This window comes from Heptranchias perlo, chromosome 3 (assembly GCF_035084215.1).
Source record: "Heptranchias perlo isolate sHepPer1 chromosome 3, sHepPer1.hap1, whole genome shotgun sequence".
NCBI classification, from domain to species: domain Eukaryota; kingdom Metazoa; phylum Chordata; class Chondrichthyes; order Hexanchiformes; family Hexanchidae; genus Heptranchias; species Heptranchias perlo.
The window spans coordinates 106,863,454-107,007,632 of record NC_090327.1 but is presented as its reverse complement, the minus strand read 5'-3'; the positions used below and the strand labels follow the sequence as shown (position 1 = coordinate 107,007,632).

General features: G+C 43.7%; 1 protein-coding gene across 5 annotated transcripts; it reads right to left on the bottom strand.

Annotated features, from left to right (window-relative positions):
* Positions 1-24,301: 24,301 nt before the first annotated feature.
* Positions 24,302-114,609, bottom strand: LOC137318871 (suppressor of cytokine signaling 6). Of its 5 annotated transcripts, none has more exons than XR_010961986.1 (3): positions 114,200-114,609; positions 78,305-78,445; positions 24,302-24,383 (listed from the first exon to the last, which is right to left on the bottom strand). XR_010961986.1 is itself a non-coding variant. In XM_067981446.1 (3 exons), exon 3 carries the CDS (start codon positions 59,537-59,539, stop codon positions 57,926-57,928), a length of 1,614 nt encoding a protein of 537 aa, XP_067837547.1. In that variant the 5' UTR covers positions 59,540-59,659; positions 78,305-78,445; positions 114,200-114,590; the 3' UTR covers positions 55,952-57,925. The 5 variants fall into 5 exon arrangements, 4 of the variants coding, with proteins under 4 accessions (XP_067837547.1, XP_067837548.1, XP_067837549.1 ...); XM_067981446.1 differs by lacking the exon at positions 24,302-24,383 and adding an exon at positions 55,952-59,659 and having other exon boundaries at positions 114,200-114,590; XM_067981447.1 differs by lacking the exon at positions 24,302-24,383 and adding an exon at positions 55,952-59,659 and having other exon boundaries at positions 78,357-78,445; positions 114,200-114,590.
* Positions 114,610-144,179: the final 29,570 nt, after the last annotated feature.

Below are 144,179 nucleotides of genomic sequence, written 5' to 3'. Positions count from 1 at the left end.
TAAAGGCTGCTTATTAACTAGAGATAGTAGATGGATAAGGTTGGTAAAACTAGTAAGAAAGCCTGCGAGATAGACAAGAGATTATATTAACCAAAAGATGCCAAGCACTGGCCATAGAGGATGAAGAAAACAAGGTCTCAGAAGAGAAGTTAGCTAGAAAAACAGATAGGACAGCTTGGACTAAGCAACTGTTTAAAGTGATAGGGAGATTGTAGTCATAGGGAATTCATTGCTGATGAAAACAAATAGCCATGTGTGATATAAAGACAACATCTACAGGATGGTAAGTAGCCTAGCTGGAGAACAGAGTGAGCAATGGTTAGAAGAGATACTGAAAGGGACAGATCGGAACCCAATAGTGTCCATGTTTAGTCCACATAGGTGAAATTGACGAAGGGAGAAATAATATAGTTCCCTTAAAACTCACATTCACAAGGATTGTCTCAAAACACAAATATGGGAGAAGCAAAATAATGTTCTATGGTATACTGCTGGTGTTTGGTAAAGGAGGGGAGTTTGTCAAGAAAACTGAAGATGGAGGGAGGTATACAGCGGTGTTCCCCAGGGGTCGGTACTAGGACCATTGCTTTTTTTTGATATATATTAATGACTTGGACTTGGGTGTACAGGGCACAATTTCAAAATTTGCAGATGACACAAAACTTGGAAGAGTAGTGAACAGTGAGGAGGATAGTGATAGACTTCAAGAGGACATAGACAGGCTGATGGAACGGGCAGACATATGGCAGAAAAGTGTGAAGTGATACATTTTGGTAGAAAGAACAAGAGGCAGTAATATAAACTAAAGAGTACAATTCTAAAAGGGGCGCAGGAACAGAGAGATCTGGGGATATATGTGCACAAATCGTTGAAGGTGGCAGGGCAGGTTGAGAAAGCTGTTACGAAAGCATACGGGATCCTGGGCTTTATAAATAGAGGCATAGAGTACAAAAGTATGGAGGCAATGATGAACCTTTATAAAACACTGGTTCGGCCACAACTGGAGTATTGTGTCCAATTCTTTAGGAAGGATGTGAAGGCTTTACAGGGGATGCAGAAGGGACTTACTAGAATGATTCCAGGGATGAGGGACTTCAGTTATGTGCAAAGACTGGAGAAGCTAGAGTTGTTCTCCTTAGAGCAGAGGAGGTTGAGAGGAGTATTCAAAATCATGAAGGGTCTAGACAGAGTAGGTAGAGAGAAACTGTTCCCATTGGCGGAGGGGTCAAGAACCAGAGACATAGATTTAAGTTGATTGGCAAAAGAACCAAAGGTGACATGAGGAAAAACCTTTTTACACAGTGAGTGGTTAGGATCTGGAATGCACTGCCCGAGGGAGTGTTGGAGGCAGATCCAATCATAGCTTTCAAAAGAGAACTGGATAAGTACTTGAAAGGAAAAAATTTACAGGGCGATATCGGCGATAGGGCGGGGGAGTGGGACTAGCAGAGAGCCGGCATGGATTCGACAGGCCGAATGGCCTCTTTCCGTGCTGTAATCATTCTATGACTCTATGTTAATGAGTGGCTGGCAAAATGGTGTGAAAGTAACAAGCTATCTTCATAAATAACTAGGAATACTTTCAGAATAACAAGGACTGGTACAAGAGAGATGGGCTGCTACCGAACAAGGCAGAAACAACAAGACTTGTGAAGAACATTGAAGTAGCAATTAAGAATCATTTAAACTAGATAGCTGGGGAGGAGGGCAAGGAGGAATGAAGACCCCAGGTGAGACAGATCATAGGAGAGAAGATATTCAACAGGTAAGAAGGAGAACAAATTGCTCTACAAAAAGATGGGAAGGATATTGAGAACAGGAAAGTTATTTCAATGAGAAAACTCAAGTGTTTTAGAATCAGAGCTGGTAAATGTAATATATGACGGTTTACAACCCAAGTGGCCCATGCCTGTGGCTGGATACCACCCAACCGCCACACCTCCCTCCCACCACCCCATAATAAAATTTCAGGTCCCAATGGGTGGACTTATGGAAGCTTCTGACTTAAACAGCAGCTTGTCCTGAGACTAAATTTTGAGCTTGACCAACTGCCTTAATGGTAACCCAGAGTTCAAACAGCTAGGGTCAGAGTGTGTAGTCGCGAGTTCTGGCTGCTACCAACCAATTCCCGCTTCACTCCTTCCTCCTATTCCTACCCTTACCCCTTTACTTCCTCCCCTCCCCAAACTCTCAGCTTCCTGCAGAACACATAGTATCATAGAATGATACAGCACCGGAGCAGGCCAATCGGCCCATCGTGCCTGTGCTGGCTCTCTGAAAGAGCTATCCAATTAGCCCCACTCCCCTGCTCTTTCCCCATAGCCCTATCAATTTTTTCCACTTTATGTATTTATCCAATTCCCTTTTGAATGTTACTATTGAATCTGCTTCCACCACCCTTTCAGGCTGTGCATTCCAGATCATAACAACTCACTGCGTAAAAAATATCTCCTCATGTCGTCGCTTGCTCCTTTGCCGATCACCTTAAATCTGTGTCCTCTGGCTACCGATCCTTCTGACATTGGAAACTCTATCAAAACCCTTCATGATTTTGAACACCTCTATCAAATTTCCCTTTATCCTTCTCTGTTCTAAGGAGAACAACCCCAGCATCTCCAGTCTCTCCACATAACTGAAGTCCCTCATCCCTGGCACCATTCTAGTACATCTCTTCTGCACCCTCTCTAAGGTCTTGACATCCTTCCTAATCTATGGTGCCCAGAATTGAACACAATACTCCAGCTGAAGCCTAATCAGTGTATTATAAAGCTTTAGCACAATTTCCTTGCTTTTGTACTCTATGCCTCTATTAATAAAACCCCGTGGATCCCATTTGCTTTTTTAACAGCCTTATCAACTTATCCTGCCACCTTTAAAGATTTGTGCACACACATGTTGGAAGTCAGTTGATGAGGTCTGCTGAAAGAAAGACAAATAAGGCCAGATAGGTTACCCTAAGAAGAGAGCATACACCTTGGTCGAATTCAATGTTAAGACGGACTAAAAGCCTGCTAAAAGATCCATTTAGCCTGCTAATTGGGACAGGGCAGTGTGATTTATTATTTTTCCTGTTTACGAAGAGGGAAGTGAAGTTAATTAAAGTAAGTGAGATTTTGTTACAACTCTGTATGTTTACTTGTTAGCTGTAAACATAAAGTGACCTGAAGTGAAGTATTTGGTCTTCTCTCACTCAAGTGTTGTTCAGTCCACTTAGCAAAAGATTGGAAAAGCACATGTGAGGGCACTTGCAAAGAACACGATATCCAATTTAGATCACAAGGGGGTCCTATTGTTATGCCCCAGATTACTCTTTTGTATAATTAGATATTGGGCAGTATGGGTGCACTCCTGAACGTATGGCACCACTGAACCCAAGAGAATATCTAAGACTTACCCAAAATTTGTAACACTAGCCTTCAAACAACAAAAGCTCCAGCCAATAGCAAATCAATATGCATCACACAAACCAAGGTGCTTCACAATCCAGACTGGCATATTCTAAGTTAAAGCAAAGGACCTCTTTCGCTTTCCCTTTCTCTTTATCTATCTCTCTCTCTCACACACACACACACACACAAACAAACACATAGACAGATAATATATCCAAATATTTGACTGGTTAGCATCTTTGTGAATAAAAATTTTTGGGCACACTTTTGTTTTACACAGCTCAAGTATATTGCCCATGCTGTTCAATACATAATCGTCCTTAACCATTTGCTCTAAGCTCACATATCATTATGAACTTCCTATCTCATTCATCTAACTGACTGTATTAGTAACAAAATCGTGTGAAAGGTACTGACGCCAATGGAGTGGATGCCTATCACAGAACTTGGATTGGGATGTTTCTAACACTGCATTAATAAGCAACTTTTCTGTTTTCATCGTGTATCTTTACTTTGGAATGCTATTGGCAATATGTATTATTATTGATGCTGCCAATTTTACTGCTCTATCAGCTAAAATAATCAAAGCTGCAGTCAATTTTTGAAAAGTCTTGACTTTTTCTTTACAATTCTATTAATAAGCATTACTTGTGAGAACATCCTAACACTATTATCGCACAATCTTATAGCACAGCCAACAGGAAAGAACAAATGGGAGGGTAAAACAAATTTCAAACCATTATAGGTAATGGAGTCAAAGGATTATACAAATCTAATTTCATGCATTGAAAGCTGGTAGATTATGGGGGAAAAAATTCGCTTGGGGCCGTTTTTGGGCATAGGTAGTGTGATGTGCTATTACCCCGTGCCCAATGGCCCCTGCACAGGCAGGACGCAAGTTTCAGCCAGCCCGAGGACTTACCTGCAATCAGCGTTCCATTTCAGGCCTTGCATGTGAAATCAATGCAATTTGCACTTTCCATCACCAGAGGGAGCTCAATCTCTTAAAGTGAGAATGTTCCTTAGAAATCTCTTAAAGATAGCTGATACCTGTTATGTGCTGAAAATAACAGTGTACTGTTTGCACGGAATCTGAACGGAGATCAGACATCGCACATGTAAAACACAGATGCAGATCCCAACCCTATGTTTACACACTAATGAGTTAGGTTAAAACATTGAATAAAGGTTGCACACTACTAAATCCCACATCCTCCAATCTGCACGCCAGACCTCACCAATCTGTCGATCTGAATTAGTACCAGGCCTGTGAGAGTGCATGCAACAAGGTTCTCTGCTGATGCACTAGACAACTTGGTACAAAAGGTGGGCAGAAGGAGGGACATCCTATATCCGCAGGGCGGAGGGCGGGGGGGCAAGAGGCCCTCCAGACATATATCCAAAAGGCAGTGGGAGGCAGTTGGTGATGAAGTCCACACCAGGCGCACAGCATCATGAACATGGATGCAGTGCAGGAAGAAGTTCAATGCTTTGACATGTGTGGTCAAGGTGAGTGAGGTCAACTGTCAAGTGGCGTCTCCTACCAACTGCACCACGCGCTACACCCCCATCCCCCACATACCAACAAACTCTTTCCATCAGAACTCAACTCTTCCAACCAGATGCTTCCTCTCACCCTTACACATTACCACTTTTGCACGCTGCCCACCCACAACTCACAGGCCACACACACTGGCAGCTATTCAATCATGGCAGGCACATCACCCAGACCCACGTCCCACTTTCTTGCAGGAGAAGGTGGCGCTTATCATGAGGCAGCAAGTGGCAGTAACATTTAGCCCCTCGAGCCTGTTCCGCCATTCAGTAAGATCATGGTGGACCTGTGACCTAACTCCATATACCCACCTTAGCCCCATATCCCTTAATATCCTTGGTTCACAGAAATCTTTCAATCTCAGATTTAACATTCACAAGTGAACTAGCATCAACTGCCATTTTTTTTTAATTCGTTCATGGGATGTGGGCGTCGCTGGTGAGGTCAGCATTTATTGCCCATCCCCAATTGCCCTTGAGAAGGTGGAGATGAGCCGCCTTCTTGAATCGCTGCAGTCCGTGTTCCTACAGAAGAGCATTCCAAATGTCTCCCACCCTTTGCGTGTAGAACTTCACTCCTGTACGTCCTGGCTCTAAATATTAGGCTATGTCCCTGCGTCCTAGTATTCAAGTGTAGCAGACCTCCAAAAACAGTTACAAATGTCTCGGCAGCCAGAAGCAATAATCCAGCCACTAACCTGTAAATCTTGCATGGTCCCTTTAAATAGCGCTGGTGGGGGGTCCTCCAGGCACTCCAAGACAGATTCAGATGGTCGGGGTTAAGACTGTGCGTTGAGTTGAGCGTTAAGTCCCAAAATGGTGTCTATCACTTTAAATCAGCGTTGCACACTGATTGAAGCCATTTTTTCCTTACTTTACATGATTCCAGTGTTCGTTATCTGTGCCTGCGCTAACTTCTATACCAAGATGGTGTCCAGCGCACATCACGCAGGAAATGTGCGTGCGCATCCAAGATGCCATCTTGGATGTCGGAGAGGCCGTGCAGCGCCGAAATAACGGGCGCTACAAGGCCCAATTTAGCGGCCTATATGTGTTGACTCAATGTAGTGATCCATCCTTGGCCCATTAACTCTCCTAAATGAGGAGCTGGATGAATATCTGGTCTAGAAGGATGACAAGTTATAAGGATAAGTAAAATAAAGATGTGGAGAGTTATGTGGAGAGACTAGAGAAGTTGAGATTGCTTCCTTAGAGCAGAGAAGGTTAAGGGGAGATTTAATAGAGGTGTTCAAAATTATGAAGGGTTTTGATAGAATAGATAGAAACGGGTTCCACTGGCAGGAGGGTCAGTGACCAGAGAACACAGATTTAAGGTAATTGGCAAAAAAATCCAGGGAGGAAATGTGGAGAATTCTTTTTACGCTGCGAGTTGTTATGATCTGGAATGCACTGACCGAAAGGGCGGTGGAAGCAAATTCAATAGTAACTTTCAAAAGGGAATTGGATATATACTTGGAAAGGAGAAATTTGCAGGGCTACGGGGAAAGAACAGGGGAGTGGAACTAATTGGACAGCTCTTTCAATGAGCCGGCACAGGCTCGATGCGCTGAATAGCCTCCTTCTGTGCTGTACGATTTTATGATTCCATGATCAAATGGCCTATGGATCACAATGATTCGTGAGTAACTGAGAGCACATAAAAGTCATATTACAGAAAACAAATTGTCAAAGGTGAATAATGTGGGTTGAGAGATAATATTCTGATAAAGGGGAGAAGCAAGGCGAAACTTTGTAAAATGTTTCTCTCTCAACAACTGAGGTATATAAAGTACAGAATAGGGCAAATTACATGTGGTCTGTGGAAGACAAGGTCCTGATGAGCTGGCCATATCTCCTTCCATTTCTTTTGTTCTGCTTTAGAAATCTAGTTGCTTCAGCTGTAATACACTGTGCAGGGTAATGAATGTCCAGCTGTTGCCTTTGGCAATCCTAAAATTTGGATATTCCCAAAAACAAAGGCAAAGCCTGAGCCTGATAAGTACAAGCCAATTCACAACCCTCCCGAGATCGTCAAGAAAACACAAAAGCATTCTCTGCGCTCCCGCCCCCGCTGCTAAGAAACATAGAGCACAATGCCAGACCACCAACAAAAATAAAGGGTTTATTTTTATGTATTTTAAATGAAACAATAATTTCTAGACGAATAGAATACAAAAGCAGGGAGGTAATGTTAAATTTATGTAGAACTTGGTTAGGTCACATTTGGAGTACCGTGTGCAGTGCTGGTCTCCATACTACACAAAGGACATTAAAACACTGGAGAAAGTGCAGAATGTTTGGAAGTTTACAAGCATGTTACAAGCATGTTACCAAAATTGAGAGGATGCAACTATCAAGAAAGATTGAACAGGCTTGGGCTCTTTTCCCTGGAAAAGAAAAGATTAAGAGGAGGCCTGATAGAGGTCTTTAAAATTATGAAGAAGTTCGATAGGATGGATGTGGAAAAAATGTTTCCAGTTGTGCGTGAGTCCAGACAAGGGGGCATAATTATAAGATAGTCACTAATAGATCAAGTAAAGAACTTCGGGGAATTTCTTTACACAGAGAGTGGTGAGAATGTGGAATCTGCTGACACATGGAATGGTTGAAGCAGATAGCATTGATGTATTTAAGAGGAGGTTTGATGCATAGATAAGGGAGAAGGGAATAGAGAGATTTGGGGGCAGAGTGGGGTGGAAATCACACCAAATCACATCAGGGTTCTCACACCTGATAACTATTCAGTAAGCTGCACAGGAAGTGCACTTGTGTGGAATTTGAGATGAGGATAGGATGAGGCTTGACATCAATGCCCCCCCTCCCATGCTCAAGTTGAGGCTTAAACAAGAATCAGGGTCGTGAAATTGTATCCAGTGAAGAGTCGATGCATTAAGAAAAAGAGGGAGAGAGAGAAAATTGGCAGTTAAAAAGAAACACCCACCAAATAAGTATTTTACATATATAAAAAAGAAAAATCTTTTTGTTGCTATGTAACTAATTGCCATGAAAATAGGAACCAATAAGAGAAATATATTAAAATGGCAGTGTTCAGCTGTGCACATGGGCTGCCATTTTGTTTAAAGGGACAGGGATGTCTCTAAAGTGTTGGAATTGGACAAAATTCAGGTAGTCGGAGAATCATGTTTGGCATTCATCCTTAAAAGGGTAACCTTCCTCTTCTTCCAGTTCTGAGGAAGGGTCCTTTGACCTGAAACATTAATTCTGTTTCTTTCTCCACAGATGCTGCCTGACTTGCTGAGCTTCTCCAGCATTTTCTGTTTTTATTATATATTATAACCATCCTCTTTATCTCCTCATTGCAGAGATATTGGGTGGAATTTTAACCCCTCCAGGACAGGCGGGTTGGTAGGTTAAAATTTCAAAAATGGGAAACCTGACCCCAACCCACCTGTAACACGTCCACTTCCGGTTTTAACGGAGGCAGGTTTGGCTGCAACCGAGTAACCCGCTCTGGAGAGGCGGGTCCATCATTATCATATGTTAATTAGACTCCTTTCATGAGATTTTGGCAGCGATTTGAAATTAACGCCTCCAGCACGGGTTTCCCGGCACTCGGGAGACTCAGCAGTAAAACGGAGGTGAGATTAAGCGGCACTTCATAGGGATGGTTAAAGGTCAGGTGTCCCGATACGAATAAAGGCTCAATGCTCACAGTTACTTTCTCAGTTCCCTCTCGGAAACGGTTTGCTGAGAGTTCATGTGGTGAGAGACTTATTGGAGAACTTTGGAAGTTTTCAAACAGAGAACATCAGGATGGATAGTGCCACGGCTGCTTTAGATTGGACTTTGGATGATGAAAACAATCAACATTCACGGCAGCAAAGTCATGCCATGGTAAGAACTGCAGGTGGACAACAGAGAGGAGAGCAGCAGAGAGGAGAGCAGCAGAGAGAAAAACAAAGGGGCCGAGTTTGCAGGAGGCACTACCTGCCTAACAGGGTGTACAGACAGAGGCTCAGCTTCCTGACCTTTTCGAAGACCAGTGCTTCCGGAGGCTCAGATTGACACTTCAGGTGCTCGCAGACATCTGCAGCCTCGTAGAAGAAGAGTTTCTTCCTGCTGGACCTGGTAGCCACGCATTGCCAGTCATTATGAAAGTCACCACTGCCCTCAATTTCGTTGCCTCCGGCTCCTTCCAGGGCGCCACCAGAGATGTATCGAGAGCCTCCCAGTCAGCTGCACATAAGACCATAAGAGATAGGAGCAGGAGTAGGCCATTCGGCCCCTCGAGCCTGCTCCACCATTTAATGAAATCATGGCTGATCTGATTTTTACCTCAACTCCACTTTCCCACCCTCTCCCCATATCCTTTGACTCCCTTGCTGATCAAAAATTTGTCAAACTCAGCCTTGAATGTATTCGATGAATCAGCCTCCACAGCTTTTTGGGATAAAAAATTCCAAAGATTCACGACCCTCTGGGAGAAGAAATTCCTCCTCATTTCCATCTTAAACGGGCGACCCCTTATTCTGAGACCATGCCCCCTTGTTTGAGGTTCCCCCATGAGGGGTAACATCCTTTCAGCATCTACCCTATCGAGTCCCCTCAGAATTTTGTATGTTTCAATAAGATCTCCTCTCATTCTTCTAAACTCCAATGAGTATAGACCCAACCTGTTCAATCTTTCCTCATAAGGCAACCCTTCCATACCCGTAACCAACTTAGTGAACCTTCTCTGAACTGCCTCCAATGCAAGTATGTCCTTCCTTAAATAAGGGCACCAGAACTGTTCGCAGTACTCCAGGTGTGGTCTTATCAGCACCCTGTACAGTTGTAGCATGACTTCCCTGCTTTTATACTCCATCCCCCTAGAAATAAAGGCCAATATTCCGTTTGCCTTCCGGATTACCTGCTGCACCTGTATGTTGACTTCTTGTGTTTCATGTATGAGGACACCCAGATCCCACTGTACCGCAGCATTTTGCAGTATTTCTCCATTCAAATAATATTTTGCTTTTTTATTTTTCCTCCCAAAGTGGATGACTTCATATTTTCCCACATTATATTCCATCTGCCAAATTTTTGCCCATTCGCTTAATATCCCTGTCAATATCCCTTTGCAGACACTTTGTGTCCTCATCACAACTTGCTTTTCCACCTATCTTTGTATCATCAGCAAATTTGGCCACAAGGCACTCTGTTCCTTCATCCAAGTCATTGATATATATTGTAAATATTTGAGGCCCCAGCACTGATCCGTGCGGCACTCCACTAGTTACAGATTGCCATTTTGAAAATGACCCTTTTATTCCGACTCTTTGTTTTCTGTTAGTTAGCCAATCCTCTATCCATGCCAGTATATTACCCCCAACACCATGAGCTCTTATCTTGTGCAGTTATCTTTTATGTGGCACCTTATCGAATGCCTTTGGAAATCCAAATATACTGCATCCATTGGTTCCCCTTTATCCACCCTGCCCATTACTTCCTCAAAGAACTCTAATAAATTTGTCAGACATGATTTCTCCTTCATAAAACCATGTTGACTCTCCTTGATTGTATTGTGAATCTCCAAATGTCCTGCTACTACTTCCTTAATAATGGATTCTAGCATTTTCCCAATGACAGATCTTAGGCACCTGGTCTATAGTTACCTGCTTTCTGTCTCACTCCCTTCTTGAATAGGTGTGTTACGTTTGTGGTTTTCCTAACTGCTGTGCTTAAATGCTTACGGCAGGTGAGGGATGGGTTGTTTGCCAGGATGTCGACTTATGTCAACTTCCCCTGTGACGACAATAACCAGAATGAGCGGGCATTCGGATTTGGGTCTCTGGCTGGCTTCCCACAGGTGCAGGGTGTCATCGACTGCACACACTTGGCAATCCGAGCACCACCAGATCAACCAGGAGCATTCGCCAACCGCAAGGGGTTTCATTCCATCAATGTTCAGCTGGTGTGAAACCGCAAGAAAAGGTTCATGCAGGTGTGCATCAAATTCCTGGGAGCTGCCATGATGCTTTCATCCTGCGGCAGTCCAACATCCCCGACTTGTTCGTACCTGGAAGCAGACTTAAGGGGTGGCTGTTAGGAGACAAAGGAGACCCCCTTCAAACTTGGCTGATGACACCAATGAGGAACCCTACCAATGAAGCCTAAGAGCGATACAACGAGAGCCATGTGATCACCTGATGTGTCATCAAGCATGCCATTAGCATGTTCAAGATGCGCTTCAGGTGTGTAGACAGGTCTGGAAATGCCATTCAGTACTTACCAGCAAGGGTCTCCAGAATGATTGCGGTTTGCTGTGTTCAGGACAACATTGCACAGCAGTGAGGACTAGAGGTGCAGGAGGAACAAGCCGCTCATCACTCATCATCTAATGACGATTCCAATGAAGAAGAGGATGATGAGGAGGAGGAAGATGAAGATGGGATACCCAACGGTAGACCAGCCACTCACATTGCTGCTCGGGATGCCAACGATAGCCTAATAGCTTGAAGGTTCAGTTAGTCACTCACACTGGACCAAAGTAACTATCACATCCCCCGCCCCCACTGACATTAAGCAGTCCTATAACCAGCCATCCACCCATTGCACAGCTCCCAATTGGTTCCGTCAATTCATGTCTTCACATTCATCACCAAGCAACTGAAAAGGCAAGTTGCCATTCGGCACACAAGAATGGCCAACACAGGAAAGTGGTGCAAATTAATACATTTTATGAGAGGTAATAATAAAACGTAACTTAATAACATAACATTTTCACAAACACCCATGTGCACACCCTTGATGAATTAAAACAAAATTCTTAGCTTGCCTACTGCTCCTACATGGTGCAACCCCTGTGGCTTTAGCAAAGGTAGAGGCAGGCTGCTCAGATCCCTGCTCTGACTGCTGAGATGCTCTTGGCCGACGGCCTGTGGGTGTTGGAGCCCGTGAGGGCCCCGCCAAAGACTGCTCCACCTGCACCTGTGCAGGGCCAGACTCGGCCATCGGGAGATGAGGCAGCATTTCGGGTATTGGCTGAAGGGGGGACAATGGGTAAGATGTCGACACGCTTTGAGTGGAGTCCCCACTTCCACATCACCTTTCACCATTATCCCTCTCCTGGGCCAGCGGCAAATCACTCCTACCACTCTGCTGGGAAGTAGCTTGGTGCAGATCAGTGATGCCTTGTAAGGCCACGGTTAAGGTATCTGTCATCCTGTCTAAGGTGGCAGACATGCTGGCATCCAAAGTCTGCACGGCCGTGGTCATGGCCTACATGGACTAGTTTGAGAGCTGTGCTTGAAGCTCCATGAAGACGGCCACTGTCTCCATGGCAGACATTCTCGCAATTACCTGCAACACCAATCTACCAATGTTGGAGCTGGACTCTTCCATCCTCTCCGCTATTGTGGAGAGTGGGCGTGGCACGTCTGCCAGTACCTCACAAATTTTCTGCTGCCCCACTATGATTCTCCTTTAAATTGATAGCCCCCAGGGTTCAGCATCTGTGTCCAGCTGAGCAGAGCTTGGAGAGGGTTGCACCCCTCCCCCCGACGTGGACTCTCCACAGATGTCCCTGCCACCAGTGTCTGCTCGTGATCACTTGTGACATGTGAATCACCAGGTATAAACCTAACTAGCTGTCTAACAAGACCCACCAAAATGCAAGTATTTGCGCTGGTGCCCGGTAGTAAGTCCTGTGACGGTGCACCCTCGGAAGGAGTCAGTTCCTCTGAGGAATCATCCTCAGGAAAGTTGACAGACTGCTGCTCAATGCTTGAAGGCCCTGGAGGAGAGAAGAAACGGAAATGAATTAGTACTGGCAATGTAACAATGTTGCCACTCAGCATAATTACGCTTATCATATTTCACTGATTGCTGAAATCAAGTCAGCATGACTTGATTTTTGTATGAGATGTGGGTTAGAGATATTTTTAATTCTGGCAGCTGCGGACTTCCAGTCTCTCCATCTCCGATGGTCAGGTTCGTAGAGATGCCACTGATCTCCATGGGCTCTTCCTGTGCAGCTGTAAGCTGCACAATCTGTGGCGGGCCACCTTCAGTCCTCTCCCTCTCCCTTGTGTTTTGTGCTCTCTTCTCCTCCAACGGGGGAAAGAACAGACCTAAGAGTGACTGTAAGGCATGCCTTCACCCAATGGATGCAGTGCATTCGGGGTGAGGGTGACTATCAGGCAGATGCAACACATTGCATAAGGATTGGGGTGAGTGGCAGTGTTGAATGGATAAATGGGAACCTGAGGAATTGAGGAAGTACATCATACAGAACAGGAGGAGGCCATTCGGCCCATCGTGCCTGTACCATCTCTTTGAAAGAGCTATCCAATTAATCCTATTACCCTGTTCTTTCCCCATAGCCCTGCAAATTTTTTCGCCTTCAAATATTTATTCAATTCCCTTTTGAAAGTTACTATTGAATCTGCTTCCACCACCCTTACAGGCAGTGCATTCCAGATCATTACAACTCGCTACGTTAAAAAATGTTTCCTCATGTCACCTCTGGCTCTTTTGCTGACCACCTTAAATCTGAGTCCCCTGGTTACTGACTCATCTGTCACTGGAAACAGTTTCTCCTTATTTACTCCGTCAAAATCGTTCATGATTTTGAACAACTCGATCAAATCTCCTGTTAAACTTCTCTGTTCTCCAGTCTCTCCATCACTGAAGTCCCTCATCCCTGGCACCATTCTAATAAATCTCTTCTGCACCCTCTCTAAGGTCTTGACCCAGAATTGATCACAATACTCCACCTGAGGCCTAACCAGTTTTTAATAAAGGTTTAGCATAACTTCCTTGCTTTCGTACTCTATGCCTCTATTAATAAAGCCCAGGGTCCAATATGCTTTTTTAACAGCCTTCTCAACTTGTCCTGCCAACTTCAAAGATTTGTATATGTGGACCCCCATGTGTCTCTGTTCCTGCACCCTCTTTAAAATTGTACCATTTAGTTTATGTTGCCTCTCCTCATTCTTCCTACCAAAATGTATCACTTCACACTTCTTTGCGTTAAATTTCATCTGCCATGTGTCTGCCCATTTCACCAGTCTGTCTATGTCCTCCTGAGGTCTGTTACTATCCTCCACATTGTTTACTAATTTCTGAGTTTTGTGTCATCTGCAAACTTTGAAATTATACCCTGCATACCCAAGTCCAGGTCATTAATATATATCAAAAAGAGCAGTGGTCCTAATACTGATCCCTGGGGAACACCACTGTATACTTCCCCCCAGTCTGAAAAACAAGCATTCACCAATACTCTCTGCTTTCTGTCCCTCAGCCAATTTGGTATCCACACTGCCACTGTCCCTTTAATTCCATGGACTTTAATTTTGCTAACAAGTCTATTATGTGGTACTTTATCAAATGCCTTTTGAAAGTCCATATGCACGACATCAACCACACTACCCGAATCAACCCTTTCCATTAGTTCATCAAATAACTCAATCAAATTAGTCAAACATGATTTCCCTTTAACAAACCCATGCCGACTTTCATTTATTAGCCCATATTTTTCCAAGTACCAATTTATTTTGTCCCGGTTTATTGTCTCTAAAAGTTCCCCACCACCGAGGTTAGGCTGACAGGCCTATAATTGTCAGGTTTATCCCTCTCCCCTTTTTTGAACAGGGGTGTAACATTTGCAATCCTCCGGTCCTCCGGCACCGTCCCCATATCTAAGGAGGATCAGAAGATTGTGGTCAGAGCCTCCACAATTTCCACCCTTTCTTCCCTCAGTAACCTAGAATGCATCCCACCTAGACCCGGTGACTTTCCTACATTGAGTACTGCCAATTTTTTTATTTCCTCCTCTTCATTTATTTTTATCCTTTGCGATATCGCTACCACCTCCTCCTTCACTGCAATTTTAGCAGCATCCTCTTCTCTATTGATGATGGATGCGATATATTTATTTAGTGCCCCAGCCATACCCTCTGCCTCCACAAGAAGATCTCCATTTTTGTCCCTAATCAGTCCCACACTTCCTTTGACTAACCTTTTACCATTAATATGTTTATAAAAGACTTTTGGGTTCACTTTTATGTTAGCTGCTAATCTATTCGCCTACTCTCTCTTTGCCCCTCTTATTTCCTTTTTTAGATCTCCTCTGAACTTTCTGTATTCAGTCTGGGTCTCTACTGTATTATGAACCATACATTTGTCATAAGCCTCCTCTTTCTGTTTCATTTTAAACTCTATATCTTTAGTCATCCAGGGAGCTTTAGCTTTGGATGCCCTTCCTTTCCCCCTTATAGGGAGATGCCTACTCTGTACCCGAACCAACTCCTCCTTGAAGGCCTCCCATTGTTCAATTACTGTTTTCCCTGCCAATTTTTGATTCCAATCCACCCGGGCAAAATCCCTTTTTAACTCATTGAAATTTGCCCTCCTCCATTTAAGCATTTTCACATTTGATTGTTCCATGTCCTTTTCCATAACTATTCTAAACCTAATGATATTATGATCACTATTCCCCAAATGTTCCCCCACTGAAACATGCTCCACTTGCCCCACTTCATTCTCCAGAACTAGATCCAGCACTGCTTCCTTCCTGGCTGGGCTGGAAACACACTGTTCCAGGAAGTTCTCGATCACATTTCAGAAATTCCTCCACCTCTTTGCCCTTTACACTGTTACTGTCCCAGTCTATATTGGGATAATTGAAGTTCCCCATTATCACTACTCTCTAGTTCTTGACTCTTTCTGTAATTTGCCAGCAAATCTCCTCTATCTCCTTCCCACTCTTTGGCGGCCTATAGTATACACCTAATAGCGTAATAGCTCCTCCATTGTTCCTTAATTCCAACCAAATAGATTCTGTCTTTGACCGCTTAACTACATCATCCCTTTCCAGTGCTATAATAGTTTCTTTAATCAATACTGCCACCACCACCCCCTCTCCAATCCTTTCTTTCCTTCCCTATCTTTCCTGAATACCTTGTAGCCAGGAATATTAAGTACCGAATCCTCCCCTTCTCTGTTATTGCCACTATATCATATTCCCATGTGGCGACTTGAGCCTGCAGCTCACCAACCTTATTTACCTCAATATGTGCATTATGCACATGCACTCCAATCTCATCTTAGATTGCCTCACATTTGCCCCCTGTCTGAGCCCTCCTATTTCTGAACTATTCTTTACTCTAGTGCTACTTGTCCCTCCCAGTCCTCTGTGCACCTTATTTCTCCTCTCTAATGTTTCATCCTGGTGCCCATCCCCCTGCCAAATTAATTTAAACTCTCCCCCACAGCACTAGTTAATCTCCCTGCGAGTCCCAGCTCTGTTGAGGTGCAACCCATCCATCTTGAATAGATCCCTCCTGCCCCAGAACTGGTCCCAATGCCTCAGGAATCTGAAGTCCTCTCTCCTGCACCATTGTTCCAGCCACGCGTTAACCTGTCTTATCCTACTATTCCTATACTCACTGCATGGCACTGGGAGTAATCCAGAGATCACTGCCTTTAAGGTCCTGCTTTTTAACTTCCTCCCTAGCTCCTGAAACTCTGACTGCAGGACCCCGACCCTTTTGCTTCCTATGTCATTTATTCCCACATGGACCCCGACTACTGGCTGTTTCCCTTCCTGCCTCAAAAGGTTCTGCACGCTCTGTGATATCTTTTACCCTGGCACCAAGGAGGCAACTCCCCAGGTGGGACTCATGTTGGCGGTTGCAGAAATGCCCGTCTGTCCCCCTGACTATCGAATCCCCTAGAACAACTGCATTTCTTTTGCCCTCCTGTGCAGCTGAGTCTCCCACGATGCCATGGATTTGCTCCTGACTGCACCTCCCTGAGGTGTCAACACCCTCACCGGTATTCAACACTGAATACCGGTTTGTGAGTGACATACTCCCAGGAGACTCCTGCACTGCCTGCCTGTTCCTCCTAGTCTGTCTGGTGGTCACCCACACACTCTCCGCCTGAACTCTCTGTAGCTGCAGGGTGACCACGTCCTAAAACATGCTATCCACAAAACTCTCAGCTTCCCTGTAGTGACGCCAGCCACTCCTCAAACTCAGAATCTCTGAGCTCGAGCAGTTGGTGGCATTTCCTGCACATGTGGTTTTCCAGGACACACAAAGTGTCCTGGAGTTCCCACATGGCACAGGATGTCCATGCGACAGGCCCCAGCTGTGCATAGAAAGTGAATGATGGGTGATTTTGAAACTTAAGCGGCTGTGAGGAGTGATGTGATGGAGTACGCTTGACAAGACAGAGTGAGAGAGGATGGTGTGCACTTCAGGATGTAGGTCAATCTGCAACTCTACTCTCCTTTCCTGGTCTGGTTAGGTCATTAAAGTGCTTCCTGCACTGGATCCAGGAACTGGGCACAATGCTCCTGCTGCTGACCTTCTCAGCCACCTCCAACCATGCCTTCTTTGTGACAGCAACAGGTTTCATCCTCCCGTTGCTGGGGAAGATTATCTCCTCGCTGCTCCTCACTGCACCCAGCAGTACGTCAAGTGAAGCCTCGTTAAACCAGGGTGCAGTCCTTAACCGTCCAGAATCCATGTTTAAACTTCCCCTTCTCTTTGTACAAACTCCTAACTCCTCCAGATTCCATCTTTGGATTGGCCCTTTAAATAGTCAAGTCAAGATCGCGCACTGGAGACGCGAAACCCGGATGTAAAATTATAATTAGGCAGCCGTGTTGAAATCGGACATTCCGACTCACCGAAACTTGTTCTGGGTTTCATGCTCGCGATCGCCGCACACCCTGTCAGAACCCGCCTCTGCGTTATTATTGGAACATTATGCTCGTGTCATTCAATAAACCGCCATTAATTATGTTCCCCTTTCATTATGGAATATTTGCATGATCAATGGACCAATTTGGATGTTTTGTCTTAAAACCCATGTGCATATTTTTTTGAATTAATTCTGTTCACAGTTTATAGGTTTTGTACTATGATACATCTGCAGATATTTAGTCTATTTTACAAAATTCATTGTGCCAAGATAAAACTACAAGTCTGCAGAACTACAGACGATATCATTCTCAGCATTTTGTTTTTATTCTGGTCAAGTTCGAAATGAGAGTGAATCCAAAGATTAAATCCAAAAGACCAGATTCTAACTCTTTAGATCACCTTATAAGGAAATCTGAACCCAATCTTTAAATCAGAATCCTCATTTGGAACAATCTGCAATAATCTCCCCAAAATCTACCCTGTAAAAAATGCTGCCAGACATGCAGTGAGGAATGAAGTGCTTTAGACTGGGTGAGCAGCAGGGAGAGGGGGAGGGAGGAGGGGCAGGGGGACAGAAGAAGGAGGGAGAGGAAGAAAGATGATATATGCATCAGCTATCTGGTAGCCAAGTTGGGAAGGAGTATGGAGCCTCATTGCGAGTAAGCATCTATTCAGTGATAGTCCAGCAGGTAAGGAAGAATGCAAACACAACTGAGACCATTACTTCCTGGGATAGGTGCAACAACCCTGTCCTGGAACACCCTCCCTGTCATTATACTCAGTGTTGTCAACCATGTTCAGGAACTAGGGTTGATATTAGAAGGTCTACCACTGCTCCATGAGAAGCCCATGACAGAACCAAAAAATCCACAGTAGCTCGACTCAGATGCAGAGGGAAACTCAGTTACCTATATTTACTCATCTTGGAAGGCACCAGTACTTTCAATCACCAATGTCATGACCACAAGTTCCCTTCAGATTAGTGCCAGTTTGCCAACAGCCAGCTTGCTGACAGAGAGTGTACCAAGATAGGTGTGCAGCAGTGACGGTTTTGATAAGCTGCCTGTTTGTAAGAGTCATTTGTGAGTCAGAGAGGTAGTTAGTGCTATAGGTGTGATTGTCTATTTACAAGGCTGAAACGAGTCTGGGAGGCAAACACAGTAACACATTTTGGAAACATGTATGTTGCTAAGATCGGCATGATACATTGTGAGGTTGATAATGCCAGTGCAGGCCTGTCAATAGCTTTTGGTAATGTAGACCTGAGTAGGTGCTATGCTGAATGATGCCGTCAGTCTGGGACCACATGTCAATTTTGTAAAGCGGAACACATTACTAAACTTTTTGTATAAAAATATGGAAGTGAAACATGAAAACTACCTTTGCCTACTTTCAGCCCCAGGCAAACACTTTGGGGTTGAAAGAAAAAAAAAATCACAATTCAACAGTCCATTTTTGAAATCAACTAAAAAAATTTAAAAGCAAATCTGTGAATATGCTAGATTTCGTTTAACATGTCCACAGTAAAAAATGTGAAGAAAATAGGTAAGTGCATCACAGAATTCACCAGGGTTTGATGTACATTTTATTAATTCATATCATAAGGAGATCAATGAACAAGCAGTACTATTTAAGGAGAAGCTAGATAAGCACACGAGAGAGAAAGGAATAGAAGGGTATCCTTAGATGAAGTAGGGAGGGGGGAGGCTCGTGTGGAGCATAAACGCTGGCATAGACCAATTGGGCCGGATTGCCTGCTGTGTTGTAGTTTCAATATAACTTGAAGTAAAACATGGACACAATTAATTCTGTTGTGGGTGCATAAATTGTTACACCACAGCTGAAAAACACATTTGCAACCAAATAAATTATTTGCAGGCAATAAATTGAGCTATATTTTCCTCAGTTTAAATTTATTGAAATGGAGGTGAGTAGAAAGCAATCTTCCGCACTTGATATTCACATTTGCTTTTTTCATTAAAATTACCTTCATTCCTATCTCTTATCAGTGAAGACACCTTAAGAGCTGCTTTCAATGGATATGTCCTGACAGACATTGGAGGTAGTTTTACAATATCTGTAGGTGCAACCCACCATTGTCTTCAAATCAGTTAGAAACAAATGTAAAATCTTCTCAAATTAAACACACTTTATGAAAACATTTGTAAGCCACCCTATGAATTTTACTATCCCAGATAAGCCAGAATTTTGCAACGATTGTACCATTAAGTTACAGTTGGCTTACTGTTGCAATGCTCAAGTTGGCATTGTAGATTTTGGAGCCTTGGCCATGTCAGTACAAATTGCCCAACAGGTCAGATTCAGCCTGTACATCTATTAAAGCCGCTGATGCTGGAGTCTCATGGCACTTTCAATGGCCATTTGATATTCCAGTGAATACTGCTGACCCTCACCAGGTAAAAATCCCACCATGTCTACCTGGTGTGTCACAAGATTGAATACTCAAATACATTTACATGGATACATTCTTTACTCACTACCTAGGCACAAATTTTTTGATCTATGTGCACCATTGTGACCAACCGACTCCCCCCCCTCCCCCCACCCAAACCTACACCCACACACACACATCACCAACACCAGCCAAGTAATACAAACCACCCTTGTTGTCCAGATTATAACCTTAAATTAAGAGAAAGATCAGTATCATTCCCAACACTGGGTAAATCCATTCCAAGTTCATGCACAATTTTAATATTGAGTTATTAGCACCAAATCTGGAGGAATTGTGTTGCTCATACATTCGCTCCTCCCTCCCCTTCCAAGGGAGCATCTCCCTTTTCCCTTTTAAGGTCTCTCCATACCACCAAGGTAAAGACTGTTAATAGACAATCTGGCCCCAAGTCTATGCCAGTAACCCTTTGACACCAGCTAGTGAACGGTGTACGAAGGGAGCCCGAAAGTGACTCTGCTTCAAACTATGTATTCCTCCTTTTGGGGAAAAGCTTGGAGTCTGCTCTGCACTTACATTCCAACTTGTCAGAGATCAGGGCAATGGCAGGCGTGAATGCACAACGGTGCTCCAATGCACTTCCTGTGCTGGAGTTCAGATTCAGAAATTCGTCACTTTCAGGGTCCAAATCCAAACTCATTTTTGATTCAAAGACTTATTTATTCTGCAGTTCAGATTTTTTTGGGAAACTGGCAAAACCAAAGCACGAAGGTTGTAGAATTATTCACCTCCTCGTTACAAAGACTTGTAGAAGCTAGCTGGAACTTTGTATTGTACGATTGCATAATACTATTAAAGTTCATAATTAAAAACATCTCTTTGGTTGGTCAAGTTAAATGTTGTGCCATACTCTATTCCCAGTGATATCACAATTAAATTGAACATTAAATATAAGGAAATCATTGGGGACCAGATGACTCAATGTTTTTCTTGGACTGTGCAAATCTTGGATACACACCAACCCACATCTTTAGTTTTGATTGGTGGACAGATTTGTGAATGAAAGCTATGATTACAAGCATTAATTCTCATTGAGGAAATGAATCATAGCAACCAATTTTGACCCTTTCAACGTTTTTAGAAAGGGTTGCAACAAAACTGTTTCTTTTCCTTAAATAAAACCAAATGATATAGTATGAAAAGTATGTAAAATTAGTTACCCAGGTCCTGATGATATCATATGAGCTGAGCTGCAGTACCAACCTCAATAGTTCCTACAAATTTGAACATTTGCTTCTCCTCAGTCTGTACGTTGGTCTCAGTTTCAGACTGGCTTTTCAGAGCTCTTCCCTGTTCCCTCCTCCTAATTCCATGCTGTTCTGTGCGGCTAGTCTTCTCCCATTAAAGGTCTGCCATAGGTTATAGTCAGAGAAATAAAACTTATATCCTATTCATACAGCAGAAAATATCACCCAATTCCTGTTACATTTGTTAGGCATTCCGTTCCCTTCCGCCTTACACCGGTTCTTGGGCCTCGGAATTACAAGAACAGAATTGCACGCGACAAACAGGCTTTGGCTCAACCCAAACTTGTTAGTTTATTAGACCAACAAAAACCCAGTACAAACCCTTCTATGATTTGACTAAAACTTACAATCACCCACGTGGCTGGTCGTTACCGATGTTGATTGTAGGCCTGGATCTGGAGGTGGCTGGTCTCCGTCCATCTTCACCTGACTGCAGCCTCCATGTGCTGCTGTTATACCTTCTTAAAGTGTTCCAGTTATGCAACCCCCCACCTGGGCCTCATCCATGGTTTCAGCTATCAATCTGTCGGATTGCTTGACAGTCACACCTCTTCATCTGGGCATCGCAGTGATTCAAAACTCCTTAGTTGTGCAGAGCGACGAGGTCGAGAGACAATTCCTTATCTCCTCCCCGCTACCTGCACAGCATCAGGTCAATGCAGTATTCCTCACTGTGATGGGCCCTTGGCTCACAGCATTGTTTAGGTGTGAGAGGCCTTACGTTTTTGTTCAAGACTGAGTATGGCAGAGGCTCAGTTTGATGATACGTTGTCTCGATGTTAATGTGTCTTTGCCAGGGCCTCATTGTTTGATGTAAATGAGTCTCCAAAACTGATCATGGGCTGGAGTCTCTTTGACTGGCACCTGGGCCAGGCTGTTTCATATCTTGCAGCCTGTTTCATGTCTTGCAGTTTTACAGTGTTTTTACAGTATTTTCCATATTTATAGTCTTACACATTCAATTTACTCAGGATGAAATTGGATAGCATCAGTCTACCGCCACAAACTGGGCGGAGTGAATGATCCCCACGCCAGAACGAATAGGTCCAAGGCCTGATCGAAGTTGGGCCTCGGTCCTCATTTATATTAGACCGGCAATGGCTGCGAATGCCTGCTGCATGTCCCCAGGCAGCTCGCTGGTGAAGCGCGTGTAAAATTTGGGCCGCTGCATCTACGGCAGCGACCCTCGGGGATGTCCTGGGGTGGTGGTGGGGGAGGTGATTGAGAGGGGCACGATCGGCAGGGGCTTGATCGGGAGGGGACTGAGAGGGGCTAGCAATGTTTTCAGGACTGCTATGAAGCTGGGAGGAACATGTCTGCTTCTCCTGGCTCCACATTCAGCTAAGTATTTTTTAAAATTACCTCTTTGATAAGTCCATTTAAGGGCCCCTGGTTAGGCTGCATGCAGACTTGGTTATCCTGAAATCAGCAGGCCTGCACCGGCTGCGTTCAGGGCAGCCCAATTTCGGGAAGGGGTCCTGTATATGTATATGCAAAAGGGCCAAATGCCTGTTTCAGGCGCGGGCCCTGGTAGCCTACACTTCAGCCTTTACCAATAGGGCAGGCAGCATAGTTCAGGCGCGGACACACGCCACCCGGAATATTGGCTACCTGTAAAATTAACGTCAATTAATTTCTAGCCCACTCTGTTTATACTGTGGGTGGATTCAACAACACCAGAACAATTATCTACAGTCGATACAATATCTGTCGCTATGATTTTGGCTGAAGTTCTTCCCGCCTACCAGAAAGACATAGAAATCATGCAATGTGGAAATCTTATTGCTAGGCTATATAAGCCGGCTGAGAGCTTAGCCTGCCCATGGCCAGAAGAGAATGGCGGCCCTGACAAGAACTGGCATGGCAACAGCCATTCACCTTTGCCAGCACCTACGCTTTGCCGCCTCGTTGATCTTACTGCGCCGCAGCCAAAAACAGCATTGCAATATAAATTTGGTATAAGATTTCTCTTAAGAAGTAAACGAAAAAGCAATTAAAAAAAACTAAGAGGTGGGAGCGCTTTAGATCAAAAGGAAAGACTTGCATTTATCTAGCGCCTTTCATGACCTCAAGACGTCACAAAGCACTTTACAGCAAATTAAATACCGTTGAAGTGTAGTCACTGTTGTAATGTAGAGAAGAAAAGCTGTATCCTACTGATATGTGCTTTAATTTGTGTCCCTGGTGGTGGGGAAATAGGAGGCGAGATGATTCTTTGTGATCTAGTTCTGGGCATTTGTTTGTGCTAACTGTGGGTTTAACTGGTATGGAGTAATGGGAGCATTTGAATGGAGGAGAGAATAAGCATGTGCATCCTGCTTAGCAGTCGAGTGCCTAGAATGTGCTTCATGTTCTCTGGCAGTCTTAGTGGGTAAGGTTGTGCTGGTGTTTCGTTGTATTCCAGGAAGGCTTGGCAAAGTAGAAACTGGAAGAGAGTCAACTCTATTATCCCCCTACTTAACATCCTACTGTTAAAACCATAACCTCATGCAATTGAAACAAAGACATTGGAAATAGGCAGAGCCAACATCAGATGGCACAGCTGAAAAAAGATTTACTAAGAAGGCAAATCAAGGTGTTCCTCAACTAATCATTTTAATATAGTGTGGGGTGTTTGGGGTTGTTCTCACCCTATTGATCGGTGCAGATATCTGGTCCCCGGTCTAGCCAAGGAACACTTATACCTCACGGATCGCGGGTTCAGGAAAACGGGACTTATGCTAATACACCCGGTGATGGATCGCGTAGCCAAATAGTACAGAGAACACACAAACTCGGTGTTTGAATTGAATTGGAATGTTGGTTTTGTTATACCGTCAACACAAAGAAAATAACGACAAAAACGGTCCTACACAGTACAATGAGTTACACACACCCACTACAGTACTTTATCCCGCTAAACCAAGAGGTTGGTGGGGACCTTATCACACACACACACACGTATGGTCGAGGCTCACCAATCCTTTGCACTTGCAGGTCTGGCTGACCGGATCTCTCACGTAGGGTTCGTTGGAAGATGCTCTCCTCCCTGGAGAGCGCAAACCAAGAGACAGCAAAAGCAAGGCTGCAAAACAAGGAGAGGGGTTTCGAGCTTCTGCTTATATACCCCTCTCTTACAATGGTCTTCGTCACTTAAATGAGACACTTCCATGCCTGTTTAAACAGATCCTACAAAGTCCTTAAGAATCTTTGATGGGTTTTGATGGTCTCTCATCAAGTTGCAATTGCTTCTCTCGATGGGTCATTGTTGTACGAATTCATTCCGATTTGTTGAGCATTTGCCACATAAGGCTTCTTTTGTATCCAACGTCCTAGGTGTTGATCGTTTTTTCTTTAAAACAAAGACATGGCCCCACTATGGCTGGAGCAGTTGCCTCTCTCAAAGGCCGACTGCCTCTCGAATTAATGCTGAGTACTGACCACCTGCTGTAGGTTTTGCATTAAAACAGAGACATGTCTGAAGCAGTAATTCTCCCACATTCGTGTGTGTGTTGTTGATTCGTCTGGTGACCTCTCACCTATCCTTCCATCTTAGGATTTTGGTCAATGGCCAAAGTTTTACACCCTCAGAGAAAAGGTGGAATTCCCAGAATTCTTACAATAGTTGCACATCAGACACCCCCGGGCTATAAATTGGGCTGTGTGGTGCCCATTTTGTAGGCGCTACGCCGCCTCCTAACAACTGAAAATGGTGTCCGGAATGCACACACACACTTCTAGCCAGACGCCATCTTAGTAAAGGCATTTGCGCATGCGCAGATAATGAATGCCAGCAGCATATAAAGTAAGGAAAATATGCATTAGATCGGTGTGCAATGCTGATTTAAAGGGACAGATACGATTTTGGAACTCAACGCTCCAGCCAAGGCATTGTCTTAACCTCGCACAGCTGAACAGGTCGTATACAGTATGAAAGACCTCCCACCCACGCTAATTAAAGAGATCATGAAGGATTTACTGGTTAGTTGCTGGATTATTGCTTCTGGCTGCTGGTGCATTTGTACCTGTTTTTGGAGGTCTACTATACTTGAATACTAGGACGAGAGGACATAGCCTACAAATTAGAGCCACGTCTTGCAAGAGTGAAGTTAGGAAACGCTTCTACATGCAAAGGGTTTGGAACGATCTTCTGCAAATGGCAGTTGATGCTAGCTCAATTGTTAATTTTAAATCTGAGATTGATAGATTTTTATTAACTAAAGGCATTAAGGGATATGGAGTTAGGTCACAGATCAACCATGATCCCACTGACTGGCGGAACAGGCTCGAGGGGCCAAATGGCCTACTCTTGTTCCTATCTTCCGATGTTCCTATAATAAAGTTTCAATACTCTACAGGGATTGGGCTGGCTAACTGACAGGCAACAGCAAGGGCACTGGCAGAATGGCAGGGGTGGGACAGGAATGATGTCATCCTGAGAGAGGGCAGCATGTTATGCACCACCTTCTCCCGCAAGAAAGTGGGTCGTGTGTCGGTGAGTGTCCTGTTAGATGTTTGAGTGATGTGCCTGTTATGGTTGAATAGCTGCCAGTGTGTGTGACCTGTGAGTCATGGGTGTGCGGCTTGCAACAGCTTTAATGTATGACGAAACACCTGATCGGAAGAGTTGAGTACTGATTGAAAGAGTTTATTGGTATGTGAGTGATTTGGTGGGGGCGGGGGGGTGGGTGTAGTGTAGTGCGTGGAGCAGTGGCTGCGGCTAGTGGTACAGATGGTAGGAGATGCCACTTGACAGTTGTCCTCACTCACCTTGACCACTCATGTCAAAGCATTGAACTTCTTCCTGAACTGCATCCATGTTTGTGGTGCTATGCGTCTGGTATTGACGTCATCCCCTACAGCCTCTTGAGCATATGTCTGGAGGACCTCTTGGCCCCTGTGGCTATAGGATGCCCCTCCTTCTGTCCACCTCTTATACCAAGGCCTCCAGTGCATCATCAGAAAACCTTGATGCACGCTCTCTCGCAGACCTGGTACAAACTCAGATTGGTGAGGTCTGGTGTGTAGATTGGAGGATGTGGTATTTAGTATTGTGCAACCTTTATTCAATGTTTTAACATAACTCAACAGTTTGTAAACATAGGGACGGGACCTGCATCGTGTGCAACGTCCGATCTCTGTTCAGACTCCGTGCAGACCCGTATCTTATATTTTGTAAATAAGAGGTGTTAGCCACTCGGACAATATTGGGGCCCCCTCGCTGGTAAGCAGCCACTCAACAGTACAGTTAGTCCTGGCTGCTCACAGATATTAGGTAAATAACCAGGCAGCACAAATCTCACGTGCTGCCTGCAGCTCAACGAGCGGGCACGGCGACCCCTGCTCCCAGATTCGGGGATTATCGAATTTAACCCCTTTTCTTACTTGCATTAAGCAGATCATCTACATCGTCTTATCAAGATGGTGGGTTCTGCACCATGAGAACAAGTTGGATTGTACCCCAAGAAGCATAAAGAAACTGTGGGATTGAAAGAGACGGAATAGGATTGTGACAAGAGTCTTGAATCAATGCCATGTTTTGTCTTTTTTTAAAAATAAAAGAATCAACTGCGTCTTCTTGTGCTGTAATTTAAATGTTAATGAAAAAATATTATCTTATTCATCACCGCTTCCTACTTCAGGGCGCAACAGCTGAAAAATAAAGTTAGGAGACAAACCAGCACCATTGTTTCTACGTTGCAGTTTTTCCTCTGGGAATATGCCTTTCCTCTCTTCCCCCCACTGAAAAAAATTAATTGAATACAGATTTTAATTTCAGATAGAAGTAGGTGGGTCTTATTTAATAGACGTATTAAATGGAACTTTGAGATTCAGAGGCAAAAGAAAAACAGTAATGGGTGGATATAGTGGGGTTGATGGCAGGTTCAACCTCTTCAGCATAAATGGAACGTTTTGTTTATTTTGGACATGTTCTTTAATTGTCTGATTCATTTCCTTATCCCTCTCTGGATCCTTGTCCAACTTAGGTTTCTGCCACAGTGCAAACATTCATCCTAGGAGAATTTGCAAATGTAATTTAGAAAAATTAGTTCTGTGTAACCCCTGATTCCCCAATGTGATTAGGCTCCCTAATAGCCAGAGGCAAGTAAGTGATAGACGCTTTAGATGGTGCACACTTAAAAGGATCAGGACAAAGAGGGACTAGGACTCAAGGAATGGGTTAAAGTTAGAATGAGATTTGAAGTGGAAGTCATGGAGGGTCTCTCCCCACACACAGTGACACTTGGCTCATTCATCAGATTAAAAGGCTGTTGAGTTCAACTGCTTCTTATGCACATGAAATCAAAGACTTCTGTTCTCGTCTTGGGATATTATACTCTTGGATCTTACCTGATCTGACATACAATAGCCCACATTTGTCATACAAGTGTAAAATCTGTCATTCAATCACCAGACTGAGTATTGTGCAACTTATGTCCCTGAATATTGGTTACATAATGGACAATCCTTCTCCAGGAAGGGGGAAAGTAGGATGAGAATACACAAAAATTACCTGGACTTGTTTAATCTGTGGAATAGCACCAGTGTGTTACCTTTCCCCGCCACCCCCCCGTTCAAATCACCAGGACCAACATTCCAAGCACAACTCAAGTCCCTTAGGCATTGAGATCATGTCCTTGGTTTCAGCTTGGAGAGTTGGAACATCTGAGCCACAAACATTTCCATAACTACCACTTGTAGGTGGAGCTGGGTGAGTAACTATATTGTTCTGTCCCATTAAGATGGGGTGTCCCATTGCAGCAACACATCGCTTTCTGGTCTAGCTGAAAACTGGCAAAACTCATTCTCCAGCTCTAACAGATTTGAATAACTGGCTGCCTTGTGCCTGGAGTCTCTGATCGTCTGGCATGGGATATTGCCATTCTACTATTTATGAATTTCCTAGCATTTCAAATGCAAGTTTGAACAAAAATGACCACTTTATCTAATAATATGGACACGCACTTTAAAAACTCTGGTCACCGGAACCATTGGATAACAGCCTTCAGTATCATATTTTCATAGTTCAAGACACCCAACAGTCACTGTACAAGAAATCTTCTTCAGAGACAGAACTAAACAACGAAGCCAAATATTATTTTATTCCCTCCTTCACATGATGTTAGTTATATTTAAAATGGCTCCAAAATGTCAAAAATAAAACATTGGTTGCAGGTAAGCTTTTTCATCTATCTTCCCCAGCATCAGCTTCAGGCCCTTGGCTCAGTAGTAGCACTCTCACCTCCGAGTCAGAAAGTCATGGACTTAATACCCATCCAATATACTTGAGCACATAATCTAGTCTGACACTGGCGTGCTGTACTGTCAGAGATGCCGTCTTTCGGATGAGATGTTAAACCCAGACCCAGTCTGCCTTCTCAGGTGGACACAAAAGATCCCTTGGCACTATTTGAAGAGGAGCAGGGGCGTTCACCCAGTTCTCTAGTTAACGTATATTCATCAACCAGCATCTCCAATGAAGAAAGATTATCTAGTCATTTATCTCGTCGCTTTTTGTGGCACCTTGCTGTGCGCAAATTGGCTTCAGCGTTTCCCCTCATTACAGCAATGAATACACTTCTAAAGTACTTTATTGGCTATAAAGCACTTTGGGATGTCCTAAGGTCACGAAAGGCAAATTCTTTCTTTCTTACTTACACTTGTAGTTGCACTTCTGTTTCTGTCTTCTGTCTCAACTCAATGCCCTACCAGAGAACAGGCCCTCCCCACAGGCTATGTTATTGGCCCGGAGGCAGGATATTTGGGTAATTATACCCCTACACAAGCGCAGCTTACCCCCAGAATACTGCACCTATCTGACGCCCAGTGCATGGGGGAAAAGGAGGGGAAAATCAGCACCAATGTCATAGCTAAAACAATTGTAATGGAGCTTCTGACACATAGAATGTAACTGAAATGTGAAATATGTATTGATAGAGAATCAATCATTAAACACTTCAAGTGAGCACAATAAAGCTTAACGTATCTCAATATAAAAGTATTGCAGATGCAAGTGCTTGAGAATACTACTGCATTTACAATTCACTGGTAATCTTTTCCAATTAGTTAAAAATATAACCTGTACTCAATAGGTATGAATCTTACAACTTCTTATTGTCATGATGCTTCACACCTAAGCTTTTAATCAATTTAAACCCACAAAATGAGTTCTTCCTAGGTTGATAAGTGCCTTGCACTTTCTTAGAGGAAGCAACCGTAGTAAAACACCCAGACAACGTTTTTCCGCAGCACTACAAGAGAGTTTTTTTTTCTAAAACAGTCTCTTACCAGAGCATCCAACTCTATTTGTGGTTCCTTGGGTTTCATATCTCACCTAACCATCAGCTAAGAAATAAAGCAATACAAAAGAAAACTTCAAGAGTTTAAAAGTATACTGAGGTCAAAGTACAAGAAGCAGTGCCCTTTTCCCTTGGCTAAATGTTGTTTTAGAGCAAAAACAGCTCAACATTTAGGAAACATTGTCCTTTCGACATGAGATTTGAAAGGCTTAAATGTTTGAAAGACGAAGCAGTAAGCGCAGTCTCTCTTTTGCATCACAGGGGTGTTACTCCAGAACTGTTTGCAAATCATTTCTAGTTGACCTCTCATGGTATTGCTCACAATGAGCGGCAGGTTATGCCATTTTGAAACACGGGTGTATAATATGTGAGCATGAATTCTCAGATCTTTAGTGGTGATCATCTCAGGAAAAGGCATTGGCAGAAACAGCTGATTAGTTAGTGGACAGTGCTCAGTGTTGTAATCAGATGATTGATTAAAGGAACAGTGGTCTCTTGTTCTGCAATTCAATTGATAAGTGATTTTACAGCACTACATCACAGAAACAAGACTTAATAAAGGGTAAACAAACCAGTATATTTTCTGAGCCAGAACTGCAGTAAAACAAAACTTTTATATTAATAACAACCTAGCATCTGAAAATCCTTAGTGTGTAAAAGCTTTTAATGGATATGCTAACCAAGAAAAAAGAATTTACATTTATATAACGCCTTATCATATCTCCAGGATTTCCCAAGGTGCCTTACAATCAACAGATTACCATTGAAGTGATTCACTGCTTTATTTTTTGGGAATGTGGCAGTGAATTAGCACACAGCAAGGCCCCACAAACAGCTAGTGAACGAATGACCAGGTAATTTGTTTTAATGGTGTTGGCACATAGAATGTTGGCCAGGACACTAGAAACTCCCCGCTCTTCTGCCATGGGGACATTTATATCCAACTGATAGTGTATTGCAGATAGATTACAGTGTCTGGAAGTCTTCAGAGATCAGGGTGGTAATATTAACCCCCAAGAACAGGTGGGTCGGGGACAGGTGGGCAGTAAAAATAGTTGATTTTTGGAGCAGGATCATATCCCGGCTCCAAAGCGGCCACTTCCGGGTTTAACCCAGGCACGTTTGGATGCACGCACAGAACAGAAACCCGGAAGTCCCAGCCCCACTTAAAGCTGGCGGGCCGATACTTAAAGGGGCAATGTACCTTATTGTGATAGTTAAGGCACTTCATTTTTTGTGGATTAGAAATGTGAAACAAATTTAACCTTACCTGTTCGGGTTTCCCATCATTTCTGATTCATGTCAGGTGAAAGCAGGTGGAAGGGCCTGATCCGTGAGATAAGTGCCTTTATTGCATTGCTTGTGGGCCCAGAGTAGCAGGAGTGCTTCATCCAGGCCCAACAAGCTCACCTGGTGTGATCGGACCCATAAGACCATAAGAGGTAACATCCTCTCAGCAACTACCCTATCGAGTTCCCTCAGAATCTTGCATGTTTCAATAAGATCTCCTCTCATTCTTCTAAACTCCAATGAGTATAGACCCAACCTGTTCAATCTTTCCTCATAAGACAATCCTTCCATACCCGGAATCAACCGAGTGAACCTTCTCTGAACTGCCTCCAATGCAAGTATGTCCTTCCTTAAATAAGGGCACCAGAACTGTACGCAGTACTCCAGGTGTGGTCTCACCAGCACCCTTTACAGTTGTAGCATGACTTCCCTGCTTTTATACTTCACCCACCTAGAAATAAAGGCCAATATTCCATTTGCCTTCCAGATTACCTGCTGCACCTGTATGTTGACCCCCATGATTGGCTGCTGTCCCCCACCCCCGATCTTCTTCAAGACCCACCTGATGTCTTCCACATCCCCCCACCTCTCTAATTTCTTCCACGGTCCACGATCTCTCTCTTCTTCCCTTCCCCTCTCCATTTTATGGCTCCTTTCCCTCAGGATTGCGACGCAGTCATTTGGCTTCTGGGTTCCCCACGTGAATAACTACAGATGCACGGGGTTCCTGGCTATGAGCTAAAATCATGCCCCAGGTTTCACACTTGAGTGACCACATCCCTGGAGAATGAGACCCTTGTCAATCACTGCACTTCCAGCATATCCATGTAGATGTCTCTATTGTGATAGACCCTTTGCCCAGGGTAATTCTTGCTGAGAGTCTTAGTCTTCCATGCATCTGAAGTCCCACACCACCTGCTTCTGTTCTCCACCACGATATGCCCAACAATGCCAGCTATGGCCATGCTTGAGGTCAAAGAACACCAGTACTATTCACTGCTGTCACTCCTCTACTGATATTCTTTGCATTCATAATCCTCACTTATGCAGAGTCTAAGCTTCCATAAAATACTCACTTTGCGTTGTGCCTCTGCAGCTGCAGTAGATTACATTGCTCATTCATAACCTTTAACAAAATGTCAGTATGTTCATCTGTCCTTTATTACAACTCTTCACAAACTTGAACAAAGAGCTTGGTGAGCAGAGAGTTGGGTGAATTTGCTGAACGGAGTGAGTTCCTAAACAGTGAGGAATTTAAAATGGGAATTTGGTAAATAATCAGAGTAATTAATTAGATTTAAGGGGATAAAGTTAACTAAGTGGAGGATACCAACATTAATGGGATCCAAATTGCATTAAATCAAAATCTGATATACATAAATAATAAATAGGAGTTAAAGGGATACTAAACTCAAACAAAAATGTAACATGATATATATATATAAAAAAAGATATATAACAGAAGTAGATAGACTTTTAAGTAAAATGAGGGGACAGCTGAAACCCTTTGCCTGCAATTTCGGTGCCATGTGGGAACTCCAGGACCCTCGTGTGTTCTGGATAACCACACGTGCAGGAAGTGCCTCCAGCTGCTCGAGCTCGAGCTCAGGGTTTCTGAGCTTGATGAGTGGCTGGAATCACTGCAGGGCATACAGGTGACTGAGAAAGTCCTGGATCGCACATTCCAGGAGGTGGCCACCCTGCAGCCACAGAGAGTTCAGGGGGATAGCAAGTGGGTGGCCATCCGGCAGGGTAGGAAGAAGAAGCAGGCAGTGCAGGAATCTTCCAGGAATGTGGGGCTCACAAAACGGTTTTTAGTGCTGAATATCGGGGAGGGTGACAGCACCTCGGGAGAGTGCAGTCCAGAGCAAATCCATGGCACTGTGGGGTAAAGGACTGCACGGGGGCCACAGCAAAGTGTAGAAATGCAGTGGTCATAGGGGATTCGATAGTTAGAGGGATAGACTGGCGTTTCTGCAACCACCGATGTGATTCTCGCATGGTGTGTGGCCTCCCTGGTACCAGGGTAAAGGACATCACAGAGAGGGTGCAGAACATTTTGCGGGGGGAAAGAGAACAGCCAGAAGTCGAGGTCTATGTTGGAACCAATAACATAGGGAAGAAAAGAGTTGAGATCCGACAGGCAGAGTTTCAGGAGCTAGGGAGGAAGTTAAAGTGCAGGACCTCAAAAGGTAGTAATCACTAGATTACTCCCAGTGCCACGTGCTAGTGAGTATAGGAGCAGTAAGATAAGAGAGGTTAACACATGGCTGGAGAAATGGAACAGGAGGGAGGGCTTCAGATTCCAGGGGCACTGGGTTCAGTTTCCAAGCAGGAGAAACCTGAACAAAATGGATGGGTTGCACCTCAACAAGGCTGTGACCAACCTCGCAGGGAGGTTAACTTGTGCTGTGGGGGAGCTTTTAAACTAATTTGGCAGGGAGAGGGGTATCAGGATGAAGCATTAGAGAGGAGATACAAGGTGCAGAGGATTGGGAGAGACAAACAGCATTAGAATAAAAAGAGTAGCTCAGAAATAGGAAGATTCAGAAGATACAAAAGATGGGTTTGGAGTGCACGTGTATAAATGCACAGAGCATGTTAAATAAGGTTGGTGAGCTGCAGGCACAAGTAGCCACATGGGATTATGACATAGTAGCAATAACAGACACCTGGCTCAAACAAGGGGATGAATGGGTACTTAATATTCCTGGCTACAATGTATTCAGGAAAGATAGGGAAGGGAAGAAAGGAGGGGTGGGGTGGGTTGGGTTGGTGGCAGTATTGATCAAAGATACTGTCACAGCGCTAGGAAGGGATGATGTACTTGCGGGTTCAAAGACAAAACCTATTTGGTTGGAATTGAGGAATAATAGAGGAGCTATTATGCTGTTGGGTGTATACTATAGGCCACCAAATAGTGGTAAGGAGATAGAGGAACAAATTTGCAGGAAAATTGCAGAAAGATTCAAGAACTTTAGGAGTAGTGATAATGGGGGAATTCAATTATCCTAATATAGACTGGGAAAATAATAGTGTAAAGGAAAGGAATTCCTGAAATGTTTGCAAGGGAACTTTCTTGGTCAGTATGTTTCCAGCCAATGAGGAAGGAAGCAGTGCTGGATCTAGTTCTGGGGAATGAAATGGATCATGTTTCAGTAGGGGGAGCATTTGGGAAACAGTGATCACACTATCATTAGGTTTAGAATAGTTATGGAAAAGGACAAGGAGAAATCAAATATGAAAATAATCAACTGGAAGAGGGAAAATTTCAGTGAATTGGAAAGGGATTTGGCCCAGATGGATTGGAATCAAAAATTGGCAGGTAAACCAGTAAATGAGCATTAGGAGGCTTTCAAAGATGAAATAGTTCAGGTACAGATTAGACATATTCCCATGAGGTGGAAAGGAAGGGCATCCAAAGCTAGAGCTTCCTGGATGACTAAAGATATAGAGATTAAAATAAATCAGAAGAAGGAGGCTTATGATAAATGTTAGGTTCATAATTCAGTGGAGAATCAAGCTGATTACAGAAAGTACAGGGGAGAACTGAAAAAGAAAATAAGAGGGGCAAAGGGAGTGTATGAGAATAGTTCTCGGGTAAAATAAAAGGGAACACAGAAGTCTTTTATAAACATATAAATAGTAAAAGGGTAGTCAAAGGAAGGGTAGGCTAATTAAGGATCAAAAAGGTGATCATCTTGTGGAGGCAGAGGGCACGGCTGAAGTACTAAATGAATACTTCGCATTTGTCTTCACTAGAGGATGCTGCCAATTTCACAGTAAAGGAGGAGGAAACAGAGAAATTAGATAGGATAAAAATAGATAAAGAGGAGATACTTAAAAGGTTGACAGCACTCAAAGTAGAAAAGTCACCCGGTCCGGATAGGATGCATCCTAGGTTGCCGAGGAAAGTAAGGGTGGAAATTGCAGAGGCTCTGGCCACGATCTTCCAATCCTCCTTCATATGTGAGTGGTGCCAGAGGATTGGAGGATTGCAAATGTTACACTATTGTTCATAAAAGGGGAGGAGTAAACCCAGCAACTATTGTCAGTCAGCCTATCGTCGGTGGTGGGAAAACTTTTAGAGACAATAATCTGGGACAAACTTAATTGGCACTTGGAAAAATATGGGTTAATAAATGAAAGCCGGCATGCATTTGTTAAAGGCAAATCGTGTTTGCCTAATTCAATTGAGTTCTTGATGAAGTAACAGAGAGGGTTGATGAAGTGCATATGGACTTTCATCAGGCGTTTGATAAAATACCAAATAATAGACTTGTTAGCAAAATTGAAGCCCATAAAATTAAAGGGGCACTGGCTGCGTGGATACAAAATTGGCTAAGGGAAAGAAAGCAGGGAATAGTGGTGAACAGTTGTTTTTTGAAACTGGAGGGAAATGTGCAGTGGTGTTCCCCAGGGGTCGGTGTTAGGACCACTGCTCTTTTTTATATATATATTAATGACCTGGACTTGGGTATACAGGGCATAACTTCAAAGTTTGCAGATGACACGAAACTCAGAAATGTAGTAAACAGTGAGGAGGATGGTAACAGACTTCAGGAGGACACAGACTGGTGAAACGGGCAGACACATGGCAGATGAAATTTAATGCAAAGCAGTGTGAAGTGAAACATTTTGGTAGGAAGAATGAAGAGAGACAATATAAACTAATGGTACAATTTTAAAGGGTGCAGGAGCAGAGAGACCTGGGGGCGTACGTACACAAATCTTTGAAGGTGGCTGGACAAGTTGAGAAGGATGTTAAAAAGTTATACGGGACCATTGGCTTTATAAATAGAGGCATAGAGTACAAAAGCAAGGAAATTATGATAAACCTTTATAAAACACTGGTTAGGCCCCAGCTGGAATATTGTGCCCAATTCTTGGCACCATACTTTAGGAAGGATGTCAAGATCTTAGAGAGGGTGCAGAAGAGATTTATTAGGTGAGGAGCTGGTTGATACACTCAATCACACGCCAGATAAAGTGGAAAGTTAGCGACTGCACTCATAATGGTGGTTGCTCTGCTGCATTTGGGTCAGTGAGGGGGTTAGAGTACTTGGAGTGTGTAGAGAGGGGGAGGGACAGAGAGGGGAGAGAGGGGGAGAGGGGGAGAGAGAGGCAGCGAGAAATAAAGATGATGGGTGAGAGAGAGAGAGAAAGAGAAAAACAAAAGAACTAGACACAATAGGTAAAATGTTTGGGATGGAGGAACAACAGGGGAGGGGAGGTACTTTTCATGAACTATCTGATGTCATCTGGTTAGCATAGAACAATCAGTAATGTCAGAAGCTCACTAAAATCATAAAATATTACAGACACGGAACTTTTTATATGAATATATGTTAAGGCTTCTGTTGAAGACAATGTCAGCACATTTTGTAATCAATGGAATAAATGAATCTAATACATTCATCATAGTGGAGCTTGATTTTCTTCTTACTATCACTGCCTTCAGTCAGGGTCAAGGGTTATGCTTGCTGGATCAATGTGCTCCATGATCAATGGATTACTCTTTACGTGACTGCAAATGCTTGAATGCTTCAAGATTGCACCCAATCATCTGCTGATTATATTGTGCCGATATTTTCATCAAAGCAGGCACAAAATTGCGATACTCTTCTAACCTCACATTAAGTGAGTCCAAGGTGTGGTAGCCTAATGGTTCTGCTGCTGAATAAGCAACCCAGAAATCATGAGTTCAAGTCCCATCGTGGCAGGTTGTGAAATTGAATTCAATAAATCTGGTAAATGGAAAATTACCATGACAGCTGCTAGGTTGTTGTAAAAACCTATCCATCTGGCCTACACATAGCTCCAGTATTGTAACATGTGGTTAACCCTTAATGTTCTAATGTCTTAATGCAAAACAACCGCTACAAAACAGAACATCGAGAAATATCAGACGGGCCTACTGGCAACAACCCAGGCATTGGATCAGGACGAGACTCATGGAACATCAGTCCAATATACCCTGAAAAGTCCTTCTTGCCAACTGGCGTCCAAGTTGGAAGAGCAGTCAACAGCTCAACATAATCGTACTTACAGAATCGTATCAATCAGCCAACATCCCAGACTCCTCCATCCCTGGGTATGTCCTTTCCCAGAGGTGGGAGCATAGTGTATACAGTTGGGTGGACATGGACCTGGGAGTTCTCAGCATTGACACTGGACCCCATGAACTATAATGGCTTCAGTTCAAATAAGGCTGTGGAAACTTTCTAACGGTTACCACCTACTGCCCCCTGAAGTGAAGAAAATGTCTCATCTTCACAATGAGGACACCCTCCAATTTGTAGTGTGACACTATCACCATTCTAAATGGGACAGACTAAGGACAGATCTAGCAACATAGATTTGGCCATCTATGAGGTGATGTGGGCCTTCAGCAGCAACAGAGTTGTAAAGCAACAGAATCTGTAACCTAATGGCCCAGCACATCCCTCCATTTCCATCAAGCCAGGAAAACAACTATGATTCAATCTGGAATGTAGAAGGGCATACCAGAAGCAATGCAAGGCTTAACTTATAATGAGGCACCAACCTCGTGAAACTACAACATTGGGTTACCTGCATGCTAAACACCAAAAGCAACGGGGTACAGACAGAGCTAAGTGGTCCCACAACCAACAGATCAGAGCAAAGCTCTGTATTATCACATCCGGTCAAGAATGGTGGTGCACAATCAGACAACAGGAGAAGGAGGTTCCATGAACAGGCAATGGCAGAACCAGCATGTGAGCGCAAGAGACAAAACTGATGTATTTGCAAGCATCTTCAGCAAAAGTACCAAGTGAACAATCCCCCTCAGCCTCCTTTCAAGGTCCCCACCATCATAGATGCCAATGTCCAGCCAATTTAGTTCACTCCACATGACATTAAGCAGCAGCTGACTGCACTGGATGTAACAGCGACAGTGGGCACGGATATTATCCCAGCTGTAGTGCTGAAGACCCACCTACTAGAGCTAGCTGGTTCCCTAGCCAAGCTATTCCAGTGTAGCTATCACATTGGCATTTCCCCAACAATGTGGGATATTACTCTGGTCCATCCTATCCACAAAAAGGATAAATCTAGCCTGCCCAATTTCTGCCCTATTGACCTCCTCCTATTCCTCAGTTAGGTAAGGCATAATTAAGTGCCATAAAATGACATTTGCTCACCATTTGGGTTCCACTAGAACCAGTCAGCTCCTGACCTCATCACAGCCTTGATACAAGAGCTGAATGCCAAAGAAAAGGAGAGAGTAGCTGCCCTCAACATTGAGGCAGCGTTCGACTAAGTATAGCACCAAGGAGCTTTTGCGACAGTGAAGTCCACGGGGGTCAATGGGAAAACACACCAGCACTTGGAATCAGACCTGACACACAGAAAAATGACTGTATTTGTCAGAGTCCAATCATCACAGCTCCAGGACATTGCTGCTGGAGTTCCTCAGAGCAGTATCCATGACAAACCATCTTCAGCTGCTTCACAATGACATACCCTCCATCACAAGGTCAGGAATTGGGCTATTCATGCTATCTAAGTGCCAGGCTATGACTACCACCACCAAAAACCATCTCCTCCTGACCTTCAACAGCATCAAAATCGCTAAGTCCCCCATGACAAAAATCCTGTGGGTCACCATTAACCAGAAACTTAACTGGATCAGTCATATTAGGATTGTGGTTACAAGAGGTAAGCAAAGACTGGATACTCTGATGAGTGACTCACCTCCTGACCCCTTAAAGCCTCTCCACCATCTACAAATAAATCATCTTAAAAATTTCATCTGAGTTCAAACTTTCTGGAAAGAAACACTAAAATACAATTATTGGTGACTATTTGAAACAGCACTGATTTTAATGTTCTCTTTTTCACAAATAATTCCTGTTTCACTGGGATATATCAATGCCAGTGGTCCAGCCAAGTATTTTGTTTACCAAAATGAACAAATGCAGAACATTCTTTTTCCTGCATTGGAAAAATATAAATCCCAGAGTTAATTGCTAAAACAATTATTTTTAATAAAGTAAAAGCTGTATTTCTGTGTGAATAAGTAGGTTGTTTTTCTTCATTTACACAGATAAGAATTTTATAAAGTACATTTGTCAATGACATCTTACAGTGCAGTACAGTGCTGGTGTTGAACATTGGTCAGGCTGGTAGATTTTCAACAGCTGCTAATACTAGGACTGTTCATTTTCCTCCTCTGCAGTCTTGAAATCCAAACTTACGTAACAGTTAAATGATTTTTTTCCCCTCTGAGAAAAGCATCAACACAATTCTGCTGCAAGTTTTCCACCTCAGACAGAATCTCATCAACCTACACAGTCAATTATATTACTCAACTTCTGACAGATCAGTTAAAGAGATTTTTGATTAGCTGCTCATGACATTTCTATTTCCTTTGGCACTGTAACGTAATTCTCATGCTGAGTGTTTTACTGTTGCTCATACTCATGGGCGTTGACCAGCTGAACAAGCTTTCCTCCTTGCATCAGCATCTCCTTTTCTCATCAGTTTCGAAAAGATGGTTTAGATAACTTCTACATGGCACATTGTGTGCACCAAAAGAACATTCCTGCAAGACTATGAAAAACTGCAGTTAATCATGGCAACATTTCCTACCAATATTTTCTGCCAAACAACGTTATTATGAAACTGTGTCAGGTGGATCGTGAACACTTCGGCTTAGCTTATTCTGTGCTACAAAGCCTTCAGGCCTGACTTTATTCCTTTGGCCCATATATCACCACCATTACACCCATAATATCAGAGAGTGCATTCAACAAAAAAAGAAAAATTAGAGCTTTGCTGTGAGAGGATTCTAATTACATCAGCAATTTTTTAAAAATACACATTTAAAAATGTTTGCAGTAGCTTATGCCAAGCTATTTTCCTACATCATTGGCACCATCATATTTAAACAGCCGAGTTTTTACAATGTAATTAGTTTGGTGTGAATGAAAAACTTACTTTGACATCAGTTTAGCAACAGTTCTCACTATAGAGAGGCAGCGGGGCTTTTTAGCCTTTGCCATCTTTCTCTTCTTCAGACACTTAGATGTAACAGCAAGTGAAGGAACCACGGGAGCCTACAGTGGGAAAGTGAAAATTCATATTGTGCAACGCAAAGTATGAATTCAGAGCTTGCTGGATCATATAAAATGGACAAACAAATAGCCATCAACAGGAAGAATTGTTAAATAAGGATGTGTATAACAAGCTCAACACTTCTGCCAACAGTTTTAGGAGAGGCTTAGATAAAAAGTCAGTCACAGTCTCCGTAATATGACCATAAATGAATCTTCAGAACACAAAAAGAAAAATGCACAACTACAGGTAATTGAATTTTGAGCATACCAATCTCCCATCTTACAAGCATACAATAAAATTAAGCTACTCCAACTATAATGGCCAGGGGACAGAGAAACCTGAAACAAAGGCCCTGATTTTAACTGCCCCCACTGGCAGAAACTAGGCTGGTGGTGGGGTCGGGGGGGGGGGGGGGGTCAGTTAAAATAACAGGAGTCACTTACCCCCGCCTATTCCGCTTCATTCCCACCATATTATAACCTGCTCTTTTGAGCAAGTGACCCACAGGAAGGATGTGGGGTGCTGTTTTAACGAGAAACATTTGCACAATATCAGTTATAATGTAGGATAGGCATTTTTTGCCTTTATTTTCTTTTTAATTCTTATTCTAGATTGTAGAATGAATATTGTTCTTCACTCATTTTTCCTCCTCTTGTTCATTGTATCTTTGCCATCATAAAAAAGTTGACTGCTCCCCAACATTAATACATAAATTGATTGTAAAATGCTTTGGGACTTCTTGGAGATGTAAAAGGTGCTATATGAATGCAAGCTCTTTCTGCCTTCAAGAAAGATTGAAGTCAAGCGTCTGATCCTAAGTTTCTGTTGCTCAGTAACTACGAGAAGGTATACAGGAGCAAGCTACATTGAGGTGGTCTCAGCTTTTCCCTTCCTTCAAATAGGGAGCTGCCTTCTCCCAGGTACCATGTCTGAGGTCAGCACCTAGAATCACAGACTCTTACAGCACAGAAGGAAGCCACTCGGCCCGTCATGCCTGTGCCAACTCTTTTGAAAGAGCTGTGCAATTTAGGCCCACACCCCAGCTTTTTCTCCATGACTCTGCAAATTAGTCCTCTTCAGGTACTTGAATTGCTTTTTGAAAGTTCTTCTGGAATCTGATTCCACCACCCTTTCAGGTAATGCATTCCAGATCTTAACAACCCTAACATGTGAAAAAAATTCTCCTAATTTCCCCACCAGTTCTTCCCTGAATTATTTTAAATCTGTGACCTCTGGTTACCGACCCACTTGCCAGTGGAAACAGTTTCCCCCTACTTACTTTATCAAAACTCCTCATAACTTTGAATACCTGTTAGATTTCCCTTGAACTTTCTCTGCTCCAAGGGGAACAATCCCAGCTTCTCCAATCTCTCCATATAACCGAAGTCCCTCATCCCTGGAATCATCCTGGTGAATCTCCTCCGTACCCCGTTCAAGGCCTTGACATCCTTCCTAACATGTGGTGCCCAGAACTGTACACAATACTCCAGCTGAGACCTAACCAGTGATTTGTAAAGGTTTAGCATGACAATCTTGTTTTTGTATTCAATACCCCTACTTACAAAACCAAGTATCCTATATGCTTTCTTAACCGCCTTATCAACTTGCCTTGCCATTTTCAAAGATTTGTAAATATGCACCCCAGGTCCCTCTGCTCTTGCACCCCCTCAAAATAACACCATTTAGATTATACTGCCTCTCCATGTTGTTCCTCCCAAAGTGCATCACTTCATATTTATCCACAATAAATTACATCTGTCATATGTCTATGCCCTCCTGACGTCTGCTACTATCCTGCTCATTATTTGCTACATTGCCAAATTTTGCATCATCCGCAAACCTTGAAATTGTACTCCCTATACCCAAGTCCAGTTCAGGAAGGATGTGAAGGCCTTAAAGAGGGTGCAGAAAAGATTTACTAGAATGGTTCCAGGGATGAGGGACTTCAGTTACATAGATAGACTGGAAAAGCTGAGATTATTCTCCTGAGAGCAGAGAAGGTTGAGAGGAGATTTGATAGAGGTATTTAAAATCATGAGGGGTCTAGACAGAGTAAATGAAGAAAAACTATTCCCGCTGGTGGAAGGGTCACGAACCAGAGGACACAGGTTTAAGGTGATTGGCAAAAGAACCAAAGGCGACATGAGGAAAAACATTTTTTACGCAGCAAGTGGTTAGGATCTGGAATGCTCTGCCTGAAAGGATGGTGGAAGTACGGTCAATTGTGGCTTTCAAAAAAGAATTAGATAGGTACATGTAGGAGAAAAATTTGCAGCTACTAGGAAAGAGCGGGGGAGTGGGACTAGCTGGATTGCTCTTGCAGAGAGCCAGCGGAGGCTCGATGGGCCGAGTGGCCTCCTTCTGTGCCGTAACCATTCTATGACTCCATTGCATACTTCTCTCCAATCAGAAAAACATCCGTTCAACACTACTCTCTGCCTCCTATCCCTTAGCCAATTATATACACGTTTAATACCATGTGCTTCTATTTTCCAAATAAGTCTATTATGTGGTACTTTATCAAATGTCTTTTGAAAATCCATATATACAACATCTATTGCACAACCTTCATTACCTTTGTCAATCTTCTTTGTTACTTCCCTCAGCAATCTAGGATGCATTCCATCTGGATTGGATGATTTGTTAATTTTGAGTGATGCCCACCTATTTTGATCCTATCTAATATCTGTACTCCCTCCTCCTCTACTGCAACATTAACTTCATCCTCTTATTTTGTGAAGACAGATGCAAAGTACTCATTCAGTACCTCAGTCATGCCCTCTACCTCCACAAGAAGATTTCCATTTTTGTCCCTAATCGGCCCCACCATTCCTTTAACTATCCTTTTACTTTTTATATGTTTATAAAAGATTTTTGAATTCCCTTTTATGTTACCAACTAATCTTTTCTCATACTCTCTTTGCCCTTCTTACATCCTTTTTTCAATTTCCCCCTGCACTCTCTGTATTCTGCCTGGTTTTCGATTGTATTCTGCACCTGACATTTTTCATAAACCTCCTTTTTCTGTTTTATTTTAACCTCTATTTCCTTTGTCATCCAGGGAGCTACAACTTTAGATGCCCTATCTTTCCTCTTTATGGGAGTATGCTTCGTTTGTACCCGAACCATCTCCGCCTTGAAGGCCTGCCATTGCTCATTTACTGTTTTCCTGCCCAATCTTTGTTTCCAGTCCACCTGTGCTAGATCCCTTCTCAAATCACTGAAATTGACTCTCTTCAGTTGGGTATTTTTATTTTTGATTTTTCTTTGCCCCTTTCCCTAACTACTTTAAACCTAATTATATTATGATCACTATTACCCAGGTGTTCTCCGACTGAAACACACTCCACTTGCCCTACTTCATTCCCCAGAACTAGATCCAGCACTGACTCCTTCCTCGTTGGGCTAGAAACATGCTGATTAAGAACATTCTCCTGTACACATTTTAGGAATTCTTCACCCTCCTTGCTCTTTACTCTTTTTTCTCCCCCAGTCTATCTTAGGGCAATTGAAGTCCCCGACTATTACTGCTCTATTATTTTTACATTTCTCTGAAATTTGCCTATAGATTTGCTCCTCTTTCTCACTATTTGGGTGTCTATAGTTAACACCCAACAATGTAACAGCACCTTTTCTGATAGTTAACTCTAACCAAATAGAACCAGTATTTGAACCCTCTAGTATATCGTCCCTCCGTAGAACCGTAATATTATCCTTGATCAATACTGCCAACCCCCCTCCTGTCTGTTTTCCTTCCCTTTCCCTCCTGAATACATTGTAGCCAGAAATATTTAGTTCCCATTCCCGCCCATGTTTAAGCCAGGTCTCTGTTATAGACTCTATATCATAACCCCCTGTAGCTCGTCAACCTTATTTGTAAAATTCCTCGCATTAACACGTATTCCAACACCATGCTAGTCAGCTTTGCTTATTTCCTCTATCTAATTCCTGCTCTTTCTACACTATTCTTTATGCTGTTGCTGTTTGTCCCTCCTAATTTTCTATGCATCTCGTCTCTCCTCTCTGCTGCTACGTCCTGGTGCCCCTCCCCCTGCCAAATTAATTTAAACCCTCCCCCCACAGCACTAGTTAACCACCCCACGAGGTCACTGGTCTCAGCCACGTTCAGGTGCAACCTGTCCGGCTTGTACAGGTCCTCCTGCCTGAGAACTGGTCCCAATTCCCAGGAATCTGAAACCCTCCCTCCTGCACTTCTCCAGCCACACATTCACCTGCACTCTCTTCCTGTTTCTGTACTCACTAGGACGTGGCATTGGGAATAATCTAGAGATTACCACCTTTGAAGTCCTGTTCTTCAATCTTTTTCCTAACTCCTGAAACTCTGCCTGTAGGACCTTAACCCATTTCCTACCTATGTCATTGGTTCCAACATGGACCACGACTTCTGGCTGTTCCCCTTTCCCTCGCAGAATGTCATGCACCTATTCATTGACATCCTTTATCCTGGCACCAGAGAGGCGACACACCATTCGGAACTCACATCACATCTATCCCCCTATCGAATCCCCTATAACAACTGCATTTCTACACTTTGAGTCCCTGCTGTGCAGCTGAGTCTCCCACAGTGCCATAGATTTGCTTCTGACTGCACTCCCCCCAATATGTCATCACCCTCATTGGTATTCAACACTGAATATCAGTTTGTGAGTGCTGCACTCCCAGGGAACTCCTGCACAGTCTGCCTGTTCCTCCTAATCTGCGTGGTGGTCACCCACTCCCTCTTCCCCTGAACTTTCTGTAACTGCGGGGTGACCACCTTCTGAAACGTGCTATCCATGAAATTCTTAGCTTCCCGTATGCACTATAGTGACATCAGCCGCCCCTTAACCTCAAAAACTCTCAGCTTGAGCTCGAGCAGTTGGCGGCACTTCCTGCACATGTGGTTTTCCAGGACACACAAAAAGTGTTCTGGAGTTCCCACATGACACAGGATGTGCAGGCGACGGGCCCCAGCTGTTCTGTCATGTTAACTAACAGTTATTTAAAATTGGTTTTGTTTTAGCATTAAGATTATTTAACTGTTTAGTTAATACTAAAACACTAATACTCTAACCACTAAAAAAAAAACTAACCACTACTAAAAACACTGACCAATAAACTAAATACTTATCTGTAACTTACCCCTGCCGCACCTCCTTTTGGTGTAATGTCACTTTTTGATTTTTCTGTCTGTTTCAGACTTGCCCCTTTATACCCTCGACCTCTCTCGCCCCTTTATACCCTCGACCTCTCTCGCCCCTTTATACCCTCGACCTCATCTCTCATTCCTTTACACACTCGATCTCCGCTCTCCCAGTTTTATACTCTTGGGGCCCGCTCTCCCTGTTTTATATTTCACCTCATTGGGAAATTCATGGATACAAACCAGTATCCACCTGTTAAACATTCAGGCATTGTTCTTAGCTTCATCATAAAGTTGAATCCAGTTAACTGGGATGCAGTTACAGAAATTAAAGTCTAATTTATGAAGTTATCATTAGGCAAAATAAATCATATGCTGCTTTGTTTTATCTCATTTTGAATATTTTTCTTGTAAAGTTATTAACAGTATTTAATTATGAGGTTTTCTCTTTTAGAATTTGTGTCTCAACAACAACTTACATTTATATAGCCCTTTTAAAGTAAAACATTCCAATCCACGTCTCAGATAGGCATAAGGAGGACAGATGTCAAGCCAGGAAGGAAAGGATTAGAAGGGGCGACTGAGAGCTTGGCCGAAAGGATGAGTTTTGAGAAGATTTTTTAAGAGGAGGAGAGAGAAGTGGAGAGGCAGGGAAGTTTAGGGAGGGAATTCCAAAGAGCAGGACACAGGCAATTGAAAGCTCTAGCACCAATGGTGGGTTAATGGAAGGAGGGAAAGCAGGAAAGGCTGGATTAGAATTAACAGAGGGCTCGGGGGGGGGGGGGAATATAGGGCTAGGGGAGATTACAGAGATAGAGTGAAGTGAGAACATGGAAGAATCTACAGGTTATGATTTTAAACTTTATACATGGGGGGTGTGGTGTCAATGTAGGTTAATGAAAATGGGAGTAATGGCTGTGTGGGACTTAGTATGGACATGATCGATGAGATAGTCTTGAACAAGTTGGAGGATGGGAGGGCATCAAGGAGAATATTGGAGTACTTGAATCTGAAGGTGAGGAAAGCACGGATAAAGGTTTCAGCTGCAAAGCAGCTGGCTCAGGGGTAGAGGTGGGCAATGCTGTGAAGGTAAAAATCATTCTGATGGAAAGGATGTGGGGTCTGAAACTCAATTCATGATTGAACAATACGCACTGACCTGAATGGCCCGGTGCAGCCTGAAGGGGGCCTGGAATCAGTGGCAAGTTCCTGCCACAATCTCTTGGAGCATGAGGACCATATATTGGTATCACTCATCACTACAAAAGCCAATTAAAAATGATTAGTACCTATCTAAAATTGTAATTGTAGTTACCAGTCTCATGGAACCTTGTTTATTCTGCCTGCTTTCAAATCAGACTCTCAGGAAGAACAGAGAGCTTTGCATCAGTTAATGGTAAATGTCTTAAAAGTGCAGGCAGTAGTGTCCTCATACTTAAGATTTAAAATAAGGGCGATTTGATCAAGGTTTATAAAATAATGAAGGGACTACAATGAGTTTACGTGGACCATTTATTTCAACTTAGTCGGTTAGGGAAGACCAGGGGCCACGCTCACAAGTTATGTAAGGGCAGAACTCAGAAGAAAAAGAACTCGCATTTATATAACGCCTTTCACAACATAAGGACGTCCCAAAGCGCTTTACAGCCAATGATGTACTTTTGAAGTGTAGTCACTGTTGTAATGTAGCTTGGACATTAGGCAGTTGTTCTTTTCCCAGGGAATAGTCCACCTGTGGACTAGGTTGCCGGCTGGTGCAGTGAACGCTGATTCGCTGTATTCCTTCAAGTGATAGTTGGACCTGTTTCTGGCTGAGACGGAGATCATCTTGGCCCAAGAGGTAGATATCATGTAATATAAATTATCTATTTGATCCACCGGACTCGTTTCGATCGCCTAGAGGTTGGAGTGGAATTTTCCAGATTTTTCCTTCATTGGTCTGGGTTTTTAATCTGGTTTTTCGCCTCCCCCAAGAGATCACCAGGAGGGCAGTGTCTATATTGTGATGATGTGGAGATGCCGGTGATGGACTGGGATTCACAATTGTAAACAATTTTACAACACCAAGTTATAGTCCAACAATTTTATTTGAAATTCACAAGCTTTCGGAGGCTTCCTCCTTCCTCAGGTGAATGTGGAAATGAAATCCATTTCACATTTCCACATTCACCTGAGAAAGGAGGAAGCCTCCGAAAGCTTGTGAATTTCAAATAAAATTGTCGGACTATATATTGTGATGCACTAGGCAATTATATAGGACAGGCTAGATGGACCAGAGGGCCTTTTCCTGCCTGTCATTTTTGTATGTTTCCATGTAACACTTGTTTTTAAGCTCCACACATTGGATTTGACAATCAGTGTGAAACAGCAAATCAACAACCCAACTCACCACGAATGCGCTTACCTTCGGTTTACCGCGGCAAGTTGGGGGGGCACCAGAGTAACCCGCTCTGGAGAGGCAGGTCAGTGATTGTAATATTTAAATGAGGCTGCGCTCCTGATATTTTGGCAGCCATTTAAATTTAATGCTGGTTGGCTGGGTTTCCCAGGGCTCGGGAAACCCAGCAGCTGAAGGGAGGCGAGAACGGCCGGATCCAGCAGGTAAGTGCTTTTCCAGCAGTGCTTGTGGGCCAGGAGGAGCAGGAGTGCTTCACCCCGGCCCCACAAACACATCTTCTGCCGAGATCTCTTCCCCCTCCCCCCAGCAATCTCCCCCCACCCGACAATGTGGAATATTGCCCAGGTATGTCCTGTCCACAAAAAGCAGGACAAATCCAATCCGGCCAATTACTGTCCCATCAGTCTACTCTCAATCATCAGCAAAATGATGGAAGGTGTCGTCGACAGTGTTATCAAACGGCACTTACTCACCAATAACCTACTCACCGATGCTCAGTTTGGGTTCCGCCAGACCTCATTACAGCCTTGGTCCAAACATGGACAAAAGAGCTGAATTCCAGAGGTGAGGTGAGAGTGACTGCCCTTGACATCAAGGTAGCATTTGACCGAGTGTGGCACCAAGGAGCCCTAGTAAAATTAAAGTCAATGGGAATCAGGGGGAAAACTCTCCAGTGGTTGGAGTCATACGTAGCACAAAGGAAGATGGTAGTGGTTGTTGGAGGCCAATCTCCGCCCAAGGACATTGCTGCAGGAGTTCCTCAGGGCAGTGTCCTAGGCCCAACCATCTTCAGCTGCTTCATCAATGACCTTCCCTCCATCATAAGGTCAGAAATGGGGATGTTCGCTGATGATTGCACAGTGTTCAGTTCCATTCGCAACCCCTCAAATAACGAAGCAGTCCGAGCCCGCATGCAGCAAGGCCTGGACAACATCCAGGCTTGGGCTCATAAGTGGCAAGTAACATTCGCGCCAGACAAGTGCCAGGCAATGACCATCTCCAACGAGAGGGTCTAACCACCTCCTCTTCACATTCAACGGCATTACCATCGCCGAATCCCCCACCATCAACATCCTGGGGGTCACCGTTGTCCAGAAACTTAACTGGACCAGCCATATAAATACTGTGGCTACAAGAACAGGTCAGAGGCTGGGTATTCTGCGGTGAGTGACTCACCTCCTGACTCCCCAAAGCCTTTCCACCATCTACAAGGCACAAGTCAGGAGTGTGATGGAATACTCTCCACTTGCCTGGATGAGTGCAGCTCCAACAACACTCAAGAAGCTCGACACCATCCAGGACAAAGCAGCCCGCTTGATTGGCACCCCATCCACCACCCTAAACATTCACTCCCTTCACCACCGGCGCACTGTGGCTGCAGTGTGTACCATCCACAGGATGCACTGCAGCAACTCGCCAAGACTTCTTCGACAGCACCTCCCAAACCCGCGACCTCTACCACCTCGAAGGACAAGAGCAGCAGGCACATGGGAACACCACCACATGCACGTTCCCCTCCAAGTCACACACCATCCCGACTTGGAAATATATCGCCGTTCCTTCATCGTCGCTGGGTCAAAATCCTGGAACTCCCTTCCTAACAGCACTGTGGGAGAACCTTCATCACACGGACTGCAGCGGTTCAAGAAGGCAGCTCACCACCACCTTCTCAAGGGCAATTAGGGATGGGCAATAAATACCGGCTTCGCCAGCGACGCCCACATCCCATGAACGAATTTTTAAAAAATCTCTCCCCTCCAACTCTCCCTATTCTCCCCCAACAATCTTTCCCTAGTTCCTCACCCCACCGCGATGTCTCCCTTTCCTCCCCTGCCGAGCTGTGAGCCCCCTCCCAAGCACTGATCTTCTCGATTGCCGAGGACCGTCCCTGGCTGCTGCCTTGTACCGCAGGCTTTCCCGCCCAACAGTGAACAACCTCTCAATCTGGCTGGCTGCTGGGCGGGAAATGGAGTAAAAAATTTCTAATTCGACAGGACCTCTGCCTTCCCAGTATTTCTGGGTTCCCCTGCCGCTGACACGTGCCTCCGCTCCCTTCCCGCCTCTCCGTAATTACGGGGCCAATATTTCTCTCGGGAAAAAAAGCTCCAGTGCCAATTATGAACCGTACAGAATCATTGAACAAAGAGCATCAGAAATGGATGAGTGCAATAAGGCACATTCCACAAGTAACTTATACAATCTGCTTCAAAGTAGAAAACCACCTACTGGTTTAACCTGTAGTTTACATTTTGTTTTTACTGTGATTTGGTTGTACATGTTGTTTAATTCCCCATTAGTTTGTGCTACTGAATAGAGTCATTGGAGGCGTGGAGTGATGGCACGGTGATTTTTAAAAATCCTCCTTGCACAAGTGTGGAATGAGCCATTTATATTTGATTTAAATTGTTTAATTCAATTTTTTTTAGTTCAAAAAACTGAATTATAAGTAAACAGTAATGTGTATTGTACCAATTACTTTGTTAAAATGTCAAATGCCCTCCCCCATTAAGGGCATGGCAGCTAAGTGGTTTTGGTACTAGACCTAGAGGTTGTGAATTCAAATCCTACCATGGCAAGTTCTGAAATTGAACTCAGCTGAATTATCGTAAACACCCAATGAGGATCATTACTATCTTTCAGGAAGGGACTTGCCACTCCTACCCAGTCTGACCTATCTCTGGGACTCCAATCCTATGCTAAACGGTTGATTCTTAAGACATGGTTTTTTAACATGCAGGCAGGAAGAGAGCGGGGTAGGGGTAAGGTAATCGAATGAGAAACCCAGTAGTAAAGTTGGTGGCTTAATGAGGGTTTTATATTTTACTTCTGGGTTTTGTTCCCGGCAACCGGCCTGATTGACTGTCGGGTGGGAATTGGAGATGAGGGAGGGAGAGATCGTGGGCCGTGCAGGATATCGGGGGTGGGGGTGGGGCCAGGGCCAGGTGGTGATCAGGTCATCAAAAGATCGCAGGACATGGAGAGAATATTGGAGGTCGGCAGGAGTTACAGGTATGGTGGGGTCTCAGCCATCTGGGTGGGCGGAGGGGGTTGTCGGCTGATCTCGCCAGGTGAGCTTGTTGAGCCTGGATGAAGCACTCCAGCTCCTCCTGGCCCACAAGCAGTGCAATAAAAGCACTCACCACATGGATCCGGCCCTTCTTGTTTTCATTAACCTGATGTAAATCAGAAGCAATGGGAAATCTGAACAGGTAAGGTTAAATTCATTTTACGTTTCTAATCAACAAAAAATTAAGTGTCTCAGCTATCGCAGTGAGGTACATTACCCCTTTAAGTATCGGCCCGCCGGCTTTAAGTGGGGATGGGACTTCCGGGTGTCTGTTGCGTGTGCGCATCGCAACGCGCCCGGGTCAAACCCAGAAATGGGCGTGTTAGAGTCGGGATGTGGTCCTGCTTAAGAATTCAACTATTTTTACGACCCATCCGCCCCCAGCCCAACCATTCTTGGGTGTTAAAAATACTCCCTGAATGAACTTAGGGCAACTAGAGATCGGTGATAAATACTACCTTCTCAGTGTTGCCCACATCCCAAGAATAAAATAACCCAGAAAAACGCAACTGATATATTATGCAGAAGTGTACTCTAGATTTCAGCAAAACTTTCTTTTATAAAATCTCACAGAAACCACATATAAATGCCCACCTTGTTGTCTCATGCTGAGATTAGCTAATGATATTATCTTCAATCGACGTTATTGCTATGAACACCCCCACCAAGAGCCTAATTAGCTTTGAATCGTAAATTCATAGCAACACATGGATAGCTGCGAAACCTTACTTGGTTAAAACTCAGCTCAGCTCAAGACTCTACAAACATTTCTGGACTTGCCACATAAACGTGAGAATGGCAGTTGTAGCTCTGTACCTCTTATGAGGTGAAACAAAGACTTCCTGGATTAAGATTTTATTTTTGGCATTAGAATAAATAGGAATCATAAAAAGTTAAGTCGTTTCCACAACTGTCCCGGATTCCGGTCAACACGAGCATATTTAAAACAAGCGATGGGAGAGGTTGAGTCTATAGAACTGATAAAATATTCATTTGGAGAGATGCCAATGCACATGTTCTCACTTTGTGATGACTCAGCGATGCAAACTTCTGGGAAATGAGCCAGATTTGGGAAGTTGAAATAACAAAGTTAGGAATGAGGTAAAAGGTTTGAAGTTCACAGGCACTGTAAAAGGACATTTAATATTTTCACTTTTTTTTGTATGATTTTACCATCTTCTCTGTCGCACATTCTCTTAGACTCTAACTGAGATAGACAGAGCATCAAAGAATTCTTTCTGATCTTTGCAAATGATCTCTATTGCCACCTGGTAGAAAAACCTGATGGCACAACTCAATACTGGTTTCTCCTCCATCAGCCAGACACCTCACCTCTGCTCAAAGATCTGCTCAATCACCAAGAAAACATTGCTTATTTACTTCATTTTCTTTTGGGATAGGGAAAGAGGGGAAGTAGTCAGGATATAAATTTAATAGAGACCAGGAATTACAACAGGCTGCAAGGCAGTTATTCTGGCATTTCCTGTCCTTTCCATTTCAACATGGGTGGCAGAGCCTACATGTGTATCTGTCCTCCCTCGAACTTCCTTAAACCCCCCTCTGTCTTGTTACTTCCCTCCCACTTAAAAAGCCTGGAAACCTATTTTTTCAGCTCTGCTATCAGCCGTCTCTCCTAACTCTTGTATTGTTGTTCGATGTATATTTCCCCTCTGGGAAGCACCAATGGGTATTCACTACATTAAAGCGGCAAAAAAATGTAAGATGCTGTTAGACTAGAATTAAAAGGCAGTGTAAATACCGCAATATAGCTAGTTCCTAAGCACTAAGGATATAGAGATTATCCCAGAAATAAAATCCTCCATCATCTGAATATGTCACACTTCATAGGACCCTCAGCTGAAGGAGAGCAGACGCTTTCCGTTCCCAAACCACATATGGACAGATGTTTAGGATAATTACAAACCAAGTAGTCAGCCACAACCAACATTATCATCCTTTGTAATTATACACATCCTACCTATGAATCTCACATCTTAAAGATCAAGACTGTAAATAGTCCAACATTTCAACCCGAAAATGCTCATTTACAATAACACTTACAAGGAACATTTTTGTTCTTGTTGAAGTGAAATTCTCCTCTTTTTCATGTCCTTGATATGAAAGGTTGTGTTACCTCGGTGTCTCCTTTCCTTTCGGCTGTTGCAGCAATGCAAAATGGAGGCTTGCAAAGTTCACCAGATTCACAAAGATTTGGAGTGAAAACTGACCAATCATCAAACCTGTGTCACATGTAAAAATCAGGAGCTCTTCATGCCCATAATCATTCTGCTAAAGAGAGAAATTGAACATGTCACTTTACTCCTTAGATCAACTATGAAATAAATGAATCTATTTTGGCACTAAATCAGCCTGACAATATCTCCAGGAGAACAGAAGTAAATAAACTGCCCCCACGACGAGCCGAATGGCCTCCCTCTGTGCTGTATAATTCTATGATTCTATGTAATGAGGTAGAACTCTTCAAATTACTGTTCATTCTAACAATAATGAAAATGGCTTAAGTATATGGTCACTTTCTTTGCAACATTTACAGTAACACACTGTGGAACAAAAATTACAGTCAAAACAGCCAGCTGAAAGCAGTGAAACAGCTTAAATGTTGAATGGTCCTCTCCAAATGCACCTGGCCAGTTCCTCTGTTACCTGGTATACGATGTAAACATTAATGGGGCAAAATTCCTCTTAACAAAATAAACGAGGAAAATATCTGTTTTTTCTGTCATTAATGGCCCTCAGGAGTCAAGCAAAGCTGAGGTAGCAGAAGGCTCTGCAACCAATGGTGAAGTTGGCGGGGGGGGGAGGCGTTTGCACAGGAGGCCAGAGTCAGAGTGGTGAACAGCACAAGTTGGGGCATATGGCTGAAGTGGGTTGCAGAGGTAGGGTGTGGCAAGGGATTTGTAAGCAAAAATTCAATGGATTAGAAGACGCCAAAGCAGTGTGGTTCTCTGTAACCAAATCAAATTCACAGAACTCTCTGACATTCCCACCATTTGGTTAACAGGCCACTAAATAGTGAAAAACAAGGATTTTTCCATTTTTTGTTTTAAAGAGGAATTTCAAGTTCCAAGTTTTAAAAAAAATCACAGGCTCACTATTAAGTAGCAAATGTGCTAAATTGCATGGTTATGATTAGCAGTTTAAAATGGGTACTCCAAACAATCTGAACACAAAACAAACAGATGCTTTTGATTTGGAAAATTTTTTGGTCTAAATCATTCATAGAAGTATCTGTCACATTGACTTTCAGGAGATTTGGAAAATATGTTTGTTACAGGGATTGGGATTACATTAAAATACAAGTCATAGCATTACTACATATACCTGCAGGCAAGGCTGGAGATTCATGTCCATGTTGGAGGCTAAAAGTTTTATACACGGATCGTATTGTTTTTTTCCTGTTGGAGCAGCAATATCCCCAAGGATAGAGGGATCAACTGCACCATACAAGTGCATTCCGACCTGTTGTCAGCCATTGCTCTGTTCTTCCTGTGCTGTGATATTTACATGGCAACTTTCCCTCCCTTACATCATAGGGCAGATACAGGGAGAAGAGATTTTAAAACAATTTAAAGAAATGCACTCAGTCAAACGTGAAAGAACCAAGAGAAAATGTATGGTGGATAGTAATTTTTCTGTTTTGCAAGATCATGGATTTTTGTGGGGAGAGGCAATCTTATTCTTGGGTCACCTTATATGAGAACATAAAGGATTATTTGTAATTTATTCCAACAGTGTATCTCAGGTATATGGGGAATGCCATTATAAAATGGTCAGATAGAATCCTTTTTAAAGATTATTTTTCCCCTTCCTTAAATGAAAGTCATTTTCCCTTGCAACAGGTCTCAATTTACTTACTTTGGGGCAAACCTTCCAGCAATTGTTTTGCATCTGATCCTGCTTTCACTCTGATCACTAATGACCACCAATTGCAGATTCCATGTCAAGTAGGGTTGAGAGGCAGTCTGACAAAAGAAACGCTTCTCAGATATTGAGATATTGCTGTGAGATGGTCACACCAAATCCCTCCCCTAAGCCTCTCCTTAGCTGCCTTAATGCAGCATTAGTCACCAGAACATTAATCTCTTTGTAAAATTAGATGACGACTGATGACCCTGTAGATCAGGTCAGGATCATGATGTTACTTCATGTGGACCTGGAGCAATAGCAGCGCATTTTCACCACTCTGAACAAACAAATCCAATAGGTCATCTGTCAAATTTGCCACTGCATCAGACTATGGGTTGACAGGCTGGTCAATTTGAAGGTTTGCTACTTTAACACTGAATAAAAATACAAACTGCAGGTATAAAATATCTTAAAATAATTAAGAATCCATTTAAAGCCATATGTCGTTAAGCACTAAACATTTTGTACAGTAGACACTGTAACAATGAGTCTATGGGAGTCGTACTCTCATCTGCCTCCCAACCAAAAACCAGGGGCCCAGATTTTGCATTTCACGGCATGCCCCGTTAGTTAGACTTGTTCGTGCATGTTTAGATTTTAAAAATTTTTGCCCACAAGGTTGCTGGAAGTGCGAGCTGGCTAACGTGTGATCTGGGACTTTGGGGAATAATGGGACAGACAGTGATCCTTAACCAATGAGATTAAAGGATTGAGAAATAAACAGAGGAAGGACTGAGAAGGAGGGTGAATTACAGTGGGTGAATCAGGTTCAGAAAGAGAAATAGAGAGAGGGAAAGAAAGATTGGATTAAGAGCGAGAGAAAAGAGACAGAAAGGAAAATAAAGATTTTTTTTTTTAAATTACTTTTTAAAAATTTCTAACAATTCACAATTTGAGGGAATGAGATTCCACACTTTTAATTGTTCACTTTCTGGGTCAGAGAGGTTGATTAGCAGTAATTAACATTATCACGTTAATAGAGTATTTACGCTGTTAATTACTAGACTTAACTTTCTGTGGTGAGTTTAATGCGCAATTAATGTGCAAATGCAGCAACTTCATGAAAATCATGGGGCAGTTAAGGGCAAGATGCCGTTTTCGTGAAGCTAATGGCGGAGCAGCGCAAATCATCCAGAAACTGGTGGCGATTTGAAATTCACGGGGTATCTCTTCCTCTCCACAAGTTGGCCGAGTTGCACATTAATAATGGCGTGCGTTGATCACACGCGTTACTTCTTCAGCAAATTCTGGGCCAAGATGTATTTTACACAACTTCTCTAGAAGCGAGAGTGCTAATATGCATGTCATTGACCATTGTACATAAAACTGTTGATCAGAGAATGCTACATGCATTGCTCAGTATAGAAGATTTGTTCAAATGAAGAATCTTCAAAAAAAAACTGCATAGTAAAACAGCTATCTTTCAAGTAGTCTGCTTCAATCTTGTGGTTTCAGATTTATTGGTGCCTGAATATGTCAGTCAAAGTTTATTATTCATATGACTTTCAGTGTTTGTGCAAGACCAAGTAGGAACAATAGTGCTAAACACCGCATTCCACGTGTTGTGTATAGCTATGAATGACAATGCACACCAATAATTGGCATATTACAAATGATTTTATAGGAACAGTTTGCCTGTACACTACAGAAGTTTTCTATATGGCAATACAGGAAAACGTGAAACTGAACACAACCTAAAAGTGCACAAAGTACTTCAACAGAAGGAGGAAAAGAAAGAAATTATTGCTAAATTTCAGCCAGTTGGTCTATTGAAATACAAATGAACTACAGTAATAATATGCCAACTGATAAAAATCACAAAAAACATCCAATTTACCTCACTGGTATGATTAATCAATCTTTACCAGATGGTTACAAGGATATAGAGACATAATGAGTAATTGTTCAAAGTCCTCCATCATGATTTCCAAATTATAATTCATGTGATTCAGTTGAAAACAAAAGAATCCATAAAATGTCATTCCGTGTTACCTCAGAAATTTATGTTGATGTCTTACAACTTTTTTTTAAACAATTTGAAATACGCAAATAAAGCTCATTAGTTCCCTTTAAAACCAGGGATAACACTCGAATATTTACTATATTCAATGTGGTCTTCCACTGGATTTTAAACCATTACTCAAAATACTGGCATGATGGCCCTTTACAAAATTGGTCCGTGGGCTAACAAGCACAAACTGGCACAAGAACCTTATGTGCAAACCAGACATGTGAAAATAAATCTATGTTGTGCTCTACTATAAAAAGGCATTTGGAAACCATCTTTCAAATCAAACTCAAAATGCTAACAAGAGGAAAATATAAAAAGGAAAACGATGGTAAATTCTATCTTTTACAAAACATAGCAGAATTTTAAGGAAAAACAATTCCAATCAAAAAAAGGCAGAATTTTTGGACTCGTGCACAGGTCTGTTTAAGAAAGATTTGTCAGAAATAGAAATACAGTAATTTGTATGCAGGAAAAGTGGCACAAGGTGTGAAATTTCAGGCTGGCAGCTGACTATGCCAGCAAACTTTGCCAAATAAACAGCAAATCGGACATGGGTTTGTGCACCCTACTGCACCGAACACATTGTCTTGTTTGGTTCTCTCCATTTAACAATTTTGTTTTCAATTAAAAACAAATCATAGCTTGATTTTAAAGCAGATAAATTGCTCAGGTGTTACCTCATTTGCTACACCCTGCCACTGGGGGAGGGTCACATGCTTTTGAGCTGAGCCAACCAGCACAGAAGCACTGACTCCAACATGGCATTATCCAAGGACTAGGTCTTTTAAATGCAATATATTCGGAAAAAGCCAACGTTAATAGATGACAGAAGTATGCTGGTCCACAAGATAGTTGTATTAATTCAATTTTAATATATAAATGTACAGCTAAATATTTTTTGGCCAAACAGTCATCAGCATTGACATCACTGATAATTCTTGGGAGTCTAATGAGTAAGAATATCTGAAATGCAAAATGGCTGTTCTAATAAGGCCATCGTAGCACTTGGCTATCTGGCTCATGGGAATTTAGTATACTAGTTGTGATGTAGATCCAGATGGCAGCTATAGAAATCTGCAGTTAACGGTGTAAAATTTACAAAGAGTGGGCTTAGACTGGGCCCAGCACTCTTTCACAGGTGATTGAGAAAATAGTGTTATATCTCAACATGTAAAAATGGGATGACTTTTTTTTGACAAATAGACCGTGCTCAACATCTGCTGGGTGCATGGTGGGGTGGGGTGGGGAAGACAAAAGAAATAGAACGGATACCTGTGATTACAAAATGAAGGTGCACCTTCAATTAAACAAGGTTTTTTTAAGCTAATTTTCGATAAATTATATTTTAAAAAAATATTCCAATGCATTCCAGTTCCAAAAGTGCAATCTGCAAGACTTCAAAACTTTTCAGTAGTGCTTCTCCTGCAAATAATCCTTCATTTTGTTTGGCAGAGGCAGTTTTTGAATTAAGTCTATTCGAGTGTATTGACGAATAACAAAACGGCACAAATACTGTAGTGAACGCACTTGCATGAACCGGGAGACTGGGTTTGTTAGTCTTACAGGATAAGTTGCAGATCCAGGTAGGCGAGACCTAGAATAGCAAAACGCTCCATTTTCAGAGTCCTTAATTGAATGCTCAATCAGCTCTACGATGGATGTGTGCCCCTCCACATCAGGCTGTTCATAAAAGCTAAACCTGCCATTCGAGTGTTCTATTCTAGTGTGAAGAGTTTTGCCTTGTGAACGAAAACTCAGGCTTAAAAGATAACGGTCATCAGAGCTATCACGCACAAGAAAAGAACCATCGGGCACATTGGCAAGCTTCTCCTCTGCTTCCCACCGTGTTATGGGGCCCCAGTACCATCCTTGCTTTGCAAGTTTTTTCAGCTCTTCTGTGAGACTTGTGACCACCATTGGACCATTATTTTGTATAGAGTCATAAACTCTTCCTACTCCTGGAGCAGAATTTGGATCAAAGTTCAAATGATGACGAACCCTTTCTGCTACATGGGCAGCTGTACCACCAAACTCAGGAAACGTCAACTGCATTTGATTTGGAACTGGAGGTAGGAGTGGAGATAGTGGAGGGATATCAACATGGTTAGAACTTGAGTTCTGCAAGATGACACCTGTGGTACCAATCAATAGACCATTTACAGGTGGATCCAAGAAGATATCAGAAGCAACCACTAAATCTGGGGCCATATGGCCTTCATCTGCCTGTAGGGTGCTACTACATACCTGGGATGGCACTGATGCAACTTCCATTGGCAATGGATTGTCAAGACAATAGGTACGGGACCCTTCCATAGGATACATTCCCTCATCTAAAGGCATTGTGTACTGAATGTAGTCCTGAGGCATTAATCCAATGACCACAGGAACATGACAAGATTCATCAATATTCAGATGAGAGTCGCCATTTTGGGACTCAATTTCTTTGATTGTGTTGTTCTGGTCCTGAAACACATGGTCCGTCTGCATATCGTGGAACTCCTTACGAACTCCATTTAATGCCTGGTTTGGACTATTATTGTGGACTAATGCTTTGACCTTAACGTCCATCTTAATGCAGGTCTCTTCTGAGCTGGCTGACCGCAAAGGCCAAGGTGTAGGACTGTAATGGTGGCCACGAAGTGACGTGGACCTCAAGGGTCTTTGAGCTTTTAAATCATTAATGCTCATTGGGGTTGAAGAGGAGGAAAATCGATCGTCCTCCACTAAGCTGACAGAAGGTGAACTCCCTTTAGCTTTTTGTTTCTGCTTTGCAGAAAGCCTCCTTTTCAGCGTACCCATCAAACCTTCACTTTTTGCCTTATTTTTTGGTCCTTTGTCATCCTCGTCCGCTTTGTTTAGATCATTACCAGCCAAATCTTTCCCGTAACAACTAAAAAGAGGGTCCTCCTTCCCAAAATCGTTGACAAGTGACGGCTGCTGTACCACCACAAATTCATTTTCATCTTTGCCTTTGTTCAAGTTAAAGGATTTTCTGATCGTTTTAAGGCTGATTTTCTTCATCCTGGAAAAGGCGAGCAAGTCTTTTCACGCAGCAATGGCTCCAATGATGCTCTTTGGACCAATCTAGCCAGCGTGCTTTTCTTTCTCTAAAACACAGCTAAACACCAAGATGTCCATCTCCTGCAAAGGTACAAGAAAGAGTTATACATTTCAACATTGAATCCTAAATATATATATTTAAAAGAACAAATCATGCACATTCCAAGTTTCAAGACCATTTCGAATATTGAAATACAGCAGTTCGCAAAGTTAACCTAAATCTCTTCTCATAGATGCAAGTCACTTAGAATTTACAAAAACAAAATTCTCAAAAGCAGGTTAAAAATGGCTTCAATTTCCCCCTATGAGATCTGAAAAAAGCCTGGCAACCAACTATTGTGATTTTTGTCATGGTTTGTCAGCTTTGAAGATGATGCCTTGGACGATTGTTAAAACTGTTCTAGATCACAGGTGGCTCCAATAAGAAAACAGGCATTCTCTCCCCTCCACATAAATGCGGTGCTGATAATGTAATACTCTACACCATCACAGCTGCAATACACAAGAGGTGGGAGCATTTTTTTTGTTAACAGAAAAGTGAGGGCACACGAAGAGTAATTTCCTCAGTCCTGAGCCCTCTGCTGCTCAGACAACAGAGATGCCACAAGAGAAATCAGCCGCGAGGAAGTGAATAGGTTGCCAGCATGATAAACCTCAACTCGCCTGGAGCAATGAAAAAATGCCTGTATTGATCCCGTTGAATTGTGTTCAGTGTAGATAGAGACAAAAAGTAACATTTGTGAATCAAAAAGAAACGCTGTTTGCCAGATTAAACATAGTAATCATGTAAACTGAGACCGAACTGTGACTTCATTAAGAAGTATCTTTATTAAAACTGACCAATCTTCTCAATCCTCATTAAGCTTGTGCAACAATGGGTTCAGCAAGTAGGATACCAAGACAAAAACACACCAAGCTAGATTTTTAGGTTCACAATGATACATATTTTGATCTTTACAAAAGCTCACTAAAGAGTACGTTAGCTTTTGTCAACCATCCAATTTCTGCTTACAGAGGCTACAAAGTGAATCTGACAGCTGCCTGCCTCCCCCCCCACCCAACACCATTTTCAGTGCATTGAATGGAAAGCAGTGCTATGACTAGAGTTGCTACGTGCTGGGAAACATGCTGTCGTGGCCTTGATCCCAAAAGGTGCATTTTTTGTTGCATTCAGAAACTGTGCAAGGACTCATAAATGTTGGACATTTTTACAGCATTCGACTGGAGCTGTTTAACAAAATTACTAAGTGCCATTAGGGCACCGTTATGCCTAAATTAACTTTCCAATCACCACAAACTGTTAACTCAGCTTTTAAAAGTAGTTCTTATGCTGACTGAAAATTAAGTCTGAAAAGGAATACTTTTTCTACAGATGAGACATGAAGTAAGCAGGGTACAGAAGAGCTCCAATATGCACCAAGAAAGCAGAGAAAGCATAGCCTTGTTTACATAGAAACCTGATTCTATTATCCTGGCTCAGCACAGACAGGATGGGTGGAACTGCCTAGTGTGCACTGGTACATCCAAATCAGCATCAATATGTGGATCAACCCTCTTCAAAAAAAAAGGGATGATAAGGGTTATACATCCGCAAATTCAGAAATACATAATTCAGCCGATTCCCAGTTGTGCTCCTAGTTTGGGACAAACCCAACCTTCAGTTGGCCCTATAAAGTGCAATATATCAAGAGCTGGAAACGCAGGAATAACTAGACAGATTTTACTCGTAGGCTGATAAAGAGTTTCATTTTTCAAAGCAGGAAAGTGGAAAAGTAAAACACCCTTGGTTAGTTAGTGGCTCTGTTCTAACCACTAGCAGACTAGGATTATGTAGCATTTAAATGTGACAAAAATTCTTTTAAGAGCAGAAAATTGCTAGAAATAAACAGCTTGTCTCAGCAACTGAAAAAAGTAGATTGGCTAACATTTCAAGAAGCGACCCTTCATCAGAACTGTCTACAAGTTCAGAAGGAGACTTCTGATAAAGGTCTCCACCTACCTTTTCTCTTTTCAGATTCTGCACCTAATATGTAATTCCAGTATTTTATGTTTATATTTCAGATTTCCAGCAACTGCCATTTTTCTTTTGTCTAATTTTAAGGATGTAAATTGCTTCCAGTTATTCACTTCATTCAGCAAATAATTCTGCCAATGACCAGCTCACATGGCTTTACTTTATATTAAAAATATATCCTAGCAAGAACCAAAACCAAATAATGAGGGGCATAGATAAGGTAGATAGTCAAAATCTTTTCCCAAAGGTAGGGGAGTCTATAACGAGGGGGCATAGATTTAAGGTGAGAGGGGAGAGATACAAAAGGGTCCAGAGGGGCAATTTTTTCACTCAAAGGGTGGTGAGTGTCTGGAACGAGCTGCCAGAGGCAGTAGTAGAGGCGGGTACAATTTTGTCTTTTAAAAAGCATTTGGACAGTTACATGGGTAAGATGGGTATAGAGGGGTATGGGCCAAGTGCAGGCAACTGGGACTAGCTTAGTGGTATAAACTGGGCGACATGGACATGTTGGGCTGAAAGGCCTGTTTCCATGTTGTAACTTCTATGATTCTATGATAAAGCCGAACTTTCACTGGCTAGTTCCTTGTGGAATGGGGCACATGAACAAACCTAATATATTTCAGAACACTGCTATATACAGTATGTGGTCATTAAAAAAAGTAGCATGAGGCTGAATCACACGAGATTTCCACCTCCCAACTGCTTCAAGTAGCTTTTGTTTAAAAAGTGATACGCGCATCTCAGCCCAAGTCAGTATTACCAAACTGGCTTCTCTCTGAAGAAAGCAGATAACATCCTCAGAGCAATTCTTAATGGTGGCGTTTTCCCAGTGATTAATCCTCGACCTAAATCTACAATACAATCAAGCCTTCTGAGGGAGAAATCAAGTGAACAAGTCACTTCTCCATGGGGATCAGGAAGAAATAAAATAGTGAGAATCACCAACAGCCAGTTCAAGAGCAGAATCAGTGGAGATCTAGTAAAAACTCTCGTCACTAAGATATGGCAGGACACAATTTCCCAAAATGCTCTATTTGGCTTAAAAGTTAGAAACTTCATATCCTATACGACCTTGAACTCAAGGTAAAAAACTAACAGATGAAGCAAAATACGCTGCTTTAAACCTCTGACCTAAATTATTAATGGCACAGCTTAGAATTGATTCCTCATGAGCATAACGCTCAAACACTGAAAATCCTGCATACACTGTTTCCTTTAGCAAATCAGAGATCAGACTTTACAACTTGACCAAACATAAACAAATCTCCTAACTCTGGCAGAATTCCTGTTCATATAATCACATTTATTACTAAATATATTACCATCCTGATCTGAATTGGCTGTGGCACTTACTGCATTGTAGGTTGAATCTGAGCCAATCAGGGAATTCATCAATTTCAGCAAAAAAATGTAGTTTCAATACCTTGAAGTACATGGTCTTATGAACTGTTAGTGTTTTACAAATATCCACATTTAAATATCCATATTTAAATATCCACATTTAAATATCCATATTTAAAGTAGATCCAGGGATCTACTTTAAAACAGCAGAACTAGGTTTCCTGTGGCTTACTGGATAAAGGTATCACCTTGTCCAGGTTTGATTCACAGTCTCTAGTTATTTAGCTGGTCTCAGCCAGGGTAGCAGTTGAGGTACTACAGTGGCTTGAGAGCCCATGGGCGAGCTAAGAGGAAAAGGTGGTCAAGTTTCTGCTCATCATCATCCAGAGAGCCTTGCTGGAAAATACAGGCGGACATCAGATGAGAACAGGTTCAAGCACAGCTCACAAACGAGCCACCTGGTTGAGGAACCAATAGATGTAGTACCCATGGGACTGTACATCAGCGAGACAGTGGAGCGTGAGGGGAAAAAAAAAGAGGAAAGTCGTTCACCCACTGTCTATTTCAAAAGACCAACAGTGCAATTTGGAAAGTTCCAAATTATTCTCTGAAGCAGATATACACAATACAGGACCTGAGGGCTGAAATTAGCTAAACAATTATGCAAACTAGCCTACCAGTGCAATCTTTCCTTTCCTCTCTCCCTCCCCTCGATAACAAGAGGCCAGAGGAACATTTTAATAAAATAAGTAGCATGGTTCCTACATCAGATGCAAAAGTAGATTTTAAAAAATATAAAATTGTGGCTGGCTGATGCAGTGGGTTATTTCACGGACCTGTGTTTGAATTCAGTTTGCTTCTATTTGCTCTCAGGACATGCGCAGTGCTGCCAGAGCCACATTTATTACCCATCATTAGGTACCCCGAGAAGGTGGCAGTGGGCCTTCTTCTTGGACCACTACATTCCTTAGGCTGATAGTGCTAAGTGGGAATTCCAGGATTCTGATCCAGCAACAATAAAGGAATGGCGATATAGGTCCAAGTTAGGATCGTGTGTGCCTTGGAGGGGAACTTGAAGATGATGCTATCTTGTGCTTCTCAGTAGTTGAGGTCATGGGCCTGGGAGGGTAATGATTAAATAAGGGGTGGGTATTTAGTCCAGTGACAAGGGAGCTGATCAAGTAGATCACTCTGTCTGGATGGTGTTGAGCTTCGAGTGTAGTTGTAGCTGCACCCATCCAGGCAAGTAGTCAGTATTCTATCACACTCCTGATCAGAGTCTTGTAGATGACGGAGAGACTTTTGAGGGCGTCAGGAGGCAAGCCACTCATTGCAGAGCGCCCAGCATCAAAGTGTTGATATAGCTGGTTCAGTTATGCTTCTGCGAATACAGATTTGTAGAGATTTCATAATTCGTGTATATTTTACTGGAGACAGTTTTGCCCTTTTTTGAAGTAATATTGGTAGACAGTAGTGTTTTCCACCAAATACAGATGAAATGCAATACTTATAAAAATATTATAAAGCCTTTCTTGTGATCTTATTTTGTAAAGAAATAAGTTCTTAATTAAAAAAAAATCAAACTTTTGTTTCTTTATCCCCCCATGCTGCAGCATTCTTCAAATGCCGATAAAATGCAGAATTCAGGAACTAAATTGTTATGCAATGTTTCCGACAATAGCAAGTTTTGAATTTGATAATGTGATTTGTTTTGTAAAAATTCAGGCCAAAGTGACATTCTTTCCATTAGCTCCAAGATCCTCATGTGAAATGAGTATGGGCAGTTGTAAGCAAGTTTCTGGTCGGGTTAAGATGCACTACCAGCACAAGAAAAGCAGGAGGCCTACTTGACTGGGGAGTGCACAGTGCAGATAGTGTAGCCCCAATTTTAACCTGCGTCGTACAGAGGCTGAAGCGAGCAGGCCATTATAACTCCCGGGCCTTCTTTAAATTTATGAACGCTGGCTCCCACCCGATCCCGGCAGCAATGATGTGGAGGCGGGGGGGGTGGGGGGGCGTTAAATCGAGCCCTTGTGTGCCCAAATTACAAAATATGATCCTATTCCCAGGACCAACTTATATGTCACTTGGAATGAAAAAAATTACAAAAATATCCTCCCTTTCTGCCACTCAGAATGCTGTCCTTCATCTCATGAGGAAGAAAGATGTCACTGCACAGATGCCAGGAAAAGACTTAAGTACTGAGGCATGACATAGTTCTGAAGATGTTCATCAAAAAAGGGAAGTTACTGCTAGTACACTCAGCCACTTATATATTCTGCTAGTTACTGTGATTTGTAATAGTTTTATTGGTGGTGCTGTGGGTTTCATCAAACGCACCTGCTATGGATTGAGCAGTTATGTAGCTATTTGAGGAACGGTGCATTTTCATACAAATGAGCAGAAACATTTGTTAAAATATTAATGTCCATTCTAGTCAGTCTTCACTGTCACCACCAAGTCTTGGCTGACCAATAACTTCTTCCTCCCCGCCTTCTGGTTCCCAAATTTGAAATTAAATAAGAACAGCTTATTGACTTCCTTTTTTAAAATCTGCATACTTTGCAATTACACATTTGACCTTTAGAAAAGGTGTACCTTCATCCAACATTTAAAATACAATGGAAGACAAACTTACAAATTTTGTATATTTATCTAGCTCTCCATTTAAGAAAAATTAGACTGAAAGTTGTTCCATTTTGCCTTGCTAGAAAATAAAAGACTATTTTTTTAAAAAATAGATTATCTACCATAGATACGCTCTGCCATATTCTTTGAATGTACTTGAATTTTCACATTAAAATGAATGGGGGAGAAATTGCTGGGATACTGTACCTTTAAGGTACCGACAGGAATCAGGACAGTCAAATGATTCTTCCCCAAAGCCTCATGCTGAAAATTTACTTCAGTTGTTTTGACATGAGGGGACAGGACAGAAAGTAGATCAATAAACAGAAGTTACATCCAGAAAAGCCCCCAGATTGCACCAGATCAGACAGCAAAGAAGCTTTGCAAGAGAAGGATGAAGAACATTGGTGTCAGCCTTGGAGTCAGAAGGTTATGGGTTCAAGTCCCACTCCGGAAACTTGAGCAGAAAATCTAGGCTGACACTCCAAAGTGCTGCACTGCCGAAGGTGCCGTCTTTCCGATGAAATGTTAAATTGAGGCACCGTCTGTCCTCTTAGGTTCACATAAAAGTTCCCATGGCACTATTTCGAAGAAGAGCTGGGGGGGTGGGGGGAGAGGTTTCCCCAGTGTCCTGGCCGATATTTATACCTCAACCAACATCATTAAAACAGATTATCTGGTCATTATCACATTGCTGTTTGTGGGATCTTGCTGTGCGCAAATTGTCTGCCACGTTTCCTACATTACAACAGTGATTATATTTCAAAAGTACTTCGTTGGCTGAAAAGAGCTTTGTGACATCCTGAGATCGTGAAAGGTGCTCTATAAATTCAAGTCTTTCTTTCTTTGCATTTAAAAGAATGAAGACCATACCCATGGTAGTTCAATCAGCATTCATTTGTTTTTTCGAAGATCCTCACAAAAATGGATCATACCAGGGCAGAAAAAAATAATGTAGGGCTCTCTAGAAGTTAATCACAAGTCCAGCTTGGAGCACAGTAATTACCAAGTGCTTGTTCTCATAATGCAAGTTATTTGCTTTCTTTTAACTATCAGATATAGATGATGCTTTGTAGCCTATATATATATATATATATATATATATATATATATATAGATATAGATAGATAGATAGATATAGAGAGAGAGAAATTATTCTGCTTTGACCGACAATCATAGAATATACAACACAGCAGCCGGCCATTCGGACCATCATGTCTGTGCTGGCTCTTTGAAAGAGCTATCCAATTAGTCCCACTCCCCTGTTCTTTCCCCATAGCCCTGCAAATTTCTTCTTTTCAAGTATATATCCAATTCCCCTTTGAAAGTTACTATTGAATTTGCTTCCACCGCCCTTTCAGGCAGTGCATCCAGATCATAACAACTCGCTGTGCAAAAAAATTCCCCCCTGGAATTTTTGCCAATTACCTTAAATCTGTCTTCTCTGGTTATTGACCCTCCTGCCTGTGGAAACGATTTCTCCCTATCTACTCCACCAAAACCCCTCATAATTTTAAACACCTCTACTAAATCTCCCCTTATCCTTCTCTGCTTGAAGGAGAACAATTCCAGCTTCTCTAGTCTATCCATAGGCCTGACATCCCTCATCCCTGGTACAATTCTGGTAAATCTCCTCTGCACCCTCTCCAAGGCCTTGACATCCTTCCTAAAGTGTGGTGCCCAGAATTGGATACAATACTCCAGCTGAGGGATAACCTCCTTGCGTTTGTACTCCTCTATTTATAAAGCGAAGGATCCCGTATGTTTGTTTTTAAAACAACTTGTCCTGCTACCTTCAAAGGCTTGTGTACAGAAACCCCCAGGTCTCTCTGTTCCTGCACCCCCTTTAAAATTGTACCATTTAGTTTAAATTGCCTTCCCTCATTTTTCCTTCCAAAATGCATCACTTCACACTTCTCTGCATTAAATTTAATCTGAGATGTGGTTCCTCATTTCACCAGTCTGTCTAAATAGTCCTAGAGTTTAATACATTTCCAAGCTGTGTGTAATCTGCAAATTTTGAAATCATGCCCCCTATACCCAAGTCCACGCCATTAATATATATCAAAAAAAGCAGTGGTCCTAATACCGACCCCTGGGGGACACCACTGTATACTTCCTGCCAGTCCGATAAACAATTGTTCACCACTACTTTCGGTCTCTTAGCCAATTTCTTACCTACGCTGCCACTGCCCCTTTAATCCCACGGGCTTCAACTTTGATAACAAGTCTATTACGTGGCACTTTATCAAACACCTTCTGAACGTCCATACAGAGAGCACCAACTGCAGTATCTTCATGAACCCTCCCTGTTGTTTCATTGGAGAACTCAATCAAGTTTGTCAGACACAATTTGCCTTTAACAAATCCATGTTGGCTGTCATTTATTAACCCATGTTCTTCCAAGTGACAATTAATTTTATCCCGGATTATGGTCTCTAAGTTTCCGCATCACCGACATTAGGCTAACTGGCGTGTCGTTTCCTGGTTTGTGTCTCTCCCCTTTTTTGAACAGGGGTGTAACATTTGCAATCCTCCAGTTCTCTGGCACCACTCCCACATCCAAGGAGGATTGGAAGATTGTGGCCAAAGCCTTCACCATTTCCACCCTTACTTCCTTCAGCATCCTAGGATTCATCCCATCTGGACTAGGTGACTTTTCTACTTTGAGCACTGACAGCCATTGAAGTACCTCCTCTTTATCTATTTCTATCCTATCCAATTTCTCTACCCTTCCTCCTTATTGTGACACTGGCAGCATCCTCTTCTTTAGTATCTTTCCTTTTTGGTCCCACCCTTCCTTTGACTATCTTTTTACTCTTTATATGTTTCTAAAATGCTTTAGTGTTCCTTTTTATGTGACCCATTAATCTATTCTCATACACTCTCTTTGCTCCTCTTATTTCCTTTTTCAGTTCTCCTCTGCACTTTCCATATTCAGCATGTTTCTCTACTGTATTATGAACCTGACATTCATCATAAACCTCCTTTTTCTGTTTCATTTTAATGCCAATTTCTTTCATCATGCAGGGAGCTCTAGCTTTGGATGTCCTGCTTTTCCCGCACATAGGAATGTGTCTAGTCTGTACCCGAACTATCTCCTCCTTGAAGGCCTCCCATTGCTCATTTACTGTTTTACCTGCTAATCTTTGTTTCAATTCAACCGGGCCTGATCCCCTTTCAACTCACTGAAATTAGCCTTCTTCACCTTTAATATAATGGGTCATTTGCTGGCTTTCTCTGCCTTCCGGATGTTTCTGCCTCTCTCTGTTTTTTTTCTCTGTTTTTTTTTCCCTGTTTGTTTTTTTGTTGAATGTGTATTCGGGGGTTCTGCAGGTGACACCTCTCTGTCTGAACACGGTGATTGCCTTGGCAACGGGCAGTTGCAGGGGCAGTCTGTAAACACCATGTATTGTTCTATATGTATAAATGCGTAGGCTTCAAGGAGCTCCTGAACATTTACCTGAGGAAGGAGGAAGTCTCCGAAAGCTTGTGAATTTAAAATAAAATTGCTGGACTATAACTTGGTGTTGTAAAATTGTTTACAATTCTTCACCTTTGATTGTTCTTTGTCCTTTTCCATAACTACCCTAAGCCTAATGATATTATGATCACTGTTTCACAAATACTCTCCCAATGAAACATGCTCCACTTGGTCATATAAAAAGTAGAACGTCCTATAGATTTTTCCTTTTGGTTCCTGACCATTCAAGGAACATAATGACACACACTATTTAGTCAAGGGTTTTTCATAATGGATTTACTTAATAATTAATTTGAATACAAGACAAATGTCTAAATTTCCAGATGTCCTTAATTCCATCTATATAAAAAACCATGGCAGATGATCAATAAAACAATGCTTCCTTTCAAGGGAACTAATAATTTTAACAATGCATTTTCCCAGTATAACAAAGTGCCCCTCTCTTGAGAATTGGGGTTCATAATCTACCAGCCTCAACTAACTCAATATGTTGGTGGACTACTAACTGCTGATGCTTAATAGGATGAGCAAAAGACAACTGAAATCTGCAGCAACCAGTGCTGCTGCACACACCAAATCATACTTTCCAACTATGACTTGAGACTACGCGAGTGTTGCCACATACAAGACTAGTCGACCTACAACTGAGGGCATGAGAGTGAAAGCTTTATTTTAGAACACCTCAAATAGGTATCTTTATTTATATTTCTATTTGTTGATGTAGCATCAAGAAACGTCATTGCTGGCTGTAGTCGAGTCATGACTCTGGTAAGAGACATTGGCAACACTGGTTTGAATCACATAATTCTAATAACCAACACAATGGAATCAACCTAGTCCCTGTCAACTCTGTTAATCATTTATGAAGACTCTGCTTAACTGAGTAACACTCCATGGCTGGTAAGCAACTCAGTGACTACAGAAGCCCCCAGATTGTGAGCTGGAGATGTCCGAGAATTCTCTGGCTGTCCGTATGCATTGTGCCTCTAACAATGAGGTCATGTTCGATCCTTATTAAACAACCCTAATGATACTCCATTTTTAACACTGATATTAATGAAGTCTGCATCATTTTGAAAATCACGGGCTGTCAGGCAACAAAAATACTTTTCATCACTATCAGTCACTGGGAAGAATCCACAGTAGGACCTGCAGCACTGAAAGCAAGTGCTTGAATTGACTGAAGGCACACAGTTCTCAGCTAACATAACTGATACATGGCAGTCAGAAAATGCGAATGACCAAAAGTTGAAACCATTGATTATGAAGTTAGAAAAGTCTTCAAAATAAGAAGCACAAAAAAATCCATACTTCCAGAATAAAGAGATATTCTATTTCTATATATATCTATCTATATATAGATATATAGATAGATATCGATATATAAAGGTTTATGGAAATCACACTACTGTCTAAGCCCCTGTATGGTGCCAAACATTAGAAAAAGCATTGTCCAGTGGATCCCCTCACCATCATTGTTTGGATGATGACCTATTCATTCTCATGTGTTTGTTTTTATAGTAACAATGAGAAATCTGAGGCACCCTACTACAACAGTGCATCCATAATACTGGGTATAGCTACAGCACTTGTCATCAATGCATCCTGTTCAAGTTTGAAAAGAACATTTTGTTTCTTCAACCTTGAGGTTTCGGAGGTAAATTCTGTTTCTGTGTTTATAGGAATTGTGTGACATTATCCTTTAGTGACAGTTTAGCCAAAAAGAACCATTACAAGCACAATCAAAGCAGAAAACTCACGACTGTGTAAGCTAAGGAATGGGGTAATGTTTCCCTCTTTTCAGCCGGTTAGGTTATGTGTTCAAATGTTGCATCCCAAATACTTCCACAGTCAGATAAAAGTTCCTACTCTTTTTGGATTACACACACTAAATTTTAAGCATGTGTTTGTCCTATAAAGAACAGAGAGAATGATCATTGTAAGACTCTGATCATTAAACAAGATACCACCTCTTTAATTTTGTCTCGGGATGTAGGTGCTACTGGCAAAGCTGCATGTATTGCTCATTTCTAGTTCCCTTGAGAAGATAGGTGGGCCTTCTCATTGAACCACTGCAGTTATTGTGCTGTTGGTACTCTCACAATGACATCACGTAGGGAATTCCAGGAATTTGTCCTAGTGGCGCTGAAGGAATGCTTGTGTGTGCCCAAGTCATGATGGTACATGGCCTGGATGGGAATTTGGAGGTGATGATATTCCCAAGATCTTACTGCTCTTTTTCTACTCAGTGACAGAGGTCACGAGGCTAGAATGTACTGTCATAGTAAGCTTGATGAGTTGCTAGATAGTACATACTGCAGCCATAGCGTGCAGAGGGGATGGATGTGGAGTTTAGTGGCAGGGGTGCCAATCAAGTCGACTGCTCTGTCCTGGCTTCTTGAGCGCTGTTACCACTCACATGGATGGGTGCAGCTCCTGACTTGAGCCTTGTAGAAGTTGGAGAGTTATTGAGGAGTCTAAAAATGAGCCAATCGTCATAGACCTCTGTTTTGCTCCTGTAGCCATGGAGTTGATATGGCTGGTCCAGTTAAGCTTCTGGTCAGTGGTGACCCAACGATGGTGTTGTCACTGAAGGTCAGGGTAGGTGGCTGGCCTTTTTGTTGTTGGAGATGGCCATTGCCTGCCACTTACATGGCACAAATGTTACCTGTCACTTAACAGCCCAAGATGCTGCTGTAATATAGCATGGGCTGCTCCATTATTGGAAGAGTTGTGAATGGAGCAGAACAACATAAAATCGTCAGCAAACAGTCCCACTCTTCAATTCACAAGAGAGAGTAGGTCATTGATGAAACAGCAGAAAATGGTTGGGCTGAGGATGCTGCCCTGAAGAATTCTGCAATAATGTCCTGGGGCTGCGACAAGTGGCCTCTGACAACCATGACCATCTTCCTGTGTCAGTTAGGACTCCAGCCACTGGTGTTTTTCTCCCCACTGACCTTAATTTTGCTCGGGTTAATTTGTGCCATATTCAGCCTTGATGTTGAGGGCAGCTACTCTCACCTCTCCTCTTACATCCACGTCTGTATCAAGGCTGCGACGAAGCCAGGAGCCAAATGATCCCGGTGGAACCCAAACTGTGTATGTATACATTTATCTCGGAGTTCCTGTGGCAATGTCCAGTGGGTCAGAAATTATGCTCTTGGAAGGGTGGAGGGGGTATTCATGAGTGCTGAAAGGATTTAGAAAGAAGATTGAAAGAGGTGGGCCCAAAGACAGTGATGTAGATGTTATTAATTAGCTCAAATTTTCCAGAAGCCAATTAGGATCAGTGGAATTGACACCCACACCCTTAGTGCTACTCATGGTAAGCTGAGTATGTTGTTTTACAATCATAGGACATATTATGAAAGGTATAATGTATTGTTTTGGTACTGAGATGGAACTGTGTCCCTTTGGGGCCAGAATATCCAATTGTTAAGTCAACAGTGTCTCAGGTTAATCAGAGTTTAATTGTTTGGCAAGATATTTGCGCAGATTGGAAAATACTTTTAAGTTTCAGTGTGCAGATCAGAAGCATTAAACAACTTGCTATCTTTCATGATGTCACAGAAGCTGATATGACGAAAATAAAATTTGCATCTTGTGCGATATTTTAAAGGCTATGGTAATCCTAAGATAGACACCAAGTGCCTCACTGAGAAGCTGTAATGATGGTGCAGAGATAGCTAGTCTTTATTACAGCATCAGAAAGTTTTGATTGGGAATTAAATGATTATCTTTGAAGGAGTAGGGAGTATTAACCAGCAAATGCAAAACATCTAAAAAAAATTGTAAATCCAATACCAATTAGTCAAGAACAGGTTGAATACAGCAGTCCAGTCAGTGTATTAGAGCTCTAATATACAGCACCACAGAGGTGAGATGTGAGTTTCGGTGGAGGGTCTGCCACTGCACTAAGTTACCCATCTCAACCATTGTACTGTATGAGGTACTAAGTTAAAGTCCAGGCAATTGCTCACTTGGGGAGATAAGGCATGCCATCCTGGGCTGCTTTCAAATGCCCAATAGCAAGGGGAAGAGGGACATTGATGGTAGTATGGATGCATATTGCTGCATTAACAAAATACCCCAAAAAGATCTGAATTTGAATTAATTAATAGCAGACTTTGTGATTGAGGCTAAAACTAGAAATTATTTCAGCAACAAAACAGACCATTAATTAACCACGCACTGAGTAAAACTACTGTTGAGGAACATTGGAGGCATCAGAAATGTTCAAATTCTGTTTTGATGTTGATGTAACATCTGCTTTTGCTAACTCGAACTTCCTTTAAGAAAACTGGAAGGAAATATTCACATGCTCAGGTCAAAAAAAACTGATGTTTTTTCCCCCTTAGGGTGAGTTTTAACAATTTTCTTTAGTTGATATACCACATGGTATGTAGCGAGTTGGTAGCACTTGGTGCACTATAATACAACAACAACAACTTGCATTTATATAGTGCTTTTAACCTAGTAAAACGTGCCAAGGAACTTCACAGGAGTATTATCAAACAAAATTTGACACCGAGCCACTTAAGGAGCTATTCGGACAGGGAAAGAAGTAGGTTTTAAGGAGTGCCTTAAAGGAGGAGAGAGAGGGAGAGGCAGAGAGGTTTAGGGAGGGAATTCCAGAGCTTAGGGTCTAGGCAGTTAATTCTTACAATAAACATAAAAAGGCTTAGGGATAGGAAAATGCCATTGGGCCCCACAAACCTTTCCCTTTGCATTGTGTTAACCTATGTGTATTGCAAATAGAAATACAGTAAATTCTCAATGCAGTGTCTGTCCGCCATCCAAAGTCCAAGTTATCACCTCAAATTGAAACTTGCAGGAAAAATTGAACATAGTCATCTTATGGTGTTTCATATACTCATCACCTCATGCTGTCACACATAGTGCCTAAATACACCATATACAGTACTGTAGTCATTTCCAGTCTTTACTTTTCTATATTCAATCTGTTAAGTTATGCGATTATCCTTTGATAATGACAGCAGATTCCCCTACACAAAACTAATACTTCGATTGAAAATATCAAACAATTCAAGCACTTGTAAAGGAAAACCAATCACTCGAATGTCACAAGTTACTTATGAAAGTTGGCACTGATTCAGATTCATTAGAACAAACACTTTCAAATCTTCAATAACTTAAATAAAGAAAAATTACAACAAAATTTGACACCATATATTGTAACACGTTATGAATAATTTTGTCATCTTCACAAAACATCTTCAATGCTAATGAAGATATCCATGACATTTTTTTTAAAAAAGCAAAAAATGACCGATTTAATGCTTCATACAACCTGGTTGCTGAACAATGGAAGATGAAAGGTCTAAAAATCAGCCATCGCAGACCTCAGACTCACAGGTGAATCATCAGGGTACAAGAGTAAATATAATTTACTTCAGTCTTTTACCTGTTAACACTGTCAGCTGCACTCTAGAACCCTCCACAAGCAAGCCGACTGTTATAACAAAAGTGAGCTACCAAGTGTGCAGCTACATCACTTCATCAGAACCAAAGAAGCAGTCATGTTATGCTGCAATTTTAACTCCACAATTGATCTTACCAGTCTACTTTTCTACTTGGGTCAGAGTTCCAGAATGTACCACAGATGGCAAATAAAAGCATCTCAATTGTATGGTCAGAGTCACCACAGTTTCAGTTCCCCTACAAGCTGACTCACATGCTGTAGTCATGAGATTTTCCAGAATTTATTGATATTGGAAGTTTAAATGCTACATACTGCAACTTATAGTCAAACAATATATTCTTCACACAATTTACAACTGTCCTGAGTGACAATTTTGTTACATATATGTTCTATTGATGTAGAACACCTTTGCCTCTTGACTGGGACATGGCATTTGAAAGAGAGAACGAGGACAGGGGATGAAAGAAAAAAGAAAGTTCATCGAAAAAAGTTTGAGATGCTATCCCTTGTTATCAGTTCTCAAAATCCATGTTAACTACGACATATGATACAGAAACAAGCAATTTTAAACATCTACCCCACCTTTATATAGTAAAGTCAGCAGTGGGCCTGGTCAACATAAGACTTGCATTTCAAAAACATAATTTTGGATAGCCACAAAAAATTTAAAAGGGAAAAAAATTCAAAAGGGAAAAAAATTCTCACTGAAACCCTGATGCTCTTTAACTTTTTTCATACGCCCAACTTATTAAAAAAAATGTACGCACAATGTCAACAATAAAGTGAACCGGAATGCAGCTGCTATTAGGTCATTGTACAAGATCACCAGTTCCTTACTTTCCTCTATTTCAAAAGTTACTGATGCAAGCAGGCAAATTTCGAAACTTTGCTCACACATATTACTTCAAAATTGATGTAGTCAGTGACTCCAGGATTCAACACTTTCTGCAGCAGCTTTAAATCCATCAGCAATCATTATACATAAGATAATTCCAGATGAGGGAGGCCATTCTTAATTCATCCATCCAAAAGAGAGGCTAATATCAACTCCATTGCCACATCCAATTGTTTCTTAAATGAGTTCAAAGTTTTTACCTCCACTACTGTGTCTGGAAGTTTATTCCAAATATTGATTACTCTTTGTGTGAAAAAAAAAAATCCTGGTATCGGTCCTCAAATTACCTTTTACTAATTTGAACCCCTTTCCCCGAGTTCTATTCCTGCAGTCTAAAGGTAGTCATATTCTGGATTAACTTTTTTTATACCCTTAACAGCATTGTAGACCCCTGTAAGATCACCTCTCACATGCCTTTCTAAGCTGATTAGCCCATGTTTCTCCAATCTTTCCCTGACACCAGGGATCAGCCTTATTGCTCCTCTCTGCACTGCCTCTGGGATTTGAGTGTCTCTCGTTTCTTGGCATCAGAACTGGACACAGTATTAAAGGTGTGGTCTAACCAGAGCAAAGTAAGGTTTGAACATTACTTCCTCTGAGTTATAGTCTATTGTTTTGGTTCTGTGGTTCAATATACTATTGGCTTTGTCATTTACTACTCTGCATTTGTTGGGACATATTTGGTGTCGAGTTTACTCAAATTCCTAGGTGTCAGCCGTGGCTTAGTTGTAGCACTCTTGCCTCAGAGTCAGACGGTTATGGGTTCAACTCCCACTCCAGAGACTTGAGCACGTAATCCAGGCTGACACTTCAGTGCAGTACCGAGGGAGTGTTGTACTGGCAAAGCTGCCGTCTTTCAGATGAGAAGTTAAACCAAGGCCCCATCTGTCCCCTCAGGTGGATGTAAAAGATCCGATTGGTACTATTTTGAAGAAGAGCAGGGAATGTTCTCCCCGGTGTCCTGGCCAATATTTATCCCTCAACCAACACCGCTAAAACAGAGTACCTGGTCATTATCTCATTGCTGTTTGTGGAACCATGCTGTGCACAAATTGGCTGCCATGTTTCCAACATTACAACATTGACTACACTTCACTGGTTGTAAAGTGCTTTCGGACATCTTGAGGTCGTGAAAGGCGCTATGTAAATGCAAGTCTTTCCTAGGTCTCTTTTAGCATCATACTTAGCTATTTCAGCACCATTCATGGAGTATGTATGTTGTCTATTTTTCCTTCTTATTTGTAGCACTTTACGTTTGTCTGCATTAAATTTCATTTACCATTGATCTGCCCACTCACATATTTTGTCCCACTTATTCTGTAATTTCTGAGCTGACTCTTGATTCCACCACTCCTATTACTAGGTCTCATGCTTTTTGTGGTATATATTAATGATTTGGACTTGAATGTGGGGGACTTGATCAAAAAGTTTGCAGACAATATAAAAATTGGCCGTGTGGCTGATAGTGAGGAGGAAAGATGTAGGTGGCAGGAAGATATCAATGGACTGGTCAGGTGGGCAGAAAAGTGGCAAATGGAATTCAGTCCAGAGAAGTGTGAGGTAATGCATTTGGGGAGGGCAAACAAGGCAAGGGAGTACACAATAAATGGGAGGATACTAATAGGTGTAGAGGAACAAAGGGACCTTGGAGTGCATGTCCACAGATCCCTGAAGATAACAGGACAGGTAGATAAGGTGGTTAAAAAGGCATACGGGACACTTTCCTTATTAGCCGAGGCACAGACTATAAGAGCAGGGAAGTTACACTAGAACTGTATAAAACATTGGTTAGGCCACAGCATGAGTACTGCATACTTGAGTACTGTGGTAACCACATTACAGGAAAGATGTGATTGCATTAGAGAGGGTACAGAAGAGATTTCTGAGGATGTTGCCAGGCCTGAAGAATTTTAGCTATGAGAAAAGATTGGACAGACTGGGATTGTTTTCTTTGGAACAAAGGAGTTTGAGGGGAGATTGAATTGAGGTATATAAAATTATGACAGGACTAGATAGAGTGGATAGCAAGGATCTATTTCCCTTAGCAGAGGGGTCAGTGACCAGGGGGCATAGATTTAAAGTAATTGGTAGAAAGATTAGAAGGGAGCGGAGTAGAAATATTTTTCACCTAGAGGCGGTAGGGGTCTGGAACTCACTGCCTGAAAGGGTGGTAGAGGCAGAAACCCTCAACTCATTTAAAAAGTACTTGGATGTGCACTTGAAGTGCCGTAACCTACTGGGCTACAGACCAAGTGCTGGAAAGTGGGATTAAGCTGGATAGCTCTTTTTCGGTCAGCACGGACATGATGGGCTGAATGGTGCCATAACTTCCTATGATTCTACGATTCCTGGTAGCATGATATCATCTACAAAATTGACCACTTTGCATTAAGTTTCTAAATCCAGGGCACTTATGTAAATTAGAAACAGCAACGGTCCCAACAGTAAGCCCTGAGGCACCTAGGGCTGCCAACTCTGGTTTAAACCTCTTAAAAAAAAAAATGTTCATCACATGACCTCCAGCCTCAAGCCACCCGCCGGCCCTCACTCTCCTGCCATTGGTCGCCTGACACATCCGTCCTCGTGACGTACCGCTTTTCATCAATTGGAAAGTGAACAGACTCTTCATTACCCAACTGGATAATGCTTGACTATCAAACAGCCTTTTTTCCTGTCACAATATTTTTTTAAAATAAAAGTATTCAAAAAGACATTGAAGAAAAACCACAATATTTTTAATGCACCAATGATTTTTCTCTCAGGTTGCTCACAGCAATGTTCAGGAGATTAATCTTTAATTCCTGGAGACTCCAGGACAATCCTGGAAGGTTGGCAACCCTAGAGGCACCCCACCCGCACTCCAACATAGCTCCTCTAACAAATGATTATTGTTCCTTATCCTTCAGCTGGTTTCTTACCCATTCCCAGGGTTCACCTTGAATCCTCAAGGTTTCGAGTTTAACTAATAACCTTTTGTGTGGGACTTTATCCAAAGCCTTTTGGAAGTCAAGGTGCATCACATCATAGATCATGCCACAGTCCACTTGGGTTGTTACTTCCTGAAAGAAGATGCAGAGGTTGGTCAGGCAGGTTCTTCCCCATCGGAATTCACACAGACTGCTGTTAACTAGGTTGGTGTTGTAAAACAATGCTTTGTCCCTCCCCTTCCCCCTAAGACACACTCCTCAAATATTTACTGCAATTTAAATTTTTCAAACTCCAGCAATATCTGAACAATGACCCTTTATAAATGCTATATTGCCAATGAGGTTAAAATTGTTATAAGCTTCATTCTGACAAGCTAATTACATTTAAATACCTTTCACTAGCAGTCAATTTAAACTCACACGGACCGGACCACGACAGTCTTTACCTTCACTGTTTTCACCTATTACCACGTTCTTCAGAACTGCATGGGAAAGTAAATAATTTGAGCCTGAACAACCTTTTTCTACTTGACTGAACAAAGATTTTACAGCCATCTGAACGATGTTCCTGCTAATAAAGTGATCGAAGCTATTTCAACACACTGTCTACGTGTGGTGGAAAGCAGCAATTAACAATACAGATTCTGCATTACCAATCAAAAGAGGATGTAGGAATGCAAGACTCAATAAATAATACAAAGGATGTAAAAAAATTACTCTGTTCTCAACACTTCGAGCAATCAGCATGATTTTATAGGAGCACAGCATCTGCTTTATTAACATTATTAATGATTTAAAAACTTAATGTTCAACCATTAAGTTATGGTATAGATAGACAAACATTTGTAGATCAGTTCTCATTTGCGTTCCAGAAGGCATCTCTGAGAAACCATTTCATTTTTACACTTCACGTACTCTACGCACTGCAAACCTCAACAAGACGACATTCAGTGGCACATAAATCTCCCACTTTTGCCAGATTGTGGAAATGTTATTGCAGTACAAAAGAAAAAAATGTATAAAACTTGGAAATGTAGAAACAGTGGGACAGTCAGATAGCTCTTTCAAAGAGCCAGCACAGACACAATGGGGGTGATTTTAAACCCCAAGAACGGGTGGGTGGGAGTTGAAAACAGTTGTTTTTTGGGTCGCAACCACAACATTTTCGGACTTTGCATTCCCAGTGGGAAGCCTGTACTTTTATGCGCCGACGTTAAATCCGGAAATAATGCCGGGTTGCGGTCGTGACCCAAAAAACAACTATTTTCAACTCCCACCCGCTCTTGGGGTTTAAAATCACCCCCAATGGGCTGAATGGCCTCCTTCTATATTATATTATATAAGGTGGCAGTTACCAATGGCATTGGAGAATACAGTTAATATTAAAAAGACACTTGAGGTTAATGTAAGCATGAGGGGAGACAGACCACAGTTTTAGATCACTAAGTTTAATTCAGCAATGTGCAAATTTAATTTTTATACACTAAGCTTGGTTTTATACCTCACCAGTAATGCCATTTTGAGATAATCAGTGCAAGGATGGTAGTCTACATGACAAAATCCACCACATAACTAACCTTTTGAATCCCACTACCAATTAACTCCCTCTCACCGCCATTCACAATTCACCAAAGTGCTAAAGCTAATAAAAACAAGTTTAAAGACAGACATTTCAAAAACAGATACAATGGAACCCAAAGACTGGGTTTCAGTCATTATGCCACTAACTTGTGTTGGTGAAGAGTCAGAAATGGTGGACACATGAATACACAATTATGATTTCACAATAAATATTTCTAAAAATGCTGCACAGCTGAGAGCCGAAGTCCTGGACCATTAGAAAAAGCAAATAAGTAAGTGATGCATATATTTACATGGGGTTATTGGACCTGAACCCCAACACCAGATGACAGCTCTGAAATCACAATCGTTGCTTAAAACATAGATCCTTTACATTTTATGTGGCGATGAATCTGTTTCAAGTTCCCCTTTTATACTGGTTGTCATTGACAGCATGCCTGCTCCATGTCCTTGGCCTATGGGAATCTTTCAACAAGAGAATTAAGGATTTTATATTACTACAAGTTTGAAAGGAAAATTCTGCAGCAAAAAATGTTATTCATGGGTACATTTATATTGATACTTTTGTTGGAGCTGTTTCAACCAAAAGAAAATACTGCAGTAACATTACAGGTGTACTTTTTAAAGATGTAATTAATTGTCTGGAATACCATTTTATTTCCCACTTCTAATCAGATGAAAATAAATCTCTGTGCAGCTCATAATAACAATTTTCTGCAATGTCAGGTTGGCTCAGTGGTAACACTCTAATCAGAGTCAGAATGCCATGGGTTCTTGAGCATGTAATCTGGGACAACGCTTCAGTGCAGTACTAAGGGAGTGCTGCATTGTCAGAGGTACCATCTTTTCGACGACACATGAAACCAAGGTCCTGTTCAGGTGGATGTAAAAGATCCATAGTACCATTCAAATAAGAGTAGGGGACTTCTCCCTCTGTCTTGGCCAACATTTATCCCTCAACCACACCACCAAACAGGTTAACTGGTCATTATCACATTGCTGTACATTGGGCTTTGCCATCACATTTGCTATCAAAGCAACGGAAATTACTTCATAAGTACTTCATTGCCACTTTGTAACATCCTGAGGACATGAAGGGTATTATATCAATAGAAGTTCTTGCTTTCTCAGAGTACTTGACTTCCCCCCCCCCATAAATCACATGATTTTCAGTCAATTTACAAACATGTTCCAGCCATTACTAGTAGTTCTGTCAATGACAAATGTAAAACTGATTTAAGGCAAAAATTAGCAGGACAATCACCAACATTGCTGCTGTTCCACTAGCAATCCAGCATTTAAAAAATATTAAATTGGACAGCATTTCAGCCATGGCCAGAATGAACTGCCGCTACTATTCCTATTCACCACAAGTCGTAGCCTAATTTCCAAGGGATCATGTGGTGTAGGGTTGGACAAGATGCCACTGTACTTGACTCATAGATAAGTGTGTTGGAGCAAAACCCTAACCTCTTTCAAAATTGCTTCATCTGGAGACTGGAGGGATTTTGTTAATATCAGTAATGGTGGTCATGAAACTACTGGATTGTCATAAAAACCCATCTGGTTCACTAATGTCCTTCAGGGAAGGAAACCTGCCGTCCTTATCCGGTCTGGCCTATATGTGACTTCAAACCCACAGCAATGTGGCTGATTCTTAATCGTCCTCTGAAATGGCCTAGCAAGCCACTCGGTTGTACAATTTCGCTACAAAAGTCACAAGAATAAAACCGGACAAACCACCCGGCATCGGACACGACAAAGGCAAACCAAGCCCAGTCGACCCTGCAAAGTCCTCCTCACCAACATCTGGGGACTTGTGCCAAAATTGGGAGAACTGTCCCACAGACGAGTCAAGCAACAGCCTGACATTGCCATACTAACAGAATCATATCTTTCAGCCAACATCCCAGACTCTTCCATCACCATCCCTGGGTATGTCCTGACCCACCGGCAGGAGAGATCCACCAGAGATGGCGGTACAGTGATATACAGTCAGGAGGGAGTGGCCCTGGGAGTCCTCAACATTGACTCCGGACCCCATGAAATCTCCTGCTGATTATGACCTACCGCCCTCCCTCAGCTGATGAATCAGTCCTCCTCCATGTTGAGCACCACTTGGAGGAAGCACTGAGGGTAGCAAGGGCACAGAATGTACTCTGGGTGGGGGACTTCAATGTCCATCACCAAGAGTGGCTCGGTAGAACCACTACTGAGAGCTGGCCGAGTCGTGAAGTACACAGCTGCCAGAATGGGCCTGCGGCAGGTGGTGAGCGAACCAACACGGGGGAAAAACCGACTTAACCTCGACCTCACCAATCTATCTGTCGCAAATGCATCCGTTCATGACAGAATTGATCACCGCACAGTCCTTGTGGAGACAAAGTCCCGTCTTCACACTGAGGACACCGTCCATTACCACCGTGTTAAATGGGATAGATTCGGAACAGATCTAACAGCTCAAAACTGGGCATCCATGAGGTGCTGTGGGCCATCAGGAGCAGCAGAATTGTATTCCAGCACAATCTGTAACCTCATGGCCTAGCATATTCCTCACTAGAACCCATTACCAACAAGCCAGGGGATCAACCCTGGTTCAATGAGGAGTATAGAAGAGCATGCCAGGAGCAGCACCAGGTGTACCTAAAAATGAGATGCCAGCCTGGTGAAGCTGCAACACAGGACAACATGCATGCTAAACTGCGAAAGCAACATGCTATAGACAGAGCTAAGCGATTCTACAACCAACAAATCAGATCAAAACTCTGCAGTCCTGCCACATCCAGTCGTGAATGGTGGTGGACAATTAAACAACTAATGAGAGGAGGAGGCGGCTCTGTAAACATCCCCAGCCTCAATGATGGCAGTCTAGCACGTGAGTGCAAAAGACAAAGCTAAAGCGTTTGCAACCATCTTCAGCCAGAAGTGCCGAGTAGATGATCCATCTCGACCTCCTCCCGATATCCCCACCATCACAGAAGCCAGTCTTCAGCCAATTTGATTCACTCCATGTGATATCAAGAAACGGCTGAGTGCACTGGATACAACAAAGGCTATGGGCCCCGACAACATCCCAGCGGAAGTGCTGAAGACTTGTGCTCCAGAACTAGCTGTGCCTCTAGCCAAGCTGTTCCAGTACAGCTACAACACTGGCATCTACCCGACAATGTGGAAAATTGCCCAGGTGTGTTCTGTCCACAAAAAAAAGCAGGACAAATCCAATCCGGCCAATTACCGCCCATCAGTCTACTCTCAATCATCAGCAAAGTGATGGAAGGTGTCGTCGACAGTGCTATCAAGCGGCACTTACTCACCAATAACCTGCTCACCGATGCTCAGTTTGGGTTCCGCCAGGACCACTTGGCTCCAGACCTGATTACAGCCTTGGTCCAAACATGGACAAAAGAGCTGAATTCCAGAGGTGAGGTGAGAGTGACTGCCCTTGACATCAAGGCAGCATTTGACTGAGTGTGGCATCAAGGAACCCTAGTAAAATTGAAGTCAATGGGAATCAGGGGGAAAACTCTCCAGTGGCTGGAGTCATACCTAGCACAAAGGAAGATGGTAGTGGTTGTTGGAGGCCAATCATCTCAGCCCCAGGGCATTGCTGCAGGAGTTCCTCAGGGCAGTGTCCTAGGGCCAACCATCTTCAGCTGCTTCATCAATGACCTTCCCTCCATCATAAGGTCAGAAATGGGGATGTTCGCTGATGATTGCACAGTGTTCAGTTCCATTCGCAACCCCTCAAATAATGAAGCAGTCCGAGCCCGCATGCAGCAAGACCTGGACAACATCCAGGCTTGGGCTCATAAGTGGCAAGTAACATTCGCGTCAGATAAGTGCCAGGCAATGACCATCTCCAACAAGAGAGAGTCTAACCACCTCCCCTTGACATTCATCAGCATTACCATCACCGAATCCCCCACCATCAACATCCTGGGGGTCACCATTGACCAGAAACTTAACTGGACCAGCCACATAAATACTGTGGCTATAAGAGCAGGTCAGAGGCTGGGTATTCTGCGGCGAGTGACTCACCTCCTGACTCCCCAAAGCCTTTCCACCATCTACAAGGTACAAGTCAGGAGTGTGATGGAATACTCTCCACTTGCCTGGATGAGTGCAGCTCCAACAACACTCAAGAAGCTCGACACCATCCAGGACAAAGCAGCCCGCTTGATTGGTACCCCATCCACCACCCTAAACATTCACTCCCTTCACCACCAGCGAACCGTGGCTTCAGTGTCTACCATCTACAGGATGCACTGCAGCAACTCGCCAAGCAAGGCTTCTTCAACAGCACCTCCCAAACCCGCGACCTCTACCACCTAGAAGGACAGGGGCAGCAGGCACATGGGAACACCACCACCTGCACGTTCCCCTCCAAGTCACACACCATCCTGACTTGGAACTATATCGCCGTTCCTTCATCGTCGCTGGGTCAAAATCCTGGAACTCCCTCAGCTCTGTGGGAAAACCTTCACCACACAGATTGCAGCAGTTCAAGAAGGCGGCTCACCACCACCTTCTCAAGGACAATTAGGGATGGGCAATAAATGCTGGTCTTGCCAGCGACTCCCACATCCTATGAATGAATAAAAAAATGCTTTATAAACATTATTGAAATTGTGTTAACTATTCAGAAGTTTAGTCCAAGGCTCCACTGGAACAGTTAATAGACAAGCATGTTTCACTACTAAATCCCAATTAAAAACCAGACATTGCAAGCAGACATTTCATCTGTAGCGTATCAAGAAAATCCTAATACAAAAGCAGCAACCTAAAAATGAGGAAAAAATAAAATTGCTCCGTACCAGATTAGTAAATTTTGTCTTTTCCCTAACGTGTCGTGTTGGGGTGAATGTTTTTAAAGCAGCAGGGCGTTGGAAGTTCTGTGTGTTCTAATTCCCAGCTGATTGTCAGCGGATACAGTTGGCGACATGCACAATTCTAACTCATCCACACCCCTCCCACAGAGTCACAAATGAAAATAGAAAAATAATTTTCTTCAACTTTACATGATAGTGTTCTGGCATGAAATTCAAAAATAAATTAGAATTTTCAGTCAAGCCTCCATAACCAAATGCAATAAAAAAAGAGACAAACTGGTTATTAGGTTGGTGAATGTTATATACAGTAATGGTGAACCAAACAGTGACCCTGAAACTCTACAAGGCGACCATCCAGGAGACCATGGCAAACCCCAGAGTAACAGCGTAAATGGCCATTCTCAGCCGCTTTCACTAGTCTCCTCTCAAAGTTACAGCAGGAAACTGGGAGAACGTTCATGGAATTTCTAGTACCGATTATTCAGTCATATCATACTTCTAGTATCACACCTTTGTACGTGCAAATTTATTGCAGTTGATTTGCAGATGTTAAATGTGAGCCAAACAGCAACAAATCATAATTGAGTAACAAGGGAAATAACCAATCAGCAAGCAGGAATGGAAACCACCAATCAAGAAGTTCAAAAAGCTACAAATCAAAAATGGGCATTTAGTAACAGCTACCAATTGGTTGGGGGGGGGGAGGGGGAGGGGGGGGAGGGAGGGGGGAGGGGGGAGGGAGGGGGGAGGGGGGAGGGGGGAGGGGGGAGGGGGGAGGGGGGAGGGGGGAGGGGGGGTGAAAATATAGAAACCAATTGGCTTCCAAATTTTTTTTTTGAAAATCGTTTTCCACTAAGCTGAGCACCCACTATTAGAAACAAGGTCTGTAACCGAATAAAAAAAGAACTGACACATCCCTCCACAAAGGCCTCAAGTGTGAGCTTGAGATGATGTGGAGAAGCCGGTGATGGACTGGGGTGGACAAATGTAAGGAGTCGTACAACACCAGGTTTATAGTCCAACAGCTTTATTTGAAATCACAAGCTTTTGGAGCTTTCCTCCTTCGTCAGGTGAGTGCAGGGTTCCATAAAGGCACAGCATATATAGTCAGAGAACAATGCCTGGTGATTACAGATAATCTTTCTAACTGCCCGTTATCACACTTCGGCAGAAAGGTAATCACAGCAATCAAAGGAGTGGATGGTGTTCAGACAGGGGAACATTGCATCCAAGACTACTGAATACACAAGCGGTCAGGTCAGATCACAAAGACAGAGAGAGAGAGTGAGAGTGAGAGTGAGAGTGAGAGTCGAAAGGCAGAGAGAGAGAGAATGATCAGTTGTATTACAAACAGATAACTTTTTTTCCCCTGGTGGGGTTACATGTAGCGTGACATGAACCCAAGATCCCGGTTGAGGCCGTCCTCATGGGTGCGGAACTTGGCTATCAATTTCTGCTCGATGATTTTGTGTTGTCGTGTGTCTCGAAGGCCGCCTTGGAGAACGCTTACCCGAAGATCGGAGGCAGAATGTCCTTGACTGCAGAAGTGTTCCCCGACTGGGAGGGAACCCTCATGTCTGGCGATTGTTGTGCGGTGTCCGTTCATCCGTTGTCGCAGTGTCTGCATGGTCTCGCCGATGTACCATGCTCCGGGGCATCCTTTCCTGCAACGTATGAGGTGGACAACGTTGGCCGAGTCACAGGAGTATGAACCATGTACCTGGTGGGTGGTGTCCTCTCGTGTGATGGTGGTATCTGTGTCGATGATCTGGCATGTCTTGCAGAGGTTGCCGTGGCAGGGTTGTGTGGTGCCATGGACACTGTTCTCCTGAAAGCTGGGTAATTTGCTGCGAGAGATGGTCTGTTTGAGGTTGGGTGGCTGTTTGAAGGCGAGTAGTGGAGGCGTGGGGATGGCCTTAGCGAGGTGTTCGTCATCATCGATGACATGTTGAAGGCTGCGAAGAACATGGCGTAGTTTCTCCGCTCCGGGGAAGTACTGGATGACGAAGGGCACTCTGTTGGTTGTGTCCCGTGTTTATCTTCTGAGGAGGTCTATGCGATTCTTCGCTGTGGCCCGTCGGAACTGTCGATCGACGAGTCGAGCGTCATATCCCATTCTTACAAGGGCGTTTTTCAGCGTCTGTAGGTGTCCATCGCGTTCCTCCTCGACTGAGCAGATCCTGTGTATTCGCAGGGCCTGTCCATAGGGGATGGCCTCTTTGACGTGGTTAGGGTGGGAGCTGGAAAAGTGGAGCATCGTGAGGTTGTCCGTGGGCTTGCGGTAGAGTGAGGTGCTGAGGTGCCCGTCTTTGATGGAGATTCGTGTGTCCAAGAAAGAAACCGATTCTGAGGAGTAGTCCATGGTGAGTTTGATGGTGGGATGGAACTTGATGTTATCGTGCAGTCTCATCAGTGATTCTTCGCCGTGGGTCCATAGGAAGAAAATGTCGTCTATGTATCTGGTGTATAGCGTTGGTTGGAGGTCCTGTGCAGTGAAGAAGACGTGCTCGAACTTGTGCATGAAAATGTTGGCGTATTGGGGTGCGAATTTGGTCCCCATGGCTGTTCCGTGTGATTGGGTAAAGAACTGGTTATTGAAGGTGAAGACATTGTGATCCAGGATGAAGCGGATGAGTTGTAGGATGGCGTCTGGAGATTGGCTTTGGGTAAGCGTTCTCCAAGGCGGCCTTCGAGACACACGACAACACAAAATCGTCGAGCAGAAATTGATAGCCAAGTTCCGCACCCATGAGGACGGCCTCAACCGGGATCTTGGGTTCATGTCACGCTACATGTAACCCCACCAGGGGAAAAAAAAGTTATCTGTTTGTAATACAACTGATCATTCTCTCTCTCTCTGCCTTTCGGGTGTCTCTCTCTCTCTCTCTGTCTTTGTGATCTGACCTGACCGCTTGTGTATTCAGTAGTCATAGAGTCATACAGCACGGATAGAGGCCCTTCGGCCCATCGTGTCCGCGCCGGCCATCAGCCTTGGATGTAATGTTCCCCTGTCTGAACACCATCCACTCCTTTGATTGCTGTGATTACCTTTCTGCCGAAGTGTGATAACAGGCAGTTGGAAAGATTATCTGTAATCACCAGGCATTGTTCTCTGACTATATATGCTGTGCCTTTATGGAACCCTGCACTCACCTGACGAAGGAGGAAAGCTCCGAAAGCTTGTGATTTCAAATAAAGCTGTTGGACTATAACCTGGTGTTGTGCAACTCCTTACATTTGAGCTTGAGATGGGCATGGATCTAAATACCAATATTAGTCACTAAACATCAAAGAGATGGGTGAGATCCTAAATGAATATTTCACATCGGTATTTACGGTTGAGAAAGGCATGGATGTTAGGGAACTTGGGGAAATAAATAGTGATGTCTTGAGGAGTGTACATATTACAGAGAGGGAGGTGCTGGAAGTCTTAACGCGCATCAAGGTAGATAAATCTCCGGGACCTGATGAAATGTATCCCAGGACGTTATGGGAGGTTAGGGAGGAAATTGCGGGTCCCCTCGCAGAGATATTTGAATCATCGACAGCTGCAGGTGAGGTGCCTCAAGATTGGAGGGTAGCAAATGTTGTGCCTTTGTTTAAGAAGGGCGGCAGGGAAAAGCCTGGGAACTACAGACCGGTGAGCCTGACATCTGTAGTGGGTAAGTTGTTAGAGGGTATTCTGAGAGACAGGATCTACAGGCATTTGGAGAGGCAGGGACTGATTAGGAACAGTCAGCATGGTTTTGTGAGTGGAAAATCATGTCTCACGAATTTGATTGAGTTTTTTGAAGGGGTAACCAAGAAGATAGATGAGGGCTGTGCAGTAGACGTGGTCTACATGGACTTTAGCAAAGCCTTTGACAAGGTACCGCATGGTAGGTTGTTACATAAGGTTAAATCTCACGGGATCCAAGGTGAGGTAGCCGATTGGATACAAAATTGGATTGACGACAGAAGACAGAGGGTGGTTGTAGAGGGTTGTTTTTCAAACTGGATGCCTGTGACCAGCGGTGTGCCTCAGGGATCGGTGCTGGGTCCGCTGTTATTTGTTATTTATATTAATGATTTGGATGAGAATTTAGGAGGCATGGTTAGTAAGTTTGCAGATGACACCAAGATTGGTGGCATTGTGGACAGTGAAGAAGGTTATCTAGGATTGCAACGGGATCTTGATAAATTGGGCCAGTGGGCCGATGAATGGCAGATGGAGTTTAATTTAGATAAATATGAGGTGATGCATTTTGGTAGATCGAATCGGGCCAGGACCTACTCCGTTAATGGTAGGGCGTTGGGGAGAGTTATAGAACAAAGAGATCCAGGAGTACAGGTTCATAGCTCCTTGAAAGTGGAGTCACAGGTGGATAGGGTGGTGAAGAAGGCATTCAGCATGCTTGGTTTCATTGGTCAGAACACTGAATACAGGAGTTGGGATGTCTTGTTGAAGTTGTACAAGACATTAGTAAGGCCACACTTGGAATACTGTGTACAGTTCTGGTCACCCTACTATAGAAAGGATATTATTAAACTAGAAAGAGTGCAGAAAAGATTGACTAGGATGCTACCGGGACTTGATGGTTTGACTTATTGGGAGAGGTTGGATAGACTGAGACTTTTTCCCTGGAGAGTAGGAGGTTAAGGGGTGATCTTATACAAGTCTATAAAATAATGAGGGGCATAGATAAGGTAGATAGTCAAAATCTTTTCCCAAAGGTAGGGGAGTCTATAACGAGGGGACATAGATTTAAGGTGAGAGGGGAGAGATACAAAAGGGTCCAGAGGGGCAATTTTTTCACTTAAAGGGTGGTGAGTGTCTGGAACGAGCTGCCAGAGGCAGTAGTAGAGGCGGGTACAATTTTGTCTTTTAAAAAGCATTTGGACAGTTACATGGGTAAGATGGGTATAGAGGGATATGGGCCAAGTGCAGGCAATTGGGACTAGCTTAGTGGTATCAACTGGGCGACATGGACATGTTGGGCCGAAGGGCCTGTTTCCATGTTGTAAACTGCTATGAATTTTTTTTCTCTTCCTGCTGATATTCATGCTACTTGTTCACCCAGTTGGGATGTAACGTTCAGAGATGTAATGCCCTAGATTTCCAAACTTGTCGCAAAAGTATCACTTTCAAAGTAATATATCATCTTTCTCAAAAGGACTGAATCACACCATAGCAAACCCAGGCTCATGTAGAAATTTACAACCTATTTTTTAATTCATCGAAAATTTCAGTTTAAAAAGTTAGAGTTCCCAGACATAAATATGAGCCATTCCTTTATCACTTACTGGAAAAACCAATGAAATTGTGTTTACTCTCTCATAAACCCTTGGATGGGATTTTAGGCTCAGTTCTCAACTAAGGTATGTTTGGCAGTGTAAATAAGACTGCTCACAAATTCAACACATTCTGAGTCACCTTGTGTCAGCTGTAGGATGTTTGCGCAATACAGCTCAGCTCCTAACTGGAATACGGTGTCAATAACAGGAACTGGGCATAAGTTATAGGATTATAGTTAAAACGATGAAAACGGTTTATTCCGATCATGGACGTGAGCTGAAACAGTATAAAAAGAATGATTTACATGGGTCAAATGGCTTTTCCCCTCATTTTTCCTCATTAACGTTCTAACTTAATTTACTGAAAAGCATGCAGCAACCATCCACAACACCAGGTTGTGCAGTTATATTAGATCATGGGAACAATGATACAATGTGAAAGTAATGGAGAAACATGCAAACACAAAAATATTTAAGAACATAATAACATAAGAAATAGGAGCAGGAGTAAGCCAATCGGCCCCTCGAGCCTGCTCCGCCATTCAATAAGATCATGGCTGATCTGATCCTAACCTCAAATCTAAATTCATGTCCAATTTCCTGCCCGCTCCCCGTAACCCCTAATTCCCTTTACTTCTAGGAAACTGTCGATTTCTGTTTTAAATTTATTTAATGATGTAGCTTCCACAGCTTCCTGGGGCAGCAAATTCCACAGACCTACTACCCTCTGAGTGAAGAAGCTTCTCCTCATCTCAGTTTTGAAAGAGCAGCCCCTTATTCTAAGATTATGCCCCCTAGTTCTAGTTTCACTCATCCTTGGGAACATCCTTACCGCATCCACCCGATCAAGCCCCTTCACAATCTTATATGTTTCAATAAGATCGCCTCTCATTCTTCTGAACTCCAATGAGTAGAGTCCCAATCTACTCAACCTCTCCTCATACGTCCGCCCCCTCATCCCCGGGATTAACCGAGTGAACCTTCTTTGTACTGCCTCGAGAGCAAGTATGTCTTTTCTTAAGTATGGAGACCAAAACTGTATGCAGTATTCCAGGTGCGGTCTCACCAATACCTTATATAACTGCAGCAATACCTCCCTGTTTTTATATTCTATCCCCCGAGCAATAAAAGCCAACATTCCATTGGCCTTCTTGATCACCTGCTGCACCTGCATACTAACTTTTTGATTTTCTTGCACTGGGACCCCCAGATCCCTTTGTACTGCAGTACTTTCCAGTTTCTCGCCTTTAAGATAATAACTTGTTCTCCGATTTTTCCTGCCAAAGTGTATAACCTCACATTTTCCAATCTTGTATTGCATCTGCCAAATCTCCGCCCACTCACCCAGTCTGTCCATATCCCCCTGTAGGATTTTTATGTCCTCCTCACTCTCTACTTTCCCTCCCATCTTTGTATCATCTGCAAACTTTGATATGTTACACTCGGTCCCCTCCTCCAAATCGTTAATATGGATTGTAAAGAGTTGGGGACCCAGCACCGACCCCTGCGGAACACCACTGGCCACTGGTTGCCAGTCCGAGAATGAACCATTTATCCCAACTCTCTGCTTCCTGTTAGATAACCAATCCTCCACCCATGCCAGAATATTACCCCCAATCCAGTGATTCTTTATCTTGAGCAATAATCTTTTATGTGGCACCTTGTCAAATGCCTTCTGGAAGTCTAAATACACTACGTCCACTGGTTCCCCTTTATCCACCCAAGTCTGAGGGTTGCAGACCTCTAGATGCCTCTATTTTCTGCAACCCAGGACCTCCTATTATAGGGAAAAGTACATATCAAGCAAAGGAACCTACTGAATGATGCTGTTCAAACACCACAGCAAGAAATATCAGTCAACAAGTTTCTCTTTCTTAAAACTACAAAACACGTTTCTTCAAATGTTTCACCTTTCAAACGCATGTTCTTTTGGAAGCACAAACCAGTGTGCACACATCTCAAAGCGTCAAAATAGCAGGTCAACACTAACTGATGCTCACACTTACGTCACAACAAGTTGCATTTATATGGCGTCTTTAACGTAGTAAAACGTCCCAAGGCACAGGAGCATTACCAAACAAAATTTGACACTGAGCCACATAAGGAGCTATTAGGACAGGTGAAGAGGTAGGTTTTAAGGAGCATCTTAAAGGAGGGGAGAAAGGTAGAGAGGCGGAGAGGTTTAGGGAGGAGGCAACTGAAGGCACGGCCACCAATGGTGTAGCGATGAAAATCAGGGATGCGCAAGAGGCCAGAATTGGAGGAGAGCAGAGATCTCGGAGGGTTGTAGGATGGGAAGAAGTTACATAGATAGGGAGGGGCGAGGCCATGGAGGGATTTGAAAACAAGAATTTTAAAATCGAGGCATTGATGGACCTGGGAGCCAATGTAGGGTCAGCGAGCACAGGGGCGATGGGTGAATGGGACTTGACGGGAGTTAGGACATGGGCAGGTTGCCTACAAAGATGCTCTGAAAAAGCTGGTGTGTACGATTGAAAAGAACTACATACTGGTGAGAATGCTCTGGAATGAAGCTGTTTGAGGCATGATCATGCTATGTGTGAAAAGCACCTTGTTCCCACAAGTGGATCAAGCTCAAGGCCCACTGTTGTAAGATTGATCAGTGATTGAATTTTAGCAGTCTTAACAAAGCATGCTCATAATATGGCCTCCCACTTCGACACATTTGTCTCGTATGTATTATGCAACATAAGCATCTTGCATCGTATGCTTGAACCCAAAACACTTGATAATGAAAAGCATCTAAATTATACAGACCATGTAAAAAAGTTCAACATGGAGCCAGCCAGCCACCATTAGCAGGAATAGGATTACAGTTTGTAGTCCAACAGTAGCCTGCAGTCCAAGCAATTCCAATGTAATTAAAGAATAGTCCAAAGGTTACCAATTACAAACAATCATCTGCTGAGGCCATTACTAAGCTGATCTATTATTTATCACCAACAGTTTAACTTAGCTTGAAAACTTCTCAATGTAATGTTAAAATAATTAAGTTGCTCACTGCTTAGACAATTTTGCGTCATTCTCACAACTAAAATAAAAGTATTGAATTAACGGTGAGAGTCGTGGCAATTTGTCCCTTGCAGTGAGATGTTCAAAGACAGAATGTGTCAGAAGATGAGAAAAACCCAAAACCAGAAACTAATAAGATAAACATAAAAGTAGCAAAATGGAAAAGAAGAATAAGGGAAACGAAGTAAGAACAAAAAGGAGTGAGAGAAAGGGACAGGTCTTACTTTTTAAAAAATTTGTTCATGGGATGTGGGCGTCGCTGGCGAGGCCGGCATTTATTGCCCATCCCTAATTGCCCTCGAGAAAGTGGTGTGCCGCCTTCTTGAACCGCTGCAGTCCGTGTGGTGAAGGTTCTCTATCTATATCTACTATGGACAGCCATTCCTCCAACTTGTTGTAACATTTTTGTATAAGGGCAACTTTTTTGGTTTAAGGTAGAGCTCTCCCTTTAAAAAGGTACTTTCTCTCCTTATGATGAGTCCTCGCATCATACACCAACCACAGCTGACACGTCAATTCATCTTAGAAGGTGCTCAGCATTAATCCGTGCACTGCCATTTAGTGGCACAGAGAACCGCACCACTCATCACCTGCCTGTAGACCACTTCAAAATGAAGGAAAGAAAAATGTAGCTCTTGCTGCTTTAAAACTACAATAGATGGGAAGAACATTTTGTTGAAAATACAAACAGAGGGAAGAGTTCATGGACACGACAACCATGAATCATAGAATCATACAGCACAGAAGGAGGCCATTCGGCTCATCGTGCCTGCTCTTTGAAAAAGATATCCAATTAAGTTCTGCAAATTCGGGACACTGCACTAGCCCGAAAGTGATTGGTGATCAAGGAGGTGGGAGATTCGCAGTCGGGAGGGATAGATCGGGGTTCGGCGGGGGCAGGGGGTTTTGAGGGAGATTGGGGAGAGGGAGATCGGGGTCAGGGCTGGGGCCTGGCAGTCTCGGATCTCAGGTGTGGCAGTGGTTGGGATGATGATTGTGGTAAATAACTTACTTACTTTTTGTTTTTAAAATGTAGTTGATCTTTAGGGTTGGTTTCACCGAGTGCAGCCAGCTGACCCGAAGCAGGCATTAAGCCCCTTATTTGCACGTGCGAATGGCCCAATGTCTGCTTCAAGGGTGGTTCAAAGACACTTCTTGTTTGTCCTTATCCAAAGTGGCAGGCGGCACTTCCGGTCGGTGGTGTGCGGCACTTCCAACCTGCCATTTTGGGTCATTAAGGGGCTGCTTAGCGCCCGGTCCAATTTAATCCCCATTGGCTGAGCTACACAGACAGTTTTTAAAGAAGCCAGTAGGAAGTCCTCAGCAGCAGTTCAGAGACTTTGTCAATGTTCTCTTTATGGAAAAGTTCCTCACCTCTGCTAAGCACCTCCCAAAAGTCTGACCAACATCCAGAACTGTTGAGTAATGGCAAACGTAAACACATTTGCCAACATTTCAGCACAATCCAAGTTTGGAAATATATCTATATCTAAAATGTACTGAACATTTTACATCGGCTCACACTTCCTGTCTGCATCGCTTGACTTCCAGTGGTCACACTTTTCAGGGGTAATTTTAACCTAACCCACCCAGTGGGAATGGATGCCCGTTTTATATCCCACTTGACTTTACGCTCTATTGAAGTCCACCATTTTTTCCCTTGGTAACTGAAATTTCTCATGTCCAAAATAAGGGTTTAATCAAAATAAAGAATTCAAAAACTCGCATATTTAAAAATAACAGGGTTAAATTTATTCACTGAATTGTCGTGTGCACCTTTTAATGCCTTCATTAAAGTTTTTACTTCAAGGCCTCAGACTCTCGCAACAGTCTGGGCTTGAAGTTGAGATTTTTGGCCAAAACTATGATGATCAGAGCTGAATTTGAACTGTGCTGCCTGAGCATTTCCCAGGATGTATCCGTACTGTTCAGTTATACTGAGGAATATTTTTGCTTTACTTTCTAGCAGTTTCTGGTCAAACGTTTCTCAAAACTACTAGAAGAAAAGCTACAGGGCAAATTTCAAAAACTACACTCAGGTCAAATTATACTTTTTCAAAAACAGAAAGAATGGCCCAGATTTTCTTGTCAAATTAATGGTGAGGCTAATGGTGCTCTCCGTTATTTATGCGTAAAGGGTACAACAACTTCAGGCGAGGGGAAGATGTGCAGTTAAACTCAAAAATCCAAAGGTTGCTGTCCACCGTTAGCTTCACGAAAACGCCATCTCGCTGTCTGCCTCATCACTGAAAAGCATTGAATGGCGTGAAGTTCCTGTACTTGCATGGTAGGTACAAACTAAACTCGCCACAGAAAGTTAAGTCTTGTCCATTCCAGTCTAAGTACCCTTTTAATGATGTGGTAAGTGTTAATTACTGTGAAACAACCTCTCTGGCACGGAAAATTAACTATTACAAGTGTGGAGTTTCACACCTCCAGGTTTTAATTGTTGATGGAAATTTTAAAAATGTCAATTTTAAAAAAAAACTTTTCCTTTCTTTTTTTCCTCTCTCTCTTAATCCAATCTTTCTTTCCCTCTCTATTTCTCGTTCTGTACTTGATTTGACACTGAATTCACTCCCTCTAATTTACACTTCCAGCTCAGTCCTTGTGCTGTTAATTTCGCAATCCTTCAATCTGATTGCTTGCCCGGTGTCACTAGGATGCCCGGTTCACCTCACTTTGATGTCATCAGCTTGCACTTTCAGCAACTTGCCACACAAAAATTTTTTAAAACCTAATCATTTTTCAGGAAGTCATGCGAAACCTTTATAAAAGACTGGTCAGGCCGCTGCTGGAGTATTGTGTTCAATTCTGGCCACTGCACTTTAGGAAAGATGTCAAAGCCTTAGAGAGGGTGCTGAAGAAAGTTACTAGAATGGTAGCAGGGGTGAGGGACTTCAGTTATGTGGAGAGATTGGAGAAGCTGGGGTTGTTGTTCTTAGAACAGAGAAGATTAAGGGGAGATTTGATAGAGGTGATCAAAATCAAAATTTGGTAAGAGTAAATAAGGAGAAACTGCTTCCAGTGGCAGAAGGGTCAGTAACCACAGGACGCCGATTTAAGGTGATCGGCAGAAGAGCCAGAGATGACATGAGGAAACATTTTTTTTGAACGCAACGAGTTGTAATGATCTGGAATACAATGCCAGAAAGGATGGTGGAAGCAGATTCAATAGTAACTTTCAAAAGGGAATTAGATAAATACATGCAGGGAAAAAAATTTACAGGGATATGGGGAGAGCAGGGGAGTGGGACTAATTGAATAGCTCTTTCAAAGTGCCAGCATAGGTGCAGTGGACCGATCGAATGGCCTCCTCCTGTGGTGTACTTACAATGATACTATGATGTTAGGGCAAGTCTAACTAACGGCAGACGCTGTTAGATTCAATCCTATAGCAAAATCTGGCCCAATATGTGCAAGAGAAAAAAAAAGTGAAAGTGTTCTGACTACACACCTCATGACCGTCGTTTTTTATATTCTATAAACTTTAGGAAGTGAGAAGGGGGAAAAAGAGAAACAGACACACCTTTCTGGGAAAGCAGAAATTTGAACTGTTTTCTGTCAAACGACAAAACACAAACTGAAATTCATTCACCGTGGACAGTACAGCATGGGCATCTTATGACCTATAGACATCTATGTTATTTGAAATGGGAGAGTGAAGGATTGGTCTGTGTTTTTAAAGAAATACCATTTCATGGTATAAAAGGACACTTTTCAAACCAACTTCATCACAATAGGTCAATAAAATTCTAACAGTTCAACTTATAAACTACTTGCAAGTCATAATTTTATCCCTCCCCAAATTTTCCATTTCCATATAGAAACATCAAATGTCTGCAAGTCCAAGATTTAGGAAATGCATCGTGATAAGGATCACTCGGTGAGTTTTCAGGGTAACTTCATAATTTCCTTGCATTTCATTTTTACATTTTGTACACGTGCAAGCCAGATAAAATATCACACTTTAAAATAGATCAACTTCTAAAAAATTTAGCTACGTCATTCCAGACCACCAACTCCAGCACGCAAGTGAAAGACTACCACTGAAGAGGACTGTAAGCCAAATGGATAGTGGGGATGACAGCTCTAACTGAATCAACATTTAACACAGAATGATGTCCAAAAAGCCTCATCTTGCTGCAGCTGAATTTGATAAAGCAGAGATGACAGATGGTGTTATATGACACGTAGTGTCCAGCATTGTCAATCTAATACTGTAAAATCCAATATCACAGTCCTGAGCAAGTGCTCTGTTTGAATTAGTCAAATATACTTTGTGAAATAGTTTTTCAAATTTCATTACTGAAGAATCTAATAAGCATTTCTGCAATTGTAAATCACTTTCTAACTGGGACAAAGTTCATCAAATTTGACATATGGCAATATCAACAGATGCCAATAAAAGCTCCAGTATATAATGGAAGCACTCACTTCACATCTATAATAAAAATTTGAAAAAGGGGGACAACGTGATACCCAAGACTAATTTCAAACCGGCAAACATGCAGTAACTTAGTAATGTTTTAGGTAGAAGAATATCATTGGCCCATCTAGCCTATCCTTCCAAGTTTCCTTACTTCAGGAGTTAAAAGCCACATATCCCCTTTACCAACAAGAATTCCAATCGTTTTTTTTTTAAGACTGGCTGTGGCTTTCTGCTCTACCACCCCGGCTGATAATCCGTTCCACAATTGTACCACCCTCTTACTAAAAAATGTTGCTTACTTTCTCATTTTCTTTTAACAGCGTTAACTTTAAACTACGTCCCCTAGTCCTTGGAACCTGTACCAATAGAAGAACTTTGACAGATCAAATTCTCCATAGCTGTAAACAACATGTAAAGCCCTCTATCAAGTCCCTCTCTATCCTCCCTTTCTCAAAAGAAATTACTAAAGATTCCAGTTGATAATATAAATAGGAGGGAAAAAAAAGTAATTCGTAACAGCTATTTAAATGCAAAGATGTTTATAGCTTTTGAACCATTTTGTAGAAACATTAGTATACATATTTGAGTCTGATTTTTGTTGCTAGAGTTGCAGGTGGTCTGGATATTCTGTCATTGATGTGCAAAGACCTCCACAATGAAGATTAATTATTGTGACTTACCGAATGATTACCAGTAAACAGTTGCTATAAAGTACTACTTATCTATACTTTTTAAGAAGTTGTCCCAAATCCACGGCTATCTTTCCCGCAATTCCACGTCTGAACCTCTCCAACCAGGTTTCCGCCTCTGTCACAGCACTGAAGCGGCCCTGATCAAAGTCACAAATGACACCCTATGTGACAGTGGTGCAGTGTCACTCCTCTCATCCTCCTTGACCTGTCTGCAGCCTTTGACATGGTTTACCATACCATCCTCCTCCAACATCTCTCCTCCGTTGTCCAGCTGGGTGGCACTGCCTTCACCTGGTTTCATTCTTATCTATCCCATCGTAGTCAGAGATTCTCCTCCAATGGCGTCTCTTCCCACTCCCGCACTGTTACCTCTGATGCCCCGCACGGGTATACCCTTGGCCCCCTCCTATTTCTCATCTACACGCCGCTCCTCGGCAACATCATCCGAAAACACGTCAGGTTTCACATGACGACACTCAGCTCTAGCTCACCAACACCTCTCTCAACCCCTCTGTGTTGTCAGGCTGCGTGTACGACATCCAGTACTGGATGAGCCGAAGCTTCCTCCAATAAACATTGGGAAGACCAAAGCCACCGTCTTCGATCCCCGCCACAAACTCCGTTCCCTAGCCACTAATTCCATCCCCCTCCCTGGCCGCTGTCTGAGGCTGAACCAGACAGTTCACAACCTTGGCGTCCTAACTGACCCTGAGCTGGGCTTCCAACCCCATATCTTCTCCATCACTAATACCACCTACTTCCACATCCGTAATACCACCTGTCTCCGCCCCTGCCTCAGCTCATCTGCTGCTGAAACCCTCATCTATGCTTTTGTTATCTCCAGACTCGACTATTCCAATGCTCTCCTGGCCAGCCTCCCATCTTGTACCCTCTATAAACTTGAGTGCATCCAAAACTCTGCTGCCCGTATCCTGACTCGCACCAAGTCCCATTCACTCATCACCCCTGTGCTCGCTGACCTACATTGGATCCCAGTCCCCGAACGCTGGGATTTTATAAATTCTCATCCTCGTGTTCAAATCCCTCCATGGCCTTGCCCTTCCTTATCTCTATAACCTCAACCACTACAACCCTCTGAGAACGCTGCCGTCCTCCAATTCTGGCCTCTTGTGTATCCCTGACTTCCTTCACCCATAACTGGTGTGCATTCAGCTGTCTCAGCCTCAAGCTCGAGAATTCCCTCCCTAAACCTGTCCACCTCTCGCTCCTCCTTTACAACACTCCTTAAAACCTACCTCTTTTATCAAGCTTTTTGTCACCTTTCCTAATATCTCCTTCTTTGGTTCAGTGTCAATTTTTTTTGTCTGATTACGCTTCTTTGAAGTGCCTTGGAATGTTTAATTACATTAAAGATGCTATACAAACGCAAGTTGCCGTTGTCTGCAAATTTTTTGTCCTATATAACTATCTATCATAATTGTAATACTATATGCCCATTCTCCCCCTCCCTCCTCTTTCCCATGTATTTAAGAGTGGGGTAGGAAGACAACTGGGAGTTTTTTCCTTACGTAAGATCTCCCTTTAAGCAGCCTTGCCAACATAACTCTTAACTTAGTCTTGCATTCACAAGACATTTCCCTAACTTTTAAATATTATACTGGCGTAACTGAAAGTCTCCATTTCAGAAGATGTGATGTTAAATGTCAGCAGATTTGAAGATTTGAAATTGTGTTGCCTGGCAGCTCATGGCTCCAGTTAGAGCCATCCACTTCTGAAAAAATAGTAATAAGCAGATGTAGTGCACAGAAACACCAACATTCCATGCTGCTACAAGCTTGAAATAGAGTTTGTGTCCACCATTGCCCATGCAATTAATTCCTGATCTCAGTTGGGAGGAGTGACATATGACACTTCCCCTCAGAGAACAAAAGAAATCAGGTAGCAAGGTGCCTAGGGTTCTCTTGCACAAATCCTGTTGGCTAGCTAAGAATCTCATTAACAGAAGCACAGGAGTTGTCCTCCCAATCCTTTTGATCAAGAAATACAGCATAGTTTTGAGGAAGCATAAGGCCAAAGCTAGGGAAAAAAAACTTACAGTAAACACGCGGCAGAATAGGGAGGAGAACCGTAAAACTGAAATTTAAAATATAAAGCGTGAAAGTCTAAAGTGAAAGTGTTGGGGACCTCAGTAGCAGTTGTGGCTGTGGCAATCACTGACTTCAATGGGAATTACTACATTTACTGATTAACATCAAAAAATCAACAACAGGAACCACTCAGAGCAGAAAATTACATTGAAACCGCAGGATATGACTTTGCACCCAAGGTTCCACATGTATGAGGTTCCCAATTTCAGCCATGCCACTGTGAGGTGACACGGCTGGGGGCCAGGCACTTACCCACCTGGGGGAGGAAGAAGAGAATTACTTAGGATTGTTCAATTGTGTAGCTATGGATGGATTATGGAGAGCATTAGACAGCAGATCGGATCTTTTATTTGCCTTATGAGCCAGAGATCGTACATGGTAAAGGAGGCAAGAGGAGAAAGGAAAAATACAAAACAAAAAAGAAAGTTGTTCATAAAAAGGCAGAGGGAATAGTGACAAAAAAAACCAACATGATTTCCAGTTCAAAGTTACTGTGACATGTAATAACCAATAGGAATAATACAAATATTAGGATTTCACTTCCCTTGTGGTGAAAGTTAGCAAAAGGAACCAAAAATATAGCAATCAGCTCAAATACTGCACCAGATAAAGCAGGTTATCCTCACACAAAAGCTGTGCTTCCAAGTAGTCGTTTGAAAGTCTGAAGTGCTGCTGCATTTCCTTCACTTTGCACCTAATGTAATATTTTTAACAGCAAGCAATCACTGATTATACGCCAGCCCCTTATCGGTGGATAAGCTCCAGCATAGCTATCCAAGCGGTATGTCTTTATACTCCCTAGTCTAGTGGAACAGGAGAGAATGATGCCTCCTACCTCTTGCACTTCAATTATGCTGGCTTCCGGTGCCAAAATCAAGGACGTTCCCAATTACACCAGAAGCCAATTTCTTTAGATCAGGCATATTGTACTAGCTCCATCAAAAGTTACTAATCATGCATGATCATCCCAAAATGTATAGTGCAACACAATGATGTGAATCACTGCAAAATAATTGTGGGGCATGGAAAGATAAACCACAATGATGTTGCAATTATACTGCAATCATAGTTCAGCAAGCAGGACAAAACGGATACATGTTACTTTCTGTCCAGTTTGTCAAACAAATCTTAGTTTCATTGTCCCTCACTGTAGGAAAATCTTAATGGTTGCACTACACTTTGGAGACCTGTTTCAGAGCCATTCCAACACCTAACATCAAGAACAACCAGATCGCCTTGCTCATGGGTAATCATGCTACTTAAGTATGGCACCTTAAAAGATAAAGCACATTAAAAAATACCATATAGTTTGTAGGTTGCCCAAGTCATGGGGAAAACATTAACAACTTGAAGAAATACACTCAAAAATTAAATATATCATACCTAACCACTCAGTGCTTTGAAGTTGCAGAAGATGATGGGAGCAGTGACAAAACTGTTACATTTCCAGATCTAATTAAAGGTGCTTTTAAATTGACACATGTTTAGTTTGGATCATGGCAGAGCAGCGTTGATGAGTTTATTACTGGGATAAGTTAGCTATCTACTATATAATCAAAATAAACACCACTGTTAAAGCAACTTAAGATTTATACCCATCTACATTTGGTGGCCAACCAATGGAGAATTTTTTTTTAAATTGCATGCAGGGGCTGGGCTTCTTAAAAATTCAATCTCGTGAAGTGGGCGTCACTGGCAAGATTGGCATTTATAGCATAGCCCTAGTGACGGTGGTGTAAATGCTCCTTTTGATGTAAACGCTACCACAATGCTGTTAGGTAAGGAGTTCCAGAATTTTGACCCAATGACTATGAAGGAAAGGTAATATATGTCCAAGTCAAGATGGTGTATGATTTGGAAGTGGTGATGTTCCCAAGTACCTGCTTCCCTCTAGGTGGTGGAGGTCCCAGGTTTGGGAGGTGCTGTTGAAGAAGCCTTGTCAAGTTGCTGCAGTGCATACTGTATATAGTACGCACTACAGCCACGGTACGCCTATGATGGAGGGGATGGATGTTTAAGCCAGTGGATCAAGCAAACTGCTTTGTCATGGATGGTGTTGAGCTTCTTGAGTGTTGTTGCAGCCGCATCCATCCAGGCAAGTGGAGAGTATACGATCACACTGCTGACTTGTGCCTTGTAGGTGGAGGAGAGGCTTTGGAGAGTCAAGAGGTAAGTCACTCGTCACAGAATATCCAGCCTCTGACATGCTCCAGTAGCCACAGCATGTGTGGCTGGTCCAGTTGAATTTCTGGCCAATGGTGACCCCCAGAATGTTGTCACTGGGGAACACAGTGATGGTAATGCCATTGAATGTCAAAGCAAGATGGTTAGATTCTCTCTTGTTGGAGATGGCGATTGTGTGGCAAATGTCTGGCGTGACTATTACTTGCCATTTATCCGCCCAAGCCTGGAGGTTGTCCAGGTCTTGCTGCATGCGATCATGGACTGCTTCATTATGAGGAATTGCGAATGGAGCTGAACATTGCACAATCATCAGCCCCATTTCTGACCTTATGATGGAGCGAAGGTCATTGATGAAGCAGCTGAAGATGGTTGGGTCCAGGACGCTGCCCTGAGGAACTCCTGCAGTGATGTCCTGGGGCTGAGATAATTGGCCTTTTACAACCATCTACTTTGTTTTAGGTATGACTCAAGCCTCTGGAGAGTTTTCCCCTGATGCCCACTGACTTCAGTTTTACTCGTGGTGCCAACTCGGTCGAATGCCGCATTGATGTCAAGAGCAGTGACATTCAGCTCACCTATGGAATTCAGGTCTTGTGTGCATGTTTGGGCCAAGACTGTAATAAGGGAGGTGTTCTACATCTACTCAACAAGGCCATTGTAAAATCTTATCCTGCTCCTTTAAAATGTTCAACATCTTTGCAATTTTTAAAAAAGTGATTTCTTGGCTTAGGGAGGTCCCTGATATTATTTGATTTTCTGTCACTGCAAATCCCAATACAAGACAAATTTATAGCTGCAGAAACGGTTAAATGTCTTTATTGATGAAGGAGACTTAAAACATATCAATTGTTTTATTAGATGGGGTTATACATGAACCCGAACAACCTTCTACTGCACCTCAAGTTCTCCCTCCAAAACACTATTATTTTGCAACTGATAATCAAGCAAGTCATCTTTAGTCTCTCCAAGTGAGACTGCCAATTTATGGACAATTTTGTGCTGTGAACCTAATGTCTTCTGGGAACTGAATTGAGACTACCCAAACTAGTTTCACCCAAGACCCTTAAGGCCAACAGAAGAAATTCATTCTGTCAGTCTGGGCTGGATTCAATTCCACCTCCCCAGAAGTAAAAGGGCAATTGCTTCCCAGTTCTAGATCATTTAGTGTCTTATAATACAAAGTGTATTCAATATTTAAAAAGATTAGACAGCCTAAAAACTTGCTTTTCCATGAAAAAACTCATCCTAGTCAGGAAGAAATTGCTATTTTCACACTACATGTGACTATAACCAATTTCTATAACCAATAAATTCAATCAGAAAGCAGTTGAGCTCTGGATTCAATGACTATAATGGATGGTAGCTCCATAAGTTGTATAAATATCATACCCAAGGGGCCATACTATTTATACAATGAAAACTGTTGAGCAAGGCAGGCACTTAGCTGTAATCGAACTCTTGCTCAATCATTTTTAAAAAAAATTTCTTTCCACATGAACTGTTCTATTTTTCACTGGCCTCTCTAGGCCAGATACCTATTACACCAAGTCTTTCATCAATGCCACTCTGAACCAGCTAGTTGGGCACTGGCACAATTGAGCCACATCTCCTCTGATTTTGCCCTGCCAAGGTAGGAAAGTACTTGTCCCTTCGTTTGTTACCTTTCCACAGCAGCGTGCCCGAGATTGACAATTCACTGGCACACAGGAAATCAAACCTGTGTGCCCACTGCTGCAACACTCCTGATATGTAAGTGAATTCTCCCACATTACAACACTGCAAAAAAGTACTTCATTGGCTGTAAAGCGCTTTGGGATGTCTTGAGATCGCGAAAGGTACTATATAAACACAAGTCTTTCTTTCTTCATGAATGTTCACACTATGAAAAGGAAGTTACACCTGACAATCAGCAATGGGGTCCAATGCTTGCCATGTCCAAGATTTATGACCCCACAGGATACATCACCTGATCTGGCACATGGTCACTTATAAAAGATGGCTAAACAATACGAGAAGAATTGAATTCATTGTGAGGAACCCGGTTTTTATTAGGTCAAAATAAGAATTAGGTTCCAGAGAAAAGGAAACTGAATGGGCCAAATCTTGCTGGAAAAATAACGGCGTGTTAACGACGCACGCTGTTATTAATGTGCAAATCAGCCAGCAACTTCAGGGGTTTAAGAGATACGGCAAGTTGCAAATCTACAGAACTTGCTGGTCGATTTACGCCGTTCCGTTGTTTGCTTCACACAACAACTTGCATTTATATAGCGCCTTTAACGTAGTAAAACGTCCCAAAGCGCTTCACAGGAACGCTATCAAACAAAATTTGACACCGAGCCACATAAGTCGATATTAGGACAGGTGACCAAAAGCTTGGTCAAAGAGGTAGGTTTTAAGGAGCTTCTTAAAAGGAGGAGAGCTATAGGGAGAGAATTCCAGAGCTTAGGGCCTAGGCAGCTGAAGGCACAGCCGTCAATGGTGGAGCAATTAAAATCATGGGTGCGCAAGGGGCAAGAATTGGAGAAGCGCAGAGATCTCAGAGGATTGTAGGGCAGGAGGAGGTTACAGAGATAGGGAGGGGTGAAAACAAGGATGAGAATTTTGAAATTGAGGCGCTCCCAGACCGGGAACCAATATAGGTCAGCGAGCACAGGGGTGATGGGTGAATGCGACTTGGTGTGAGTTAGGAAACGGGCAGTAGAGTTTTGGATAAGCTCAAGTTTTTGAAGGGTAGAAGATGGGAGGCCGGCCAGAAGAGGATTGGAATAATCAAGTCTAGAGGTAACAAAGGCATGGATGAGGGTTTCAGCAGCAAATGAGCTGAGGCAGGGCAGAAACTGGCGATGTTACAGAGGGGGAAGTAGGCGGTCTTGGTGATGGAGTGGATATGTGGTCGGAAGCTCTTCTCAAGGTCAAATAGGACGCAAAGGTTGCGAACAGTCTGGTTCAGCCTTAAACAGTGGCTAGGGAGAGGGATGGAGTTGGTGGCTAGGGACCAGAGTTTGTGGTGGGGACTGAATACAACGGCTTTGGTCTTCCCAATACTTAGTTGGAGGAAATTTTTGCTCATTGGACAAGCAGTGGGACAAGTCAGAGACAATGGAGGGGTCGAAGGAGTGGTAGTGAGGTAGAGCTGGGCGTCATCAGCGTGCATGTGCAACCTGATGATGTGTTTTCGGATGATGTCGCCGAGGGGCAGCGTGTAGATGAGAAATGGAAGGGGGCCAAGGATGAATCCTTTGGGGTCTCCAGACGTAACAGTGCAGGAGCGGGAAGAGAAGCCATTGCAGGTGATTCTCTGGCTACAATTGGATAGATAAGAATGGAACCAGGCGAGCGCAGTCCCACCCAGCTGGACGACGGAGACAGCACTGCGCTCTTAGCCTACCCGTTATTTATTAAGAACTTGCTGGATTTGCACATTGATTACCCATTAAACTCACCACAGAAAGTTAGGGCTGGTAATTAAAAGCATAAGTACCCTTTTAACGATGTGATAATTGTTAATGCAATGCCAATCAACCTCTCTGGCCCAGAAAGGGAACAATTTAAACTGTTCAGTCTCATTCCTGGATCCAGTAAATTCTTGTTAGAGATTTTAAAAATGTTAAATTTTTTTCTTACTTTTCCTTTCTGTCTCTTCCCCCCCCCACCCCCATCTCTCAATCTAATCTTTTTTCTCCTCCTTATTTCTCTTTCTGTACCTGATTTGACTCGAATTCACCCTCCTTCTCCGTCGTTCCCGTTTCTTTCCCAATCCTCCCATCTCATTGGTTAAGTAGATAGTGAATGACCAGACCAACAGTCTATCTAAGGTCCCGGATACCCCGTTACCCTCACCACGCTGATTTCAACTCGCACTTCCAGCAAGTTACGGCGCAAATATTTTGAGCTGAAGGGTGCAGGAGAAATTCTAACTAACGGTGTAGGCTGCGAGAAGCCCCGCTCCAGCAAGATTTGGCCCATTGTATGAAACAGTACACTATGCTCTTGCACTTTAAGGCACCAAATTTTTCAAAGTGTGTGGCTTCCTTCCTGTTCAAAATCATTTATTGTATACATTTTGGGTGCACTAATGATATGGATTATTTCATAACAAGTAGTTCTGTGGATGTACAATATAATGGAAAAACCACAACACTACATTGATCAGGTCCTCAATAAGAGCAATACTCTCGTTCTGTGATGATAGCCAACATGCAATTGCTGCCTGCTGTCTATTTCAATTGCAGCTTATTCAAGCTGAGTTTCTCAATTTGGAACTGCTTTCCCTCAGGTCAAGGTTTATTTTGGACTTTTCACTAACCTCTCCCTATTTATAAAACTTTCTTCAAACAAGATGCTGCTTAGCTAAAAAGAATCTTAGAGCAGGAAACAGCATTGCTAATGGCTGCAAATTCCCAAAAGTGAAAGCTGATTGAGTCTCCCCAACTTCAGACATTACTAAGACGCTCCACAGAATCACTGCCTGGAAAAAGACCTCCACTCAAGCTTGGCATGGAAGCAAGCGACACCCGACCAGCCCACCTCCCTATATTCTTCCAGAAAAGGGTATCTGGCCCCCAGAAACATTCAATATCCTAGTCTGGAGAGGTTTTCCCAGCACTGAAGAAACCGTTATACCAGTCAGCCTCACCCAACTACGGTATATCAACAACTTCTGAGACCTCATTGCAAGCAGCTTCAGCACATAGAACAAGGTGGTCATCATCAAAAGTACTTCCAGCAGTTTGTTGGCAAATTTCACACTGCACAACAGGATCACCTCCAGATCCAACACTACCCTCTAGGAATTGGCCATTTTCCCCTAACCACAAACTGACCCCCATTAGAACAGGTCGTCCAGAACTTCCATACAGCTTTCCCTCTATAGCCATACTGTTCTCCGCAGCACCAGAAAACAGAAATGCACAAGGGAGGTGTGACCTGGACCACCCACTTCCAATGGAGGACAGAGGCTGACTGTTGCAACCTCAACTCTAAGCAGAAGAGAGGGCCAGCTCACAATCTTACATCATACATATCTCACTCCCTTACAAACATTTTACCCAACTCAATCAGAGGAGTGCTGGGTGAACAGAGGAAAAAAGGCACACACTAACGCACATTCTGGCACACCACTACTGCCAGGCCTTCTGGACAGAGTTCCTGGATAGTGCGAAAATCATGACCAACCTCACCATCTCCCAAACCAAACCCCATATCTACTTGACCTACCATCAGTAGGTGAAGAAACTCCTGCCACTCGCTGGCTGGCGCACTCATGCTTTGATCAGTGAGCAGAAACATCCCTCAAATGGGTCACAAGCCAATTCTCCCTTCAGTAAATGTGAGCAAAGCATCTGGGAGACACTGGGCAATCAGAACTAGTGATACAGAGACTGGTTGAAGTGTGCAAAGCACCAGGAGATGTGGGCAGCCTTGTTATTAGCACATGGTCCTTCCCAACCCAACCACAACCCTCCCCACCCTTCAAGCTTCTGCAGCATTAGGGATCCTGGGACCACTCAATGAACAGTAGACTCCCAGCACCCCACTTTCTTCCTAAAATCCAACGAAGGCCACTCAATATACAAACCCAATCCAATCCCTCTGAATCAGAAAGCTGTGAGTTCAAGATCCACGAAAGGACCGGAGCACATAATCCATAATGACACTTTAGTCGAGTACTCCGGTAGTGCTGCACATTTGGATGTGGGAGGCTAGTCTGCATTTATTGCCCATCCCTAGTGGCCCTGAGATGATGGTAGACCTTTTGTACAGCTTGGTGGGTTCATAGGCCAGAGAGTATTTGGAGTCAACCAGATAAGTTAGACAAGTTAAGTGAGCAAAACCAGATCATTTTATTTCCTTGAAGGACATTAGTAAACCAGTTGTATTTATCGTATAAACCCAAAATTGATACTGAATTCAATTTCACAGCTTGCCAACGATAGGATTATAAACTCACAACCTCTGACCAGCCCAGTACCATAACCACTACATTACCATATCAAAGTACAAAGGGATCTGGGGGTCCAAGTGCAAGAAAATCAAAAAGTTAGTATGCAGGTGCAGCAGGTGATCAAGAAGGCCAACGGAATGTTGGCATTTATTGCTAGGGGGATAGAATATAAAAACAGGGAGGTATTGCTGCAGTTATATAGGGTATTGGTGAGACCGCACCTGGAATACTGCATACAGTTTTGGTCTCCATACTTAAGAAAAGACATACTTGCTCTCGAGGCCGTACAAAGAAGGTTCACTCGGTTAATCCCGGGGATGAGGGGCGGACATATGAGGAGAGGTTGAGTAGATTGGGACTCGACTCATTGGAGTTCAGAAGAATGAGAGGCGATCTTATTGAAACATATAAGATTGTGAAGGGGCTTGATCGGGTGGATGCGGTGAGGATGTTCCCAAGGATGGGTGAAACTAGAACTAGGGGGCATAATCTTAGAATAAGGGGCTGCTCCTTCAAAACTGAGATGAGGGGAAACTTCTTCACTCAGAGGGTGGTAGGTCTGTGGAATTTGCTGCCCCAGGAAGCTGTGGGGCAGCAAATTCCACATCATTGAATAAATTCAAAGCAGAAATAGACAGTTTCTTAGAAGTAAAGGGAATTAGGGGTTACAGGGAGCGGGCAGGAAATTGGACATGAATTTAGATTTGAGGTTAGGATCAGATCAGCCATGATCTTATTAAATGGCAGAGCAGGCTCGAAGGGCCGATTGGCCTACTCCTGCTCCTATTTCTTATGTTCTTATGTTCTTATATCCTTCCATTGTTGGAGGTGCTGTCTTTCAAATGAAACATTCAATTGAAGCCACATCTGACTTTTCAGGAGGACAAAAAAGATCCCATTCTTATATTTAAAGTGCAGGAAACTTTCCCAGTGTCCTGGTCAACATTCCTCCCTCAACCAACACCATCAAAAACAGATCATGGACATTCATTCAATTTACTGTTTGTGGGATTGTGCCTGGTGCAAATTGTGTCACGCTTGACTACAAAACAACAGTGACGACACTGTAATACACTGGCTCGGAAGCACTTCCTGCTATCATGAAAACGTGAAAGGTGCTCTGCAAATGCATGTTCTTTCTTTCTCGTGCCAGATTATTGACAACTATGCTAGTTAAGATTCATAATGATTATTAATCAAAGTTGCAAAATAAATGATTTAGGGTGCAGTTTTACAATTATTTACATATTGCTGTGGAGATGTTTCCACTTTGAAGCTATGCAAAATTGACCGTATAACTCCAGTCAGGTCTCAATCTGATTCCGGAGTAGAGCGGTATGAAACCCCCTGCTTTTAGAGGTCATTTTGCACCACTTGGGTTACAGCTCAAGTGTGGCGTCAAACCTGATCTCAAAAATTGTTCAAAGGAGCTCTTTGGACCCCTGGGCAGTGTATAATGTGAGTCATTTTACATGTTTTGAGAACGTGGATACTCCCATGCTTAGCCTGGTAAGTAAAGTATAAACGTAGCCTTAAATGGAAGACTACTGACTTGAAAATCCACCAGTTTTACAACTGTGCTAGATAATTACTGCATGAATAATGACATCAAAACTTATGTAGATAACACAACTGGGATAACGCATTGACATACAAGAATTATGGGGAAATGACCCTTACAACCCTAAAGCTACTTTTATGCTGGTGCTGTTTTACTTCAGGTTGTGCAAGATTAGCATCTGTTAGCTTGCTCCTGGCAGTCACACCATTAACTCTGGCTCCCTTATTTTTGCAGCAGATTCAAAAGGCCCATGAAAAACTGGGTCTATGATTCCATAGCTGGGATAAGGAAGCTGGATTTTGTCGTCAAATATCAAGAGCCAGTGCAGGGTGTACAAACTTTTTAAAAAAAATTTCAAGCAGGGAATACAAATTAAGACAGCGCCAATATCAAAGTGACCATAGATGCTAAACTACTTCATGATTGAACCTTTGCTGGTGTGCTAAAAACAACACCATTAATGCATGCAAACCACAACAGCCAAAATATTAATGATACAGGACTTACAGTTATCTATTCGCGTGTATAATCTGTAAACTGAAGGCCAAAAGAAAAGGTTTGTTTTTGACTTTTCCTTTTAGTACCTGTGCACTTTCTTTACATTGAAACTGAAGGTATGGGGAGTCTCCGACCATATCCCTGGTGGGCAATGAACAGAATTCCCCCTATACTTAGTCTAACATAATGCATTTTTAACTTGTGATTGGTCTCTTTAGATTATCTAACGAGGTATCCAGCATGTTCAAATAAGACCCATGTTGATCCATTTTAAAAATGACATACTCTTGAAAGAAATGCTGACAGCCCAACTTCTACTGATCTCCTGGACCGAATGGTCTGATCCTTGCTGGTCTCCTGGCCCGTAGCAAAACATCAGAGCTGCATGGTGAGTAAATTGTAGCAGGTACTGGCTATCCAGACAGTTACTGGATCACGAGCCCAGTCTGCAAATGTCAATTGAAAAACTCAGTTGCATTCCAGCTAGCTTATGCAAAACGAAATCCAGATTCACAATGAAAATTCTGAGGGATAACTGAACATCACAATTATTTCATTGAACATTATCCACATTTTGTTAATTCTACAAATGATTGTTTTAAGTTATAGAATACAGAATTGTACAATAACCAAAGGCTGAGGGGTAACCTGATAGAGATCTTTAAGATAATGATAGGGTTTGATACGATAGACATGGATAAAGTGTTTCCACTTGTGGGGGAGTCCAAAACTAGAGGTCATAAAATATAAAATAGTCACTAATAAATCCAATAAGGAACTGAGGAGAAACGTCTTTATCCAAAGAGTGGTAAGAATGTGGAATGCGCCACCACAAGGAGTAGTTGAGGCAAATAGTTTGGATGCATTTAAAGGAAAGCTAAATAAGCACGAGGGAGAGGAGGAGGCTCACGTAGAGCATAAACGCCAGTATAGACCAGTTGAGCTGAATAGTTTCTGTGCTGTAGTTTCAATGTAACTCGATGTAATTTTCAACCGCCTTTCAATCCCAAACTCTCATCCTTAAAATGCTATGTGCAAACAACCTTAATAAAGCGTTTGCCTGTCTAGCATTTACTTCTACCATTTCCTTCCCTCTGCCAACTCTGACACGATTCCTAACCCTGCAATTATTCCACCAACATGGAATCAGAAATGGTCCAAAACATTTACATCCACTTTGAAAAGAAAAATATCACTTCCACAAAACTGGTGTAGTGTTATTAAAGTTGAACTCACTTAAAAAAAACAGATGAGATAAACATACGCAAATAGAGAGAACATTAAATACGCTATAACTTTCTCCACCTAGTAAGCTCACACTATTTGCATGGGTTACTGTTTTGAACAGGAACAAGCTAAGAGAACTCTGACTCTATTCCTGCAAAACTTTGTCTGATTCATTTTGGCAGGTACACTCCAACAGACTCATGATCTTAAGTCACTCCACCTGGGCTGGAGACAGGGTGGAGGCAGAGAAGATAAAGGGGTGATGGAACCAATTTCCAAAGATGTTATTTTTTTTTTGTTATAAGCAGTGCTCTGTAAAGTACTTTAAAACTTATTAAGAAACAACTTACAACCACAAAAAGGCACAATGAGATTCAGACTGATGTCATTCTGAAATACCGAACATGCGGTCCAAGTTGATTTTTCTTGTGACTATTCGAGTTCCTTTCACAAAAAAAAATTCCAACTAAAAAAAAAATAAAGGTGCCAAACAGACAGGCGTTTTTCTCATTTCAAACATTTCTTCTGGGGCCCACAAGCTTTTCACTGCCGGACAGTCAGTCGCAGTAATTTTATTGAACCCAAAGTCCCCTCACAGAGTAAAAAAAAATCAACAGGACATGGAACAAAATGGAAAAGAATTTTTTTAAAAGATAAGAATTGACCAGAATGATCAAGAGGGAGAGGCGGAAACACTCACTCCACTCACTCACTCACGGGCTGGAGCCCCACCAGAAGAGGAAAGGGGGCATTTATAAAACGGGTTATTTCTCCAACCACTTCCACCAGGATTGAAAGGACGGGGTATTAAAGATCACTGACCCGGGCAGACCCCCCCCCACCCCCGGGGTCTCTCCGGGCAGACCCCCCCCCCCCACCCCCGGGGTCTCTCCGGAAAGATCACTGACCCGGGCAGACCCCCCCCCCACCCCCGGGGTCTCTCCGGAAAGATCACTGACCCGGGCAGACCCCCCCCCCACCCCCGGGGTCTCTCCGGAAAGATCACTGACCCGGGCAGACCCCACCCCCACCCCCACCCCCGGGGTCTCTCCGGAAAGATCACTGACCCGGGCAGACCCCACCCCCACCCCCACCCCCGGGGTCTCTCCGGAAAGATCACTGACCCGGGCGGACCCCCCCCTCCCCCACCCCACCCCCACCCCCACCCCCGGGGTCTCTCCGGAAAGATCACTGACCCGGGCAGACCCCACCCCCACCCCCACCCCCGGGGTCTCTCCGGAAAGATCACTGACCCGGGCGGACCCCCCCCCCCCCGGGGTCTCTCCGGAAAGATCACTGACCCGGAAAGATCACTGACCCGGGCAGACCCCCCCCCCCACCCCCAGGGTCTCTCCGGAAAGATCACTGACCCGGGCAGACCCCCCCCCACCCCCGGGGTCTCTCCGGAAAGATCACTGACCCGGGCAGACCCCCCCCCACCCCCGGGGTCTCTCCGGAAAGATCACTGACCCGGGCGGACCCCCCCCCCCCCGGGGTCTCTCCGGAAAGATCACTGACCCGGAAAGATCACTGACCCGGGCAGACCCCCCCCCCCCACCCCCAGGGTCTCTCCGGAAAGATCACTGACCCGGGCAGACCCCCCCCCCACCCCCGGGGTCTCTCCGGAAAGATCACTGACCCGGGCAGACCCCCCCCCACCCCCGGGGTCTCTCCGGAAAGATCACTGACCCGGGCAGACCCCCCCCCCCACCCCCAGGGTCTCTCCGGAAAGATCACTGACCCGGGCAGACCCCCCCCCCCCCCCACCCCCGGGGTCTCTCCGGAAAGATCACTGACCCGGGCAGACCCCCCCCCACCCCCGGGATCTCTCCGGAAAGATCACTGACCCGGGCAGACCCCCCCCCCACCCCCGGGGTCTCTCCGGACACTCGGGGCGGGCTCACACTGAGAGGGGAGAAAGAGTTTGAACAACTTCTCTTCAAACAAAGAGGAGCCGAGGAGGCCCCGGGGCCCCGGCCCGCCCGGCCCGGATTCTCCATCACTCACCGGGGAAGTTTGGGGGCCAGTTTCACAACTTGTTTCCTTTCCCGGTCCGGCCCGGAGCCCCGGCTCGCCTCAGGTTTGACGGCAGGTTACAAACCGCGACGGCGCCGCTCCGGGCCCGAGGGGGATAATCTGTCACCCAGCTTCACATCCCCCGACCCCACCACCACCACCCCGGGGTCAGACTGGGCCCGGGCCCCGGCCCCGGAGAAACTTTCAAAAAAACGGTCCGACAACTGAGCGACTCCGCCCGCCTTCACCCGGGGACTGAATGAACTCCAGGGGCCGCGGCCCGATCACCACCAACACCACCGAAAAATTAAAGCCCAGCGTAAGGTACTGGGCTCCGCCCGAGGCCGGGCCCCGGGCCCCGGCTTCGCCGCTCAGTTCGACCCGCCTCCTCCCCTGTTATGGACCGCAGGCCCCACCGCCAGCCTCGGTCTTTCCTGTTATCCCCTCAAACGCCAGCCCGCGATGTTTCCCCGCCGACCATCCCCGAGCGCCGCGGCTCCTCACCTCCGAGCGTCCGCCGAAGCTGCTCCGCGGCCTTCATCCCATCTGCTGCGGGCCCGGGCTCTTGGGTTGAGACTCGGTGTGGGGCGGGAGGGAGGGAGGGAGACACGAGGGGAGGAGGGGCGAGTGGGGATCGGCCGGGACGGCAACACCAACACGGGCAAGTCGCGGCACAGGGGGGCGGCGAGAAGGTCGCGGCTCCCGGGGTCAGTCACAGCCCGCAAACCCCGGCCTGTCAGCCCGGCACCGGGATCACTGCTCCCCCTCTCGGGAACTCGGCTCTCTCCCTGTTACTGATCTCTCCCAGTTACTGATCTCTCCCTGTTACTGATCTCTCTCCCAGTTACTGATCTCTCCCTGTTACTGATCTCTCTCCCAGTTACTGATCTCCCCCTGTTACTGATCTCTCTCCCAGTTACTGATCTCTCCCTGTTACTGATCTCTCTCCCAGTTACTGATCTCCCCCTGTTACTGATCTCTCTCCCAGTTACTGATCTCTCCCTGTTACTGATCTCTCTCCCAGTTACTGATCTCCCCCTGTTACTGATCTCTCTCCCAGTTACTGATCTCTCTCCTGTTACTGATCTCTCTCCCAGTTGCTGATCTCTCTCCCTGTTACTGATCTCTCTCCTGTTACTGATCTCTCTCCTGTTACTGATCTCTCCCAGTTACTGATCTCTCTCCTGTTACTGATCTCTCCCAGTTACTGATCTCTCTCCTGTTACTGATCTCTCTCCCAGTTACTGATCTCTCTCCCAGTTACTGATCTCTCTCCCAGTTACTGATCTCTCTCCTGTTACTGATCTCTCTCCCAGTTACTGATCTCTCTCCCAGTTACTGATCTCTCTCCTGTTACTGATCTCTCTCCCAGTTACTGATCTCTCTCCCAGTTACTGATCTCTCTCCTGTTACTGATCTCTCTCCCTGTTACTGATCTCTCTCAGTTGCTGATCTCTCTCCTGTTACTGATCTCTCTCCTGTTACTGATCTCTCCCTGTTACTGATCTCTCTCCAGTTACTGATCTCTTTCCACTTACTGATCTCTCTCCCAGTTACTGATCTCTCCCAGTCACTGCTCTCTCTCCTGTTACTGATCTCTCTCCTGTTACTGATCTCTCTCCCAGTTACTGATCTCTCCCAGTTACTGATCTCTCCTGTTACTGATCTCTCTCCTGTTACTGATCTCTCTCCCAGTTACTGATCTCTCCCAGTTACTGATCTCTCCTGTTACTGATCTCTCTCCTGTTACTGATCTCTCCCAGTCACTGATCTCTCCCAGTCACTGCTCTCTCTCCTGTTACTGATCTCTCTCCTGTTACTGATCTCTCTCCTGTTACTGCTCTCTCCCAGTCACTGCTCTCTCTCCTGTTACTGATCTCTCTCCTGTTACTGATCTCTCTCCTGTTACTGATCTCTCCCAGTCACTGCTCTCTCTCCTGTTACTGATCTCTCTCCTGTTACTGATCTCTTTCCACTTACTGATCTCTCTCCCAGTTACTGATCTCTCCCAGTCACTGATCTCTCCCAGTCACTGCTCTCTCTCCTGTTACTGATCTCTCTCCTGTTACTGATCTCTCTCCTGTTACTGCTCTCTCCCAGTCACTGCTCTCTCTCCTGTTACTGATCTCTCTCCTGTTACTGATCTCTCTCCTGTTACTGATCTCTCCCAGTCACTGCTCTCTCTCCTGTTACTGATCTCTCTCCTGTTACTGATCTCTCTCCTGTTACTGCTCTCTCCCAGTCACTGCTCTCTCTCCTGTTACTGATCTCTCTCCTGTTACTGATCTCTCTCCTGTTACTGATCTCTCTCCCAGTTACTGATCTCTCTCCTGTTACTGATCTCTCCCAGTTACTGATCTCTCTCCCAGTTACTGATCTCTCCCAGTCACTGATCTCTCCCAGTCACTGCTCTCTCTCCTGTTACTGATCTCTCTCCTGTTACTGATCTCTCTCCTGTTACTGATCTCTCCCAGTCACTGCTCTCTCTCCCAGTCACTGCTCTCTCCCAGTCACTGCTCTCTCTCCTGTTACTGATCTCTCTCCTGTTACTGATCTCTCTCCTGTTACTGATCTCTCCCAGTCACTGCTCTCTCTCCCAGTCACTGATCTCTCCCAGTCACTGCTCTCTCTCCTGTTACTGATCTCTCTCCTGTTACTGATCTCTCTCCTGTTACTGATCTCTCTCCTGTTACTGATCTCCTGTTACTGATCTCTCCCAGTTACTGATCTCTCTCCTGTTACTGATCTCTCTCCTGTTACTGATCTCTCCCAGTTACTGATCTCTCCCAGTTACTGATCTCTCCCTGTTACTGATCTCTCCCAGTTACTGATCTCTCTCCTGTTACTGATCTCTCTCCCTGTTACTGATCTCTCTCCTGTTACTGATCTCTCTCCCAGTTACTGATCTCTCCCAGTTACTGATCTCTCTCCTGTTACTGATCTCTCTCCCTGTTACTGATCTCTCTCAGTTACTGATCTCTCCCAGTTACTGATCTCTCCCAGTTACTGATCTCTCCCAGTTACTGATCTCTCTCCCAGTTACTGATCTCTCTCCCAGTTACTGATCTCTCTCCTGTTACTGATCTCTCCCAGTCACTGCTCTCTCTCCCAGTCACTGATCTCTCCCTCTTATACTGATCTCTTTCCACTTACTGATCTCTCTCCCAGTTACTGATCTCTCCCAGTCACTGATCTCTCCCAGTCACTGCTCTCTCTCCTGTTACTGATCTCTCTCCTGTTACTGATCTCTCTCCTGTTACTGCTCTCTCCCAGTCACTGCTCTCTCTCCTGTTACTGATCTCTCTCCTGTTACTGATCTCTCTCCTGTTACTGATCTCTCCCAGTCACTGCTCTCTCTCCTGTTACTGATCTCTCTCCTGTTACTGATCTCTCTCCTGTTACTGCTCTCTCCCAGTCACTGCTCTCTCTCCTGTTACTGATCTCTCTCCTGTTACTGATCTCTCTCCTGTTACTGATCTCTCTCCCAGTTACTGATCTCTCTCCTGTTACTGATCTCTCCCAGTTACTGATCTCTCTCCCAGTTACTGATCTCTCCCAGTCACTGATCTCTCCCAGTCACTGCTCTCTCTCCTGTTACTGATCTCTCTCCTGTTACTGATCTCTCTCCTGTTACTGATCTCTCCCAGTCACTGCTCTCTCTCCCAGTCACTGCTCTCTCCCAGTCACTGCTCTCTCTCCTGTTACTGATCTCTCTCCTGTTACTGATCTCTCTCCTGTTACTGATCTCTCCCAGTCACTGCTCTCTCTCCCAGTCACTGATCTCTCCCAGTCACTGCTCTCTCTCCTGTTACTGATCTCTCTCCTGTTACTGATCTCTCTCCTGTTACTGATCTCTCTCCTGTTACTGATCTCCTGTTACTGATCTCTCCCAGTTACTGATCTCTCTCCTGTTACTGATCTCTCTCCTGTTACTGATCTCTCCCAGTTACTGATCTCTCCCAGTTACTGATCTCTCCCTGTTACTGATCTCTCCCAGTTACTGATCTCTCTCCTGTTACTGATCTCTCTCCCTGTTACTGATCTCTCTCCTGTTACTGATCTCTCTCCCAGTTACTGATCTCTCCCAGTTACTGATCTCTCTCCTGTTACTGATCTCTCTCCCTGTTACTGATCTCTCTCAGTTACTGATCTCTCCCAGTTACTGATCTCTCCCAGTTACTGATCTCTCCCAGTTACTGATCTCTCTCCCAGTTACTGATCTCTCTCCCAGTTACTGATCTCTCTCCAGTTACTGATCTCTCTCCCTCTTATACTGATCTCTTTCCACTTACTGATCTCTCTCCCAGTTACTGATCTCTCCCAGTCACTGATCTCTCCCAGTCACTGCTCTCTCTCCTGTTACTGATCTCTCTCCTGTTACTGATCTCTCTCCTGTTACTGCTCTCTCCCAGTCACTGCTCTCTCTCCTGTTACTGATCTCTCTCCTGTTACTGATCTCTCTCCTGTTACTGATCTCTCCCAGTCACTGCTCTCTCTCCTGTTACTGATCTCTCTCCTGTTACTGATCTCTCTCCTGTTACTGCTCTCTCCCAGTCACTGCTCTCTCTCCTGTTACTGATCTCTCTCCTGTTACTGATCTCTCTCCTGTTACTGATCTCTCTCCCAGTTACTGATCTCTCTCCTGTTACTGATCTCTCCCAGTTACTGATCTCTCTCCCAGTTACTGATCTCTCCCAGTCACTGATCTCTCCCAGTCACTGCTCTCTCTCCTGTTACTGATCTCTCTCCTGTTACTGATCTCTCTCCTGTTACTGATCTCTCCCAGTCACTGCTCTCTCTCCCAGTCACTGCTCTCTCCCAGTCACTGCTCTCTCTCCTGTTACTGATCTCTCTCCTGTTACTGATCTCTCTCCTGTTACTGATCTCTCCCAGTCACTGCTCTCTCTCCCAGTCACTGATCTCTCCCAGTCACTGCTCTCTCTCCTGTTACTGATCTCTCTCCTGTTACTGATCTCTCTCCTGTTACTGATCTCTCTCCTGTTACTGATCTCCTGTTACTGATCTCTCCCAGTTACTGATCTCTCTCCTGTTACTGATCTCTCTCCTGTTACTGATCTCTCCCAGTTACTGATCTCTCCCAGTTACTGATCTCTCCCTGTTACTGATCTCTCCCAGTTACTGATCTCTCTCCTGTTACTGATCTCTCTCCCTGTTACTGATCTCTCTCCTGTTACTGATCTCTCTCCCTGTTACTGATCTCTCCCAGTTACTGATCTCTCTCCTGTTACTGATCTCTCTCCTGTTACTGATCTCTCTCCCAGTTACTGATCTCTCTCCTGTTACTGATCTCTCCCAGTTACTGATCTCTCTCCTGTTACTGATCTCTCTCCTGTTACTGATCTCTCTCCCAGTTGCTGATCTCTCTCCCAGTTACTGATCTCTCTCCTGTTACTGATCTCTCTCCCTGTTACTGATCTCTCTCCTGTTACTGATCTCTCTCCCAGTTACTGATCTCTCCCAGTTACTGATCTCTCTCCTGTTACTGATCTCTCTCCTGTTACTGATCTCTCTCCCAGTTACTGATCTCTCTCCTGTTACTGATCTCTCCCAGTTACTGATCTCTCTCCTGTTACTGATCTCTCTCCTGTTACTGATCTCTCTCCCAGTTGCTGATCTCTCTCCCAGTTACTGATCTCTCCTGTTACTGATCTCTCTCCCAGTTACTGATCTCTCTCCCAGTTACTGATCTCTCTCCTGTTACTGATCTCTCACAGTTACTGATCTCTCTCCTGTTACTGATCTCTCTCCCAGTTACTGATCTCTCTCCTGTTACTGATCTCTCTCCCAGTTGCTGATCTCTCTCCCAGTTACTGATCTCTCCTGTTACTGATCTCTCTCCCAGTTACTGATCTCTCTCCTGTTACTGATCTCTCCCAGTTACTGATCTCTCCCAGTTACTGATCTCTCTCCCAGTTACTGATCTCTCTCCTGTTACTGATCTCTCCCAGTTACTGATCTCTCCCAGTTACTGATCTCTCTCCAGTTACTGATCTCTCTCCTGTTACTGATCTCTCCCAGTTACTGATCTCTCTCCTGTTACTGATCTCTCCCAGTTACTGATCTCTCTCAGTTACTGATCTCTCCCAGTTACTGATCTCTCCCAGTTACTGATCTCTCTCCCAGTCACTGATCTCTCTCCCAGTCACTGATCTCTATCCTGTTACTGATCTCTCCCAGTTATTGATCTCTCTCCCAGTTACTGATCTCTCTCCTGTTACTGATCTCTCCCAGTTACTGATCTCTCTCCCTGTTACTGATCTCTCTCCAGTTACTGATCTCTCCCAGTTACTGATCTCTCCCAGTTACTGATCTCTCTCCTGTTACTGATCTCTCTCCTGTTACTGATCTCTCTCCTGTTACTGATCTCCTGTTACTGATCTCTCCCAGTTACTGATCTCTCTCCTGTTACTGATCTCTCTCCTGTTACTGATCTCTCTCCTGTTACTGATCTCTCCCAGTTACTGATCTCTCCCAGTTACTGATCTCTCCCTGTTACTGATCTCTCCCAGTTACTGATCTCTCTCCTGTTACTGATCTCTCTCCCTGTTACTGATCTCTCTCCTGTTACTGATCTCTCTCCCAGTTACTGATCTCTCCCAGTTACTGATCTCTCTCCTGTTACTGATCTCTCTCCCAGTTACTGATCTCTCTCCTGTTACTGATCTCTCCCAGTTACTGATCTCTCTCCTGTTACTGATCTCTCTCCTGTTACTGATCTCTCTCCCAGTTGCTGATCTCTCTCCCAGTTACTGATCTCTCCTGTTACTGATCTCTCTCCCAGTTACTGATCTCTCTCCCAGTTACTGATCTCTCTCCTGTTACTGATCTCTCACAGTTACTGATCTCTCTCCTGTTACTGATCTCTCTCCCAGTTACTGATCTCTCTCCCAGTTACTGATCTCTCTCCTGTTACTGATCTCTCTCCCAGTTGCTGATCTCTCTCCCAGTTACTGATCTCTCCTGTTACTGATCTCTCTCCCAGTTACTGATCTCTCTCCTGTTACTGATCTCTCCCAGTTACTGATCTCTCCCAGTTACTGATCTCTCTCCCAGTTACTGATCTCTCTCCTGTTACTGATCTCTCCCAGTTACTGATCTCTCTCCTGTTACTGATCTCTCCCAGTTACTGATCTCTCTCCAGTTACTGATCTCTCCCAGTTACTGATCTCTCCCAGTTACTGATCTCTCTCCAGTTACTGATCTCTCTCCTGTTACTGATCTCTCCCAGTTACTGATCTCTCTCCTGTTACTGATCTCTCCCAGTTACTGATCTCTCCCAGTTACTGATCTCTCCCAGTTACTGATCTCTCTCCCAGTCACTGATCTCTCTCCCAGTCACTGATCTCTATCCTGTTACTGATCTCTCCCAGTTATTGATCTCTCTCCCAGTTACTGATCTCTCTCCTGTTACTGATCTCTCCCAGTTACTGATCTCTCTCCCTGTTACTGATCTCTCCCAGTTACTGATCTCTCCCAGTGACTGATCTCTCCCAGTTACTGATCTCTCCCAGTTACTGATCTCTCCCCCAGTTACTGATCTCTCTCCAGTTACTGATCTCTCTCCTGTTACTGATCTCTCCCTGTTACTGATCTCTCTCCCAGTTACTGATCTCTCCCAGTTACTGATCTCTCCCAGTTACTGATCTCTCTCAGTTACTGATCTCTCCCAGTTACTGATCTCTCCCAGTTACTGATCTCTCTCAGTTACTGATCTCTCCCAGTTACTGATCTCTCCCAGTCACTGATCTCTCTCCTGTTACTGATCTCTCTCCCTGTTACTGATCTCTCTCCAGTTACTGATCTCTCTCCAGTTACTGATCTCTCTCCAGTTACTGATCTCTCCCAGTTACTGATCTCTCTCCCAGTTACTGATCTCTCCCAGTTACTGATCTCTCTCCCAGTTACTGATCTCTCCCAGTTATGGATCTCTCCCAGTTACTGATCTCTCTCCCAGTTACTGATCTCTCCCAGTTACTGATCTCTCCTGTTACTGATCTCTCTCCCAGTTACTGATCTCTCTCCTGTTACTGATCTCTCCCAGTTACTGATCTCTCCCAGTTACTGATCTCTCTCCTGTTACTGATCTCTCTCCAGTTACTGATCTCTCCCAGTTACTGATCTCTCTCCTGTTACTGATCTCTCCCAGTTACTGATCTCTCTCCCAGTTACTGATCTCTCCCAGTTACTGATCTCTCTCCTGTTACTGATCTCTCCCAGTTACTGATCTCTCTCCCTGTAACTGATCTCTCTCCAGTTACTGATCTCTCCCAGTTACTGATCTCTCTCCTGTTACTGATCTCTGCCAGTTACTGATCTCTCTCCTGTTACTGATCTCTCTCCCAGTTACTGATCTCTCTCCTGTTACTGATCTCTCCCAGTTACTGATCTCTCTCCCTGTTACTGATCTCTCTCCTGTTACTGATCTCTCTCCTGTTACTGATCTCTGCTATTACTGATCTCTCTCCTGTTACTGATCTCTCTCCTGTTACTGATCTCTCCTGTTACTGATCTCTCCCAGTTACTGATCTCTCTCCTGTTACTGATCTCTCTCCTGTTACTGATCTCTCCTGTTACTGATCTTTCTCCTGTTACTGATCTCTCTCCTGTTACTGATCTCTCTCCTGTTACTGATCTCTCCCAGTTACTGATCTCTCTCCTGTTACTGATCTCTCTCCTGTTACTGATCTCTCTCCTGTTACTGATCTCTCCCAGTTACTGATCTCTCTCCTGTTACTGATCTCTCTCCCAGTTACTGATCTCTCTCCTGTTACTGATCTCTCTCCCAGTTACTGATCTCTCTCCCTGTTACTGATCTCTCCTGTTACTGATCTCTCTCCCAGTTACTGATCTCTCCCAGTTACTGATCTCTCTCCTGTTACTGATCTCTCTCCCAGTTACTGATCTCTCTCCTGTTACTGATCTCTGTCCCAGTTACTGATCTCTCTCCCTGTTACTGATCTCTCCTGTTACTGATCTCTCTCCCAGTTACTGATCTCTCCCAGTTACTGATCTCTCCTGTTACTGATCTCTCTCCCAGTTACTGATCTCTCCCAGTTACTGATCTCTCTCCTGTTACTGATCTCTCCCAGTTACTGATCTCTCCCAGTTACTGATCTCTCTCCTGTTACTGATCTCTCCCAGTTACTGATCTCTCTCCCTGTTACTGATCTCTCTCCCAGTTACTGATCTCTCCCAGTTACTGATCTCTCTCCTGTTACTGATCTCTCCCAGTTACTGATCTCTCTCCCTGTAACTGATCTCTCTCCAGTTACTGATCTCTCCCAGTTACTGATCTCTCTCCTGTTACTGATCTCTCCCAGTTACTGATCTCTCTCCTGTTACTGATCTCTCTCCCAGTTACTGATCTCTCTCCTGTTACTGATCTCTCCCAGTTACTGATCTCTCTCCCTGTTACTGATCTCTCTCCTGTTACTGATCTCTCTCCTGTTACTGATCTCTGCTATTACTGATCTCTCTCCTGTTACTGATCTCTCTCCTGTTACTGATCTCTCCTGTTACTGATCTCTCCCAGTTACTGATCTCTCCCAGTTACTGATCTCTCTCCTGTTACTGATCTCTCTCCTGTTACTGATCTCTCCTGTTACTGATCTCTCTCCTGTTACTGATCTCTCTCCCTGTTACTGATCTCTCTCCTGTTACTGATCTCTCTCCTGTTACTGATCTCTCCCAGTTACTGATCTCTCTCCTGTTACTGATCTCTCTCCTGTTACTGATCTCTCTCCTGTTACTGATCTCTCCCAGTTACTGATCTCTCTCCTGTTACTGATCTCTCTCCCAGTTACTGATCTCTCTCCTGTTACTGATCTCTCTCCCAGTTACTGATCTCTCTCCCTGTTACTGATCTCTCCTGTTACTGATCTCTCTCCCAGTTACTGATCTCTCCCAGTTACTGATCTCTCTCCTGTTACTGATCTCTCTCCCAGTTACTGATCTCTCTCCTGTTACTGATCTCTGTCCCAGTTACTGATCTCTCTCCCTGTTACTGATCTCTCCTGTTACTGATCTCTCTCCCAGTTACTGATCTCTCTCCCAGTTACTGATCTCTCTCCTGTTACTGATCTCTCTCCCAGTTACTGATCTCTCTCCCAGTTACTGATCTCTCTCCCAGTTACTGATCTCTGTCCCAGTTACTGATCTCTCTCCTGTTACTGATCTCTCCCAGTTACTGATCTCTCTCCCTGTTACTGATCTCTCTCCCTGTTACTGATCTCGCTCCCTGTTACTGATCTCTCCTGTTACTGATCTCTCTCCCTATTACTGATCTCTCTCCCAGTTACTGATCTCTCTCCTGTTACTGATCTCTCCCAGTTACTGATCTCTCTCCCTGTTACTGATCTCTCCCAGTTACTGATCTCTCTCCCTGTTACTGATCTCTCTCCTGTTACTGATCTCTCCCAGTTACTGATCTCTCTCCTGTTACTGATCTCTCTCCCAGTTACTGATCTCTCTCCTGTTACTGATCTCTCCCAGTTACTGATCTCTCCCAGTTACTGATCTCTCACCTGTTACTGATCTCTCTCCAGTTACTGATCTCTCCCAGTTACTGATCTCTCTCCTGTTACTGATCTCTCCCAGTTACTGATCTCTCTCCCAGTTACTGATCTCTCCCAGTTACTGATCTCTCTCCTGTTACTGATCTCTCCCTGTTACTGATCTCTCTCCCTGTAACTGATCTCTCTCCAGTTACTGATCTCTCCCAGTTACTGATCTCTCTCCTGTTACTGATCTCTCCCAGTTACTGATCTCTCTCCTGTTACTGATCTCTCTCCCAGTTACTGATCTCTCTCCTGTTACTGATCTCTCCCAGTTACTGATCTCTCTCCCTGTTACTGATCTCTCTCCTGTTACTGATCTCTCTCCTGTTACTGATCTCTGCTATTACTGATCTCTCTCCTGTTACTGATCTCTCTCCTGTTACTGATCTCTCCTGTTACTGATCTCTCCCAGTTACTGATCTCTCCCAGTTACTGATCTCTCTCCTGTTACTGATCTCTCTCCTGTTACTGATCTCTCCTGTTACTGATCTCTCTCCTGTTACTGATCTCTCTCCCTGTTACTGATCTCTCTCCTGTTACTGATCTCTCTCCTGTTACTGATCTCTCCCAGTTACTGATCGCTCTCCTGTTACTGATCTCTCTCCTGTTACTGATCTCTCTCCTGTTACTGATCTCTCCCAGTTACTGATCTCTCTCCTGTTACTTATCTCTCTCCCAGTTACTGATCTCTCTCCTGTTACTGATCTCTCTCCCAGTTACTGATCTCTCTCCCTGTTACTGATCTCTCCTGTTACTGATCTCTCTCCCAGTTACTGATCTCTCCCAGTTACTGATCTCTCTCCTGTTACTGATCTCTCTCCCAGTTACTGATCTCTCTCCTGTTACTGATCTCTGTCCCAGTTACTGATCTCTCTCCCTGTTACTGATCTCTCCTGTTACTGATCTCTCTCCCAGTTACTGATCTCTCCCAGTTACTGATCTCTCCTGTTACTGATCTCTCTCCCAGTTACTGATCTCTCCCAGTTACTGATCTCTCTCCTGTTACTGATCTCTCCCAGTTACTGATCTCTCCCAGTTACTGATCTCTCTCCTGTTACTGATCTCTCCCAGTTACTGATCTCTCTCCCTGTTACTGATCTCTCTCCAGTTACTGATCTCTCCCAGTTACTGATCTCTCTCCTGTTACTGATCTCTCCCAGTTACTGATCTCTCTCCCAGTTACTGATCTCTCTCCCAGTTACTGATCTCTCCCAGTTACTGATCTCTCTCCTGTTACTGATCTCTCCCAGTTACTGATCTCTCTCCCTGTAACTGATCTCTCTCCAGTTACTGATCTCTCCCAGTTACTGATCTCTCTCCTGTTACTGATCTCTCCCAGTTACTGATCTCTCTCCTGTTACTGATCTCTCTCCCAGTTACTGATCTCTCTCCTGTTACTGATCTCTCCCAGTTACTGATCTCTCTCCCTGTTACTGATCTCTCTCCTGTTACTGATCTCTCTCCTGTTACTGATCTCTGCTATTACTGATCTCTCTCCTGTTACTGATCTCTCTCCTGTTACTGATCTCTCCTGTTACTGATCTCTCCCAGTTACTGATCTCTCCCAGTTACTGATCTCTCTCCTGTTACTGATCTCTCTCCTGTTACTGATCTCTCCTGTTACTGATCTCTCTCCTGTTACTGATCTCTCTCCCTGTTACTGATCTCTCTCCTGTTACTGATCTCTCTCCTGTTACTGATCTCTCCCAGTTACTGATCTCTCTCCTGTTACTGATCTCTCTCCTGTTACTGATCTCTCTCCTGTTACTGATCTCTCCCAGTTACTGATCTCTCTCCTGTTACTGATCTCTCTCCCAGTTACTGATCTCTCTCCTGTTACTGATCTCTCTCCCAGTTACTGATCTCTCTCCCTGTTACTGATCTCTCCTGTTACTGATCTCTCTCCCAGTTACTGATCTCTCCCAGTTACTGATCTCTCTCCTGTTACTGATCTCTCTCCCAGTTACTGATCTCTCTCCTGTTACTGATCTCTGTCCCAGTTACTGATCTCTCTCCCTGTTACTGATCTCTCCTGTTACTGATCTCTCTCCCAGTTACTGATCTCTCTCCCAGTTACTGATCTCTCTCCTGTTACTGATCTCTCTCCCAGTTACTGATCTCTCTCCCAGTTACTGATCTCTCTCCCAGTTACTGATCTCTGTCCCAGTTACTGATCTCTCTCCTGTTACTGATCTCTCCCAGTTACTGATCTCTCTCCCTGTTACTGATCTCTCTCCCTGTTACTGATCTCGCTCCCTGTTACTGATCTCTCCTGTTACTGATCTCTCTCCCTGTTACTGATCTCTCTCCCAGTTACTGATCTCTCTCCTGTTACTGATCTCTCCCAGTTACTGATCTCTCTCCCTGTTACTGATCTCTCCCAGTTACTGATCTCTCTCCCTGTTACTGATCTCTCTCCTGTTACTGATCTCTCCCAGTTACTGATCTCTCTCCCTGTTACTGATCTCTCTCCCTGTTACTGATCTCTCTCCCTGTTACTGATCTCTCTCCGTTACTGATCTCTCTCCTGTCACTGATCTCTCCTGTTACTGATCTCTCTCTCCTGTTACTGATCTCTCTCCCTGTTACTGATCTCTCTCCCAGTTACTGATCTCTCTCCCAGTTACTGATCTCTCTCAGTTACTGATCTCTCCTGTTACTGATCTCTCTCCCTGTTACTGATCTCTCTCAGTTACTGATCTCTCTCAGTTACTGATCTCTCTCCCAGTTACTGATCTCTCTCAGTTACTGATCTCTCTCCTGTTACTGATCTCTCCTGTTACTCATCTCTCTCCCTGTTACTGATCTCTCTCCCAGTTACTGATCTCTCTCAGTTACTGATCTCTCTCCCAGTTACTGATCTCTCCTGTTACTGATCTCTCTCCCAGTTACTGATCTCTCCCAGTTACTGATCTTTCTCCACTTACTGATCTCTCTCCTGTTACTGATCTCTCCCAGTTACTGATCTCTCTCCAGTTACTGATCTCTCCCAGTTACTGATCTCTCTCCCTGTTACTGATCTCTCTCCTGTTACTGATCTCTCCCAGTTACTGATCTCTCTCCCTGTTACTGATCTCTCTCCCTGTTACTGATCTCTCTCCCTGTTACTGATCTCTCTCAGTTACTGATCTCTCTCCTGTTACTGATCTCTCCTGTTACTGATCTCTCTCTCCTGTTACTGATCTCTCTCCCTGTTACTGATCTCTCTCCCAGTTACTGATCTCTCTCCCAGTTACTGATCTCTCTCAGTTACTGATCTCTCCTGTTACTGATCTCTCTCCTGTTACTGATCTCTCCCAGTTACTGATCTCTCTCCCTGTTACTGATCTCTCTCCCTGTTACTGATCTCTCTCCCAGTTACTGATCTCTCTCAGTTACTGATCTCTCCTGTTACTGATCTCTCTCCTGTTACTGATCTCTCCCAGTTACTGATCTCTCTCCCTGTTACTGATCTCTCTCCCTGTTACTGATCTCTCTCCCTGTTACTGATCTCTCTCAGTTACTGATCTCTCTCCTGTTACTGATCTCTCCTGTTACTGATCTCTCTCTCCTGTTACTGATCTCTCTCCCTGTTACTGATCTCTCTCTCAGTTACTGATCTCTCTCCCAGTTACTGATCTCTCTCAGTTACTGATCTCTCTCCTGTTACTGATCTCTCCTGTTACTCATCTCTCTCCCTGTTACTGATCTCTCTCCCAGTTACTGATCTCTCTCAGTTACTGATCTCTCTCCCAGTTACTGATCTCTCCTGTTACTGATCTCTCTCCCTGTTACTGATCTCTCTCCCAGTTACTGATCTCTCCCAGTTACTGATCTCTCTCAGTTACTGATCTCTCTCCCAATTACTGATCTCTCTCCCAGTTACTGATCTCTCCTGTTACTGATCTCTCTCTCAGTTACTGATCTCTCTCCCAATTACTGATCTCTCTCCCAGTTACTGATCTCTCCTGTTACTGATCTCTCCCAGTTACTGATCTCTCCCAGTTACTGATCTCTCTCCTGTTACTGATCTCTCCCAGTTACTGATCTCTCCTGTTACTGATCTCTCCCAGTTACTGATCTCTCTCCTGTTACTGATCTCTCCCAGTTACTGATCTCTCCCAGTTACTGATCTCTCCTGTTACTGATCTCTCCCAGTTACTGATCTCTCTCCTGTTACTGATCTCTCCCAGTTACTGATCTCTCTCCTGTTACTGATCTCTCCCAGTTACTGATCTCTCTCAGTTACTGATCTCTCTCCCAGTTACTGATCTCTCCCAGTTACTGATCTCTCTCAGTTACTGATCTCTCTCCTGTTACTGATCTCTCCCAGTTACTGATCTCTCTCCCAGTTACTGATCTCTCCAGTTACTGATCTCTCCCAGTTCCTGATCTCTCTCCTGTTACTGATCTCTCCCAGTTACTGATCTCTCCCAGTTACTGATCTCTCCTGTTACTGATCTCTCCCAGTTACTGATCTCTCTCCCAGTTACTGATCTCTCTCCCAGTTACTGATCTCTCCAGTTACTGATCTCTCTCCTGTTACTGATCTCTCCCAGTTACTGATCTCTCTCAGTTACAGATCTCTCTCCTGTTACTGATCTCTCCCAGTTACTGATCTCTCCTGTTACTGATCTCTCCCAGTTACTGATCTCTCTCAGTTACTGATCTCTCCCAGTTACTGATCTCTCTCCCAGTTACTGATCTCTCCCAGTTACTGATCTCTCTCAGTTACTGATCTCTCCCAGTTACTGATCTCTCCTGTTACTGATCTCTCCCAGTTACTGATCTCTCTCAGTTACTGATCTCTCCCAGTTACTGATCTCTCTCCTGTTACTGATCTCTCTCAGTTACTGATCTCTCTCAGTTACTGATCTCTCCCAGTTACTGATCTCTCTCCTGTTACTGATCTCTCTCAGTTACTGATCTCTCTCCCTGTTACTGATCTCTCTCCTGTTACTGATCTCTCTCCTGTTACTGATCTCTCTCCTGTTACTGATCTCTCTCCTGTTACTGATCTCTCCTGTTACTGATCTCTCCCAGTTACTGATCTCTCCCAGTTACTGATCTCTCTCCTGTTACTGATCTCTCTCCTGTTACTGATCTCTCCTGTTACTGATCTCTCTCCTGTTACTGATCTCTCTCCCTGTTACTGATCTCTCTCCTGTTACTGATCTCTCTCCTGTTACTGATCTCTCCCAGTTACTGATCTCTCTCCTGTTACTGATCTCTCTCCTGTTACTGATCTCTCTCCTGTTACTGATCTCTCCCAGTTACTGATCTCTCTCCTGTTACTGATCTCTCTCCCAGTTACTGATCTCTCTCCTGTTACTGATCTCTCTCCCAGTTACTGATCTCTCTCCCTGTTACTGATCTCTCCTGTTACTGATCTCTCTCCCAGTTACTGATCTCTCCCAGTTACTGATCTCTCTCCTGTTACTGATCTCTCTCCCAGTTACTGATCTCTCTCCTGTTACTGATCTCTGTCCCAGTTACTGATCTCTCTCCCTGTTACTGATCTCTCCTGTTACTGATCTCTCTCCCAGTTACTGATCTCTCTCCCAGTTACTGATCTCTCTCCTGTTACTGATCTCTCTCCCAGTTACTGATCTCTCTCCCAGTTACTGATCTCTCTCCCAGTTACTGATCTCTGTCCCAGTTACTGATCTCTCTCCTGTTACTGATCTCTCCCAGTTACTGATCTCTCTCCCTGTTACTGATCTCTCTCCCTGTTACTGATCTCGCTCCCTGTTACTGATCTCTCCTGTTACTGATCTCTCTCCCTGTTACTGATCTCTCTCCCAGTTACTGATCTCTCTCCTGTTACTGATCTCTCCCAGTTACTGATCTCTCTCCCTGTTACTGATCTCTCCCAGTTACTGATCTCTCTCCCTGTTACTGATCTCTCTCCTGTTACTGATCTCTCCCAGTTACTGATCTCTCTCCTGTTACTGATCTCTCTCCCAGTTACTGATCTCTCTCCTGTTACTGATCTCTCCCAGTTACTGATCTCTCCCAGTTACTGATCTCTCTCCTGTTACTGATCTCTCTCCAGTTACTGATCTCTCCCAGTTACTGATCTCTCTCCTGTTACTGATCTCTCCCAGTTACTGATCTCTCTCCCAGTTACTGATCTCTCCCAGTTACTGATCTCTCTCCTGTTACTGATCTCTCCCAGTTACTGATCTCTCTCCCTGTAACTGATCTCTCTCCAGTTACTGATCTCTCCCAGTTACTGATCTCTCTCCTGTTACTGATCTCTCCCAGTTACTGATCTCTCTCCTGTTACTGATCTCTCTCCCAGTTACTGATCTCTCTCCTGTTACTGATCTCTCCCAGTTACTGATCTCTCTCCCTGTTACTGATCTCTCTCCTGTTACTGATCTCTCTCCTGTTACTGATCTCTGCTATTACTGATCTCTCTCCTGTTACTGATCTCTCTCCTGTTACTGATCTCTCCTGTTACTGATCTCTCCCAGTTACTGATCTCTCCCAGTTACTGATCTCTCTCCTGTTACTGATCTCTCTCCTGTTACTGATCTCTCCTGTTACTGATCTCTCTCCTGTTACTGATCTCTCTCCCTGTTACTGATCTCTCTCCTGTTACTGATCTCTCTCCTGTTACTGATCTCTCCCAGTTACTGATCTCTCTCCTGTTACTGATCTCTCTCCTGTTACTGATCTCTCTCCTGTTACTGATCTCTCCCAGTTACTGATCTCTCTCCTGTTACTGATCTCTCTCCCAGTTACTGATCTCTCTCCTGTTACTGATCTCTCTCCCAGTTACTGATCTCTCTCCTGTTACTGATCTCTGTCCCAGTTACTGATCTCTCTCCCTGTTACTGATCTCTCCTGTTACTGATCTCTCTCCCAGTTACTGATCTCTCCCAGTTACTGATCTCTCCTGTTACTGATCTCTCTCCCAGTTACTGATCTCTCCCAGTTACTGATCTCTCTCCTGTTACTGATCTCTCCCAGTTACTGATCTCTCCCAGTTACTGATCTCTCTCCTGTTACTGATCTCTCCCAGTTACTGATCTCTCTCCCTGTTACTGATCTCTCTCCAATTACTGATCTCTCCCAGTTACTGATCTCTCTCCTGTTACTGATCTCTCCCAGTTACTGATCTCTCTCCCAGTTACTGATCTCTCTCCCAGTTACTGATCTCTCCCAGTTACTGATCTCTCTCCTGTTACTGATCTCTCCCAGTTACTGATCTCTCTCCCTGTAACTGATCTCTCTCCAGTTACTGATCTCTCCCAGTTACTGATCTCTCTCCTGTTACTGATCTCTCCCAGTTACTGATCTCTCTCCTGTTACTGATCTCTCTCCCAGTTACTGATCTCTCTCCTGTTACTGATCTCTCCCAGTTACTGATCTCTCTCCCTGTTACTGATCTCTCTCCTGTTACTGATCTCTCTCCTGTTACTGATCTCTGCTATTACTGATCTCTCTCCTGTTACTGATCTCTCTCCTGTTACTGATCTCTCCTGTTACTGATCTCTCCCAGTTACTGATCTCTCCCAGTTACTGATCTCTCTCCTGTTACTGATCTCTCTCCTGTTACTGATCTCTCCTGTTACTGATCTCTCTCCTGTTACTGATCTCTCTCCCTGTTACTGATCTCTCTCCTGTTACTGATCTCTCTCCTGTTACTGATCTCTCCCAGTTACTGATCTCTCTCCTGTTACTGATCTCTCTCCTGTTACTGATCTCTCTCCTGTTACTGATCTCTCCCAGTTACTGATCTCTCTCCTGTTACTGATCTCTCTCCCAGTTACTGATCTCTCTCCTGTTACTGATCTCTCTCCCAGTTACTGATCTCTCTCCCTGTTACTGATCTCTCCTGTTACTGATCTCTCTCCCAGTTACTGATCTCTCCCAGTTACTGATCTCTCTCCTGTTACTGATCTCTCTCCCAGTTACTGATCTCTCTCCTGTTACTGATCTCTGTCCCAGTTACTGATCTCTCTCCCTGTTACTGATCTCTCCTGTTACTGATCTCTCTCCCAGTTACTGATCTCTCTCCCAGTTACTGATCTCTCTCCTGTTACTGATCTCTCTCCCAGTTACTGATCTCTCTCCCAGTTACTGATCTCTCTCCCAGTTACTGATCTCTGTCCCAGTTACTGATCTCTCTCCTGTTACTGATCTCTCCCAGTTACTGATCTCTCTCCCTGTTACTGATCTCTCTCCCTGTTACTGATCTCGCTCCCTGTTACTGATCTCTCCTGTTACTGATCTCTCTCCCTGTTACTGATCTCTCTCCCAGTTACTGATCTCTCTCCTGTTACTGATCTCTCCCAGTTACTGATCTCTCTCCCTGTTACTGATCTCTCCCAGTTACTGATCTCTCTCCCTGTTACTGATCTCTCTCCTGTTACTGATCTCTCCCAGTTACTGATCTCTCTCCCTGTTACTGATCTCTCTCCCTGTTACTGATCTCTCTCCCTGTTACTGATCTCTCTCCTGTTACTGATCTCTCTCAGTTACTGATCTCTCTCCTGTCACTGATCTCTCCTGTTACTGATCTCTCTCTCCTGTTACTGATCTCTCTCCCTGTTACTGATCTCTCTCCCAGTTACTGATCTCTCTCCCAGTTACTGATCTCTCTCAGTTACTGATCTCTCCTGTTACTGATCTCTCTCCCTGTTACTGATCTCTCTCAGTTACTGATCTCTCTCAGTTACTGATCTCTCTCCCAGTTACTGATCTCTCTCAGTTACTGATCTCTCTCCTGTTACTGATCTCTCCTGTTACTCATCTCTCTCCCTGTTACTGATCTCTCTCCCAGTTACTGATCTCTCTCAGTTACTGATCTCTCTCCCAGTTACTGATCTCTCCTGTTACTGATCTCTCTCCCAGTTACTGATCTCTCCCAGTTACTGATCTTTCTCCACTTACTGATCTCTCTCCTGTTACTGATCTCTCCCAGTTACTGATCTCTCTCCAGTTACTGATCTCTCCCAGTTACTGATCTCTCTCCCTGTTACTGATCTCTCTCCTGTTACTGATCTCTCCCAGTTACTGATCTCTCTCCCTGTTACTGATCTCTCTCCCTGTTACTGATCTCTCTCCCTGTTACTGATCTCTCTCAGTTACTGATCTCTCTCCTGTTACTGATCTCTCCTGTTACTGATCTCTCTCTCCTGTTACTGATCTCTCTCCCAGTTACTGATCTCTCTCCCAGTTACTGATCTCTCTCAGTTACTGATCTCTCCTGTTACTGATCTCTCTCCTGTTACTGATCTCTCCCAGTTACTGATCTCTCTCCCAGTTACTGATCTCTGTCCCAGTTGCTGATCTCTCTCCTGTTACTGATCTCTCCCAGTTACTGATCTCTCTCCCTGTTACTGATCTCTCTCCCTGTTACTGATCTCGCTCCCTGTTACTGATCTCTCCTGTTACTGATCTCTCTCCCTGTTACTGATCTCTCTCCCAGTTACTGATCTCTCTCCTGTTACTGATCTCTCCCAGTTACTGATCTCTCTCCCTGTTACTGATCTCTCCCAGTTACTGATCTCTCTCCCTGTTACTGATCTCTCTCCTGTTACTGATCTCTCCCAGTTACTGATCTCTCTCCTGTTACTGATCTCTCTCCCAGTTACTGATCTCTCTCCTGTTACTGATCTCTCCCAGTTACTGATCTCTCCCAGTTACTGATCTCTCTCCTGTTACTGATCTCTCTCCAGTTACTGATCTCTCCCAGTTACTGATCTCTCTCCTGTTACTGATCTCTCCCAGTTACTGATCTCTCTCCCAGTTACTGATCTCTCCCAGTTACTGATCTCTCTCCTGTTACTGATCTCTCCCAGTTACTGATCTCTCTCCCTGTAACTGATCTCTCTCCAGTTACTGATCTCTCCCAGTTACTGATCTCTCTCCTGTTACTGATCTCTCCCAGTTACTGATCTCTCTCCTGTTACTGATCTCTCTCCCAGTTACTGATCTCTCTCCTGTTACTGATCTCTCCCAGTTACTGATCTCTCTCCCTGTTACTGATCTCTCTCCTGTTACTGATCTCTCTCCTGTTACTGATCTCTGCTATTACTGATCTCTCTCCTGTTACTGATCTCTCTCCTGTTACTGATCTCTCCTGTTACTGATCTCTCCCAGTTACTGATCTCTCCCAGTTACTGATCTCTCTCCTGTTACTGATCTCTCTCCTGTTACTGATCTCTCCTGTTACTGATCTCTCTCCTGTTACTGATCTCTCTCCCTGTTACTGATCTCTCTCCTGTTACTGATCTCTCTCCTGTTACTGATCTCTCCCAGTTACTGATCTCTCTCCTGTTACTGATCTCTCTCCTGTTACTGATCTCTCTCCTGTTACTGATCTCTCCCAGTTACTGATCTCTCTCCTGTTACTGATCTCTCTCCCAGTTACTGATCTCTCTCCTGTTACTGATCTCTCTCCCAGTTACTGATCTCTCTCCTGTTACTGATCTCTGTCCCAGTTACTGATCTCTCTCCCTGTTACTGATCTCTCCTGTTACTGATCTCTCTCCCAGTTACTGATCTCTCCCAGTTACTGATCTCTCCTGTTACTGATCTCTCTCCCAGTTACTGATCTCTCCCAGTTACTGATCTCTCTCCTGTTACTGATCTCTCCCAGTTACTGATCTCTCCCAGTTACTGATCTCTCTCCTGTTACTGATCTCTCCCAGTTACTGATCTCTCTCCCTGTTACTGATCTCTCTCCAATTACTGATCTCTCCCAGTTACTGATCTCTCTCCTGTTACTGATCTCTCCCAGTTACTGATCTCTCTCCCAGTTACTGATCTCTCTCCCAGTTCCTGATCTCTCCCAGTTACTGATCTCTCTCCTGTTACTGATCTCTCCCAGTTACTGATCTCTCTCCCTGTAACTGATCTCTCTCCAGTTACTGATCTCTCCCAGTTACTGATCTCTCTCCTGTTACTGATCTCTCCCAGTTACTGATCTCTCTCCTGTTACTGATCTCTCTCCCAGTTACTGATCTCTCTCCTGTTACTGATCTCTCCCAGTTACTGATCTCTCTCCCTGTTACTGATCTCTCTCCTGTTACTGATCTCTCTCCTGTTACTGATCTCTGCTATTACTGATCTCTCTCCTGTTACTGATCTCTCTCCTGTTACTGATCTCTCCTGTTACTGATCTCTCCCAGTTACTGATCTCTCCCAGTTACTGATCTCTCTCCTGTTACTGATCTCTCTCCTGTTACTGATCTCTCCTGTTACTGATCTCTCTCCTGTTACTGATCTCTCTCCCTGTTACTGATCTCTCTCCTGTTACTGATCTCTCTCCTGTTACTGATCTCTCCCAGTTACTGATCTCTCTCCTGTTACTGATCTCTCTCCTGTTACTGATCTCTCTCCTGTTACTGATCTCTCCCAGTTACTGATCTCTCTCCTGTTACTGATCTCTCTCCCAGTTACTGATCTCTCTCCTGTTACTGATCTCTCTCCCAGTTACTGATCTCTCTCCCTGTTACTGATCTCTCCTGTTACTGATCTCTCTCCCAGTTACTGATCTCTCCCAGTTACTGATCTCTCTCCTGTTACTGATCTCTCTCCCAGTTACTGATCTCTCTCCTGTTACTGATCTCTGTCCCAGTTACTGATCTCTCTCCCTGTTACTGATCTCTCCTGTTACTGATCTCTCTCCCAGTTACTGATCTCTCTCCCAGTTACTGATCTCTCTCCTGTTACTGATCTCTCTCCCAGTTACTGATCTCTCTCCCAGTTACTGATCTCTCTCCCAGTTACTGATCTCTGTCCCAGTTACTGATCTCTCTCCTGTTACTGATCTCTCCCAGTTACTGATCTCTCTCCCTGTTACTGATCTCTCTCCCTGTTACTGATCTCGCTCCCTGTTACTGATCTCTCCTGTTACTGATCTCTCTCCCTGTTACTGATCTCTCTCCCAGTTACTGATCTCTCTCCTGTTACTGATCTCTCCCAGTTACTGATCTCTCTCCCTGTTACTGATCTCTCCCAGTTACTGATCTCTCTCCCTGTTACTGATCTCTCTCCTGTTACTGATCTCTCCCAGTTACTGATCTCTCTCCCTGTTACTGATCTCTCTCCCTGTTACTGATCTCTCTCCCTGTTACTGATCTCTCTCCTGTTACTGATCTCTCTCAGTTACTGATCTCTCTCCTGTCACTGATCTCTCCTGTTACTGATCTCTCTCTCCTGTTACTGATCTCTCTCCCTGTTACTGATCTCTCTCCCAGTTACTGATCTCTCTCCCAGTTACTGATCTCTCTCAGTTACTGATCTCTCCTGTTACTGATCTCTCTCCCTGTTACTGATCTCTCTCAGTTACTGATCTCTCTCAGTTACTGATCTCTCTCCCAGTTACTGATCTCTCTCAGTTACTGATCTCTCTCCTGTTACTGATCTCTCCTGTTACTCATCTCTCTCCCTGTTACTGATCTCTCTCCCAGTTACTGATCTCTCTCAGTTACTGATCTCTCTCCCAGTTACTGATCTCTCCTGTTACTGATCTCTCTCCCAGTTACTGATCTCTCCCAGTTACTGATCTTTCTCCACTTACTGATCTCTCTCCTGTTACTGATCTCTCCCAGTTACTGATCTCTCTCCAGTTACTGATCTCTCCCAGTTACTGATCTCTCTCCCTGTTACTGATCTCTCTCCTGTTACTGATCTCTCCCAGTTACTGATCTCTCTCCCTGTTACTGATCTCTCTCCCTGTTACTGATCTCTCTCCCTGTTACTGATCTCTCTCAGTTACTGATCTCTCTCCTGTTACTGATCTCTCCTGTTACTGATCTCTCTCTCCTGTTACTGATCTCTCTCCCAGTTACTGATCTCTCTCCCAGTTACTGATCTCTCTCAGTTACTGATCTCTCCTGTTACTGATCTCTCTCCTGTTACTGATCTCTCCCAGTTACTGATCTCTCTCCCTGTTACTGATCTCTCTCCCTGTTACTGATCTCTCTCCCAGTTACTGATCTCTCTCCCAGTTACTGATCTCTCTCAGTTACTGATCTCTCCTGTTACTGATCTCTCTCCTGTTACTGATCTCTCCCAGTTACTGATCTCTCTCCCTGTTACTGATCTCTCTCCCTGTTACTGATCTCTCTCCCTGTTACTGATCTCTCTCAGTTACTGATCTCTCTCCTGTTACTGATCTCTCCTGTTACTGATCTCTCTCTCCTGTTACTGATCTCTCTCCCTGTTACTGATCTCTCTCTCAGTTACTGATCTCTCTCCCAGTTACTGATCTCTCTCAGTTACTGATCTCTCTCCTGTTACTGATCTCTCCTGTTACTCATCTCTCTCCCTGTTACTGATCTCTCTCCCAGTTACTGATCTCTCTCAGTTACTGATCTCTCTCCCAGTTACTGATCTCTCCTGTTACTGATCTCTCTCCCTGTTACTGATCTCTCTCCCAGTTACTGATCTCTCCCAGTTACTGATCTCTCTCAGTTACTGATCTCTCTCCCAATTACTGATCTCTCTCCCAGTTACTGATCTCTCCTGTTACTGATCTCTCTCTCAGTTACTGATCTCTCTCCCAATTACTGATCTCTCTCCCAGTTACTGATCTCTCCTGTTACTGATCTCTCCCAGTTACTGATCTCTCCCAGTTACTGATCTCTCTCCTGTTACTGATCTCTCCCAGTTACTGATCTCTCCTGTTACTGATCTCTCCCAGTTACTGATCTCTCTCCTGTTACTGATCTCTCCCAGTTACTGATCTCTCCCAGTTACTGATCTCTCCTGTTACTGATCTCTCCCAGTTACTGATCTCTCTCCTGTTACTGATCTCTCCCAGTTACTGATCTCTCTCCTGTTACTGATCTCTCCCAGTTACTGATCTCTCTCAGTTACTGATCTCTCTCCCAGTTACTGATCTCTCCCAGTTACTGATCTCTCTCAGTTACTGATCTCTCTCCTGTTACTGATCTCTCCCAGTTACTGATCTCTCTCCCAGTTACTGATCTCTCCAGTTACTGATCTCTCCCAGTTCCTGATCTCTCTCCTGTTACTGATCTCTCCCAGTTACTGATCTCTCCCAGTTACTGATCTCTCCTGTTACTGATCTCTCCCAGTTACTGATCTCTCTCCCAGTTACTGATCTCTCTCCCAGTTACTGATCTCTCCAGTTACTGATCTCTCTCCTGTTACTGATCTCTCCCAGTTACTGATCTCTCTCAGTTACAGATCTCTCTCCTGTTACTGATCTCTCCCAGTTACTGATCTCTCCTGTTACTGATCTCTCCCAGTTACTGATCTCTCTCAGTTACTGATCTCTCCCAGTTACTGATCTCTCTCCCAGTTACTGATCTCTCCCAGTTACTGATCTCTCTCAGTTACTGATCTCTCCCAGTTACTGATCTCTCCTGTTACTGATCTCTCCCAGTTACTGATCTCTCTCAGTTACTGATCTCTCCCAGTTACTGATCTCTCTCCTGTTACTGATCTCTCTCAGTTACTGATCTCTCTCAGTTACTGATCTCTCCCAGTTACTGATCTCTCTCCTGTTACTGATCTCTCTCAGTTACTGATCTCTCTCAGTTACTGATCTCTCTCCTGTTACTGATCTCTCTCAGTTACTGATCTCTCTCACAGTTACTGATCTCTCCTGTTACTGATCTCTCCCAGTTACTGATCTCTCTCCCAGTTACTGATCTCTCTCAGTTGCTGATCTCTCTCAGTTACTGATCTCTCTCCTGTTACTGATCTCCTGTTACTGATCTCCTGTTACTGATCTCTCTCCTGTTACTGATCTCTCTCCCAGTTACTGATCTCTCTCCTGTTACTGATCTCTCTCCCAGTTACTGATCTCTCCCAGTTACTGATCTCTCCCAGTTACTGATCTCTCTCCTGTTACTGATCTCTCTCAGTTACTGATCTCTCTCCCAGTTACTGATCTCTCTCAGTTGCTGATCTCTCTCAGTTACTGATCTCTCTCCTGTTACTGATCTCCTGTTACTGATCTCTCTCCTGTTACTGATCTCCTGTTACTGATCTCTCTCCTGTTACTGATCTCTCTCCCAGTTACTGATCTCTCTCCTGTTACTGATCTCTCTCCCAGTTACTGATCTCTCCCAGTTACTGATCTCTCCCAGTTACTGATCTCTCTCCTGTTACTGATCTCTCTCAGTTACTGATCTCTCTCCCAGTTACTGATCTCTCCTGTTACTGATCTCTCCCAGTTACTGATCTCTCTCAGTTACTGATCTCTCCCAGTTACTGATCTCTCTCCTGTTACTGATCTCTCTCAGTTACTGACCTCTCTCAGTTACTGATCTCTCCCAGTTACTGATCTCTCCCAGTTACTGATCTCTCTCCTGTTACTGATCTCTCCCAGTTACTGATCTCTCTCCTGTTACTGATCTCTCTCAGTTACTGATCTCTCCTGTTACTGATCTCTCCCAGTTACTGATCTCTCTCCCAGTTACTGATCTCTCTCCTGTTACTGATCTCTCTCCTGTTACTGATCTCTCTCCTGTTACTGATCTCTCTCCCAGTTGCTGATCTCTCTCTGTTACTGATCTCCTGTTACTGATCTCCTGTTACTGATCTCTCTCCTGTTACTGATCTCCTGTTACTGATCTCTCCCAGTTACTGATCTCTCTCCCAGTTACTGATCTCTCTCCTGTTACTGATCTCTCTCCCAGTTACTGATCTCTCCCAGTTACTGATCTCTCCCAGTTACTGATCTCTCTCCCAGTTACTGATCTCTCCCAGTTACTGATCTCTCTCCTGTTACTGATCTCTCTCCCAGTTGCTGATCTCTCTCAGTTACTGATCTCCTGTTACTGATCTCCTGTTACTGATCTCTCTCCTGTTACTGATCTCTCCCAGTTACTGATCTCTCTCCTGTTACTGATCTCTCTCCCAGTTACTGATCTCTCTCCTGTTACTGATCTCTCTCCCAGTTACTGATCTCTCCCAGTTACTGATCTCTCTCTCAGTTACTGATCTCTCTCCCTGTTACTGATCTCTCTCTCAGTTACTGATCTCTCTCCCTGTTACTGATCTCTCTCCTGTTACTGACCTCTCTCCTGTTACTGATCTCCTGTTACTGATCTCTCTCCCAGTTACTGATCTCTCTCCCTGTTACTGATCTCTCTCTCAGTTACTGATCTCTCTCCTGTTACTGATCTCTCTCCCAGTTACTGATCTCTCCCAGTTACTGATCTCTCTCTCAGTTACTGATCTCTCTCCCTGTTACTGATCTCTCTCTCAGTTACTGATCTCTCTCCCTGTTACTGATCTCTCTCCTGTTACTGATCTCTCTCCTGTTACTGATCTCCTGTTACTGATCTCTCTCCCAGTTACTGATCTCTCTCCCTGTTACTGATCTCTCTCTCAGTTACTGATCTCTCTCCTGTTACTGATCTCCTGTTACTGATCTCTCCCAGTTACTGATCTCTCTCCTGTTACTGATCTCTCTCCCAGTTACTGATCTCTCCCAGTTACTGATCTCTCTCTCAGTTACTGATCTCTCTCCCTGTTACTGATCTCTCTCTCAGTTACTGATCTCTCTCCCTGTTCCTGATCTCTCTCCTGTTACTGATCTCTCTCCTGTGACTGATCTCCTGTTACTGATCTCTCTCCCAGTTACTGATCTCTGCCAGTTACTGATCTCTCTCCCAGTTACTGATCTCTCCCAGTTACTGATCTCTCTCTCAGTTACTGATCTCTCTCCCTGTTACTGATCTCTCTCTCAGTTACTGATCTCTCTCCCAGTTACTGATCTCTCTCAGTTACTGATCTCTCTCCCTGTTACTGATCTCTCTCCTGTTACTGATCTCTCTCCCTGTTACTGATCTCTCTAAGTTACTGATCTCTCCCAGTTACTGATCTCTCCCAGTTACTGATCTCTCTCCTGTTACTGATCTCTCTCCCAGTTACTGATCTCTCTCCCAGTTACTGATCTCTCTCCTGTTACTGATCTCTCTCCCAGTTACTGATCTCTCCCAGTTACTGATCTCTCCCAGTTACTGATCTCTCTCCTGTTACTGATCTCTCTCAGTTACTGATCTCTCCCAGTTACTGATCTCTCTCCCAGTTACTGATCTCTCCTGTTACTGATCTCTCCCAGTTACTGATCTCTCTCCCAGTTACTGATCTCTCTCCTGTTACTGATCTCTCTCCTGTTACTGATCTCTCTCCCAGTTGCTGATCTCTCTCAGTTACTGATCTCCTGTTACTGATCTCCTGTTACTGATCTCTCTCCTGTTACTGATCTCCTGTTACTGATCTCTCCCAGTTACTGATCTCTCTCCTGTTACTGATCTCTCTCCCAGTTACTGATCTCTCTCCTGTTACTGATCTCTCTCCTGTTACTGATCTCTCTCCTGTTACTGATCTCTCTCCCAGTTACTGATCTCTCCCAGTTACTGATCTCTCTCTCAGTTACTGATCTCTCTCCCTGTTACTGATCTCTCTCTCAGTTACTGATCTCTCTCCCTGTTACTGATCTCTCTCCTGTTACTGATCTCTCTCCTGTTACTGATCTCCTGTTACTGATCTCTCTCCCAGTTACTGATCTCTCTCCCTGTTACTGATCTCTCTCTCAGTTACTGATCTCTCTCCCTGTTACTGATCTCTCTCCTGTTACTGATCTCTCTCCCAGTTACTGATCTCTCCCAGTTACTGATCTCTCTCCCTGTTACTGATCTCTCTCCCAGTTACTGATCTCTCTCCCTGTTACTGATCTCTCTCCTGTTACTGATCTCCTGTTACTGATCTCTCTCCCAGTTACTGATCTCTCTCCCTGTTACTGATCTCTCTCCCAGTTACTGATCTCTGCCAGTTATTGATCTCTCTCCTGTTACTGATCTCTCTCCCAGTTACTGATCTCTCCCAGTTACTGATCTCTCTCTCAGTTACTGATCTCTCTCCTGTTACTGATCTCTCTCCCTGTTACTGATCTCTCTCAGTTACTGATCTCTCTCCTGTTACTGATCTCTCTCCCAGTTACTGATCTCTCTCCTGTTACTGATCTCTCTCCTGTTACTGATCTCTCTCCTGTTACTGATCTCTCTCCCAGTTACTGATCTCTCCCAGTTACTGATCTCTCTCTCAGTTACTGATCTCTCTCCCTGTTACTGATCTCTCTCTCAGTTACTGATCTCTCTCCCTGTTACTGATCTCTCTCCTGTTCCTGATCTCTCTCCTGTTACTGATCTCCTGTTACTGATCTCTCTCCCAGTTACTGATCTCTCTCCCTGTTACTGATCTCTCTCTCAGTTACTGATCTCTCTCCCTGTTACTGATCTCTCTCCTGTTACTGATCTCTCTCCCAGTTACTGATCTCTCCCAGTTACTGATCTCTCTCCCTGTTACTGATCTCTCTCAGTTACTGATCTCTCCCAGTTACTGATCTCTCCTGTTACTGATCTCTCCCAGTTACTGATCTCTCTCAGTTACTGATCTCTCCCAGTTACTGATCTCTCTCCTGTTACTGATCTCTCTCAGTTACTGATCTCTCTCAGTTACTGATCTCTCCCAGTTACTGATCTCTCTCCTGTTACTGATCTCTCTCAGTTACTGATCTCTCTCAGTTACTGATCTCTCTCCTGTTACTGATCTCTCTCAGTTACTGATCTCTCTCACAGTTACTGATCTCTCCTGTTACTGATCTCTCCCAGTTACTGATCTCTCTCCCAGTTACTGATCTCTCTCAGTTGCTGATCTCTCTCAGTTACTGATCTCTCTCCTGTTACTGATCTCCTGTTACTGATCTCCTGTTACTGATCTCTCTCCTGTTACTGATCTCTCTCCCAGTTACTGATCTCTCTCCTGTTACTGATCTCTCTCCCAGTTACTGATCTCTCCCAGTTACTGATCTCTCCCAGTTACTGATCTCTCTCCTGTTACTGATCTCTCTCAGTTACTGATCTCTCTCCCAGTTACTGATCTCTCTCAGTTGCTGATCTCTCTCAGTTACTGATCTCTCTCCTGTTACTGATCTCCTGTTACTGATCTCTCTCCTGTTACTGATCTCCTGTTACTGATCTCTCTCCTGTTACTGATCTCTCTCCCAGTTACTGATCTCTCTCCTGTTACTGATCTCTCTCCCAGTTACTGATCTCTCCCAGTTACTGATCTCTCCCAGTTACTGATCTCTCTCCTGTTACTGATCTCTCTCAGTTACTGATCTCTCTCCCAGTTACTGATCTCTCCTGTTACTGATCTCTCCCAGTTACTGATCTCTCTCAGTTACTGATCTCTCCCAGTTACTGATCTCTCTCCTGTTACTGATCTCTCTCAGTTACTGACCTCTCTCAGTTACTGATCTCTCCCAGTTACTGATCTCTCCCAGTTACTGATCTCTCTCCTGTTACTGATCTCTCCCAGTTACTGATCTCTCTCCTGTTACTGATCTCTCTCAGTTACTGATCTCTCCTGTTACTGATCTCTCCCAGTTACTGATCTCTCTCCCAGTTACTGATCTCTCTCCTGTTACTGATCTCTCTCCTGTTACTGATCTCTCTCCTGTTACTGATCTCTCTCCCAGTTGCTGATCTCTCTCTGTTACTGATCTCCTGTTACTGATCTCCTGTTACTGATCTCTCTCCTGTTACTGATCTCCTGTTACTGATCTCTCCCAGTTACTGATCTCTCTCCCAGTTACTGATCTCTCTCCTGTTACTGATCTCTCTCCCAGTTACTGATCTCTCCCAGTTACTGATCTCTCCCAGTTACTGATCTCTCTCCCAGTTACTGATCTCTCCCAGTTACTGATCTCTCTCCTGTTACTGATCTCTCTCCCAGTTGCTGATCTCTCTCAGTTACTGATCTCCTGTTACTGATCTCCTGTTACTGATCTCTCTCCTGTTACTGATCTCTCCCAGTTACTGATCTCTCTCCTGTTACTGATCTCTCTCCCAGTTACTGATCTCTCTCCTGTTACTGATCTCTCTCCCAGTTACTGATCTCTCCCAGTTACTGATCTCTCT

Coding starts and splice junctions, on each gene's coding strand:
- LOC137318871 (XM_067981446.1), bottom strand. CDS start 59,539: ATGAAGAAAATCAGCCTTAAAACGATCAGAAAATCCTTTAACTTGAAC.